The 144,179-nt window shown below is 48.3% G+C and overlaps 1 protein-coding gene across 2 annotated transcripts; it reads left to right on the forward strand.

Annotated features, from left to right (window-relative positions):
- Positions 1-40,817: 40,817 nt before the first annotated feature.
- LOC119963862 (N-acetyllactosaminide beta-1,3-N-acetylglucosaminyltransferase 4-like) lies at positions 40,818-108,884 on the forward strand. Of its 2 annotated transcripts, XR_005460187.1 has the most exons (3): positions 40,818-40,874; positions 98,696-98,728; positions 102,025-102,170. XR_005460187.1 is itself a non-coding variant. In XM_038793216.1 (2 exons), the coding sequence occupies exon 2, from the start codon at positions 105,906-105,908 to the stop codon at positions 107,055-107,057; it is 1,152 nt and encodes a 383-aa protein (XP_038649144.1). In that variant the 5' UTR covers positions 40,826-40,874; positions 105,904-105,905; the 3' UTR covers positions 107,058-108,884. The 2 variants fall into 2 exon arrangements, 1 of the variants encoding a protein (XP_038649144.1); XM_038793216.1 differs by lacking the exons at positions 98,696-98,728; positions 102,025-102,170 and adding an exon at positions 105,904-108,884 and having other exon boundaries at positions 40,826-40,874.
- Positions 108,885-144,179: the final 35,295 nt, after the last annotated feature.

Consider the following 144,179-nt stretch of genomic DNA (forward strand, 5'->3'; position numbering starts at 1 on the left):
TTAAAAATCTAAAAGGGCGACAGTACAAGGTACAGTGACTGAGGGGAGCTCAGTGAATAGGCCCAGTAATAACAAAAGGAATAAAACTGGAGATGTTAAGATTCAAAACAGAGGTAAAAAAACCAACATAAGTGTACTTTACCTGAATGCTCGTAGTATTCGGAATAAAGTAAATGAGTTGATGGCACAAATCATCGTAAATGACTATGATTTAGTGGCCATTACTGAAACATGGTTAAAGGATGGTCACGACTGGGAGTTAAATATCCAAGGGTATCAAACTATTCGGAAGGACAGAGTGGATGGTAAGGGAGGTGGTGTTGCTCTGTTATTTAAGGATGGTATCCGGGCAATAGTAAGGGATGACATTGGTGCTATGGAGGATAAGGTTGAATCTATTTGGGTGGAAATCAGGAATAGTAAGGCGAAAAAGTCATTGATAGGAGTAGTCTATCGGCCACCAAATAGTGACGTTATGGTGGGGCAGGCAATAAACAAAGAAATAACTGATGAATGTAGAAATGGTACAGCAGTTATCATTGGGGATTTTAATCTACATGTCGATTGGTTTAACCAGGTCGGTCAAGGCAACCTTGAGGAGGAGTTTGTAGAATGTATCCGCGATAGGTTCCTAGAACAGTATGTAATGGAACCTACGAGGGAACAAGCGGTCCTAGATCTTGTCCTGTGTAATGAGACAGGATTGATTCATGATCTCATAGTTAGGGATCCTCTCAGAAGGAGCGATCACAATATGGTGGAATTTAAAATACAGATGGAGGGTGAGAAAGTAAAATCAAATACTAGTGTTTTGTGTTTAAACAAAGGAGATTACAAGGGGATGAGAGAAGAACTAGCTAAGGTAGACTGGGAGCTAAGACTTTATGGTGGAACAGTTGGGGAACAGTGGAGAACCTTCCAAGCGATTTTTCACAGTGCTCAGCAAAGGTTTATACCAACAAAAAGGAAGGACGGTAGAAAGAGGGAAAATCGACAAATTTACAAATATATAAAACAAAAAAGAGTGGCTAAGGTAAATATTGGTCCTTTAGAGGATGAGAAGGGAGTTTTAATAATGGGAAATGAGGAAATGGCTGAGGAACTGAACAGGTTTTATGGGTCGGTCTTCACAGTGGAAGACACAAATAACATGCCAGCGACTGATAGAAATGAGGCTATGACAGGTGAGGACCTTGAGAGGATTGTTATCACTAAGGAGGTAGTGATGGGCAAGCTAATGGGGCTCAAGGTAGACAAGTCTCCTGGCCCTGATGGGATGCATCCCAGAGTGCTAAAAGAGATGGCTAGGGAAATTGCAGATGCACTAGCGATAATTTACCGAAATTCACTAGACTCTGGGGTGGTCCCGGTGGATTGGAAATTAGCAAACGTGACACCACTGTTTAAAAAAGGAGGTAGGCAGAAAGCAGGAAATTATAGGCCAGTGAGCTTAACTTCGGTAGTAGGGAAGATGCTGGAATCTATCATCAAGGAAGAAATAGCGAGGCATCTGGATAGAAATTGTCCCATTGGGCAGACGCAGCATGGGTTCATAAAGGGCAGGTCATGCCTAACTAATTTAGTGGAATTTTTTGAGGACATTACCAGTGCAGTAGATAACGGGGAGCCGATTGATGTGGTATATCTGGATTTCCAGAAAGCCTTTGACAAGGTGCCACACAAAAGGTTGCTGCATAAGATAAAGATGCATGGCATTAAGGGTAAAGTAGTAGCATGGATAGAGGATTGGATAATTAATAGAAAGCAAAGAGTGGGGATTAATGGGTGTTTCTCTGGTTGGCAATCAGTAGCTAGTGGTGTCCCTCAGGGATCCGTGTTGGGCCCACAATTGTTCACAATTTACATAGATGATTTGGAGTTGGGGACCAAGGGCAATGTGTCCAAGTTTGCAGATGACACTAAGATGAGTGGTAAAGCGAAAAGTGCAGAGGATACTGGAAGTCTGCAGAGGGATTTGGATAGGTTAAGTGAATGGGCTAAGGTCTGGCAGATGGAATACAACGTTGACAAATGTGAGGTTATCCATTTTGGTAGGAATAACAGCAAACGGGATTATTATTTAAACGATAAAATATTAAAGCATGCTGCTGTGCAGAGAGACTTGGGTGTACTAGTGCATGAGTCACAGAAGGTTGGTTTTCAGGTGCAACAGGTGATTAAGAAGGCAAATGGAATTTTGTCCTTCATTGCTAGAGGTATGGAGTTTAAGACTAGGGAGGTTATGTTGCAATTGTATAAGGTGTTGGTGAGGCCACACCTGGAGTATTGTGTTCAGTTTTGGTCTCCTTACTTGAGAAAGGACGTACTGGCACTGGAGGGTGTGCAGAGGAGATTCACTAGGTTAATCCCAGATCTGAAGGGGTTGGATTATGAGGAGAGGTTGAGTAGACTGGGACTGTACTCGTTGGAATTTAGAAGGATGAAAGGGGATCTTATAGAAACATTTAAAATTATGAAGGGAATAGATAGGATAGATGCGGGCAGGTTGTTTCCACTGGCGGGTGACAGCAGAACTAGGGGGCATAGCCTCAAAATAAGGGGAAGTAGATTTAGGACTGAGTTTAGGAGGAACTTCTTCACCCAAAGGGTTGTGAATCTATGGAATTCCTTGCCCAGTGAAGCAGTTGAGGCTCCTTCATTACATGTTTTTAAGGTAAAGATAGATAGTTTTTGAAGAATAAAGGGATTAAGGGTTATGGTGTTCGGGCCGGAAAGTGGAGCTGAGTCCACAAAAGATCAGCTATGATCTAATTGAATGGCGGAGCAGGCTCGAGGGGCCAGATGGCCTACTCCTGCTCCTAGTTCTTATGTTCTTATAACCCCTGATCCCCTTATTGATCAAGAAACTATTTATCTCTCTCTTAAAGACACTCAGTGATTTGGCCTCCACAGCCTTCTGCGGCAAAGAGTTCCACAGATTCACCACCCTCTGGCTGAAGAAATTCCTCCTCATCTCTGTTTTAAAGGATCGTTCCTTCAGTCTGAGATTGTATCCTCTGCTTCTAGTTTTTCCTATTACAATAATAATCGCTTATTGTCACAAGTAGGCTTCAATGAAGTTACTGTGAAAAGCCCCTAGTCGCCACATTCCGGCGCCTGTTCGGGGAGGCCGGTACGGGAATTGAACCTACATTACATGCCAGCTGCTTAATCCACTGTGCTAAACCAGCCCCTGCACTACTGCATTACTGGAAACATCCTCTCCACGTCCACTCAGTATCTTGTAAGTTTCAATAAGATCCCCCCCCTCAACCATCCAAACTCCAATGAGTACAGACGCTGACTTCTGGTGGCAACCATGGTGTGAGTGGTCGCACGCAGAGCACATCCTGCTTGAAGGCACATGAAAGGGCTCTTTTTACCCGATACTGGGTGGAATTTTGATGAAAAGGCGTAGGTGAATGTTGGAGAAGTATTTTCCTCCGGGAGTGATATGTCCGCTGGTTACCAAACCCGGCAGAAAACAGTGAGAGACCTGGCCAAAGGGTTGGAGGAACCCTGTGCTGCAGCAGCCAGTGTAAGGATGGCTGCGGGGGCAGGGCTGGTGCTCGGTGGAAGGCCCCAGATGGAGCAGTTGCTGGCTTTTATTGAGGAGGAATTTCGGCAGCACAGGAAGGAAATGTAGGAGGATCGCTCGAAGGCCATCGAAGGAGCTGTGGCACCTGTGTTGTTACTCGTGTCTTAATAAAGCTCGTAGTCTCAAATGTGGAGAAGATGCTTTATTGTGAGTTCGTTCACTCTTCAGAGCTGTTTCCTAAGGTGACCTTCAGTGTTCCTGGCTGGTGTGGGTGTCTCTGTCTTGCTCCAAGTTCTGCCCTCCTGTGAAGTGTTTGCTCAGTTGTTTTGTATCTAGTCAATCTACGATCACCACATCCCCCTTTTTCTCTTTACATATTTGCTGTACATCGTTAAAGAAAATTATAGAAAACAGTTACTTATGATATGCGTATCTATACAGGTGATGGTGCTATTGCATACTGTACAAAGCCAATGTAGTTATATGTCCAATCTCAATAAAACATTTATGAGTCCAAACTTGATGAATTTGTTCAGAGCTTTTTTTTTCTTTTTGTTGTTGATGACGTGGTGATATTGATATTGCAAGTCCGCTGTGAATGTTGTTGGTGTTCCTTGTTATTTTAAGTACCCAATGCATCATCCCGAGGTGTTTGCATGGTCACCTCACTGATGTTGACTGGCATGGCCTTTTTTCTGTGCTTGTGGTGTTGATTTATTGTCTCATCCGCCTTGGATGCTGGTGTGCTTGCTCGTTCTGGAGCAGACGTGAGTTTGTGCGATTCGTTGTCATCCCATGACATGTTTGTAGTCTTGTCATCGTTTTGCAGTGTGCTGTGGCATTGTCCTTCATGTGCCGAGTAGTACCATTGTGTACAAGTCGTTGTTTCATTGCTGTTGTTTCTGTCGTTCCTGTTTTTGTTGTTTTCGTTGCCGTACTTGTTGCTGTTTTTGTCGTTTCTGTCTTTGGTGTTGGCACTGTCGTTGTTCCTGACTTTGTTGTTTACGTTGCCGTTCGTGTTGCTTTTGTTCTTTCTGTTGTCGTTCTCGTTTCTGCTGTGCTTCTTGCTATTGTTGTTGGTCTTGTCGCGCTTCATGTTGCTTTTTTTCTTGCTGTTGTTTGTCCCGTTTCTGCTGTGCTTCTTTTGACTTTTGTTTTTCTTGTTATACTCTATTCGTGTCCCGAGTGGATAATTTGAGTCATTGAGCATTTCGTCTCGAGAGTGGTGCGAATGATCTGATGTTGCATCGGTGCAGGTGACCTCAATCATTTGTGGAGAATTGGATTCCTCATCTTTGCTTTCTTGGTGCTCCTCTTCCGGAGTCAAATTCTTCTCGATTTCATTTGACGCGGTGTCTCTGGATTCTTGGCGCTCCTCTTCTGGAGTCAAAACCTCCATGATTACAATTGACGTGATGTCTGTGGACTCCTGGCGCTCCTCTTCTGGAGTCCAAATCTGCATTTCAGTTGACGTGGTGTCTCCGGACTCTTGGTGCTCCGCGTCTGGAGTTGAAATCTTCATGATTTCCGTTGATGTTGTCTCACTGGACTCCAGGTGCTCCTCTTCTGGAGTCAGAATCTGCATGGTTTCTTTTGGCTTGGTCTCTCTGGACTCCAGGTGCTCCTCTTCTGGAGTCAAAATCTGCATGGTTTGTTCTGGCTTGGTCTCTCTGGACTCCAGGTGCTCCTCTTCTGGAGTCAGAATCTGCATGGTTTCTTTTGGCTTGGTCTCTCTGGACTCCAGGTGCTCCTCTTCTGGAGTCAAAATCTGCATGTTTTCTTTCGGCATCGTCGCTCTGGACTGTTGGGTGGCCCGACTCTGTGCTTCTGTACAGACAAGCTGAGAACTGTCAGTCTCGCTGTGATCCTGTACGTCGAGTGCGATCACCTTGTTACTGTTCTCGCTCTGTGCGTCGGTACAGACAAGCTGAGAACTGTCAGTCTCGCTGTGATCCTGTACGTCGAGTGTGATCACCTTGTCACTGTCTTCGCATGCAGTGGGTAGAGGTGCATTGTCTTCTTCTTGTTCATGTGAGCTTGGTAGACTGTCATAGTCTGCTTGCGGTTGCTCAGATACTGCGGGTTTACCTGCATGGTCTTGTTCATGCATGGTGTTCGCCAGGGAGTGTTTGCTTGCATCCCTTTTGGAGTCTTTCATTACTCGCACTGTGGAGACTGTCATCGCTCGCTCTGTGGAGTCTTCCTGTGCTCTCTGTGTGGCGTCGTCTTCGTCTAGGGTATTGCTGTCATCCAATGTATCGACGAGCTGCCATGGCATCATAGTGTTGGATTCATCTACCATGAGTAGAGTCGTGTTGAACTTTGCGACCGTGTCGCTGATGCTGTGAGAAGCATATCCGACTGACTCAGCTGTGTCTGAGTAGTATTCGTCGAAAAACAAATCATCTTTTGTTGTTTCGGAATTCTTTTTGTTCTCTTCACTTTGGGTGGTGCAGACTGCTTTTTTCAGGGTGTTGTGCAAGTTGTTTTTAACTGTTGGTGTAAGTTCAGGCGTTTTTCTGTGTTCTGAGGCAAGAAAATTTGTGTTTACCACTTTAAGTGTCTTATTTTCAATTTTCGGGCATTTCCCTTTTAAGTGGGTGTGGTCGGGATGCTCAGACGTCATGACGTCACGCGCAGGAATGCATTGCGCATGCGCAAATCGGCCTTCCTCCTTCACTGTGCGGTTTTGTTTCCATTGCGCATGCGCAGCGTGCGCATGCGCATTACGATCCGCGACCAAAACTGTTTTTGACTGCGCATGCGCGGCTTGCGCATGCGCATCACGATCGGCACCGCGATATTTTTTAAACTGCGCATGCGCGGCTTCCGGTTCCGGCGCATGCGCAGATGCAATTTGTAGTTCTTTGCTTACCGGAGACTGCAAAATGTGCTCCAACGCCATTTTTTGCCGTTTTTCGCGGATTTCAGGGATTTTTCTTTCCCACCAGGACTCGAGCTCCAAAATTCGTAAGTCCTTTTCTCTTCCCGATTTGGACAGGGTTTCAGCGTTTTGGTTTTGTGAGAAATTCTTGTCATTTCTTCTTTTTGATCTGTACTTTTCATTCGCGATTTCTTGTTCTTTTCGTGATTTTTAAGTTTTGCATCACTCAGTCTCTGTGCAGTTTGGACTCTGAGTATGTCTTGCTGTTCAAATTTCTCACAGTACTCTTCAAATTTGTTTAGTAACGTTTGTAAGCTGTTTCTGTCTTCATCTTTTGAGTATTTAAATCCATTATACACTTTCCTATTTACAGGCCCTGCGGTGAGAATTGCTATTTTAATGTTGTCTGAGGCTTCTTGTATTCCATTAGCTACGAGATGAAAATCAAACATTTGTTTAAACCTTTTCCAGACATTTCTTACATTGCCAGTCAGGTCTAGCTGTTCTGGGTATTCAAGCCACATCCTCGAATTAGCGATGTCTTCCAAAGTCAAATGTCCAGTAGGAGATTTCCATGCCATTTTGAGCTTTCTGTATCTGCCACTGAGTTGTCCTGTAGTAAGTGTCTGAAGCCACTCCTGGGTACCATGTGTTGTTACTCATGTCTTAATAAAGCTCGTAGTCTCAAATGTGGAGAAGATGCTTTATTGTGAGTTCGTTCACTCTTCAGAGCTGTTTCCTAAGGTGACCTTCAGTGTTCCTGGCTGGTGTGGGTGTCTCTGTCTTGCTCCAAGTTCTGCCCTCCTGTGAAGTGTTTGCTCAGTTGTTTTGTATCTAGTCAATCTACGATCACCACAGCACCCTTGAAGAGTTCATTGGAATGGACGGAGAATTGTTTGGAGGTGCGGGGGTCACAGATTCGGGAGATTGAGGGAGTGACCTCGGACCACAACGATTGGGTGGTGACTCTGAAGACGGAGGTGGGCCTCCTAGGGGACCTGCGTAAAATATTGAGGGCAAAGGTGGAGGAGCAGGAGAATACCTCGAGAAGGCAGAACCTGTGAATAGTGAGCTGGCCTGAAGGAGTGGAAGGTGTGAGTGCCACGAGGTAGGTCTCAAAGAGGCTGGCGGGGCTGGTGGTGGAAGGGGTGCTAGATAAGCCCCTGAAGTGGACTGAGCACACAGGTCCCTGAGGCAGAATCCTAGAGCTGGGAAGCTGCCTCAGGTGGTGATCGTGAGACTCCACAAATTTGTGGAGAAAAAGGTTTTGCGTTGGGCCAAGGACAGGCGTGCCTGTGAGTGGAAAGGGAACAAGGTCCAAATTTATCAGGACATCTGAGCCGAGTTAGCGAAGCGGCCGGGCAGGGTTCAACAAGGCCAAGGCAGTGCTGTACTGGCGGCAGATCTGGTTTGGGGTGCTCGACCCGGCGAAATTATGGGTTATGTTTAGAGGCTGGAGTATTATTTTTGAGACCCCAGAAGCGGCAGAAAACTTTATTTGGAGCATAAACTGGGGGAGAACGGAATGGATAATGCTTGGGAACTGGGGTGCTGGCATTTCGTAATGGTTGGCAACATGTTCGAAATGGGGATAGGGTCCTTATTTTGGGTTTGCTGTTTACTGTTGGGATTGTAAGGGGTGGTAGGGGTTAAAAGTTTATGTTCCCACCCCCCCCCCCCTCCTGTTTTATGGGACTGTTTGTGTTTAGCATTTGTTTGTTTGCTTTTGGGGGATGTGGCCTAGGTTTCAGGAGAATCTTTGTTTGGGTGGGGGAGGGTAAGATCAGCAGGGAGCCTTCCTCCTTGAGCAGAGGAGTGGGGGAGGGGCAGGGGAGAGAGGGGGAGGTCATTGGGAGGTGCCTTTGGGCAGGGGCTGTCAGACTAGCAGGTGATACTGGTGAACGGAAATGAGGTGATGGGAGAGAAGGCCGAGAGGGGTGGCTCGGGAGGGGAGGAAGTGGGGGGGGGGAGGTTGTTGCGATGTGGCAGGAGTGAGAGATGACATGGTCAGGGGCGGAGAAGGGGACTACAGTATTAGGTAATTTGGACATTCTGAATTCTCTCTCCGTGTACCGGAACAGGTGCCGGAATGTGTCAACTAGGGGCTTTTCACAGTAACTTCATTGCAGTGTTAATGTAAGCCTACTTGTGACAATAAAAGATTATTGTTAAAAGCGAGGTATTCCCAGTGGATGAACTGGGCCAGAGGGCTAATTCAGGGGAGATGCCATTTATGATAGTGAGGGATTGGTTTAGGTATTTGAGGATTCAGGTAGCGAGGGAATGGACAGGGCTCCATAAGTGGAACTTTACGAAGCTGGTGGAGGAGGCCAGGGAAGATCTTAAGAGGTGGGATACACTGCACTTAACGTTGGTGAGGAGGGTCCAAGTGGTGAAAATGAATATTCTGCCGAGGTTCTTGTTTATTGCTCAGTCTCTCCCGATCTTTATACCAAAGGCATTTTTTCGGAAATTGGACATGATCATTTCGGACTATTTATAGGCGGGGAAGGTGTCGAGGGTGGGGAGGACCCTGCTACAGAGGCAGGGTGGTTGGCGTTGCCGAACCTGCTTCATTATTATTGGGCGGGGAATGTGGATATGCTGCGGCGATGGTGGGAAGGAGAAGGGGTAGAGTGAGTTAGGACGGAGGAGGAATCTTGTAAGGGGTCTAGTTTGAGGGCTATGGTGATGGCAGTATTTCCAATGGCTCCGAGTCGGTACTCAGGCTGCAGTCCACAGTGAAGATATGGGGCTGGATTTTCTGATCGGCAACGACAAAATCACGTTTAACGATCGGCCGGAGAATGCGTTTTTACGCTGGAATCGCGGACGGCACCGTTTTTCCGATATTCCGCTCCCTCAGAAACGGCCCCTCGAGGAGTACGGCGCACACCGTCGCGATGGCCTCAGGTCGTCACCTGAGACTCTCCCCCGATGCTTCACCCCCGATGGGCCAAGTCCCCGATGACGTGGGACACATGTCCTCACAACTTTCGAGGACTTCACGTGGCGGCTGCAGACTATGTCCAGCACTGCCACAGTCGGGGGTGGGGTGCTATTCCGCTGGCAGAGGGCGCTTCGGCGAGGGCTGGGGGGACTGATATGAGGTGGTCCGGGGAGGAATTCCAGGGAGGCAGTTTTTGGCAGGTCAGATCCGCGCGTGGCCAATACCATGTTGTAAGGCATTGCTGCTGCAGGCCACAGGCGTGCGCATGCGCGGGCATGGACCCAGCCATTCTGCGGCCGTATACGTAGGTAAAATCGGGGGCTTTGCATGGCGCAACTGCTAACCCCCCACCAGGCGGAGGATCGTTGCGGGGGCGGTGCCGAACTTTTGGTGGTAAGACCAGACGGATCCTGCGGACATAACCACAGAAATGGAGAATCCAGCCCAAGGAATCAATTGAGGAGGCGTTTTAGGGTGGAAGGGATGTCGGTGTTAACACCGCTGTGCGACAATCATGGATTTGTGCCGGGGGGATGGATAGTGTATACAGGAGATGGAAGAAATTGGGGCTGGGCAAGTTGAGGGGTCTTTATTTGGAGGAAGGGTTCGCCAGTCTGGAGGAGGATAGGTAGAGGGTAGAGCTGTCCAGGGGAAGTGAATTCCAGTATCTGCAGGTTAGAGAGTTTGCACGAAAGGTCTGGAGGGGGTTTCCTCGGTAGCCGGGATACACCCTGTTGGAGCGACTGCTGCTTCCGGATGTGGAAGGGGAGGGAAGAATTGGGGATATATATAAGTGGCTGGGGGAGCAGGGAGGTGAGCGGGTGGTGATGATCAAGGAGAAACGGGAAGCGGAGTTGGGAGGGGAGATCAATTGGGGAGTCTGGAGTGAGGCACTGCGAAGGGTAAACAGGACCTCCTCTTGTGCAAAGAGGAGCCTGACACAGTTTAAGGTGGTGCGCAGGGTGCATATGACTCGGGCGAGAATGAGGGAGTTCTTCCAGGGGGGAGCAGATGAGCAGCGAATCATGCGCACATGTTTTGGGGTTGTGAAAAATTGGGAAGATTTTGGGCGGGAATGTTAATGGTCTTAGCCAGGCTAATGGAGGAGGAGGTGGACCCGGACCCTTCAGTGGTGATATTTGGGATTTCAGAGAAGCCGGAGCTCTTGGAGAGGAGGAGGGTCAATGTTGTGAATTCTCTGATTGCATGGAGTGAATTTTACTGGAGTGGCAGTCGGCATCGCCATCAGGGGTAACAGCATGGTTGGGTGACCTGTACGACTTCCTGCGGTCGGAGAAGATAAAATCTGAGTTATGGGGCTCTGCAGAAGGGTTTGAGAAAAGGTCAGAGATGTTTGTGACCGTATTCGGGGAGTGTTTGTCGCTGGGGGGAGGGGAAAGGGGAAGGGTGAAAAAGGGGGAAACATTTGTACAGACTGTATAGTTGATTGCGGTTAAGAATGTTTCCAGGGTGTTCATGTGTTGTAACCTGTTTTGATACATATTGGTAATGAAAAACATTTTAAAAAAAGAGTCCTCAACCGTTCCTCATACGCCAAGCTATTCATTCCAGGGATCATTCTTGTGAACCTCCTCTGGACACTTTTCGAGGCCAGCACATCCTTCCTTAGACGGGGTCAAAAACTGCTCACAGTACTCCAAATGGGGTCTGACCAGAGCCTTATACAGCCTCAACAGTACATCCATGGTCTTGTATTCTAGCCCTCTTAACATGAATGCAAACATTGCATTTGCCTTCCTAACTGCCAACTGAACCTGCACGTTAACCATAAGAGAATCTTGAACAAGGACTCCCAAGTCCCTTTGTGCTTCTGATTTCCTAAGCATTTCCCCATTTAGAACATAGCCAATGCCTCCATTCTTCTGACCAAAGTGCATAACCTCACATTTTTCCACATTGTATTCCATCTGCCACTTCTTTGCCCATTCTCCTACCCTGTCCAAGTGCTTCTGTAGCCTACCTGCTTCCTCAATACTATCTGGTCTTATGGGGGCATCGTTAACCACATGCATGGTTACTCGCGGGGGTTGGAGGGGCTTGGAGGGGGGCTCGGGAGGGGGCTTGGCAAGATCGTACATATGAGGGAGGAAGAGTATGGGGGTGGAAGGGAAAGTATATGGCGGGGGGGGGGGGGGGTGTTGATTCGTGGATCTAATACAAACTCCCTCAAGCAACCAGGTGGAGGTCACTGACCTTCTTGCGGCACTGGGTGCCGGTCCTCCTGGTGACGCTCCCCGAGCTGACGGCCGCTGCCACTTCGTCCCAGGCGGCAGTGGCCGCCCTGTGGCTGACCTTCCATGACCCCCGGGCAAACAGGGCATCCTGTCTGGCTTCCACGACATCCAACAGTCAACCCAGATCGGCATGACCAAAGGGTGGGGCTGGTCTCTGTGGAGACATGGCTGCAGCGGAGTGGGGATGGCTGTGTAGGAGCAGTTTAAGTGCTGCTGTCACTTGTTAGCGTGGGGCTCGCGGGCATGGTCCCGGGTGAATCAGTCGGCGAACTATAATTTGTGGCGTGAACCCCGTGGGTCCTCATTAAGGGGACAAATTAAAATTTTATATTAGTGACGGCCTCGCTGGACCGAGCGTCGGGGACCTCACGCATTTCCCACTCACTACCACACTTAGAAAACATTTGGTTAAACTGCGCCCATTACATTTTGTTCCCTCATCTAAATCATTGATATATATTGTGAATATCTGGGGTCCCAGCACCAATCCCTATACACTCCAGCAATTCCTTCTCTACAGAATTGACTAATTTGATTTGCCCAATCTATATGCAGATTAAAGTAATCTATGATTACAGATGTTCCTTTATCACATGCGTCTCTAATTTCCTTTTCAATGCCATTTCCAACAATTTCACTGCAGCTTGAGGTTCTATATACAATGCCCACTGGTGTTTTTGCCACTTGGTGTTTCTCAGCTCTACCCACACAGATTCCGCATTGTTGAAGCTAATATCCTCCCTCGATAATGCATTAATTCCTCTTTTTAAAACATTTTTTTCAGAGTATCCAATTATTTCTTTTAGCAATTAAGGGGCAATTTTGCATGGCCAATCCATCTATCTTGCACATCTTTGGGCTGTGGGGGCGAGATCACGCAGACAAGGGGATAATGTGCAAACTCCGCACAGACAGTGACCCGGGGCCGGGATCGAACTTGGGACCTCGGCGCTATGAGGCAGCAGGGCTAACCCACTATGCCACCGTTCTGCCCTTCATTTCCTCTTGAATCAGAAATGCAACTCCACCACCTTTTTCTGTTTTTCTGCCCTTCTAAATGCTTCCTAACCCTTAAAGTTCAGTTGCCATCGCTGGTCACCCTGCAGCCATGTCTCCATAATCCTAATTATAGCATGGTGGTTAGCATAAATGCTTCCTAGCTCCAGGGTCCCAGGTTCGGTTCCCGGCTGGGTCACTGTCTGTGCGGAGTCTGCACGTCCTCCCAGTGTGTGCGTGGGTTTCCTCCGGGTGCTCCGGTTTCCTCCCACAGTCCAAAGATGTGCGGGTTAGGTGGATTGGCCATGCTAAATTGCCCGTAGTGTCCTAAAAACGTAAGGTTGGGGGGGTTGTTGGGTTACGGGTATAGGGTGGATACGTGGGTTTGAGTAGGCTGATCATTGCTTGGCACAACATTGAGGGATGAAGGGCCTGTTCTGTGCTGTACTGTTCTATGTTCTATATCATACCTGTCTATTTGCGTGATTAGTTCATCTGCTTTATTGCGAATGCTCTGCACGTTAAGGCCCAAAGTCTTTTTAACATTTGTCCCGCTCCCAACATTTTTCACCGTAGCCTGGTTTGAATCTGGTCCTTGGGTTCTCTACCGATCACTTTCTTATTCCCTTTTTGTTTTCTGTTTGATTCCCCCTCCTCTGACTCCTTGCGTAGGTTCCCATTGTGAAGATATGCATAAAGCAATTCTGTACATAATATTATACATGACCTCTGACCACCAGGTGGCAGTGTAAACCCACCACGTGACCCTGTGTCTGGGAAGTTGGGAGCAAGTTTGTGTTGGTGGACAGATGTATTTTGCAGTAGCTCTGTAATAGTTAGTTAGGTGTTAGTAGTTTGCTATATAATTTATTCTAGTTATCTTCACCATGCAGTTGTTTCATAATAAATTATTTATAGGTTCATAGAATTTACAGTGCAGAAGGAGGCCATTCAGCCCATCGAGTCTGCACTGGCTCTTGGAAAGAGCACCATACCCAAGGTCAACACCACCACCCTATCCCCATAACCCAGTAACCCCACCCAACACTAAGGGCAATTTTGGACACTACAGGCAATTTATCATGGCCAATCCACCTAACCCGCACATCTTTGGACTGTGGGAGGAAACCGGAGTACCCGGAGGAAACACACGCAGACACGGGGAAAACGTGCAGACTCCGCATGGACAGTGACCCAAGCCGGATTCAAACCTGGGATCCTGGAGCTGTGAAGCAATTGTGCTATCCACAATGCTACCATGCTGCCCAAAACTAGATATTCTGCAGTGCACCAGCATGTCAGCCAGTCTACAGAATATGAGACCCACCCCCTTGCCATTTTAGTTTAAACCCTCCTCAGCCACTCGAGCAAATATTACGACTTAGTCCCGGTCATCCCAGTGGAAGGATACCGGTCTGAACTGGTTTTGGAACACCAGTAAAACGGGGAAATAGGAATATTGGCCCGAACTGTTTTTTCCTTCTGGGTAACGTTTCCACACGACCAGAATGCAGAGAAGATCAATCAGCATACAGTGTTGATTTTATACAGTGTTGATTTTATACAATGTTGATTTTATACTATGTTGATTTCATACTATGTTGATTTTATACAGGCTCTGCTTTCTGACCCTTTATTTTCCTTTCTTTTAATCTCACAATGGATCACTACTGAGGAGCAGGAAGGATCACGCCACCAGCAGTATTTCAAGAAATCTGTTAAAATTCAAAACCTTAGAAGATGACTATTCTTCAAATAGTTTCCTTTCATTTGAGGTAAAATGTGGTTGGTGTGGGGGAAAGAGGGCCAGGTCAAAATTCACAGAAACTCAAGTGCCAACTATATAATCATAGAACACCTACAGTGCAGAAGGAGACCATTCGGCCCATCGAGTCTGCACCGACTCTCTGAAAGAGCACCCTACCTAGGCCCATGCCCCTGCCCCATAACGCCACCTAACTTTCTGGACACTAAGGGGCAGTTTAGCATGTCCAATCCACCTAACCTACACATCTTTTGGACTAGTGGGAGGAAACTGGAGCTCCCGGAGGAAACTCATGCAGACACGGGGAGAATGTCCAAACTCCACACAGACAGTCACCCGAGGCCGGAATTGAACCCGGGTCCCTGGTGCTGTGATGCAGCAGTGCTAACCATTGATGACCAGGCAAATCTCCAGGCGGTTGGTCACGGAGGACTGCCAAAGACCTTACGCCTCTCAGCCCTGCCAGAAGCCATCTAAGTCACTGTGGCCTTGAAGGTCTTCACTTTCTGGATCCTTGAACTGAACCGCTGTGGGCTGAGTGGCTTCTGACAAACAGCATCACACACTGCACCTCACTGGCAATAGATGCCCTTGTTTACAGCACATTTCGAGCAGGATAGGGTATCCATTTCAAAGTAAATTGCACCATATGTTCTGCCTACCACATAAATGAGTATTGTGTCCAAAAGCTTAGGTGGAGTTATTGGGTTATGGGGATAGGGTGGGGCGTTGGCCTAGGTAGGGTGCTCTTTCAGTGGGTCGGTACAGACTCGATGGGCTGAATGGCCTTCTTCTGCACTGCAGTGATTCTATGATCTCCAGGGAGCTGGGTTTTCCTCCATTCTATCCTGTGTCTCCTGCTCCTTGGCATTCTACGACTCCTGCAGAGGATGCAGCCAGTCATGTCCTTGACGTACCAGCTGGTGATGATCCCATTCAATGCCCGAATGCAAACAGTCCACTCTTCCCACCACCAGCATAGTACCAAGGGCTCCGCCTTCCCAAGGGCGGAGTCCCCCCTGCACCGTCGATGCTCTTATGCGGCTGGAGTAATTGCCTGAGATGTCCATGATGGGCTCAGCCCTATGTACCTATTTCCTATTGGCTGGTCAGCCCCTGAAAGTGCAAGCCGTGCACCCCCATGAATGTTTCAACCTCCCCCTTTAACCTGTTCATAATACACTCTTGAACAACTTTCATTGGCCTTAATTGGGAGGCGGGCAGGATCGCTGCCCCTACCCTGGTGGACAGGATTAGAACTAATATCTTGAAGCTGACGCATCGACCAGTAGTGAGATTTCCAGGCCCTGTTCCTCTCCGTTCCCATGCTTGGCCGGGTTTGATCATTTCATTCAACACCTCTGCCTTTTCATTTCTCCCCCTCTAGAAATGAACTTTTGCCTTTGTCAATTTCATTCCACTTTGATTGTGTCACGGGTAATTGAAATCAATCCTGCTCTGTCGCATTTTGTAAAATTGTCCTTGAACGCTGTATCTTTAAGTGGATGCGACAATCCAACTGGAAGGGTTGCCTTCAAGCCAGCATTTAGGATCTGTGCCACTTGTTTACTCTTGAATTATTTCAGGCACATGATAAATTATGTAAATCTGATTGCACTTGTACCTGTGGCAACCAACTATCCCCTGTGATTCATTAAACTCAACCCTTGATTCCCAAGAGTTTGGATTCTTTCTTAGCAACTAATGAGCAGATATTCACCCACTTTAAAGATCCCCATCATTATTGCCAAGATGCCACTGGAAAATCCTCTGGTTGAAACAGTTGGTAAATTTATTTGATAAACTCAAGGGATGTGGACTTCATGGGCTATGCAAGCATTTATTGCCCATCCCTAATTTACCTTGAGAAGGAGCCTTCATGTCCCTATGCCACATGAATTGCAGCGGTTCAAGATTATAAGAAATAGGAGCAGGAGTAGGCGAATCGGCCCCTCGAGCCTGCTCCGCCGTTCAATAAGAGAATGGCTGATCTGATTGTGCCTTGTTTTAAATTGTACGTCTCTTTACATTCCCGATATTCTTTGATTCCCTTGCCTAACAAGAACCAATTATGAGGTGTGCCTGCAGTTTAATTCTCTGCACAGCATATTATAACTGGACTGGGAGATCCCAGCAAGGAATCCTGTCTCAAAAGACTGGAAATCTTTTTTCCATATAAGGTGGAGGAAGAGATTCACAAGACCGCTGATTATTTTTAGCAACAAGGAAAAGAACATTTATTAAGCATGAAAATTTGGATTATTATGCAATACTCTTTATTATTCCCCCCTCCCCCTCCCCCCATCTTAGCTTAACAATTACACACTGTTTTAGGATTAATTTAGGTGGTCCTCTGTACATGCTGACAGAGGTAGAAAGACGTATACGACAAACAGGAACTGATATTGGCTGCTGGCCTGAATCGACAGCGGCTGTCTGTCGGACCACACAAGTCAGCACAGAAACCGCTAAACTGAACTTTATGATCACTCGGTTGCAGTATTTATCACGTTAACACAAAAGGACAAAAAGACCATGCAATGAATATGTAACTAACTTCGAGACTCTGCCATCAACTTTACAACAGGAAAAACGATAAACAAAAACTCCACAACTGAACAATGGCTTGTCAGACAAGACGGTTTCCGAGGATAATGGAACCCGATCACCCTGTTTAAACAGGAGTATCCTGTTTATTTCGGTTAATGAGTTTTAGCCTTGATGAGACAGTAGAACTCAGGTCGGGTGTGTGTGTATCATATCTCAGTACGAGCAGAACCTGGATAAAAGAAGGGACATCGGATCATATCATCAGTGACAACCTCCACAGACACCTCCAGGTGCAGCCGTCACAGAAGAGTACTGAGCTCAGAGAAGAAGATATCCACACTGTGTGATCGTTGCCAGGCCAGCCTCCTTCATCACTGCTGTAATGCCGGGATCTCAGTAGGGATCTGAGTTGTCTCTGTACTATATTTTCAGAAGTCGCGATTCTTCTGAATAAAGTAGTTGTATGAAATTCAGGTGTCTTCATTGTGTCTATATAAGCTGCTTGGAGCAGAGTCGCGGGTCAACATTTGGCGTCCCCCGGTGGACCCGGTTGAGTGGTTGCCTCAATGCCATGTTCGGGCTTGTACTCCTTAAAAAGGGCTTGGGCAAACAGGGTATGGAACTCTGAGGTTAATAAGTGTAGCACAGTTACATCAGCACTCGTCTCACCGGGTAGTAGATGGTTTACCCACCTCCTCCCTTACTGTTTGGTCGCGATTAACCGCTCTGTAGTTGGTGGTATGTTATCCGTTATGCAAATAGTGAGTGGTAGGATTAGCAGACAAACAGTTAAAATAAGTAAAAAACAAGGGTCTGTGATCCAAAGAAGTGAAAAGGCAAGGGTCAAAGCATCTAAAGAAGTCAGAATTTAAGTTGACTAGTGTAGCCATCTAAGATGGACACTGGGCTACAAAATGGAGAACTGCTAAGACTGCAGGGAAAAACAGTCATAGTGAGAACAAGCAGCTTGCAGAAGACTGTTTTGCATTCTGCACGTACAGAAACCAGTTTCTGGCCAGGTGCAGAGTTTCAGCCAAAGGTGCAAATGGGAAACAGATCTGCATAGTAATGAGGTGATCCAAATCCAGACCCCGGACAATAGAAACATTTAAGTATCAATGGATACTTTTCCATAGACGCCCAGACAGAATGGCGCCAAAGCAACCAACACAAAGAGCCGTAGGGACCGCCCCACCCATCGAGGAACGACCCTCAGATTGGGGAGTTTGAAAGATATCGATTGGGAGAGACCCAATCGATACCTGGCAGGTGAAAGAACCCGCCCCAAGGGGCACGGACTTCTAGGACCTATAAGAGTAGGTCCCGCACATGGTTCGGTCTGTTTTGCTCCGGCCCAGATCTGCTGTTGCTTCCAGACTCCGGCCCAGACTTGTTACATCGCATCCTGACTCCAGTTTCATCACCGGCCGTTGAGCATCAGCCATCGAACTGTAAGTGCCAACACAACGATCGCTACGTGATCCAGACCTTGCTAGCCTTGTTCCTGTCTAGATAAGTATTTAGTTGTTTAGTATTAGAAGTAAGTTAGTCTCTTTAGCGTATGCATGTTTATTTATTATATTTGTTATAATAAACACCAATCGTTTGGACTTACTAATCGGTGTACGGATTTATTACTTTGAACCTGACCTTGATATACTTGTGACTGTGTCTCAATACGGCACCTGGCGACTCCGAGCATAATTACACATACAGAGCCATAGTAGTGTTAAGCACACGGCCTTTAAACGGAGGCGTGTTAATCACACTCCAGTAAAACGAGCAACACTAGTCATTAGGCTGGACTTGGAGGGACAGAGAAAGGGAATTTAGTGAGGAAGACAATTTTGTTTGATAACGAGATTTGGTTAAGTGACTTCCTACTGTGGTGTTATGCATAAAGCAATTCTGTGTATAGTATTGTACATGACCTCTGACTAGCAGGTGGCAGTGTGGCAATGTAAGTTGTGGTTCTGTGCCTGGAGGAGTTGGGAGTAAGTTGTGTTGGTGGATAGACATATTTTGCAGTAGCTTTATAATAGTTAGTTAGTGTTAGTAATTTGTTATTTATTTATTCCAGTTATCTTTATCCAGTTGGTTCTTAATAAATTATTGAAACTAGGATTTCTGTAGAGCATCGTTCATGTCGGCCAGTCTACAGAACATGACATGGTACCAAGTGTGAAGATCGACTAAGAACAAAACGATTCTGCATAGATCCAGATGATTAAAGGTGACTCAGAGGAAGAAGAAAGAAAACACCATTTTCCCACTTTGTAAGCTACTGGCAACTGGTGCTTAATGCATGGTAAAACCTCAAAGCCCAGGATGGAAGGTATCAACCACCTCAACAGCTTTGGATTACCGGTAATGTAGACGTGAATTGGTGGGTGTTTGAGCAGCAGTTCAAACTCTCTATGTTGCAGCCCTTGATATGCAGGCACAGCCCAACAAGAGGCGTATCCGTAGCTGCTCACTGTAGCAGGTCCCCAAGCCACTGAAATTTTCAACACTTTTGTCTTTGAAAGCGAGGCAGAAAGCCAGAACTTCGACGAAGTTTTCAATCAATTTGATTGGCATTGCGGTATATATTTCACATGCGCACCCAGAACTCAGGCAAGGCATTTGATAGTTTTCTCACTGACTTACGGTTGAAGGCGCAGTCGTGTAATTTTAGTACCCTCCAGTCGTCAATGATCCGCGAACAGCCCGTATTCGGGATTTCCAACAATAAGGTACATGAGAGGCTGCTAAGAGAAACAGAGCATCAACTCGAAAATGTTGTCCAAATATGTCACGCTAGCGAGCTTGCAGCAAAGCCGATCAGCACATTGAATCTCTGGCATTTTGGCGTGAAAGTAGAAGAGGCGGCCGACTCCATTAGTGTGGTGATACAGTCGAATAAAAAACGTGCTCCCAATTTGGGAGGCCATGTTGAGCGGGCGACCCGATCCTCCATTTTATGCCCACGATGTGGCAAATGACAATTGCCATGACTATGTCCAATGTTTGGAAAGGTATACTCCAACTGTAACAGCAGAAATCATTTTGCGACACAATGTTTTCCCAGGAAAAAAACAGAGCAAACAAAAGTTAATCAGCAAAAGTTATGTGCCTCAAGGACACATTTTTTGTTGACATGATTTCCAGTGAAGACAAGGGAATTCAAGCCATGCCAAACGACAATGCGTTCTTCCCAATTTGCAACAATAGTGAATTAAAAGCGAATAATCAAAAAGATAAATGAACAGTGCCATTAATGATAAATGACACAGTAATAACATTCAAACTCGACATAGGCGCGAGGGCCAACCTCATCAATTTGTCCGATGTCAAAAAACTGTGAATTAAACCGCAAGGAGTAAACAAAACAGTACTGTTAAGAGATTACATTGGACATGAAATCACAACGTTAGGAGCATGCGAGCTTGATGTCAATGTAAAAAACAGAATTTACATGTTGAAATTTTCCTTTGTGGCGGAGGAACACAAATCTATGGTAGGAGTGGAAGTGTGTGAGGAAGTGTAGCTAGTTAGGCGGCTTTACAGTGCTGAGAACCCTCAGGAGACTCCAGACTAAATGATTTTCCTGAGATTTTCCAAGCTCTGTCACTTTGCCTGACACATACAAAATCCGATTAAAGGAAAACGCAAAGCCCGTGATTCACCACCGAGACATGTACCAGCTCCATCAAGATACATAGAATTTACAGTGCAGAAGGAGGCCATTCGGCCCATCAAGTCTGCACCGGCTCTTGGAAAGAGCATCCTACCCAAGGTCAACACCTCCACCCTATCCCCATAACCCCACCCAACACTGAGGGCAATTTTGGACACTAAGGGTAATTTGGTATGGCCAATCCACCTAACCTGCACATCTTTGGACTGTGGGAGGAAACCGGAGTACCCGGAGGAAACCCACGCACACACGGGGAGGATGTGCAGACTCCGCACAGACAGTGACCAAGCCGGAATCGAACCTGGGACCCTGGAGCTGTGAAGCGATTGTGCTAGCCACAATGTTACCGTGCTGCCCTTCAATACAAATTGAAGGCTGAGCTAGAGAGGATTTGATTTGATTTGATTTGTACGTACATAGTAGACAAAAGAATAATCAACAGAGAACATTGACAAATGGTACATCAACAAACAGTGATTGCTTACAGTGCGGAACAAGGGGCCAAACAAAGCAAATACATGAGCAAGAGCAGCATAGGGCTTTGTGAATAGTGTTCTTATAGGGAACAGATCAGGGATGACAGTTTTTCGCATAATTAAGTGCATAGAAGAACCTACAGACCGGGTAAACTCTATAGTTTGTGTTAAGAAGCGTAATGGAGACCTACAAATCAGTATGGACCCTAAAGATCTGAACCTCAGCATTAAGAGAAAATATTACCCTGTACCAGAAAGGGAGGAAATAACATGTGAGATGGCAGAAGCAACTTGTTTCAGTAAATTAGACACGTCACAAGGCTTCTGGCAACTTAAATTAGATGGAGAAAGCACCAGTTTTGTACGTTCAGCGCACCCTTCAGAAGATATTGCTTCTTAAGGATGCCATCTGGCATCAATTCGGCTTCAGAGATTTTTCATCATGCCATGGTGCACATAGCTGAAAGGATTCCAGGAGTCCGGGTTTATGTGGATGACATAATCATTTAGGGATCAACACAGGAAGAACTAGACAAAAGGCTTCTCAGGGTCCTGAAAAGCGTTAAACAAAATGGCTCAAAGTTGAACAGGGCAAAATGTCAAATCGGGGGTGCACAGCATCACCTTCCTGGGAAACAAGCTCGCCGCACAAGGAGCTCAGCCTGATCAAGATAAAATAAGGGCAATATTGCAGATGCCACATCCCATGGATAAAAAAAGGCCAATCAAGAATGCTCGGGATGATAAATTTTGTGAGCAAATTAATTAACAATCTGGCAACTAAAACTGCACACCCCTCGGGAAAATACAAAGAAAGAGGCAACATTCCAGTGATCCACCAGCTATGAACAAGAATGGCAGGATTTCAAGTTTCGTTGGCCACAGCGCCAGTCCTGAAGATTTTCGACCCAGGGAAAAATACAAAAATCTCGACGGACGCAGCAAAGGATGGTTTGGGAGCAGTCCCAAAAAGATCTGGAAAGAAACCAGCTTCCAGTAGCATCGCATCCCGATCAATGCCTGATACAGAACCACAGGTATGCGCAAATTGAAAAGGAATGCCTCGGGCTGGTTCATGGGCTCACAAAGTTCCATGATTATGTATACGGTCTTCCAACATTTCTCGTGGAAATGAACAGCAGACCACTTGTTGCTATAATTAAGAAAAATCTTAACAAGATGTCCCCGAGGATTCAGCGAATGATCATGAAGTTGCAACGATATGACTCCAAGTTGATTCATACACCAGGCAAGCATCTCATTGTTGCTGGTACACTATCTTGAGTTGCAGGCATAGAAGAAACACACCTGTTGCAAGAGGACGTGCAGGTCCATTTAAAGCTGGTCACCGAGTCTCTGCCCGTATCTGACAACAAGTCAAAACTCATTAAAGAAGAAACCATCAAAGACATGGGGGCTGGATTCTCCGCAGCCCTGCACCGAATTGCTTTTGCGGTATGATTTTAAACACGTCACCTCAGGTCCTTTATATCCGCAGTCGAACGGTAAGGCTGAGAAAGGCTTTCATATCTTCTTCACGCCCCCTTTATTTTCCCGAAATTGTGAGTTTGCAATACTGAGAATTTAAATTAAATAAATTTAGAGTACCCAATTCTTTTTTTTCCAATTAAGGGGCAATTAAGCCTGACCAATTGACCTACTCTGCACATATTTTTGAGTTATGGGGGTGAGACCCACGCAGACACGGGAAGAATGTGCAAACTGTGGATCGAACCTGGGTCCTCAGCGCCGTGAGACAGCAGTGCTAACTACTGAAATGAAATGAAATGAAAATCGCTTATTGTCACGAGTAGGCTTCAAATGGAGTTACTGTGAAAAGCCCCTAGTCACAACATTCCGGCGCCTGTTCGGGGAGGCTGTTACGGGAATTGAACCGTGCTGCTGGCTTGCCTTGGTCTGCTTTCAAAGCCAGCGATTAGCCCTGTGCTAAACAGCCCCTACTGCCGCCGCATGTGAGTTTGCAACACTATCTTCAATACTGAGTTTAAAATTAAATGGGAGTTGTGAGCTGAATTAAAAATGTAATTTCAAACAAAGTAAATGTCTGAAATTCTTTAATCGGGCATGACTTCTGGCCACAATCAGAGCTAAGGATATAATTGTAAAGAAAAAAATCAAAGTGTATAAATTGGAATTTAGAAATGATTAGTTTGAACTTGGAATAATCCTGGGTACTCTTGAGATCAAATTGGGAAAAAAAAGGATCGAATTGGAATTTGAAGACAGTGTTCCTTATTTAAGGAGACTATGTGGCCCCTCCTTTGTTAAGGGGCAGTGATTTCATTATCTCCTGTTTAAATTCATGACACATCTAATTTGCTGCTTGAGAAATTTTTATATAGCGGAGATTATGAATTTTATTTTTCTTTCAAATTGACAGATACATCGAGACAAAATTTCTGCATTTGGCTCCAAGCTGAATGTAAATTTGTGCTTTTGTTTTCGACTAGATGAATCCTGCATCACAGGAAGCGTTTTGGGCGCAGAGAGTGGGGTGGTTCTTGGAGCCTACAGCGCCGAGAAAGACTCTACTATCTAACAGGACTCTGCCACTTCTTTTTGCCCCAGCGAGGAATGGCCTGTCAAGGCCGCACTTACCTCATTTCCTGCATTGGCAACTCCAGTTCCAAGCATCGTAAATCTCGCAAGAAAGGCCTCTCGTGAGAAGTAGTGGCCTTGTCGCATCTCCGAGTCAGGGTGCAGAGGAAATTCACTTGGATGTTGCCTGGGATGGAACATTGAAAGTAGGAAAGGAGGTTGGATAGTCTTGGCTTGTTTTCACTGGAGCAGAGAAGAAAAGGAAATTTGCTACGGCTCTTCAGGGGGGGGGGGGGGGTTTAAACTAATTTGTCAGGGGGCTGGGAAAACGAGCTGTAGTCCAGAAGCCAGTGTTGAGCGTAGTGAGGTACTGAGGAGGGTATCAAGGTCGCAGGAGTGTACCGACAGACAGAAAGGTGGGTTGAAGTGTGTCTACTTCAATGCAAGGAGCATCCGGAATAAGGTGGGTGAACTTGGAGCGTGGATTGGTACTTGGGACTACAATGTTGTGGCCATTATGGACACATGGTTAGAGCAGGGACAGGAATGGTTGTTGGAAGTTCCTGGGTATATATGTTTCAGCAAGAATAGGGAAGGTGGTAAAATAGGTGGAGGAGTGGCATTGTTAATCAAAGATAGTTTAAAGGCTGCAGAAAGGCAGTTCGAAGGGGATCTGCCTACTGAGGTAATATGGGCCGAAGTTAGAAATAAGAAAGGAGCGGTCACATTGTTAAGAGTTTTCTATAGGCCCCCAAATAGTAATAGAGATGTGGAGGAAGAAATTGCAAAACAGATTATTTATAGGTGTGGAGGTCTCAGGGTAGTTGTCATGGGTGACTTTAACTTTCCAAATATTGATTGGAACCTCTATAGGTCGAACAGTTCTGATGGGGCAGTTTTTGTACAGTGTGTGCAGGAGGGTTTCCTGACACAATATGTGGATAGGCTGACAAGGGGGGGGAGGGGGGGCGGGGGGCGGGGAGGGGGGGGGGGGGGGGGGGTTGGGGGGGTTGGTACTGGGTAATGAACCGGGCCAAGTTTTAGATTTGTTTGTGGGAGAGCACTTTGGAGATAGTAACTACAATTCGGTGTCTTTCACTATTGCAATGGAGAGGGATAGGGCCATACGGCAGGGCAAGGTTTATAATTGGGCGAGGGGTAATTATGATGCGATTAGGCAAGAATTAGGGAGCATAAGATGGGAACAGAAACTGTCAGGGAAAGGCACAAATGAAAAGTGGAGCTTGTTCAAGGAACAAATACTGCGTGTCCTTGATAGGTAGGTCCCTGTCAGGCAGGCAGGAAATGGCCGTGTGAGGGAACCATGGTTCACAAATGAGGTTGAATGTCTTGTCAAGAGGAAAAAGGAAGCGTATGTAAAGATGAGAAAACAAGGTTCAGTTGGGTCACTTGAGGGTTACAAGGTAGCAAGGAATAAGCTAAAAAAAAAAAAGGGGCTTAGGAGAGCAAGGAGAGGGCATGAGAAGTCCTTGGCAGGTCGGATCAAGGAAAACCCCAAGAAATAGGAGAGGCGTTGAATGAATATTTTTCTTCAGTGTTCACCAAGGAGAGGGGCCATGTTTTTGAGGATGAGAGTGTGATACAGGCGGGTAGGCTGGAGGAGGTAGATGTTCTGAGGAAGGATGTATTAGCAACTTTAAGGGCAGCACGGTGGCCTAGTGGTTAGCACAACCGCCTCACGGCGCTGAGGTCCCAGGTTCGATCCCGGCTCTGGGTCACTGTCCGTGTGGAGTTTGCACATTCTCCCCGTGTCTGCGTGGGTTTCGCCCCCACAACCCAAAAACGTGCAAGCTAGGTGGATTGGCCACGCTAAATTGCCCCTTAATTGGAAAAATGATTGGGTACACTAAATGTTTTTTTTTTTTAAAGTATTAGCAACTTTGAAAAACCTGAGGGTCGACAAGTCCCCTGGGCCAGATGTTATATATCCAAGGATTCTTTGGGAGGCAAGGGATGAGATTGCAGAGCCTTTGGCTTTGATCTTTGGGTCCTGACTGCCCACGGGGATAATGCTAGAGGACTGGAGAGTGGCGAATGTTGTTCCTCTGTTCAAGAAAGAGAATAGGAATGACCCAGTAATTATAGGCCAGTTAGTCTTACTTTGATGGTTGGAGGTTAATGGAAAAGGTCCTGAAGGATAGGATTGATGACCATTTGGAAAGATGCAGCTTAATCCGGCATAGGCAACACAGATTTGTGAAGGGTAGATGGGTCGTGCAGAACACACACTTCTCCTTGTTGTATGTAAAATTGAGGAGAGTGGCGGTGTGGAGAAAGTTAGAGAGGTTGGCGTCGTGTTCCTGCTGGTCATGGCCGTAGATGGTACGTCTTGCCCCGCCCCCACAACGTGCCATCCAGGTACGGAAACGTGGCCAGCAGACCGTACCGGTCGACCATTCGGTCCATCTCCCTTTGGAAGACCAAGACCCCGTTAGTGACGCTGAGGGGAACCCTAAGAAATTGGTAGAGCCGACCGTCCGCCTCGAAGGCAGTGTAAGGACGGTCCGATTTACGGATGGGGAGCTGGTGGTAGGCGGATTTCAGGTCATTTGTTGAGAAGACCCAGTACTGTGCAATCTGATTGACGATATCAGATATGCATGGGAGGGGGTACGCGTCGAGCTGCGTATACCGATTGATGGTCTGGCTGTAGTCCACGACCGTTCTGTGTTTCTCCCCAGTTTTAACCACTACCACTTGGGCTCTCCAGGGGCTATTGCTGGCCTCGATAATACCCTCCCGAAGCAGCCGCTGGACCTCGGACCTGATGAAGGCCTTGTCCTGGGCGCTGTATCGTCTGCTCCTGGTGGCGACGGGCTTGCAGTCCGCAGTTAGATTGGCAAAGAGGGAGGGGGGGGGTCAACCTTGAGGGTTGTGAGGCCGCAAGCGGTGAGTGGAGGTAGGGGCCCGCCGAATTTGAGGGTGAGGCTCTGGAGATTAGACTGAAAATTCAGACCCAGCAATAGTGCAGCACATAGGTTGGGAAGGACGTAGAGGCGGAAACCGCTGAATTCTACGCCCTGGAAAGTGAGATTGATCACACAGAACCCTCGGATCGAGACAGAGTGGGATCCGGAGGCCAGGGAGATCCGTTGGTTTGCGGGGTGGACCGCGAGGGAGCAGCGCCTCACAGTGCCTGGGTGAATGAAGCTTTCGGTGCTCCCGGAGTCCAGCCGGCAAGAGGTCGCGTGGCCGTTGATTTTCACTGTCGCCGAAGCGGTGGCCAGATTGTGAGGGCGGGACTGGTCCAGTGTCATCGAGGCGAGCTACGGGTGGTCGTCCGAGGATTCAGATGGGGAGCGTCGGCAACCTGGATCCAGCGTTCCAGTCCCGTGGGGGAGACAAAATGGCGGCGTCCGGAGGACCTGTTGGGAACAAGATGGCGGCGCCCATGGTGCGCATGCTGTGAGGGTGGGGCAAGATGGCGGCGTTCATGGGCCGCACGTGAACCTGGGGGGAGAAGATGGCGGCGCCCACTGGTTGCACGTGGCCCCGGGAGGAGAAGATGGCGGCGCCCATTGTGTGTTCGGCCAGGGGGAGGGGGCGATTGCGGGTGCGATAGCAGCGACTGCGCGGGCCTGGCACACAGCTGCGAAGTGGCCCTTTTTAACCGCAGGATTTGCAAGTGGCGGTGCGGGCTGGGCAGCGTTGGCGGGGTACTTCTGCTGGCCGCAGAAGTAGCAGCGGGGACCCCCATGGTGCGTGGCATGGTGGGCGGCGCAGGCGTATTGATTAGGAGGCGCCCCAGCCAGGGGGGGGTCATTTGCGGGGTCCAGGAGGGGCAGGAGGGGTGGGCCGCGCGGCGAGCGGGGTAGGCTTGGACGTTTCGAGTAGCGACCGTAATGGAGAGCGCTAAAGTTTTTGTCTCCGTTAGGTCGCGCGTGGCCCCTTCCAGCAGTCGTTGTCGGATGGGGTCCGACGCAATCCCCGTTACGAATGCGTCACGCATGAGGAAATTGGAATGTTCAGTGGCCGTGACGGCCTGACAGTCACAGTCCTGTACAAGTGGGATAAGAGCCCGCCAGAAGTCTTCGATCGACTCACCAGGTAGTTGTACGCGAGTGACGAGTATGTGCCTTGCGAAGAGTGTGTTTGTCTTCTGAACGTAGTTCTCTTTTAGGAGTGTCATTGCTTCCGTGTAACTTGGGTCGTCCTGGATCAACGGGAACATGCTGGAGCTCAACCTGGAGTATAGAACTTGAATCTTCTGAGCTTCCGACGGCGTTGGGGTCGCAGCATTGATGTAGGCCTTAAAACAAGCCAGCCAGTGATTAAAATCCTTTCTGGCGTTGGGGGAGTGCGGATCCAGCTGCAGGCGATCTGGTTTGATCCTGATGTCCATAATGTAGAAACTTCTGACTAATAAATTGATGCACGATCAATTGCACAAAAGACTCGGATTGGTACAACTGTGGCTTTATTACAGTCAGATGCGTGGCCTCCTACTGCAGCTGGCGAAATGGCTGATCAGGAGGAGGACACGCATATTTATACGGCTCCTTGTGGGCGGAGCTAGCCGGCAAGGGCTACCGGCGAACCTGTAGTGCAGGTCCTACCGTACATCCCCTAATACAGGTGCACCACAGTCATGCTATGGTGGCAGCACGGTAACACAGTGGTTAGCACAATTGCTTCACAGCTCCAGGGTCCCAGGTTCGATTCCCGGCTAGGTCACTGTCTGCACGTGCGGCGTCTGCACGTTCTCCCTGTGTCTGCGTGGGTTTCCTCTGGGTGCTCCGGTTTCCTCCCACAGTCCAAAGATGTGCGGGTTAGGTCGATTGGCCATGATAAATTGCCCTTAGTGTCCAAAAAATGTTAAGTGGGTGTTACTGGGTTATGGGGATAGGGTAGATATGTGGGCTTCAGTAGGGTGCTCTTTGTAAGGGCCGGTACAGACTCAATGGGCCGAATGGCCTCCTTCTGCATTGTAAATTCTATGATTCTATGATCATTCTTCCTTAGAAGACCCTTAATTAATGGGCGGCATGGTAGCACAGTGGTTAACACTGTTGCTTCACAGCGCCAGTACCCAGATTCAATTTCTGGCTTGGGTCACTGTCCGTGCGGTGTCTGCATGTTCTCCCCGTGTCTGCGTGGGTTTCCTCCGGCTGCTCTGCTTTCCTCCCACAAGTCTCAAAAGATATGTTGTTAGGTAATTTGGACATTCTGAATTCTCCCTCCGTGTACCCGAACAGGCGCCAGAATGTGGCGACTAGGGGATTTTCACATTAACTTCATTGCAGTGTTAATGTAAGCTTACTTGTGACACTAATAAAGATTATTATTATTATAAAAAGGTGTTTAATGGGAACAAATATATAGAGGTATAATATAAAAGCAAATTACTGCGGATGCTGGAATCTGAAACGAAAGGGAAAATGCTGGAAAAATCTCAGCAAGTCTGGCAGCATCTGTAGGGAGAGAAAATAGCTAACGTCTCGAGTGGGCAGCACGGTAGCATTGTGGATAGCACAATCGCTTCACAGCTCTAGGGTCCCAGGTTCGATTCCGGCTTGGGTCACTGTGCGGAGTCTGCACATCCTTCGTGTGGGTTTCCTCCGGGTGCTCCGGTTTCCTCCCACAGTCCAAAGATGTGCAGGTTAGGTGGATTGGCCATGATAAATTGCCCTTAGTGTCAACAATTGCCCTTAGTGTTGGGTGGGGTTACTGGGTTATGGGGATAGGGTGGAGGTGTTAACCTTGGGTAGGGTGCTCTTTCCAGGAGCCGGTGCAGACTCGATGGGCCGAATGGCCTCCTTCTGCACTGTAAATTCTATGAGTCCGATGACTCTTTGTCAAAGCTAACAGACAGAGAGATTGGGAAATATTTATACTGTGGAGTGAGAATGAAAGATGAGTCATAGCCACAGAAACCCAGGGAAACTGGGTGCTAATGACCACAGAAACCAAGGGGAAAGTGTGTTAATGGCAGTTCCCAGAGAGGACAAAAGATGTGAACGGTCAAACAGCAGGGAAACTAACATCAGAGGATGAACTGTAGGTGTGGGGGGAGGGGAAGGGGGAAGCAAAGAGGAGAAAGGTGCAGGAAAGAAAGAAATGGTAAAAGACAGTTAAAATGAAATGAAAACAAATGGGTTGAGGTGGGGCTGATCATCTGAAGTTGTTGAATTCGATGTTCAGGCCGGAAGGCTGTAGTGTGCCTAACCGGAAGATGAGATGTTGTTCCTCCAGTTTGCGTTGCGTGTCACTGGAACATTGCAGCAGGCCAAGAACAGACGTGTGGGCATGGGAGCAGGGTCTTTTGCTAAAATGGCAAGCAACAGGAAGGTCAGGATCCTGAATGCGCACAGACCGAAGATGCTCAGCAAAGCTATCACCCAGTCTGTGTTTGGTCTCTCCGATATAGAGGAGACCACATTGGGAGAAGTGAATGCAATAGACCAGATTGAAAGAGGTGCAAGTGAAACGCTGCTTAACCTGGAATGAGTGTTTTGGGCCTGGGATGTTAAGCATGGAAGAGGTAAAGGAACAGGTGTTACACCTTCTGCGATTGCATGGGAAGGTGCCATGGGTGATGGGAGAGGTACTGGGTATGGTCACACTCCTCCACCATACCCAGATCTCTACAGATGCTGCCAGACTTGCTGAGATTTTCCAGCATTTTCCCTTTCTTTAGAGGTTTAATGTTGTGCCCTGAACCCGTGCCAATTTAATGATGCCTAACTTTCTGGCCTTATGGGCCCTAACACTAAGTCTAGGTGGGTCCCCAGATGGTACATCAGGAGTGGGGGCGGCCTGCCGTGATTCCAGCCATGCGATCTGGGTCCGTTGTCAGCCATCTTCTGAGGTGACTGGGCCTGGAAGGGCCGGGCCGCTGCTCATGTGCCCCAGGGGCGTGGTGCCGCCCTGTTCTGCCCACTGCACATCTGATGTGCTAGAGACCATGGTGCCCGGTCCACCTCGGAGGGTTAGCAAAGACCTCCTCCCACACTAATTTACCAAACATGTTTGCCATGAATTCTGTGGCCTCCGTGCCTTTGATGCCCTCAGGTACCCCAACAATTCGCAGATTTTGCCGCCTGAGCTTTGGCTCTTAAAACCTTTTGGGTCTCCATCATCAACTTAACCTCAGCCTCCAAAGAGGCAATCTGGTCACTATGATCCAAAACCGCCTCTTCCATCTTACGGGTCTTCATGCCTTGTGCCTCCATCCGCTGCTCCACCCTGTCCAAGGTTAACCGAAGGGGGGGCCACCGCAAGCTCGATTGCTCTAGAAACATCTTCCGCCAACAACTGCCTTTGTTTATGGAACTCTGCCACAAGGAATTCCATCAACTTCTCCGTTGGCTCCTGGGTTGGCGTCGACGATCCCGAGAGCTCTGCCATGTTTTTCTCCCTCTCACCACGAGATGCTGCCTTTTCAGGTGAGGAGCTTTTAGATGTCTTCTGCCTTGTGTGGTAGTATGACTAGAGGCACTATGGTACCTGGGAGTGCTAAGCCACCATTGGTGGAGAAGGCTCGCTGCTCATTGGCCCAATGGTTTGTATTTCATTGGTCAGAGTGTAAGGTGGCTCCGCCCAGTGAGGCGGAGTATAAGAGCCCGTGTCTCCCAGCAGCCAGCCTTTTCTGTACTCGAACTGCTGGGGAAGCATCTTGTCGATTAAAGCCTACAATTCAGACTACATCCTCGTTTCAGTAGTTATTGACTGCGCATCACCTTTTTTTACCCCCTGCAGGCACCCCGCATCGGAGGAGAGACTTTATTTGTTTTTAAAAATTACACCCGTAAATTGACAAGGGCCGAAAGCGCATCGTTGAACGAGAGCTGCTTGTATGACACCACTCACCGCATCACCACAACCGGAAATCTCCATCATTTTGTTTCTCACCTGGAGTAGCAGCTTGAATTGGGACCTAATAGGGTTACATTAATTATCAACAGTCGAGTAGAATGGTACTGAAAAGATAAAAGGAAACTGCAAGACTATCAACCTTACAGAAATGAAGTTTTGCCTGAACAGTTGAGGAAATTGGAGAAGTTAAAATGGGTAAACAATGCATACATTCAGGTCGAACAGGAAACTAAGGAGATTAAAAATAACATCAGGTAAATAAGGAAACAGCTTGGTGGGAAGATATTTGGGATTGGGGCTCTAATGTAGAAATACACATTTAGATACGGATTGTATTGCATCATGCTGTTATTGCTACTGTTCTTGTTACTAATTATCTATACTATACTATATATCTATGCTATATCTATATCTATATTATTCATAGAATTTACAGTGCAGAAGGAGGCCATTCGGCCCATCGGGTCTGCACCGACTCTTGGAAAGAGAACCCTACCCAAGCCCACACCCCACAACCCAGTAACCCTACCCAACACTAAGGGCAATTTTGGACACTAAGGGCAATTTAGCAAGTCCAATCCACCTAACCTGCATATCTTTGGAGTCTGGGAGGAAACCGGAGCACCCGGAAGAAACCCACGCATACACGGGGAGAGCGTGCAGACTCCGCACAGCCAGTGACCCAAGCCGGGAATCGAACCTGGGACCCTGGAGCTGTGAAGCAACTGTGCTAACCACTATGCTACCGTGCTGCCCGCGATTATATCTATATCTATATATCTTTGTTACTATATCTATATCTCTACAATAGGGTTGGTTTAGCACCATGGGCTAAACAGCTGGCTTGTTCTGCAGAACAACGCCAGCAGAGCGGGTTCAATTCCTATACCGGCTCCCCGAACAGGCGCCGGAATGTGGCGACTAGGGGCTTTTCACAGTAACTTCATTGAAGCCTACTTGTGACAATAAGCGATTATTATCAAACTTTATGCCTTATGTTTGGAAGATGACAAAAGGAAATGGATTAAATGTGAAATTGGTAATGGGCCAAATTGGATCGATTACTGAACATGTGAATATATAATTGACCAAACTTCGAATGATTGGAATTGAATAACCTTTGATCCAAATATGTAATTGAATAAGCTTTGAATGCTGTAAAGAAAGTATGTATCTTGGAATCACTCAGGGAAATAAGGGGCTGGATTCTCCGATTTTGAGGCTGTGTCCAGAGGAAGTGTCTAGTTTTATGGCAGAAAAATCGGCGACGCCCCGGCATCGACCCTCCGACCGGTGAGGGGCCAGCAGCCACGCCATGTAAAATACATGGCTTTCCCGATATAAACATCTGGAGAATTGCTGGGTCCGTGGCCGCACATGTGCATGGCGATGGCCTACAGCGGTCGCGCCGTACAACATGGCGCCGGCAGCACGTGGACCCGACCTGCCCCCCTGGACTCCTCGCCACCACCAGGCCACCTACCCACCAGTCCCCCCCCCCCAGCCATCGCCGAAGCCCCCCCCCCCCCAGGTCGGCAGCACGGCTCCCACCTCCCTACTGTGGCGGAGCTGGACACCGTCTTCTGCTGCAACGCCGGGATTAGGAAAACTGAGAGCACACGTGTCCTGTGCTGTCGAGAACTCGGCCCATCGGGGGAGGGCCTTTGATGATGCTGTTTTGGAGGGGGCGGAGCATCCAAAAACAGGGATTACGAAATTGGCGTTGGGCAACGGAGAACCTCGCCAAACGTTGCCCAAATTATGGTCCCAGGCATTTACAATTTTGGGATCAAAGGTAGCAATGTGTTCCTGGGGACAGGCTGAGAGAGGGAAAACAGCATATTGGCCGAAAACAGGAACTACCAAATACAAAGAACAAAGAAAATTACAGCACAGGAACAGGCCCTTCAGCCCTCCCAGCCTGCGCCGATCCAGATCCTTTATCTAGACGTGTCTCCTATTTTCCAAGGTCTACTTCCCTCTGTTCCCACCCGTTCATATACCTGTCTAGATGCCTCTTAAATGATGCTATCGTGCCCGCCTCTACCACCTCCGCTGGTAAAGCGTTCCAGGCACCCACCACCCTCTGCGTAAAAAACTTTCCACACACATCTCCCTTAAACTTTCCCCCTCTCACCTTGAAATCGTGACCCCTTGTAACTGACACCCCACTCTTGGGAAAAGCTTGTTGCTATCCACCCTGTCCATACCTCTCATAATTTTGTAGACCTCAATCAGGTCCCCCTCAACCTCCGTCTTTCCAACGAAACAATCCTAATCTACTCAACCTTTCTTCATAGCTAGCACCCTCCATACCAGGCAACATCCTGGTGAACCTCCTCTGCACCCTCTCTAAAGCATCCACATCCTTCTGGTAATGTGGCGACCAGAACTGCACGCAGTATTCCAAATGTGGCTGAACCAAAGTCCTATACAACTGTAACATGATGTGCCAACTCTTGTACTCAATGCCCCGTCCGATGAAGGCAAGCATGCTGTATGCCTTCTTGATCACTCTATCAACCTGCGTTGCCACCTTCAGGGTACAATGGACCTGAACTCCCAGATCTCTCTGTACATCAATTTTCCCCAAGACCCTTCCATTGACCATATAGTCCGCTCTTGAATTTGATCTTCCAAAATGCATCACCTCGCATTTGCCTGGATTGAACTCCATCTGCCATTTCTCTGCCCAACTCTCCAATCTATCTATATTTTGTTGTATTCTCTGACAGTCCTCCTCGCTACCTGCAACTCCACCAATCTTAGTATCATCTGCAAACTTGCTAATCAGACCACCTAAACCTTCCTCCGGGTCATTTATGTAGATCACAAACAGCAGTGGTCCGAGCACGGATCCCTGTGGAACACCACTAGTCACCCTTCTCCATTTGAGACACTCCCTTCCACCACTACTCTCTGTCTCCTGTTGCCCAGCCAGTTCTTTATCCATCTAGCTAGTACACCCTGAACCCCATACGACTTCACTTTTTCCATCAACCTGCCATGGGAAACCTTATCAAACGTCTTACTAAAGTCCATGTATATGACATCTACAGCCCTTCCCTCATCAATTAACTTTGTCACTTCCTCAAAGAATTCTATTAGGTCTAATATGACCTTGGTTGGAATCAATATTGGCTGTCGGCCAGGCCACTCAAGTAACTCATCACTAAATGCAAATTTATGATCCCCCAATTACAGTTTATATTATTTCTTATCCCTTATTTCTAATGTTTACCAATACCAATACCGGGCAGCACGGTAGCATGGTGGTTAGCATAAATGCTTCACAGCTCCAGGGTCCCAGGTTCGATTCCCGGCTGGGTCATTGTCTGTGTGGAGTCTGCACGTCCTCCCCGTGTGTGCGTGGGTTTCCTCCGGGTGCTCCGGTTTCCTCCCACAGTCCAAAGATGTGCGGGTTAGGTGGATTGACCAGCTAAATTGCCCGTAGTGTCCTAAGAAGTAAGGTTAAGGGGGGGAGGGGGTTGTTTGGGTTACGGGTATAGGGTGGATACGTGGGTTTGAGTAGGGTGATCATTGCTCGGCACAACATTGAGGGCCGAAGGGCCTGTTCTGTGCTGTACTGTTCTATGTTCTATGTTCAAATATAAATCCCTTCAAACTACCTTTGTTTTCATAACACTGGTGTGGTGGTGTGGCCCCTTCAAGTGGTGAGCCCTCACGGTGCATGCGACTGGCTTAGGGCCTATTGTGTATAAGTGCGTGAACCCCAACCATTGATGAAAAAGCGCGGGGCTGGAAATGCAAGTTAAAATCAAGGCTAAAGGGCGACACGGTGGCACAGTGGTTAGCACTGCTACCTCATGGTGCCGAGGACACGGGTTCAATCCCGGCCCTGGGTCACTGTCCGTGTGGAGTTTACACATTCTCCCCGTGTCTGCTTGAGTTTCGCCCCCACAACGCAAAGATGTACAGGGTAGTTGGATTGGCCACACTAAATTGCCCCTTAATTGGAAAAAATTAATTGGGTATTCTAAGTTACATTTAAAAAAATTAAAGCTAACGACAAATCTGAAAGGCATTAGGATTGTGCATGCTCCAATTAGCCAAGGCCAAGAAGACCAAAGCAGATTTGAGATGTGTGCAGAACAACCTCAGTCATAGATGGAGAGAATCAAATTTATAAACTTTTTATTTGAATTCAATTACAATTTGCATCTTATTGATCGTACCCCTATATAAATATCATAGGAACAGGAGTAGGCCATTCAGGCCACCGAGCCTGCTCCACCAATTATGGCCGATCATCTACCTCAACTCTACTTTTCTACCCGACCTTCATTCTCTTGATTACAATTTAGTTATCTATCGATTTCTTGAACATGTTCAGTGACTGAGCCTCAGCTGGGGTAGAGAATTCCAAAGTTTCATCACCCTCGGAGTGAAGAAATTCCTCTTCATCTCAGTCCTAAATGACCTACCCCTTATGCTGAGATTTATGTTTCCTGCTTTTAGACCCACCAGCCTGGGCAAACATCTTATCCCCATTGTTGCTCGTTCTGGGTGAGTGTGCTTAACACTCAATTTGGCTCTGTTTCTTGTTCTAAGCTCTGGAGTCGCCAGGTGCCGTTAAGACACCGCCACAAGCTTCAAGGTGAAGTTCAAAGCAATAAAACCGTACACCAATTAGTAAGTCCAAACAACTAGAGTTTATTATAATACAATTATAATAACTACCCATGCACACGCTAAAAGGATTAAACTTACTCCTACCGCTAAACAACTAATACTTATCTCGAAGGAACTGCTGTGTCAGGGAACAAGGCCTCTTGCTCTGCTCTGGTCTGCAGACTTCAGGTTGGTATCAATTAAAAAGGGAGTCAGGAGTGCCTATCTCTGGCAGCGGTCGTTGGGAGGCACTTACTTGTTGGTGGCTGCTGTCCGAAGGCTGGATCAGGAGACAGGAGACAGGAGACAGGAGACTGAACCAGGTGTGGGACCTTTCTTTTATAGGTCCCAGGGGGTCCGCGCCCCTTTGGGCGGACTCCCTTACCTGCTTGGAATCGATTGGGTCTCTTCCCAATCGATATGTTTGAATCCCCCCAATAATGAGACTGTTCCTTAGCTACTGGGCGGGCCTTCAGGCTCTTTGTTTTCGAACCTTGCTGGTGCCTGAGTGTCTGGTATCCCTTACCTTACAATGTTGCAGTTACTTCCCCAATTGTGTCCATTGTCTCTGGAATCGTTCCATTAACATGCTAATTATCCCAGAGATTGCCTCATTAGTATGCGGAATGTTCGTTTCGGTGCTGTCTGCTTTCTTAGCAGACAGAATCCACACCTGCTGGGGGCAGCCTGCTGGGGCTGCAAACATTGTCCATTTCATCCTGTATTCTTTGCGTTCCTCCATTTTGTATTTAGGGAATGGCCAACTTCGGTGGCTACACCATCAACCCTGTCATGCTCTGTCAGAGCTTTGTGTGTTTCAAAGTGATAATCTCTCATTCTTCGAAAGTCTGGGGAATACAGACCCAGTTTCCTCTATTTCAGAGAATCATAGAATCCCTACAGTGCAGAAGGAGACCATACGGTCCAGCGGGTCGGCACAGACCCTCCAAAAGAGCACCCTACCTAGGCCCAATCCCCTGCCCTATCCCTGTTATGCCATCGAACCTTTGGATACTTTGGGGAAATTTAGCATGGCCAATCCACCTAACCAGTACATCTTTGGACTCTCTCGTCACATGTTTAAGGTTAAGTCATGGTTTAAGGGATTCTTATTGAAGATTAATGGTCTGAAGAAATATTGGCACCGTGAGGAAAAAACTTTTTTTTAAATACAGGGAATGGCAATGATCTGAATGTACTGCCTGAGGCCTGAGGCCTGAGATTCAATCGTGGCTTTTCAAAGGGATTTGGTGGGCCTACCCCAGAAAGGACATTTCCCCAAGGCAAGGAAATCCCCAGCTACCCCCACACGCCCCCATGAGAGCTGCTGGTTAATCAGAGGCCGAATGGTTTTAATAAAAAATGCAAAGTGTGAAAGACCTATCGTTTTTATTCTATAAATTGAGAACTGCATTTTTCAGAAAATTGTAATTATTTGTTGACTGAAATGCTGATTTGTGTCCAATCCCTTATTTTATTCCTTTTTCTGAATGATTGCGTTATGGACAGGAGAGGTTAATTTAAATCGCACAAGGATCTCCTCGTTCCACCTGTCCATTATCAGGAAGATTGTTTTGATTTGTTTCTCTCTTCGTAAGGGGTGTTTCAAAGATAAGGTATATTTCGCAACCTCTCAAATTTTGTGTGAGCCAATTTCTATTAATTTAAAAAAGAAAAAATTTAGAGAGCCCAATTTTTCCAATTAAGGGAAAATTTAGCGTGGCCAATCCACCTACCCTGCACATCTTTAGGTTGTGGGGGCGAAACCCACGCAAACACGGGGAGGATGTACAAACTCCACATGGACAGTGACCCAGAGCCGGGATCGAACCTCGGCGCCGTGAGGCAGCAGTGCTAACCACTGCGCCACCGTGCTGCCCTTCAATTTCTATTAATAACCTCACAGCAAAGTTGACATAGGATGAACAATGGTTTATTTGCACGCACTCAAAAATGGGATGGCGGGACTGTCATATGAAGAGAGATATGAAGAGAGATCTGTTAGGATTAAATTTATTGGAATTCAGAAGAGTGAGAGGGGATCGCATAGAAACGTATAAAATTCGAAGCAGGGTAGATTCAGAAAAATTATCCCGATGGTTGGGGAGTCCAGACTAGGGGGTCACAGTTTGAGAATAAGGGGCAGAGAATAAGGATTGAGGTGAGGGGAAATTTCTTCACCCAGAGAGTGGTGAGTCTGTTGAATTCACTATCACAGAAAGTAGTGGAGGCCAAAATGTTGAGTGGTTTTACAGCTCTTTGGCTAAAGGGATCCATGGACATTGAGGGGGGGAAGTTGGGATCAGGGTATTGAACTTGATGATCAGTCATGACCATAATGAATGGCGGAGCAGGCTCGATGGGGTGAATGACCTCCTCCTGCTCCTATTTTCTATGTATGTTTCCATGTATGTTTCATCGAGTAAAAGAGGGATAGAGAAAAGTAAGATTTGGAGAGAAAATAAATATTGTTCCATGTGGGCTTCAGAGTCCAGAATTGGAGTCAAATGAGGTCTTTCTTCATTGGTACTAAAAACTAGTGTTAGATTATTTATTTCCAGTGGTGTTGACTTTACACAATGAGATATATGTGCAGAGATGATTTAATCTTGTAGGTGATGGTACAGGCGTTCCAGTAGAAGCAGTGTAGATAGAGGCACGCGTTCCACCTGTTTGATTCCACATGTAGAAGTCAATATTTTTCCCGCTTCTGGACTGTGATAGAAAGATTCAACAATGCTCGTTAAGAAAACATAATAAGACTTATTTACGAACAGACTGCAGTTTATGGCTGAAACTTGAGGTCAGAGCGCAGTTAATGTCACTGCGGATTCCTTCCCAAGTTCGCGCTTTCACAGAAAATTATCTCAGTATTTATACATTATCAGAATCAGGATTACGTGACTACAGCTTGGTCAGGAATTCGATCAGAAGTACAAACATAAGCAATATCATAAAACAGGCATCACCTTGCTGACCTTATCTTGTCGTATTTAGACTGCTTTGGGTTATGACGAGTTAGTATCAGAATTTGCGGAGCTCAGGCATTTCAGAACAGCTTGACCTTCTCTGATCTTATGCGATCTGATCTTATTCAGGTCATGCGAAGTCAGCTTTTCTTACATTGTACCCAGTAGTTGACCAGTTTTCCCATCATGCCATTATTTACTTCGTACAACATCACACCACAAGCTAGAAGTCCATGACACATGACTCCCACCTCTCCACTCCGGCTTTGACAAGAGATATGGGGCGCGATTCTCCGCAAATGCGGAGAGTCGTAAAGGCTGCCGTGAAACTGGCCGTGTTTCACGGCAGCCTCCGCGCCCCCTCCCGGGACCCGATTCTCCCCCCCGGTCGGGGCTAGCAGCGCGGCCCCGTGAAGAACGGCATCACGGGCTTAGCGACCGTCACTAAGCCCGCGCGCCAAGCGTCACAGCGGCTGACGCGCACGATGACGTCAGCCGCGTATGCGCGGGTTGGACGGCTCCAACCCGCGCATGCGCGGAACACGTCATCACGCATATGCGTCAAACCCGCGCATGCGCGGGCCGTCATGCCCCTCAGCGCCCCGCAGACTGATCCTGGGGCGGCGGAGGAACAAAGAGTGAGCGGGTTTCGGACCCGCTGCCCGCGATCGATGCCCGTGGTGCGGCCGTGCCAATCGGTTGCATGGTTGCCCGGGACGGCACTTTGCGGCCGTTTTCACGAACGGTGAGAGCAGGTGTGTTTGCGTTCGTGATAACGGCCGCAAAGGCCTGGGAACTCGGCCCATCGGCCAGGGGAGAATCGCTGTTTGCCGTAAAAAACGGCGAGCAGCGATTCGTGTCATGGGGCGGCCGTGGGGGTGGGGGGGGGGAAATAGCGTGAGGTCGTGAAAAATGTCGGGAAGGCCCTCCCGCTACTCTCCGACCCGTCGTGGGCAGCGGAGAATCGCGCCCTAGGTCCCTCGTTGGGTCCCCGATATTATTAAATATCTCAACTATTAAGAATTGAAAGGAAGTGGGGTCCTTTGACTTGGCAGCCGAGCAGATTCCAGTGGCCAGCCTGGTTAACAAAATGCTGATTTGTATCTTTGTATAGTTATCTTCCAATTTGGTCTCTACTGCCGAGGGGGTGGGGGAGGGTTGGGGGGGGGGGGGGGGGGGGGGGTCGTTCGTGCCTCTTCAGGGGTACAAGGTGCCATTTCTCCATGTCGCTACTTTTGGTCGGGGCCATGGACAGACATAAATTCAGGTTCTGAGATAGGAACGGGCACAGCTCTATATTTCAAAAGAAAGATTACACAGGGTGAGGTGTTATTCTCTCACAATTGTCGCTAACTATTATAGAAACATGAAAACATAGAAAATAGGAGCTGGGGTAGGCCATTTGGCCCCTGGAGCATGCTCCGTCATTCAATAGGTTCATAACTGACCCTCTAAGTCAATGCCACACTCCCACGTTCTCCTGATAAACTTCACGAATTGCAGTACTTACTTTATTTGTGTCATCATCACAATTCTGCGCACGCAGTGTTGATGATTTTTCAGGAAGCCAATTATCTGAACTAATTAGCTGTCAATTAAACAGAAGAGCTGAAAAGGAAAGGGAAACAGGCAGGCACTAGGGCCTTGATGTGTGTAAAATATTCTGGGGCAGGTTTCTTACGTCACAGAAGATCAAGATAATGTAGCTAGCTATAAGGAAAGAGTTTCAGTTGGACGAAGCGGGAATCTGCAGTACCTGACAGCAGTGAAGGTGGCCATCGTAAGGTGAGTATGCTTATCATTTACTTGGTAAAGATGAGAAATTGTAGGGAAAGCTTTGCTTACAGAGAAATTCGAATTGCTGCAGGAGTCAAAATTTGCTTTTTTTGGGTTTAAAACATCTACAATGGAAAGGACAAGCTTAATACCCCGAGGCCAGTAAATTTGTATTGATGTTGAACGCATTTTCTTAATAGTTGATGCTATCTGACTGGAAACCCAAGGAAAAAGGAGAGGGGGAAGAAGTGAGAGAAAGCTGCTGTCCTCTGGGCTGAGAACGATCGCCTGTTTATTCTGTTCGGCCTCATTTCACAGTGGAAAGCTCGCTGCCCACACGCCTTCCTGTCTTGTAACTTGAGGGCATGTTCTTTAAATCAGGGCTGCATCAAATGATTGTCAATGCCGTTGTGTCTCAGTTTCTAAGAGCAATTCACCAGCCCTGGTTGTGGATTGTTGCTATGGAGACAGGCTCTTTTTATCTTTTGTGGTTTGAGAGCGTAAGAAACAGGAATGGGTGCAGGTGAGGCAAGTCATTTGAGCCACTTGACACCTTCTTCCTCATATTTCTTGATTTCCTGTGGGTGGTGGGGGTGGGTGGGGGGGGAGATAGAATTCACAACCCTTTAAGTGAAGAAATGTTTCCTAATTTCTGTCCTAATGGTCATCCTTTTTCTTGTGAAACCATGCTCCCATGGTCGAGGTCACTTAGTCAGTGGAAACACAATCAGAGGAAAACAACAACACAGGCAGAATGGTGGCACCATGGCTGGCTTTCTTCCACAGGGGAGGTCAAAGCGCAGAAGAGCAGTAATTATAGGGGACTTTATAGTCAGGGGCACAGGTAGGGGCTTCTGTGGCCGTGAAAGATTCTCCAGGAGGGTATGATTGCCTCCCTGCTGCCAGAGCCAAGGACGTCTCTGAACGGGCACAGGGCATTCTGAAGGGGTCGGGTGAACAGCCAGAGGTCGTGGTGCACATTGGAATGAACGACATAGGCAGGAAGAGTGATGAGGTCCTGCAGGGTGAGTTCAGGGAGTTAAGTAGTAAATTAAAAAACAGGACCCCTAGGGTTGTAATCTCAGGATTACTCCCTGCGCCATGTGCTAGTGAGGCTAGAAATAGGAAGCTAGTACAGCTAAACATGTAGCTAAACAGCTGCCTTAGGAGGGAGTTCTCAGATATCTAGATCATTGGGATTATTTTTTTCTTTCTCTTTTTAAATTTAGAGTACCCAATTCTTTTTTTCCAATTAAGGGGCAATTTAGTGCTGCCAATCCACCTGCCCTGCACATCTTTGGGTTGTGGGGGTGAGCCCCATGCAGACACGGGGAGAACACACAAACTCCACGTGGACAGTGACCTGGATTGAACCCGGGTCCTCGGCGCTGTGAGGCAGCAGTGCTAACCACTGCGCCACCACGCCTCCCCAATCATTGGGATCTCTTCCGGGGCAGATGGGACATGTACGAGAAGGAGGGGTTGCACCTAAACTGGAGGGGAACCAATATCCTGGCTGGGAGCTTTGCTAGCGTCACTCGACAGAGGTACAGACATGTAGACAGATCTTGGAAAAATGCATAAACAACTGGGTTGTTGTGGTGGGTGATTTTAACTTCCCCTATATTAACTGAGACTCAATTAATGCCAGGAGGCTTGGATGAGGAAGAATTTGTTAGGAGCATCCAGGAGCTCCGTGTCTGCTTGGCCCACTGTACAATGCGCTCCTGATCCAAGTACATGTGGAATCTCACCACCATTGCCCTCGGGGCGGTGGGGGGGGGGGTGTCTCCCATTTGCTGCTTCCTCGTGAGAGCTCTGTGAGCTCTGTCCACCTCCAAGGGTCAGGAGAATGTTCCCCAGCAGCTTCTCAAACACATCCGCGATGTATGCCCCAACGTCCGGTCCTTCGGACCCCTCCGGGAGGCCAACGATTCTCAAGTTCTGTCGCCAGGACTATTCTCTAGGTCCCCCACCTCTGGGAACAATATGTAAATAGTCCAATTGGGGAAGGGGGCCTGCTTAAAATGATATTGGGGAATGAGCCTGGCCCGGTGATCAAAGTTTCAGTAGGAAAGCTTTTTGGGAACATTTAGTAGGCTTTAAGGCACTGTTGGATACAATTAAGAGTAGTCCTCAGGTGAAGATGCTAAATTGGGGGAAGGCTAATTATAACAATATTAGACAGGAACTGAAGAATCTTGATTGGGGCAGCATATGGGAGTCTTTCAAACGTCAGTTAATCAGAATTCAGGACCAGGACTTCTGGTGGCGGCTATGAAGGAGTAAGTCGCACATTTGGTGGCTCCCACTCGGGTCGGACTTTTGGACCTTTCCCCCCGATTTTCTAATGGACTTAAATTGAAAAGCTGATGACAGAGGAGATTGTGTACTGAATTCCCACATCGGTGCGTGGAGAGAACGACTAGAAGTGCTCGGAAAAGCAGAAACAGAAAGACAGAGAAGGCTTGGGCTGAAGCTGCAGCGGGAGATAGCATGGCGGAGAACCGGACCTCTGGCTTGTCGACCCAGCAGTAAATGGAGCAGCTGATGCAAGTTATTCAGGAAAGCTTCGCTACATAGAAATGGGACTGCTTGGACCCGATAAAAGAATCGATCGATCGGCTGGAGCTTAGATTGGACGCCCAAGATCGGGTGATCCAGAAGGTAGAGAAGGCGCTGGCTGAGAAGAAGGAACATCAAACTGCGTTGGAGGTGGGGATGCTGAGAGACCAGCAGAAGACGCTCCTGGAGAAGGTGGAGGACCTAGAGAATAGGTCCCGCCATCAGAATTTGGGAATCGTTGGCTCCCGGAGGGGTCCAAAGGAGTGGACGCTGGGGCATACAATGCGGACATGTTTGAGAAGCTGCTTGGAGATGGACAGAGCTTACAGAGCACTCGGGAGGAAGCGGCGAATGGGAGACCCCCCGAAGGCAATGGTGGTGAGATTCCACATATATTTGGATAAGGAGCGCATTCTACAGTGGGCCAAGCAGACAGAGCTGTAAATGGGACAACATTATCCTGCGGGTCTACCAAGACCTGAGTGTGGAGTTGGCCAGGAGAAGAGCAGGCTTCAGCGAGATCAGGTCGATCCTTTTTAAGAAAAAGGTGAAGTTCGGACTGTTGTAACCGACCTGTCTCTGGGTCACATATGATGAACAGCACTTTTATTTTGAGTCGCCTGAGGACACGCTGGACTTCGTGAAAAAGAAAGACTTTAAGCTTTCTATAGGTATGTCAGGAATAAATGAATGACTAGGGAAAGAGTAGGGCCAGTCAAGGACAGTAGTGGGAAGTTGTGCGTGGAGTCCGAGGAGATAGGAGAGGTGCTAAATGAATATTTTTCATCAGTATTCACGCAGGAAAAAGACAATGTTGTCGAGGAGAATACTGAGATACAGGCTACTAGACTGGAAGGGCTTGAGGTTCATAAGGAGGAGGTGTTAGCAATTCTGGAAAGTGTGAAAATAGATAAGTCCCCTGGGCCGAATGGGATTTATCCGAGGATTCTTTGGGAAGCTGGGGAGGAGTTTGCTGAGCCTTTGGCTTTGATCTTTATGTTGTCATTGTCTACAGGAATAGTGCCACAAGACTGGAGGATAGCAAATGTTGTCCCCTTGTTCAAGAAGGGGAGTAGAGATAACCCGGTAACCATAGGCCAGCGAGCCCTACTTCTGTTGTGGGCAAAGTCTTGGAAAGGTTTATAAGAGATAGGATGTACAATCATCTCGAAAGGAATAATTTTATTAGGGATTGTGAACACAGTTTTGTGAAGGATAGATCGTGCCTCAAAAACCTTATTGAGTTCTTTGAGAAGGTGACCAAACAGGTGGATGAGGGTAAAGCAGTTGATGTGGTGTATATGGATTTCACTAAAGCGTTTGATAAGGTTCCCCACGGTAGGCTATTGCAGAAAATACGGAGGCATGGGATTCAGGGTGATTTAGCAGTTTGGATCAGAAATTGGCTAGCTGTAAGAAGACAGAGGGTGGTGGTTGATGGCAAATGTTCAGCCTGGAGTTCAGTTACCAGTGGTGTACCACAAGGATCTGTTTTGGGTCCACTGCTGTTTGTCACTTTTATAAATAACCTGGAGTAGGGTGTAGAAGGATGGGTGAGTAAATTTGCAGATGCCACTAAAGTCGGTGGAGTTGTGGACAGTGCGGAAGGATGTTACAGGTTACAGAGGGACATAGATAAGCTGCAGAGCTGGGCTGACAGGTGGCAAATGGAGTTTAATGCAGAAAAGGGTGAGGTGATTCATTTTGGAAGGAATAACAGGAATACAAAGTACTGGGCTAATGGTAAGATTCTTGGTAGTGTGGATGAGCAGAAAGATCTCGGTGTCCATGTACATAGGGCGCGATTCTCCGCTCCCCACGCCGGGTGGGAGAATCGCAGGAGGGCCGGGCGACTCACGACACGCTGCCCTGGCACCCCCCGCGATTCTCCCGCCCCCCCCCGCTCGGAAGAATCGCCGCTCGCCGTTTGTCACGCCAACCCTGGTGATTCTCCGGTCCGGATGGGCCGAGCGGCCTGACGTTCCCGACTGGTTCACGACGGCGGCAACCACACCTGGTCGTCGCCGTCGTGAACATGGGCGCCAAATGCTCGTTTGTGGCTTGAGGGGGGCAGAGAGGGGAGTAAGCACCACGGCCGTGCTCGGGAGGGTACTGGCCCGCGATCGGTGCCCACCGATCATCAGGCTGGTGTCTCAAAGGGACGTACTCTTTCCCCTCCGCAGCCCAGCAAGATCATGCCGCCACGTCTTGCGGGGCAGCGGGGGGGAAGACGGCAACCGCGCATGCGCGGGTTGGAGCCGTCAGCCGTCGTGACGTCAGCCGCGCATGCGCGGTTTGGAGCCGGCCAACCTGTGCATGAACGGCTGACGTCACTTAGGCGCCGCCGCACGTCAAGGCTCGGCGGCCGAGATTTACGGAGCGCCGCTCCTAGCCCCCCTGGGGGAGGGGGGTGAATAGGGTGCGAGGAGCGGCCTCCGAGGCCGTTGTGAAACTCGGCCGAGTTCACGACGGCCTTCCCGATTCATCGTGGGAGCAGAGAATTCCGCCCATAGTTCCCTGAAAGTTGCCACCCAGGTTGAGAGGGTTGTTAAGAAGGCGTACGGTGTGTTAGCTTTTATTGGTAGAGGAATTGAGTTTCAGAGCCATTAGGTCATGTTGCAGTCGTACAAAACTCTGGTGCGGTCGCATTTGGAGTACTGCGTGCAGTTCTGGTCGCCACATTATAGGAAGGATGTGGAAGCATTGGAAAGGGTGCAGAGGAGTTTTACCAGGATGATGCCTGGTATGGAGGGAAGATCTTACGAGGAAAGGCTGAGGGACTTGAGGCTGTTTTTGTTAGAGTGAAGAAGGTTAAGAGGTGACTTAATTGAGGCATACAAGATGATCAGAGGATTAGATAGGGTGGACAGTGAGAGACGTTTACCTCGGATGGTGATGGCTAGCACGAGGGGACAGAGCTTTAAATTGAGGGGAGATAGATATAGGACAGATGTCAGAGGTAGGTTCTTTACTCAGAGAGTAGTAAGGGCGTGGAATGCCCTGCCTGCAACAGTAGTGGACTCGCCAACACCAAGGGCATTTAAATGGTCATTGGATAAACATATGGATGATAAGGGAATAGTGTAGATGGGCTTTAGAGTGGTTTCACAGGTCAGCGCAACATTGAGGTCTGAAGGGCCTGTACTACACTGTAATGTTTGATGTTCTATCTATGTTCTATGCTGGTGGACTGAGAACTTTTGAACTTTGCTGCAACATTCATGTTTTTTAAAAAAGTTTCCCGTTTTTTGTTTTGTGGAAGCTGTCTGTAATGCCTTCTGTATTAATTTGGGACCAGTGGCAGGGCTGAGTGAGTTAAGGTTTACATTTGCACTGTTGGGGGATGGAGGTGTGCTTGTTTAGATTTTGGATCTCTTACTTGATCTTTGTTGGCGGTGATCTGGGAAGCACTGAAGGCGATGGTCAGAGGGGAGCTGATCTCGAAACGGGCCCACAGGGAGAAGGTGGAAAGGGCAGAGATGGACCAACTGGTAAAGGAGATACCACAGATCGATAGGAGGGATGCGGAGACCCCAGAGGCAGGAATTTTAATGGAACGGCGGAGGCTGCAGACGGAGTTCGGCTTGTTAACCACAGGTGGTGGAGCAGCTCAGAAAGGGGGGCGATATATGAGCATGGAGAGAAGGCCAGCAGAATGCTTGCACAGCAGCTTAGAAAGAGGGAGACAGCCAGGGAGATAGGGAAAGTAAATGACGGAGATGGGAACCTGGTTGGAGATTCAGCAGGAGTGAATAAGGCGTTTAGGGATTTTTACAGTAGGCTGTATGGGTCGGAACCCCCAACAGGGCCTGAGGGGATGAGGCGCTTCTTAGGGGCGCTGAACTTCCCAAAGGTGAACGGGGAGCTGGTAGAAGGGCTGGGGGTCCCGATCGGGTTGGAAGAGATAGTGGAGGGTCTGAAGGCCATGCAGGCGGGTAAAGCCCCGGGGCCGGACGGGTACCCAGTGGAGTTCTATAAAAAGTTCTCTGGGATATTGGGGCCGGTGTTTTTTTTTTTAAATTTAGAGTACCCAATTTGTTTTTTCCAATTAAGGGGCAATTTAACGTGACCAATCCACCTACCCAGCACATCTTTGGGTTGTGGGGGCAAAACCCACGCAAACATGGGGAAAATGTGTAAACTCCACACGGACAGTGACCCAGAGCCGGGATCGAACCTGGGACCTCGGCGCCGTGAGGCTGCAGGGCTAACCCACTGCGCCACCGTGCTACCCTCTTGGGGCCGGTGTTGATGAGGATGTTCAATGAGGCAAGGAAAAGAGGGGTGCTGCTCCCGACGATGTCACACCATGATTTCACTGATCCTGAAGCGGGAGAAGAACCCAGAGCTGTGTGGGTCCTACAGGCTGATATCCCAATTGAATGTGGACGACAAACTGCTGCTGTCCTCCAATTTTGTCCTCTAGGATTGAGGGTTGTTTTCCGGACGTTATTGGGGAGGATCAGACGGTGCTTGTTAAGGGTAGGCAGTTGGTGGCCAATGTAAGAAGAATATTAAATGTGATCATGATGCTCCCGGAAGGTAGGGAGGTGGAGGTAGTGATCACAATGGATGCAGAAAAGGCTTTTGATCAGTTAGAATGGGAATATCTGTGGGAGGTACTGGAACGGTTCGGATTTGGGTAGGGCTTTATTGACTGGGTCAGGTTGCTGTATCAGGCTCCTGTGGCAAGCATAAGGATGAATAGGACAACATCAGACTACTTTAGACTGCACCAGGAGACTGTCATAATATACACACATGTATATGATGGTGCACAGACAGACATTGATTGACACACAGGATAACCAATGAACACACAGAACACTGCAGCCAATCACCAGACGACACGGCCACTATAAAGCCAGAGGGCACTAGTTTTCCCACCCTCTTGGGATGCAGCCTCTAAGACAGCCAGAGCCCGTGAGCAACAACACGAACATCCACTATGTGGTAGTAAGATAGTCTGGTCTGGTTAGCCTCAGGTCTCCAGTCAACTCAGCATAGTGTCAACCCACAGTCTAAGTATGTTTAACAGTTAGTAGTTCAATAAAATAGAGTTGCATTTCTCGAAGTGTTGGAAGCTTGTCTCTCTCACTGCTATGGTAAACACAGTCCGCGCAGACCCAGCATACCCAACACATCAGGGACGAGACACGGTTGTCCCCTCTCCCCACTGTTGTTCGTGCTAGCTATCAAAGAGCAAAGAACAAAGAAAAGTATCGCCTGACAGGAACAGGCCCTTTGGCCCTCCAAGCCTGTGCCGACCATGTTGCCCGTCTAAACTAAAATCCTCTGCACTTCCTGGGTCTGTATCCCTCTATTCCCATCCTATTGTATTTGTCAAGGTGCCCCTTAAATGCCAGTATCGTCCCTGCTTCCACCATCTCCTCCGGCAGCGAGTTCCAGGCACCCACTACTCTCTGTGTAAAAAAACATCTCTTGTACATCTCCTCTAAGCCTTTCCCCTCGCACCTTAAACCTATGCCCCCGAGTAATTGACCCCTCTACCCTGGGAAAAAGCCTCTGAGTATCCACTCTCTCTATGCCCTCATAATTTTGTAGACCTCTATCAGGTCACCCCTCAACCTCCGTCGTTCAAGTGAGAACAAACCGAGTTTATTTAACCGCTCCTCATAGCTAATGCCCTCCATACCAGCCAAAATCCTCGTAAATCGCTTCTGCAACCTCTCTAAAGCCTCCACATCCTTCTGGTAGTGTGGCGACCAGAATTGAACACTATACTCCAAGTGTGGCCTAACTAATGTTCTATACAGCTGCAACATGACTTGCCAATTCTTATACTCAATGCCCCAGCCAATGAGGGCAAGCATGCCATATGTCTTCTTGACTACCTTCTCCACCTGTGTTGCCCCTTTCAGTGACCTCTGGACCTGTACACCTAGATGTCTCTGACTGTCAATGCTCTTGAGGGTTCTACCATTCACTGTATATTCCCTACCTGCATCAAAATGCATTACCTCACATTTGTCCGGATTAAACTCCATCTGCCATCTCTCCGCCCAAATCCCCGAATGATCTAAATCTATAGTGCCGTTGGCAATTGCTCTGAGAGTTTCAAGGGGTTTGTCCGCGTTGGGGGGGGGGGGGGGGGGGGGGGGGGGGGGGGGGGGGAAGAGTCTCGCTTTATGCAGATGACCTGCTTCTGTATTATCAAACCCATTGGAGGGGATGGAAGAAACCATGAGGATTCTCGGGGAATTTGGCCGGTTTTCGGGTTATAAGCTAAATATGGGGAAAAGTGAGATGTTTGCGGTCCAGGCGAGGGGAAAGGAGAGGCGATTGGGGGAGCTACTGTTTAGATTAGTGGGGGAAAGGCTTTATGTATCTAGGCATCCACGTGGTGTGAAATTGGACTGGCTGCATAAATTAAATCTGGCCCGACTAGTAGACCAGATGAAGGACGATTATTCGGAGATGGGACGCGCTTCCGTTGTAACGAGCTGGGAGGGTGCAGACGGTGAAGATGACGCTCCTCCCGAGATTTCTGTTTGTATTTCAGTGTCTCCCCATCTTTATTCCGCGGTCCTTTTTTTAAACGGGTCAACAAAGTGATCTCTGGCTTCGTTTGGGTGGGCAAGACCCCGCGAGTAAAGAAGGTAATGCTTGAGCAGAGTCAGGGGGAGGGCGGGCTGGCAATGCCAAATTTTAGTAACTATTTCTGGGCGGCGAATATAGCCATGATCAGGAAGTGAGTGGTGGGGGGGAGGGTCGGCATTGGAGCGTATGGAGGCGGCTTCATGCAAGGGCGCCAGTTTGGGCGCGCTGGTAACTGAGCCTCTGCCATTCCCACCAGCACGGTCCTCCACCAGCCCCGTGGTGGTGGCGGCCCTGAGAGTCTGGGGGCAATGGAGGAGACATGTGGGAGCAGAGGGAGCATCGGTCTGGCCCCCAATCTGTAATAATCACCGGTTTGCCCCGGGAAGTATGGATGGGGTGTTCCGGATATGGCAGAGAGCAGGGATTGAGAGGATGGGGGACATGTTTATCGAGGGGAGCTTTCCGAGTATGAGGGTGCTGGAGGAGAAGTTTGGGTTGGCGAGGGGAAACAAGTTTAGGTACCTGCAGGTGCGGGACTTCCTACGTAGAAAGGTGTCAACTTTTCCGCTCCTACCACCAAGGGGGATTCAGGACAGGGTAGTTTCCAGAGGGTAGGTGGGAGAGGGGAGCGGCTCCAACATTTATAAGGAACTTAATGGGGTCAGAGGAGATGCAGACCGAGGAGCTGGGAGGTGAGATAGAGGATGGTCTGTGAGCAGACGCGTTGAGCAGAGTCAACGCGTCCACAACATGTGCCTGTCTCAGCCTGATACAATTCAAGGTTGTTCATCGGACTCACATGACAGTGGCCCTGGTGAGCAGATTCTTTTTATTGGTAGAAGACAAGTATGCAAAGTGTGCGGGAGGACCAGCGAACCATGTCCGAAGCTTAGGGGATTTTTAGGGGTTTGCAGATGTCATTTCCACGGTGTTAAAAACAAGGGTGGCGCTGAGTCCAGACGTGGCGATTTTCAGGGTGTCAGAAGATCCGGGAATCCAGGAGGAGAAAGAGGCAGACATTCTGGCCTTTGCTTCCCTGGTAGCCCGGAGACGGTTACTATTAGCTTGGAGGGACTCAAAGCCCCCGAAGTCGGAGACCTGGCTATCGGACATGGCTAGCTTTCTCTGTTTGGAGAAAATCAAGTTCGCCTTGAGAGGGTCACTGTTAGGGTTCGCCCGGAGGTGGCAGCCGTTCGTCGACTTCTTTGCGGAAAATTAATCGTCAGTAGAAGGGTTGGGGAGTTAGTTTAGTTTAGCGTAGGGGGTTAATAAAGATGGGACCTGTAAGGGAGGGAGACGTCTTTTGCACTATGTTTATAGATTCATGTACATTGTTTATTGTGTTGTTGTTGTAATACCAAAAATACCTCAATAAAATGTTTATTTAAAAAAAAGAATTCAGGACCGGCATGTTCCTGTGAAGATGAAGGATAGGTGTGGCATGTTTTGGGAACCTTGGATAACGAGAGATATCGTGAGCTTGGTCAAAAAGAAAAAGGATCACCGTGTCTGCGAGGGTCTTACCCCCACAACCCAAAGATGTGCAGGGTAGGTGGATCGGCCACGCTAAATTGCCTCTTAATTGGAATAAAATTTAAACAAAGAAGAAGGAAGGCTAGAAGGCTGAGAACAGAAGAAGCCCTTGAAGAATATAAAGGAAGTAGGAAGGAACTTAAGCAAGGAGGGCTTAAAGGGGTCATCCAAAGCTATTGGCAAACAGGATTAAGGAGAATCACAAAGCATTTTCTAAACATATAAAGAACAAGAGGTTAGTGAGGGAAGTGATGGCCCACTCAAGGATAGAGAAAGGAATCTATGCATGAAGCGAAGGGAAATAGGCAAGGTACGATATGAGTATTTTGCATTAGTATTCACCAAAGAGAAGAACTTGGTGGGTGATGAGTCCAGTGAAAGGTGTGTAGATATTCTGGATTATGTCAATATCAAAATGGAGGAGGGTGCTGGGCATCTTAAAAAGCATTAAGGTACATACGTCCCCAGAGCCTGATGGGATCTACCCCAGAATACTGAGGGAGGCAAGAGAGGAAATTCCTGGGGCCTTGATAGAAGTCTTTGATTCATCATTGGCTACAGGTGAGATCCCAGAGGACTGGAGAATAGCCAACGTTCTTCCTTTATTTAAGAAGGGCTGCAGGGATAATCCAGGAAATTTTGATCCCGTAAACCTATGTCAATGGTAGGGAAATTAATGGAAAATATTCTTAAGGAAAGGATTTACTCACATTTGGAAACAAATTGACTTATTAGTGCTAAGCAGAATGGTTTTGTGAAGGGGTGGTCATGTCTCACTAAATTGATCAAGTTTATTGAGGAAGTGACAAAGATGATTGATGAAGGAAGGACAGTGGATGTTGTCTAAATGGACTTCAGCAAAGCCTTTGACAAGGTCCCTCCAGCCAGACAATAGGTTAACTTACATGAGATCAGAGGTGAGCTGGAAAGATGGATACAGAACTGGCTCGGCCATAGAAGGCAAAGGACAGCGGTGGGAGGGTGCTTTGCTGAATAGAAAGCTGTGACGAGTAGTGTTCTGCAGGGATCAGTGCTGGCACCTTAGTTGTTTGTTGTTTATATAAATGACTTGGAGGAAAATGCAGCTGGTTGATTAGTAAGTTTGCTGTGAATAGTGAAGAGGATTGTCCGAGAATACGGTAGTATATAGATTGGCTGGAGACTTGGGCAGAGAAATGGCAGATGGAGTTTAATCTGGACAAATGTGAGGTAATGCATTTTGGAAGATCTAATACAGGTGGGAATTATACAGTAAATGGCAGAGCCCTTCGGCAGTATTGACAGGCAGTGAGATATGAGCGTACAGGTCCACAGATCACTGAGAGTGGCAATGCAGGTGGATAAAGTAGTCAAGAAGGCAGACGGCATGCCTTCATCGGTTAGGGCACCGAGTATAAAAATTGGCAAGTCATGCTGCAGATGTACAGAACCTTAATTATTTATTATAATAAGAATAATTATTATATGTAGGCCACATTTGGACTATGGCATACAATTCTAGTTGCTACACTACCAGAAGCATGTGTAGGCTCTGGAGAGGCTGCAAAAGAGGATTACGAGGGTGTTGTCTGGTCTGGAGAGTATTAGCTATGGGAAAAGTTGGATAAACTAGGATTGTTTCCAATAGAACACGGATGTTGAGAGGCAATCTGATAGAGGTCTACAGAAATTGTGAGTGGCATGGACACAGTCAGTTTTTTTTGCAAAATCACTTTAAATCTGTACCCTCTCCTTCTTGATCCTTTTACAAGTGGGACAATGTCAATTACCAGGGTATAGGTTTAAGGTGCGAGGGAGAAAGTTTAGAGGAGATGAGCGAGGCAAATATTTACACAGAGGGTAAGGAGTGCCTGGAATGTCCTGCCAGGGGAGGTGGTGTAATCAGATATGATAACAATGTTTAAGAGGCATCTTAACGAATACATGAATAGGATAGGCAAAGAGGGAAAAACATGGAGAGACAATGGGCGCAATTAACTAAATGGGAAGAAAGTCCCATAGTGCGTTTAGGGCTCGTAGTGCCGAGAAACACAAGGCTATCAAACGTGACTTGCATTTAATATGCGATCTCAGCGAGGAAAGCACGGCTGAGGCTGCACAGGGCCCCGTTTTGTACACGAAGGGACTCCGCTCACTGGAACAAGGGCAGCACGGTAGCATTGTGGATAGCACAATCGCTTCACAGCTCCAGGGTCCCAGGTTCAATTCTGGCTTGGGTCACTGTCTGTGCGGAGTCTGCACATCCTCCCTGTGTCTGCGTGGGTTTCCTCCGGGTGCTCCGGTTTCCTCCCACAGTCCAAAGATGTGCAGGTTAGGTGGATTGGCCACGATAAATTGCCCTTAGTGTCCCTTAGTGTTGGGTGGGGTTACTGGGTTATGGGGATAGGGTGGAGGTGTTAACCTTGGGAAGGGTGCTCTTTCTAGGAGCCGGTGCAGACTCGATGGGCCAAATGGCCTCCTTCTGCACTGTAAATTCTATGATCTATGAACTCCTCAGTGTAGCGCGAGATAGGGATGCCATTTAAAAATGGCTTCCCAATTTCAAAAGGCCAGAAGTGACCCCCCCCCCCCCCACCCAAACCTCAACGCACTATGGGAGGGTCCATCACCCCCACCGCCCCCCCCCCCCCCCCGAACCCTACTCAACACCCACGCTGGACACCCCAGGTCCAATAGCACGTGTGCAAAAAATGTCAGCTTGGCAGTGCCAACCTGGCAGCACCAGCAGTGCCAGGGTGCCAAAGGGCATGCACCTGGGGGCCTCTGATCCCCTGGATCCAATAGGTTAGAGAGAGTGCAGGAAAGGTTTACAAGAATGATTCCAAGGATGAGATGCTTCCTTCTGAGGATAGATTGGAGAGGTTGGGACTGTTCTCCTTGGAGAGAAGCAGGCCAAGAGGAAATTTCATAGAAATGTTCAAAATCATGAGGGGGCTGGACAGAGTAGACAGGGAGAAACTGTTCTCACTCGTAAAAGGATCACGAAGGAGAGGGCACAGATTTAGTGAATTGCAAATGAAGCAAATGTGATGTGAGAACAAAGGGAGCAATTCTCCGCACTCACGACGGTGCGGAGAATAGCGGGGGTCGTAAATTTTTACGGCCACGCTAGTCCGCCGCTCTTCCGCTATTCTCCCCCCCCCCCACGCCCAACTCCCGACACGAATCGCTGCCGCCGTTTTTTTACGGCCAGCAGCGATTCTCAGCTGGCCGATGGGCCGAATTCCAAGCCCTTTACGGCTGTTTTTACGAACGGCAAACACACCTGGTCTGGCCGTTCGTAAAAAGGGCCGTAAAGTGCCGATCTTGGCAACCATGGCACCGATTGGCACGGCAGTACCACGGCCGTGCCAAGGGTGCCATGGGCCCGCAATCGGTGCCCACCGTGTTGCACGTTTTACTATGGGCGCAAAACGCGTTTATTGGGGTGTATTAACTTCCAAGTGCTTAACACCACTAGGCTCTGTTGTATGTATTTATTCAGCTTTAGGAGTCGCCAGTTGCCGTATAGACAACGTCACTAGTATTCCAAGGTCAAGTTCAAAGTAATAAAGACGATACACCGATTAGTAAGGTCCAAACGATAATATTTATTATACAGTAATAATAAATATTCATGCACACACTAAGAGACTAAGCTATGACTAAACTAAAGTAATCAGAATACTTATCTAACAGGAACAGGCAAGGTCAGGGAGCGAGGCCTTCGTCCTGGTCTTGGGCTGCAACCTTCAGCAAGCGTTCTGGTCACTGGGGGTTCTAGCGGGCTTAGTTCGCGTAGCGAGCGTCGTACTGGCACTTACGGTTCGGCGGCTGGTGCTCAACGGCTGGAGTCAGAGTGGATCTTCAAGTCGTGGTCAGAGCCGGAGCACGGAAAAACAGACCTTGATCGAAGTTAAGCCGGAGCACAAAAACAGACCGGACAACACGAGGTCCCTATCTTTTATAGGGGTTCCATTGTCCTTCCCTCTTCTCGGGCGGGCTCTACCTATTGGATCAATTTCTTATCGATACTGGATTAATTCCCCAATGCGAGGGGGTCTCCGTGATGGAGGGGGCGTTTCTTATGTCCTTTTGTTTGGAGGTTTCTGGTGCCTCGATGTCTGGGCCTTGATTAGAATGTGTCCATTCAGAACCAAATGTATCTATTGTGTGGGTGTTCAAGTCTGATGGCCTCATTAGCATGCAAAGCGTTTTGCCATTTGCACCTAGCTAAGGTCTTCTCACCTGAGCCCAAACTGGTTTCTGCTGCTGCAGAATGCAAAATGCTCTTTGCAGACTGCTGTTCTGGCTAAACTGTCTGTTTCCCAGCAGTCTTAGCGCTTGACCTAATTTTGTAGCTCAGCATCCATTTTAGGTGGCTACAACCGATCGCGGGCAGCGGGTCCGATTCCCGCGCACTCTTTGTCCTTCCGCCGCCCCGCTGTATCACTTTGCGGTGCAGCTGAAGGGCATCCCGGCCCGCGCATGCGCGGGTTTCGCGCAAATGCGCGATGACGTCATCCGCGCATGCGCGGGTTGGAGTCTTCCAATCCGCGCATGCGCGGCTGATGTCATGTGACGCGTCAGCCGGCGCCATCTCTGGCAAGCGGGCTTAACGAAATTCGTTAAGCCCGCGATGCCGGAGTTCACGGCCGCGGCATACTAGCCCTGACCGGGGACCAGAATCGGTTCCCGGTCGGGGAGGGGGAGGCTGGCGTCAAACCCGCCTGGTTTTGACGCCAGCCTTACGATTTCTCCCTGTCTGGGAGAATCGCGCCCAAAAATTTTAATGGGTCCAAGCAGTGGGTAGTTGAATACAATCATTCTGCCTGACTGCTTGTTTCACTCCCCTGACTAACTCCACGACCGGGTGCACACAGCCTCCACCAATATTCGTAAGGCCTTCGCAACTGGTGTATCATTGAATTATTATCTTCATGGGGCGGCATGGTGGTCTGCACTGCTGCCTCATGGCGGCAAGGACCTGGCTTTGATTCCAGTCCCGGGTCACCGTCTGTGTGGAGTCTGCACATTCTCCCCATGTCAGCGCGTGTCTCACCCTCACAATCCAAAGAGGTTCAGAAGGGTTAATTCACCACCCTAAATTGCCCTTCCATTGGAAATAAAGCATTGTAGAATCATAGAATTTACAGTGCAGAAGCAGCCCTCTCGGCCCATCGAGTCTGCACCGGCTCTTGGAAAGAGCACCCCTCTTAAGCCCACACCGCCACCCTATCCTTATAACACAGTAACCCCACCTAACCTAAGGGCAATTTAGGGGCTGCTTTGGCACAGTGGGCTAAATAGCTGGCTTGTAATGCAGAACAATGCCAGCAGTGCGGGTTCAATTCCCGTACCGGCCTCCCCGAACAGGCGCCGGAATGTGGCGACTAGGGCTTTTCACAGTAACTTCATTAAAGCCTACTTGTGACAATAAGTGATTAATATTTAGCATGGCCAATCCACCTGACCTGCATATCTTTGGACTGTCGGAGGAAACTGGAGCACCCGGAGGAAACCCACGCAGACACGGGGAGAACGTGCCGACTCCGCACAGACAGTGACCCAAGCCCGGAATCAAATCTGGGACCCTGGAGCTGTGAAGCAACCATACTAACCACCGTGGCACCATGCAGCCATGCCTCTCTAAATTTATGAAAAAAGTGCTTTCTTCACCATCTTCGCTTATTCTTGTCACAGTGAGGAAATAGTGCCTCTTTTTAAAGATAAATTTAGAGTACCCAATTCTTTTTTCCAATTAAGGGGCAATTTAGCATGGACAAACCACCTACCCTACACATCAATAAGAACATAAGAACATAAGAATTAGGAGCAGGAGTAGGCCATCTGGCCCCTCGAGCCTGCTCCGCCATTCAATTAGATCATGGCTGATCTTTTGTGGACTCAGCTCCACTTTCCGGCCGAACACCATAACCCTTAATCCCTTTATTCTTCAAAAAACTATCTATCTTTACCTTAAAAACATGTAATGAAGGAGCCTCAACTTCTTCACTGGGCAAGGAATTCCAAAGATTCACAACCCTTTGGGTGAAGAAGTTCCTCCTAAACTCAGTCCTAAATCTACTTCCCCTTATTTTGAGGCTATGTCCCCTAGTTCTGCTTTCACCCGCCAGTGGAAACAACCTGCCCGCATCTATCCTATCTATTCCCTTCATAATTTTAAATGTTTCTATAAGATCCCCCCTCATCCTTCTAAATTCCAACGAGTACAGTCCCAGTCTACTCAACCTCTCCTCATAATCCAACCCCTTCAGATCTGGGATTAACCTAGTGAATCTCCTGTGCACACCCTCCAGTGCCAGTATGTCCTTTCGCAAGTAAGGAGACCAAAACTGAACACAATGCTCCAGGTATGGCCTCACTAATAGTGCCTTTTTCAATTGCAACTTGTCATCAGTAATGGGTGGTTCAAAAGAGGTTGGGTTAGAAGGTTATGCTTGTCATGTGTGATTCTGCAAATAAATATAAAAGATTACAAAGATTGGCTCCAGTTCAATCCTTTAGAAGTTGGCTTTCTGGAAGAGATCAGTCTTCTGGATCAGAGATCCAGCAGAGGGCCACAGAGCAGAGCTACTGATTGGCTGTTCCGGGGAGATTTGCATACGTGCAGTGCGGTCAGCGTAATTTGAAGGTGTACCTGTGCAAGAGACCCTAGGTGTTCAAATGAAGGCAAGCATCCAGCAGAGGGCTGCAGAGCAGAGCTACTGATTGACTGTTTTGGGGAGATTTGCATATGTGCAGTGCGGTCAGTGTAATTTGAAGGTGGTTTGTGGAGGGGCTGTTGTCAAGGGCTGTAGATGTCATATACATGGACTTCAGTAAAGCATTTGATAAAGTTTCCCATGGCAGGTTGATGGAAAAAGTGAAGTCGTATGGGGTTCAGGGTGTACTAGCTACATGGATAAAGAACTGGCTGGGCAACAGGAGACAGAGAGTAGTGGTGGAAGGGAGTGTCTCAAAATGGAGAAAGGTGACTAGTGGTGTTCCACAGGGATCCGTGCTCGGACCACTGTTGTTTGTGATATACATAGATGATCTGGACGAAGGTATAAGTGGTCTGATGAGCAAGTTTGCAGATGATACTAAGATTGGTGGAGTTGCAGACAGCAAGGCGGACTGTCAGAGAATACAACAAAATATAGATAGATTGGAGAGTTGGGCAGAGAAATGGCAGATGGAGTTCAATCCAGGCAAATGAGAGGTGATGCATTTTGGAAGATCTAACTCGAGCAGACTATATGGTCAATGGAAGAGTCCTGGGGAAAATTGATGTACAGAGAGATCTGGACATTCAGGTGCATTGTACCCTGAAGGTGGCAATGCAGGTCGATAGAGTGGTCAAGAAGACATACAGCATGCTTGCTTTCATCGGACAGGGTATTGACTACAAGAGTCGGTAGGTCATGTTACAGTTGTATCGGACTTTGGTTAGGCCACATTTGGAATACTGCGTGCAGTTCTGGTCGGCACATTACCAGAAGGATATGGATGCTTTAGAGAGGGTGCAGAGGAGGTTCACCAGGATGTTGCCTGGTATGGAGGGTGCTAGCTATGAAGAAAGGTTGAGAGAAAGGGCAGCATGGTAGCATAGTGGTTTGCATCAATGCTTCACAGCTCCAGGGTCCCAGGTTCGATTCCCGGCTGGGTCACTGTCTGTGCGGAGTCTGCACGTCCTCCCCGTGTGTGCGTGGGTTTCCTCCGGGTGCTCCGGTTTCCTCCCACAGTCCAAAGATGTGCGGGGTTAGGTGGATTGGCCATGCTAAATTGCCCGTAGTGTCCTAAAAAGTAAGGTTAAGGGGGAGTTGTTGGGTTACGGGTGTAGGGTAGATACGTGAGTTTGAGTAGGGTGATCATTGCTCGGCACAACATCGAGGGCTGAAGGGCCTGTTCTGTGCTGTACTGTTCTAAATTCTAAATTCTAGATTAGGATTGTTTTCATTGGAAAGACGGAGGTTGAGGGGAGACCTGATTGAGGTCTACAAAATTATGAGAGGTATGGACAGGGTGGACAGCAACAAGCTTTTTCCAAAAGTGGGGGTGTCAATTACAAGGGGTCACGATTTCAAGGTTAGAGGGGAAAGTTTAAGGGAGATGTGCGTGGACAGTTTTATACGCAGAGGGTGGTGGATGCCTGGAATGCTTTGCCAGCGGAGGTGGTAGAGGCGGGTACGATAGCATCATTTAAGATGCATCTGGACAGATGTATGAACGAGAGGGGAATAGAGAGAAGTAGACCTTGGAAAATAGGCAACAGGTTTAGATAAAGTATCTGGATCGGCGCAGGCTGGGAGGGCCGAAGGGCCTGTTCCTGTGCTGTGATGTTCTTTGTTCTTGTTCTGTTCTCGGGAAGGTGAGGAAATGTTTGCCCCGGTTTTGCATTCATTACTTAGTCAAATAGTTTTATTATCAGCCTATAAATTTCCCCATTGTATCTGTGGCATGTGGTTAGAGTGGAAGAGTTTCATGATCAGCCAGGACCGTCTGATAGCTGCCATGCAGCAGCCTGCCCACATAAAAAAAAACTCCACAAACCGGGTTCTTGCCTAGGGATCTATTGTTCCTTGTTTTGAGGTACTAGCAGTGAGAGAGGTGTCCCTTTCAGAAGGGGCACTTCGTTTTTCGTTTTTTGGCAATCTTGCGGTTGGAATTCAAAGTTATAAACAGAAACAGACACAAGCTGTGGTGAAGAGGTGCATGTTTGCCTTGTGTATCTCTGTAAAAGTGCAAAGATTTTTTTTCCCGTATAAGTTTAGAGTACCCAATTAATTTTTTTCCAGTTTTTTTAGTGAAGCCTTGAACTTTTTTTGCCATAAGGGTTCTTCTTCCCCTGGAAGGTTTTGACTGCCTTTTATTTAATATGTTGTACCGTCATTGGGGGTTTCCTGAACCAGGGTTTTTCTTCTCCTCTATTTTGTTCACAGACCTCTATTTGTCTCACCTACCATCTCTCCTTCTCCAAAGTAAAGTCTTTTCATAGAATTTACAGTGCAGAAAGAGTCCATTCGACCCATCGAGTCTGCATCGGTTCTTGGAAAGAGTACCCTACTCACACCTCCACCCCATCCCCATAACCCAGTAACCCCACCCAACACTAAGGGGAATTTTGGACACTAAGGGCAATTTAGCATGGCCAATCCACCTAACCTGCACATCTTTGGACTGTGGGAGGAAACCGGAGCACCCGGCGGAAACCCACGCAGCCACGGGGAGAACGTGCAGACTCCGCACAGACAGTGACCCAAGCCGGGAATCAAACCTGGGACCCTGGAGTTATGAAGCAATTGTGATTACCACTATGCTACCTTGCTGCCCGAAGTCTTCTTCAGAGAGGGTGTTGTCAGTAACAGCAACTGCAATAAGGTCTCATATCAGCTCAGATTTAAGATCACCTTATTCACAACTTTCAGCCAATTGATACAGGTCATTGATAAAAGGATCGACTGGTTCACTGGTTTCCTGGACCCTTTAGTTAAACATGGCTCTTATTAATACTGTATCTTGTTACTCAGAAAATTAAAACAACTATCAACGCATTTTAAGAATTCTTCAAATTGGTCTGATGCTGTCTTTGTGCGTTGTCTTGCTGTAACATTGTCTGCAATTGTTCCAAGAGAGTACAGTAATATATTGACTTGCTCAGTCCCAGGCTTACTGTCCAATCTGGAAGCATTTCAGACACTTATAAATCTCTTCCTCCATAGTGCCCAATTCTCTGTTAGATTTCGTCGTTCCATGTCCCCAAATTACTCAGGCAATTTGAATTTGGAATTCGTAGCTGCTTTAAACCTTAAGTTTAGATAGAGAAATACAGCACAGAACAGGCCCTTCGGCCCACGATGTTGCGCCGAACATTTGTCCTAGGTTAATCATAGAATTTTGGACAATTTTCCATGGCCAATCCACCCAACCTGCACATCTTTGGACTGTGGGAGGAAACCGGAGTACCCGGAGGAAACCCACGCAGTCACGGGGAGGGTTTCAAGGGTGTTTGCCTTGATTTTTCTAACCATGCTGTGGAGATGTCGGCGTTGGGCTGGGGTGAGCACAGTAAGAAGTCTTACAACACCAGGTTAAAGTCCAACAGGTTTGTTACAGAGCGCAGCTACTTCCTCAGGTGAGTCACCTGATGAAGGATTGATTTTTAAAAAAAAAAACCTCTTGTTGGAATAATGAAGTTTTCTTGTGTGTGATCGATTAGGCTTTCAATGATACCAGATACAGAGCGCGATTCAACTAAATGAGAACAAAGTTCTGCAGCGAGCGCGTTTAGCCGCATGTTTCTTGGCTCTCGCAAGGCCGAGAAACAAATGGCTATACAACACCACGTGCGTTAAATAAAGGGCCTCAACAGGGTACGCCCAGCCGAGGCCGCACATTGCCCTGTTTTCTACACCGAGGAGCTCCGCTCGCAGGAAATCCTCAGTATAGCAAGAGATCGGGACCACATTTTTAAATGGCCCCCGATATCCGAGGCCCCCGATATAACCCCCCCCCCCACGCCCCAATGGACTATGGGAGGGTCCCCTGCCAGCGCCACCTGGGCACCTTGGCAGTGCGAGGCTGGCACCCAAGTGACACTGCCAGGGTGCCAGGTTGGCACTGCCAGGGTACCACCCAGCCCATAGGGCATGCAGCTGGAGGGCCTCCAACCCTCTGGAAGACTCTCACAAGTGCCGTTCCTGCAGTCCCCTGCTGAAATCACATTTGCCGCGGGGGTGGAGAATCCAATTTCCCGCCGAAATCGGGCCCAGCGCCGGTCCGGCGATTCTCCAGGACCCGTGAATCGGCGTGTTCGCAGAGTACTCGGCGATCCTCCGCTCCCGACTGGCTGAGTTCCCAACGGCGTGGTTCTAACCGCCTATCGGTGTTTGGGAAGCTCGCATGGCGGCTGCGGACTCAGTCCATGGTGGCCCTGGTTGGGGTGCTGGGGGGGGGGGGGGTTTGGACACCGGGGGGGTGGCCTTACAGGCAGCCGGGGGACAGATCGGGCTGGTCGGATCTTCGGGGGTGCCTACATTCTTCATCAGCCTCTGCAGTCTGAGTCCGCCATGGCGCTCGGCGCGGACGCTGGAGGCCGCCGCCCTGCTCTTGCACGGACTCAAAACCGGACGTGCGGGGGGCCCGTATCCACAGCTAAAGCTGCGTGAATCACTCCGGGTCCCTGCTAGCCCCCTGCAGGTCAGTGGACCTGCTCAGTTTTTTCCAAGGAATCTTGAGAGCAAAAAAGAATCCAGCCCCACGTCTTTCGGGACTTATGGGAGGAAACTGGAGCACCCGGAGGAAACCCACGCAGAGACGGGGGGAACGCGAAGACTCCACACAGACAGTTACTCAGGCCGGGAATCAAACCTGGGACCCTGGCGCTGTGAAGCAACAGTGCTAACCACTGTGCTGCCCATTAAAGTGAGACTAGCTTTCTCGCTCACATATGCAGATTTTCTAAAAAGAAATTTCAGTTCTGTCACCGCCACAGCCACTATGTTGGAAGATTCCTCTCTGAGACCCTATTTTATGTTAGTTGTGACTGGCAAAGGAGCAACCTCAGAGACATAAGTATGTCTGAGCTCTAATTGATTTATCAAATTAATAGAGTTATAGCCAGATATACAAGACTAGGAGTTACTCAGTGAAAGCTATGGATACTCGGACCTCGGCTGGTCGGGGACGGAGTGTCACGGGGTGGACCTCAGGCAACGGCCTAAGGCTGTGGATACAGGGATGGAGCATTGCGAAAGCGGCACCGCCCCCGGTTTTGGCACCATCAGGGATCCTCTGCCCCGGCACCGAACGCGATTTCAGCGTTGGGGATCGGGGAATCGAGCCCATGAACATTCTCACCCTTGACTGATGGTCATGTGTCTCTTTGATCATCTTGTGGGGGCACTGTTCCTCCTGGTCCACACATCAACCTATCCACCCTGGACACCCCATACTACAACCCCTTCCTCACAGTAACCCAGGTATAATTCCGGCATGCACATGCTGCACACACTGTAAACAGGCCCTTTTCACACCCACACACAGAGAGGAGCCCTGTTCTCAACCCCACAAACAGAAATCCGTCTGTCCCCAGCCATTGATGCACAATAATCAGTCAATCCTCACGTACCCACACAATAATCAGCCAATCCTCACCCCCACATACACAGTAATCAGTCAATCATCACCCCCCCCACACACGGTAATCAGCCCCTCTCCCACCCACACACACAGTAATCAGCCCCTCTCCCACCCACACACACAGTAATAAGCCCCTCTCCCACCCCCACACACAGTAATCAGCCCCTCTCCCACCCACACACACAGTAATAAGCCCCTCTCCCACCCCCACACACAGTAATACTCCCCTCTCCCACCCCCACACACAGTAATAAGCCCCTCTCCCACCTCCACACACAGTATTCAGCCCCTCTCCCACCCACACACACAGTAATAAGCCCCTCTCCCACCCCCACACACAGTAATACTCCCCTCTCCCACCCCCACACACAGTAATAAGCCCCTCTCCCACCTCCACACACAGTATTCAGCCCCTCTCCCACCCCCACACACAGTAATCAGCCCCTCTCCCACCTACACACACAGTAATAAGCCCCTATCCCACCCCCACACACAGTAATAAGCCCCTCTCCCACCCACACACACAGTAATAAGCCCCTCTCCCACCCCCACACACAGTAATACTCCCCTCTCCCACCCCCACACACAGTAATAAGCCCCTCTCCCACCTCCACACACAGTATTCAGCCCCTCTCCCACCCCCACACACAGTAATCAGCCCCTCTCCCACCTACACACACAGTAATCAGCCCCTCTCCCACCCACACACACAGTAATCAGCCAATCCTCACCCCCACACACACAGTAATCAGCCCCTCTCCCACCCACACACACAGTAATCAGCCAATCCTCACCCCCACACACACAGTAATAAGCCCCTCTCCCACCTCCACACACAGTATTCAGCCCCTCTCCCACCCCCACACACAGTAATCAGCCCCTCTCCCACCTACACACACAGTAATAAGCCCCTATCCCACCCCCACACACAGTAATAAGCCCCTCTCCCACCCACACACACAGTAATCAGCCAATCCTCACCCCCACATACACAGTAATCAGTCAATCATCACCCCCCCCACACACGGTAATCAGCCCCTCTCCCACCCACACACACAGTAATCAGCCCCTCTCCCACCCACACACACAGTAATAAGCCCCTCTCCCACCCACACACACAGTAATAAGCCCCTCTCCCACCCCCACACACAGTAATACTCCCCTCTCCCACCCCCACACACAGTAATAAGCCCCTCTCCCACCCCCACACACAGTATTCAGCCCCTCTCCCACCCCCACACACAGTAATCAGCCCCTCTCCCACCTACACACACAGTAATAAGCCCCTATCCCACCCCCACACACAGTAATAAGCCCCTCTCCCACCCACACACACAGTAATCAGCCAATCCTCACCCCCACATACACAGTAATCAGTCAATCATCACCCCCCCCCCCACACACGGTAATCAGCCCCTCTCCCACCCACACACACAGTAATCAGCCAATCCTCACGCACCCACACAGTAATCAGCCAATCCTCATCCCACCCCACCCTGTAATCAGTCCCTCTCCCACCTGTCATAATATGCACCCATGCACATCATGAGGTAAAAGCAGGTAGTGACAGACACCCAGGTGAGCCAATCAACATACAGAACAGAACACAACCAATCACCAGACAGAACACCAGAGGGGGGCCTTCCAACTATAAAACACTCGAGGAACCAGGACTCTGCCTCTTTCCACTGGTGACAACTGTAGTGACAGTCCGAGTTTACAAATCATTCAACACCTTCTACACGCGGATCAGAGCTAGCCTGGTCTAGATAGTAGAGTTAGTTTACTGAGAGTAGTAGAGAGTCAACCCACAGGCAGCAGTGTTACTGAAGAGGGTGAATAACACGACATAATACCAGGAGGAGCTGGTACTTGTCTCGGGGAATGTATCACTGGCTTGGCATCTTTTTTAAGAAGAATTTTATATTGATATGGCAGTGTGCCCATGCCATGAAAAACATCAGGGTATTATTTTAATAATTGCTGGTTGTCATCTTGTATTGTAGATGTCTCAGAAGTTTTCAGGAAGATTCTCTGAATTAGCTGTAAATCTTTACATGCCTGAGCAGCCAATGGCGAAGATCGGTGATCATCCACTATTCCAAACCTGAACTTTTTGTGAATGTCCCTGTTGCTGGCATTGAGATAACACGAGCCATGGTAAATAATTTAATTGCCAGTGTAGTCTTTTTTAAAAATATTTTATTGAGGAATTTGACAATTTTTACAAAAATAACATAGACAGTGACATCAACATGGTATAATAAACATTCCCCCCCCATCTCAATCTTCACACACCCCAACCATACCAATCTGGCCCTACCCCCCCCCCCCCCCCCCCCCCCCCCCCACTCCCTTTGGAATATTGCAGCTGCCGACATTTTAAATTTCCCCGAGAAAGTCGACGAACGGCTGCCACCTTCGGGTGAACCTGACCATTGACCCTCTTAAGGCGAACGTTATTTTCTCGAGACTGACAAACCCAGCCATGTCACTAACCCAGACCTCTACACTCAGGGGCTTTGAGTCCCTCCACATTAACAAGATCCGTCTCCGGGCTACCAGGGAGGCAAAGGCCAAGAGGTCAGCATCTTTCACCCCCTGAACTTTCAGATCTTCCGACACTCCGAAGATCGCTACCTCCGGACTCGGCACCACCCGTGTTTTTAGCATCATGGACATTGCTTTAGCAAAACCCTGCCAAAACCCTCTAAGCTTCGGGCATGCCCAAAACATGTGGACATGATTTGCTGGGCTTCCCGTTCACCTCGCACATCTATCTTCTACCCCGAAAAACCTGCTCATCCTAGCCACTGTCATGTGTGCCTGGTAGACTACATTAAACTGTATCAGGCTGAGCCTGGCACATGGTGAGGAGGTATTAACCCTGCTTAGGGCATCCGTCCATAGACCCGCCTCTATCTCTCCTCCTAGTTCATCCTCCCACTTGCCCTTAAGCTCCTCCACTGGAGTTTCCTCTGAAAGCTCCTGGTAAATATCTGAAACCTTCCCCTCTATCTACTCTACTCTACTCTATCCTGTATCCCCCATGGCAGCAGCAGTGGAAAGGCCGGCACCTGTTTTCTCAGGAAGTCGCGCACCTGCAAATACCTAAACCTGCTGGCAATTCAAATTTATCCTCCAAGGCTTTCAAGCTGGGAAAGCTCCCATCTATAAATAGATCCCCCATCCTTCTAATTCCTGCCCTTTGCCAACTCCGGAACCCACTATCTAGCCTACCCGGTACATATTATAAATCAGGGTCCAAACCGATGCTCCCTCTATTCTCTTATATCTCCTCCATTGCCCCCAGATTCTCAGATCCGCCACCACCACCGGACTTGTGGAGTATCGGGCCGGCGGGAATGGAAGAGGTGCCGTTATCAGTGTTCTCAAACTGGTGTCTTTGCATGACGCCGCCTCCATCCGCTCACATACCGACCCCTCCCCCACTACCCACTTCCTAATCATGGTTATATTAGCCGCCCAGTAGTAATTGCAGAGGTTCAGCAGCGCCAACGCACCCTCCCCCCGTCTGCGCGCCAGCAACACTTTCTTCACTCGCGGGGTTTTATTCACCCACACAAAGCCCGAAATAACCTTATTCACCCGCTTGAAAAAGGCCTTTGGGATGAAGATGGGGAGGCACTGAAAGACAAACAGAAATCTGGGGAGGACCGTCATTTTCATGGTCTGTACCCTCCCTGCCAGTGATAGTGGGAGCATGTCCCATCTCTTAAAGTCCCCTTCCATTTGTTCTACCAACCGGGATAGGTTTAACTTGTACAGTGCCTCCCATTCCCGGGTCACCTGCATTCCCAGATACCGAAAGCTCTTCCCAACCATTCTAAGTGGCAGCTCTCCCAGTCTCTTCTCCTGTCCTCTTGTCTGGATCGCGAACATCTCGCTTTTCCCCATGTTCAATTTATACCCCGACAAATTGCCAAATTCCCCCAAGATTCGCATTACTTACCCCATCCCCTCCAACGGGGCTGAAATATACAAGAGCGGGTCATCTGCGAAAAGCGAGACCCGGTGCTCCACACAACCCCCCCCCCCCCCCACCCCGAACCAGCCCTTTCCAGTTCCTAGAGCCTCTTAAGGCCAGGCCAATGGCTCTATGGACAGAACAAACAGTAAAGGGGAGAGGGGTGCCCTTGCCTCGTCCCTCGGTGTAGGTTAAAGTACCCCGACCTCAGCCGGTTCGTACGAACACTCGCTACTGGTGCCTGACAGAGCAACCGCTCCCAGTTAATAAAGCCCTCGCCAAACCCAAACCTTCCCAGTGCCTCCCACAGGTAATTCCACGCCACCCTATCAAAAGCCTTCTCCGCATCCATCGCTACCACCAACTCTACCTCCTCTCCTTCCGAGGGCATCATAATAACATTTAAAAGCCTTTGAACATTGGCCTTGAGTTGCCTGCCCTTTACAAATCCTGTCTGGTCTTCACCTATCACCCCCGGGACACAGTCCTCTATCCTTGTGGCCAGTATCTTAGCCAGCAGTTTGGCGTCCACATTCAGTAGAGAAATTGGCCTGTATGACCCGCATTGTTGCGGATCCTTCTCCCGTTTCAGGATCAATGAAATCGAGGCCTGCAACATTGTAGGGGAGGATTCCCTTCTCTCTTGCTTCATTAAATGTCCTCACCAGCAGTGGGCTCAATAGCTCTGAAAACATCTTATAGAATTCCACCGGGTAGCCGTCAGGCCCTGGGGCCTTGCCCGGCTGTATGCCCTCCAGCCCCTCGATTATTTCCTCAATCTCAATTGGGGCTCCCAACCGTTCCACCAGATCCTCATCTACCCTCGGGAACCTCAACTGATCAAAAAACTGCCTCATCCCCTCCATCCCAGCCGGGGCTTCCGACTCATATAATTAACTATAGAAGTCCTTAAACATCTCGTTCACCCCCGCTGGGTCCAGGACAGCATTCCCGCCTCTTTACCTATCTCCCTGGCCGCCTCCCTTTTCCTGAGCTGGTGCGCCAACATTCTGCTTGTCTTTTCCCCGTACTCATAAATTGCCCCCCTTGCCTTCCTCAACTTTCCCTGTGGTCAACAGCCCAAACTCCGCATATAACCTCCGCCACTCCCTCAGTAGCCCTGCTTCTGGGGCCTCCGAGTATCTCCTGTCCACCTGGAGTATCTCCTCCACTAACCATCCCTCTCAGCCCATTCCACCTTTTCTCTGTGGGCCCGTACCGAGATTAATTCCCCTCTGACCACTGCCTTCAGAGCTTCCCAAGCATTCGCTGTGGAGACCTCTTCCATATCATTTGCTTCCAGGTAGTTCTGGATGGGCTTGTTAACCCGCCCACAGATCGCTTCGTCCGCTGGCAACCCCACATCCAGTCTCCACAGCGGACATTGCCCTCTCTCCATACTAACCTGTAGAAATACCCGTAGATGAATGAGTGAAATGAAAACGAGTAGGCTTCAAATGAAGTTACTGTGAAAAGCCCCTAGTCGCCACATTCCTGTTCGGAGAAGCTGTTACAGGAATCGAACCGTGCTGCTGGCCTGCTTGGTCTGCTTTCAAAGCCAGCGATTTAGCCCTGTACTAAACAGCCCCACCAAACAGATCCACCCAATGCGGGGCATGATCCGACTCTGCAATTGCCGAGTACTCAGTATCCACCACCTCTGGTATTAGCGCCTTGCTCAGAACAAAAACGTTGATGAGAGTGTATACCTTGTGGCAATGTGAGAAAAAGGAAAAGTCCTTCGCCCTTGCCCGTGCAAACCTCCATGGGTCTACTCCCCCCATCTGTTGCATAAACCCCTTCAATTCCTTTGCTGCAGCCGGCCTCCTCCCTCTCCTGGATTTTGACCACATAATTCCGGATCAATAACTGTGTTAAAGTCTCCTCCCATGATCAGATTATATGACTCTGGGTTTGGGATCTTACCTAAAACCCGCCTCATAAATTCCACATCGTCCCAATTCGGAGCATGTATATTCACGAGTACCACCCGAACCACTCCAGCTTCCCACTCACCATTATGTACCTACCCCCCTTGTCTGACACGATTCTCCCTGCCTCGAATGCCACTCGTTTGCTAATCAAGATCGCTGCCCCCTGGTCTTTGAGTCCAGCTCTGAGTGGAATACTTGGCTGACTCACCCCTTTCTCAATCTCGTCACGTCTCTTGTAGCATTGGCACGTTCACCTTCAGCCCCTTCAAATGCGCAAACATGCGAGCCCTCTTGACCAGCCCATTCAGCCCTCTGACGTTCCATGTAATCAACCTGGTCGGGGGGGGTTTCCAGCCACCCCACACCCCCGCCCCAACTAGCCATCACCCTTTTTTTGGCCAGCCTCTAGCACGCGCCCTCCGCCTCCTCGAGCCCTCCCTCGGGCTGTCGCCGTTCCTGACCTCCCATTTGTCCCCAGTAACAGTTCCTCCCCTGTCAGCAAAGCAGCTCCCCCTTCTCCCTCCGCCCCTGGCAACACTAGAAACCCAACACCCCAAGTCAAACTCCAGCTTAACACCTGCTCATCCCCCACTGCGCTTCAGAGAGTCAGCTGACCCATGCTGACTTGATAGCGCCAAACCCTGGCACCAAGCAGTCTGTCTCCCCATGGTTCTCTACCCTCTCCCCCCACATGGACAAACATTTTAAAAGCATCACATTCCCCAGCAAACAAACATCAGAAAAAACAGTGAAGAAACAGCCACTTTAGAAAAATAATCACCCAAAAAGCAGAGCCAACCCCAAAGCCCATCTGACCTCTAACCAGCTCCCTGTATGACAAAGTTACCTTTAGCCATCCAAACTGCCCCTTATTACACATAGCACTACTTATATTCATATAACCCAGCACAAAACAGGAAATTATGAAAGCATACCACCATGGCCCTCGGCGGCTCGTTCGTTCGGGGCTTCTTCGCAAGGGCTCTGTGCGCTCTATCCACTTCCAGGGGCCAAGGGATCACCTCAGCCCCCATCAACTTCTCCAGCATGTCCGTCACATAAGTCCTTGCATCCGATCCCTCACTGCCTTCAGGGAGGCCGACAATTCTAAGATTCTGCCTCCTGGACCTGTTCTCCAGGTCGTCCAGCTTCTCCTGCATTCTTTTCTGGTGGTCGTTCATCATCTCCACCTTGGTCTCCTGCACGGTTATGTACTCCTCGTGCTCGGCCACTTTTTCACCACCTGCTGGATCACTCTCCCATGAGTCTCTTGATTCTGCATAACTTGATCAATCGAAGCCTTAATCGGGTCCTGCATGTCCTTCTCCAGCTTGGTGAAGCAATCTTCGAAAAACTTTACCAGGTGCTCCGTCGACCACTGTGCCATCTCCCCGCGGCCCTGCTTTTCCACAATGCTTTCCCACATTACCAGCTCTGCTCGCATCTTCCTTATAGGACTTTGTCTTCTCACACGGCCACTTCTGGTCCAATTCTCCATACACCAGAGGGGGATTTCTCCTTACTGTTTCACTCTTTATCGATTTATCCCATAAAATCCAGAAAAAAATGGGGGAGAAAGGTCCAAAAGTCCCTCACAGGCGGGAGCTATCAAATGTGTGACCTACTCCTCCATGGCCGCCACCTGAAGTCCCGCCATTGTAATCTTTCAATGAGCATTCCGCAGGAACAATGTCGTAGTCACCTGTGATAGTAGACAAGTCTTTGGAATTAAGAAGATTTGCTGAAGTGCCTGTGTCTAATTTGAAAGTTGCAGCACAAGTGTTGATACATACTGTCTTCATCCTCTCATTGCTTGAAGAGTTTTCTTAGTTGCGTGAAGAGCTTTCTTCTTTGCTTGAAGATCTCTCTTTGCTGATGCTTCAATCACTCCTCCAAAGAAGATATTTTCCAAAGAGAAAATGTCATCATCCTGGGAAAAATCTTGTGGGGAATTAACTTTTTCATCTGTTTCAACTGCTCACACGTTGTAATTCTTCTCGTGTGTAGGAGGGAGAAACTTCACTGAAGACTGGAATTGAGAAGCATAATGATGCATCTTCGAACATTTCAAACAGCTTTTCCCAAACGGACTGTTTCCCTTTAAATGGGCGATGCCACATCTGTGACACGTCATCACGCTGTCGCCATGTCGCATCATTGACGTTGGCGCATGTGCAGACCTCTTTGCAGCATCTCGCATTTTTGTGCGAAGTGCGCATGTCCCGAGTTGGAAAATGCGTGTGTAAGATAGCTGTTGTCTTTGCTGCCTGCGACACCATTTTTATTTTCTCAGCCTCGTGGTAGGTTTTTGCGTGTTTTTCTTTCAGATGGAACTCTAAGGGCGGAATTCTCCGCAACCGGAAAAAAACGGCAAAACGGCCTCAGAGGCCGCTCCTCGCCCCCTATTCTCCCCTACCGGCGGGGATAGGAGGGCCATGCCGGGAAACTCGGCCGCCGGGCCTTGTCCCTGGCATCAAGGCCCGGTGCGCTAAGAATGATGCCACGGCGGCGCCTAATGACGTCAGCCGCGCATTCGTGGGTTGGGCAGCTCAAACCCACGCATGCGCGGTTGCCGTCTTTCCCCTCAGCCGCCCCGCAAGACGTGGCGGCTTGATCTTGCGGGGCGACGGAGGGGAAAGAGTGCGTCTCTTATAGACGCCGGCCCGACGATCGGTGGGCACCGATCGCGGGCCTGTCCCCTCCCGAGCACGGTCGTGGTGCTCGATCCCCGATCCGCCCCCCACAGGCCCCACACTTACCTGGCGCGCCATGTTCACGACGGCAGCGACCAGGTGAGGTCGGGAACGGCAGACCACTCGGCCCATCTGGGCCGGTGAATAGCGGGGGTGCTGGAGAGTCGCCATTCTGCCTCCGTCGGGTGACTCTCCGTGGATTTCCGCGAGTATTCCGAATACGGACATTTGACCGGTGGGGAGAAAAACGGGAGCGCGTCGGACCGGCGTCGTGGGAAAAAACGGCATGGCCCGCTATTCTCCCACCCATCGTATTGACTTTTACTTTTTCACTGGAGATGCATTTTTCAATAGCAATTTTGATTGTAAGATCATTTTGACGTAATAAGGCTTCTCTTAAAGATTCATCTGCTATGCCATAAATGATCTGTTTCTCACTAGAGAGTCATACAGATCAGCATAATTACAGGTCTGAGTTAGGAGTTTTAGATCAATTATGGTTGTTAATGGATTCTCCAACTTTTTGCACTCGCTTATGAAATTGGCATCGCTCTAAAATTTAATTAGTTTGCATTCTGCAGTGATCATCGAATATGGAGATTTATATGTTTAAATTTGGTTTTATCTTCGCTTGCAGCAAAAATAAATGAGTTATAGATTTCAATTGTCCCCTGTCCTGCTAGGGGCAGAAGCAACGCTTCTTGTAGGGCTCCGCCATGGCCGGTGCGGAGAATACACCCCCTTGCGCAGCGCCAATCCCTCCTGCGCCTGCCTAACCCCCGGAACTGCGTAGAATTTCGCAGGTTGGCCCGACGCCGAAGTGGTTGGTGCAGTTCTTGGCTCCGGCGTTGGGCCAATTCACCGATTGTGGTGAATCGTGCCCCAGATGTCTGAGAGACTGCACTTGATCCATCGAAAATCGATCCGTGTTCCAAGATTCAGTTTCTGTGATGACTTCACCAGTCGAATAGTCGGTATTGGAACTTTATCTTTGTTTGAATTTACTTACTAATCTTTCTTAAAGTTTTTTAAACATGGTAACATGTTTTCTTTTATAAAATAATTTTTATTGGAATTTTTTGAAAAATATATATCAACAAAACAATAATAACAATAATAGTAATAAACACCCCCCGGCGCCCATAACAACGCATATAACAAACCCCCCCACCCACCCCCGACCCCAATAAACAGCAAAATAAATTAACAATAAGCAAATTAACTTAAACACTATCCTCCTAAACCCCCCCTTTCCCCCCCTTCCCCCCCCCTCCCCCCCCCCTTTCCCACCCTTCCCCCCCTTCCCCCCCTTCCCCCCCCTTTCCCCCCCCCCTTTCCCCCCCTCCCTCCCGGGTTGCAGCTGCTGCTGACCTAGTACCTTATCGTTGAGCCAGAAAGTCGAGGAAAGGCTGCCACCTCCTAAAGAACCCTTGTACCGACCCCCTCAGGGCGAATTTGACCCTCTCCAGCTGAATGAATGCCGCCATGTCATTAATCCAGGTCTCCACGCTCGGAGGTCTCGCATCTTTCCACTGCAGCAAGATCCTCCGCCGGGCTACTAGGGACGCAAAGGCCAAGACATCGGCCTCTTTCGCCTCCTGCACTCCCGGCTCCATCCCAACCCCAAATATCGCGAGTCCCCAGCCTGGCTTGACCCTGGATCCCACCACCCTCGACACCGTCCTCGCCACCCCCTTCCAGAACTCCTCCAGTGCCGGGCATGCCCAGAACATATGGGCATGGTTCGCTGGACTCCCCGAACTCCTGACACACCTGTCTTCGCCCCCAAAGAACCTACTCATCCTAGATCTGGACATGTGGGCCCGGTGCAGCACCTTGAACTGGATGAGACTAAGCCTCGCACATGAAGAGGAGGAGTTCACCCTCCCCAGGGCGTCTGCCCATGTCCCCTCTTCAATCTGCTCCCCCAGCTCCACCTCCCACTTAGCCTTCAGCTCCTCTACCGACGCCTCCTCCACCTCCTGCATTACCTGGTAGATGTCAGACACCTTCCCATCCCCGACCCACACCCCCGAAAGCACTCTATCCCTTACCCCCCGCGGGGGCAGCAAAGGGATCCCCTCCACCTGTCGCCTAGCAAACGCCTTGACCTGAAGGTACCTGAACATATTCCCCGGGGGGAGCTCAAACTTCTCCTCCAGTTCACCAAGGCCTGCGAACCTCCCGTCGATAAACAGGTCTCCCAACTTCCTAATGCCCGCCCTGTGCCACCCCAGGAACCCGCCATCCATGTTCCCTGGGACAAAGCGGTGATGGTAACATGTTATATTACGATATTGTAATATATGTATTACTCTTTATGTCTCGCCGAGTTGTTGAAATATAGCCGTAGTCTTCCAGTGATATAAAGTAATTTAATGAGTAATATAAAATAATCTTGTGCGTTATTTTTATTTAATACTAAATTAGTAAACAAACAAATAACTGTTGATCAAACTATTAAATAAGATAAAGATAATTACTGATATCTATTAACTTCTTAATCCAAAAATGTGCAGGTTAGGTGGATTGGCCATGCTAAATTGCCCTCAGGTTAGATGGGGTTACTGGGTTACGGCGATAGGGTGGAGGTGAGGGTTTAAGTGGAGTGCTCTTTCCAAGAGCAGGTGCAGACCCAATGGGCCAAATGGCCTCCTACTGCACTGTAAATTCTATGATTCTATGACTCTATGATTCTTCTCTCTAGCTCTGTAAGCTCTGTACTCCAGACACACACTCCTTTAACAAAGAATGGAAAAACATTTATATAGGTCCTGGTAGTGTGACCATCTAGTGTCCAGTTGCTTGTTCTAGCTTAACATTGTCTGATCATGTATTACTACACACAGAGATCACAACATCTCCCACCCACACACACACAGTAATCAGCCCCTCTCCCACCCATACACGCAGTAATCACCCCCTCTCCCTCCCCCCTCCCCCCCCCCCATACACACACACACACATACACACACAGTAGTCAGCCCCTCTCCCACCCACCCACACACACAGTAGTCAGCCCCTCTCCCACCCACCCACACACACAGTAATCAGTTCCTCTCCCACCCACACACACTGTAATTCCCCCGTACCCATCAATTTTTGAATTTTCCAAGCACTGCTTGATTCAGCGCCGTGTCTGTTGTTGATAGCTGAAGGGACATGGTTTTCTGATGTTTGGTATGATCCACCAGTTACTGAGATTAAACAATCCCAAGGTTAAACACTGGTCTAAATGGCTGATTTTTATACTGCAGACTGTGAACAATTTTGGCCCCCTTTTGGCAGCACAGTGGCGTAGTGGGTTAGCACTGCGGCCTCACGGCGTCGAGGTCCTAGGTTCGATCCTGGCTTTGGGTCTCGTTCATGATTGGAGTATAGTGGAGTTAATGCAAATTAATGTTGGATTCAACTGTATCATGTTCATTATTTCCCACTGGATCCTTTACTATGACATTACTAATTAATGCTGACTCATTGCACATTAGATCTAAAATAACTTTATCCCTAATTGGTTCCACAACATATAGCTCTGAGAAACTGTCACAAAAGCATTCTACAAATTCATCTTCCAGCCCACCTTTGCCAATTTAATTGCTCCCATCTATATCAAGATCAAAGTCACCCACAAGTATTACATTGCCTTTGTCACAACTTCCAATAATTTCTCATTTACTGCTCTGTTCAATGATATAACTACTGTTAGGGGGCCTATAAACTACTGCCATCAGCATTTTCCAGCCCTTGCTATTCCAAATCTCCAGCAATATTGATTCTACTTCTGATTAACAGCCAATTTGTCACTAATGTCATTATGTCATCCCTTACTACCCCTACTCCTTTGACATTCTGCCAGTCTTTTCAAAATGCTACGTACGGTGGAATATTTATTTCCTAACATTGGTCACTTATGTCTCTGTAACGGCAATTAGATTGAAAGCATTTATCTCCATCTATTTTCATACAAATGATTCATGCATTCAGGTAAAGTGACTTCAATTTTATTTATTTTTATGATTATTCCCTGCTTGGATCTTACTCTCTGATGCATTAGTACCATTAAATTCTCTGTTCCTTCCTATCCCACTCAGTTGTCTTTATTCGCATTCATATTCTTTACTATTTGGATTTCTAAATCTTCTTTCACCGGAATCCTCCACCCCCTCTGGTATCTTAAACCCCACTCTGACCATGTTTGTCACTGCCCTCTTACATATTTATGCTTTGTCTCAACATACAAATTTGGAGCAGGAGTAGGCCATTCGGCCCGTTGCCAGCTCTGCCATTCAAGGAGATCATGGCTGATCTAATTGTAGCCTCCAATGCCACACTCCTTCCTGTGCCCTGTGTCTTTTGACTCCCTTGTCAGTCAAGAATCTATGAATTCAACCTTAACCATAGTCAATGACCCTGCCTCCACCACTCTCTGATTTAGATTTTTAGATTTAGATTTATTGTCACGTGCACCGAGGTACGGTGAAAAGTATTGTTCTGCATGCAGTCCAGACAGATTGTTCCATACTATTGAAAAACATCGGACTTATGATGAATACACAATGTAAATACAGGCATTGGGTGAAGCATATGGATTGTAGTACTACTCAGTAGAGAAGATGGGCGGGATTCTCAGACCCCCCCGCCGGGTGAGAGGATTGCCGAGAGGTGGGGTGGCGTGAATCCCGTCCCTCCGCTCCGACGCCGGCTGCCAAATTCTCCACTGCCAGTTTTCGGGCTGGGCGGGGGTGGGCGGCAGCGGCACCCCCAGCAATTCTCCGGGCCACGGTCAAATGGACATGGTCCATCACGGCAGACCCTGGCTGGTAGGCCGTCTACTGGAGTCATCGGGGGGGTGCGGAGGGATCCGGCCCATGAGGGCGGCACCCATTGTGGCCTGGCTCGCGATCGGGGCCCATCGATCTGTGGGCGGGCCTGTGCCATGGGGGCACTCTTCCCCTCCGCGCCTCTGTAGGTCTCCACCATGGCCGGCGCAGAGATGAAACCCCCTGCGCATGCGCCAGAACACGCTGGCGGCCCTTTGGTGCCGGTTGGCGTGGTGCCAATCCCTCCGGGGCCGGTCTAGCCCCAGAAGTGCGGAGGATTCCGCAACTTCTAGGTGGCTCAACGCCGGAGTGGTTCACGTCGCTCTTGGCGCCTGCGTTGGGCCATCCGGCAAGTTGCGGGAGAATCCCGCACGGTGTGTAGAGATCCACTTCCTCTAACCTAAGGGGTTGAGGGAGGATCAGGTAAGCTCTTCCTTTCTTTTTCTTGTTTTTATCTAGAGGGGATGGCAGGGAAGGCAGTACAATGCTCCTCCTGCAGAATGTTTGAGGTGAGGGACGCCATCAGTGTCTCTGCTAATTTCATCTGTGGGAAGTGCACCCAACTTCAGCTCCTCAGAAACCGCGTTAGGGAACTGGAGCTGGAGCTGGATGAACTTCGTTCGGATCATTCGGGAGGCAGAGGTGGTTATAGATAGAAGCTTCAGGGAGGTAGTTACGCCAAAGAATAAAGATAGATGGGTGACGGTGAGAGGGGCTGGGGGGAAGCAGTCAGTACAGGGATCCCCTGTGGTCGTTCCCCTTAATAACAGGTATACCGCTTTGGATACTGTTGGGGGGGGGGACTTACCAGGGGTCAGCCATGGGGTACAGGTCTCTGGCACAGAGTCTGTCCCTGTTGCTCAGAAGGGAAGGGGGGAGAGGAGAAGAACATTAGTCATTGGAGACTCCATTGTTAGGGGGATAAATAGGAGATTCTGTGGGAACGAGAGAGACTCGCGGTTGGTGTGTTGCCTCCCAGGTGCCAGGGTCCGTGATGTCTCGGATCGTGTTTTCAGGATCCTTAAGGGGGAGGGGGAGCCCCAAGTCGTGGTCCACATAGGCACCAACGACATATGTAGGAAAAGGGATAGGGTGGAAACCAAGATCCAGGACAAACAGAGTTATTATCTCTGGGTTGTTACCCGTGCCACGTGCCAGCGAGTCGAGGAATAGGGAGAGAGAGCAGTTGAACACGTGGCTGCAGGGATGGTGCAGGAGGGAGGGTTTCAGATTCCTGGACAATTGGGGCTCATTCTGGGATAGGTGGGACCTCTACAAATGGGAAGGCCTACACCTGGACCAGAGGGGTACTAATATCCTGGGGGGGAAGTTTGCTAATGCTCTTTGGGAGGGTTTAAACTAGTTCAGCAGGGGATTGGGAACCTGAATTGTAGCTCCAGTACACAAGAGGTTGAGTAGTGAGGTCATGAGTAAGGTTTCAAAGTTGGAGGAGTGTACCGGCAGGCAGGAAGGTGGTTTAAAGTGTATCTACTTCAATGCCAGGAGCATCCGGAATAAGGTGGGTGAGCTTGCGGCATGGGTTGGTACCTGGGAATTCGATGTTGTGGCCATTTCGGAGACATGGATAGAGCAGGGAGAGGAATGGTTGTTGCAGGTGCCGGGGTTTAGATATTTCAGTAAGCTCAGGGAAGGTGGTAAGAGAGGGGGAGGGGTGGCATTGTTAGTCAAGGACAGTATTACGGTGGCTGAAAGGACGTTTGATGAGGACTCGACTACTGAGGTAGTATGGGCTGAGTTTAGAAACAGGAAAGGAGAGGCCACCCTGTTAGGAGTTTTCTATAGGCCTCCGGAAAGTTCCAGAGATGTGGAGGAAAGGATTGCAAAGATGATTCTGGATAGGAGCGAAAGTAACAGGGTAGTTGTTATGGGGGACTTTAACTTTCCAAATATTGACTGGAAACACGATAGTTCGAGTACTTTAGATGGGTCCATTTTTGTCCAATGTGTGCAGGAGGGTTTCCTGATGCAGTATGTAGATAGGCCAACGAGAGGCGAGGCCGTATTGGATTTGGTACTGGGTAATGAACCAGGACAGGTGCTAGATTTGGAGGTAGGTGAGCACTTTGGTGATAGTGACCACAATTCGATTACGTTTACTTTAGTGATGGAAAGGGATAGGTATATACCGCAGGTCAAGAGTCATGTCTGGGGGAAAGGCAATTATGATGCGATGAGGCAAGACATAGGATGCATCGGCTGGAGAGGAAAACTGCAGGGGATGGGCACAATGGAAATGTGGAGCTTGTTCAAGGAACAGCTACTGCGTGTCCTTGATAAGTATGTACCTGTCAGGCAGGGAGGAAGTGGTCGAGCGAGGGAACCATGGTTTACTAAAGCAGTTGAAACACTTGTCAAGAGGAAGAAGGAGGCTTATGTAATGATGAGATGTGATGGTTCAGTTAGGGCGCTTGAGGGTTACAAGTTAGCGAAGGAGGATCTAAAGAGAGAGCTAAGAAGAGCCAGGAGGGGACATGAGAAGTCTCTGGCAGGTAGGATCAAGGATAACCCTAAAGCTTTCTATAGATATGTCAGGAATAAAAGGATGACTTTGGTAAGAGTAGGGTCAGTCAAGGACAGCAGTGAGAAGTTGTGCGTGGAGTCTGAGGAGATAGGAGAGGTGCTAAATGAATATTTTTTGTCCGTATTCACACAGGAAAAAGACAATGTTGTTGAGGAGAATACTGACATACAGGCTACTAGACTAGAAGGGCTTGAGGTACATAAGGAGGAGGTGTTAGTGATTCTGGAAAGTGTTAAAATAGATAAGTCCCCAGGGCCGGATGGGATTTATCCTAGCATTCTCTGGGAAGCTAGGGAGGAGATTGCTGAGCTTTTGGCTTTGATCTTTAAGTCATCTTTGTCTTCAGGAATAGTGCCAGAAGACTGGAGGATAGCAAATGTTGTCCCCTTGTTCAAGAAGGGGAGTAGAGACAAACCCGGTAACTATAGACCAGTGAGCCTTACTTCTGTTGTGGACAGTCTTGGAATGGTTTATAAGAGATAGGATGTATAATCATCTGGAAAGGAATAATTTGATTAGAGATAGTAAACATGGTTTTGTGAAGGGTAGGTCGTGCCTCACAAACCTTACTGAGTTATTTGAGAAGGTGACCAGACAGGTGGATGAGGGTAAAGCAGTTGATGTGGTATATATGGATTTCAGTAAAGCGTTTGATAAGGTTCCCCACGGTAGGCTATTGCAGAAAATATGGAGGCATGGGATTCAGTGTGATTTAGCAGTTTGGATCAGAAATTGGCTAGCTGGGAGAAGACAAAGGGTGGTGGTTGATGGGAAATGTTCAGTCTGGTGTCCAGTTACTAGTGGTGTACCACAAGGATCTGTTTTGGGGCCGCTGCTGTTTGTCATTTTTATAAATGATCTGGAGGAGGGCGTAGAAGAATGGGTAAGTAAATTTGCAGATGACTCTAAAGTCGGTGGAGTTGTGGACAGTGCAGAAGGATGTTACAGAGGGACATAGATAAGCTGCAGAGCTGGGCTGACAGGTGGCAAATGGAGTTTAATGTAGAAAAGTTTGAGGTGATTCATTTTGGAAGGAATAACAGGAAGACAGAGTACTGGGCTAATGGTAAGATTCTTGGTAGTGTGGATGAGCAGAGAGATCTCGGTGTCCATGTCCATAGGTCCCTGAAAGTTGCCACCCAGGTTGAGAGGGTTGTTAAGAAGGCGTACGGTGTGTTAGCTTTCATTGGTAGAGGAACTGAGTTTCGGAGCCATGAGATCATGTTGCAGTCGTACAAAACTCTGGTGCTGCCGCATTTGGAGTATTGCGTGCAGTTTTCGTCGCCACATTATAGGAAGGTTGTGGAAGCATTGGAAAGAGTGCAGAGGAGATTTACCAGGATGTTGACTGGTATGGAGGGAAGATCTTACGAGGAAAGGCTGAGGGACTTGAGGCTGTTTTCGTTAGAGAGAAGAAGGTTAAGAGGTGACTTTATTGAGGCATACAAGATGATCAGATGATTAGATAGGGTGGACATTGAGAGCCTTTTTCCTCGGCTGGTGATGTCCAGCACGAGGGGACATAGCTTTAAATTGAGGAGAGATAGATATAGGACAGATGTCAGAGGTAGATTCTTTACTCAGAGAGTAGTGAGGGCATGGAATGCCCTGCCTACAACAGTAGTGGACTCGCCAACACTAAACACATTCAAATGGTCATTGGATAGGCATATGGACAATAAGGGAATAGTGTAGATGATTTTTAGAAGGGTTTCACAGGTCGGCGCAACATCGAGGGCCGAAGGGCATGTACTGCGCTGTAATGATCTATGTTCTATCAGTTTACTCTTTCAGGAGTCTGGTAACCGCGGGGTGGAAGCTGTTTTTGAATCTACTAGTACGTATTTTCAGTCTTTCTATCTTCTGCCCGATGGAAGAGAGAATACGCCAGGTGGGAGGGGTGTTTGTTTATGCTTCCCGCTTTCCCAAGACAGCGGGAGGTAGAGACAGAGTCATTGGTTGGGAGGCAGGTTCGTGTGATGGACTGGGCTTTATGATTCTGAAGTTTCTTACGTTCTTGAGCCGAGTAGTTGCCATACCAGGCTGTGATGCAGCCAGATAGGATGCTTTCATGGTGCATCTGTAAAAATTGCTAAGAGTCTATGTGGACATGCCAAATTTCCTTAGTTTCCTGGGGATGTATAGGCGTTGTTGTGATTTCTTGGTTAGTGTCGATGTGGGTGGACCAGGACATATTGTTGTGCACATCTGGGAATTTTAAGCTGTCAACCATTTCCACCTCGGCACTTTTGATGCAGACAAGGGTGTGTATGACACTTGATTTCCTGAAGTCGATGATCAGCTCTTTAGTTTTGCTGACATTGAGGGATAGATTGTTGTCGTTGCTCCACGCCACTAGGTTCTCTATCTCCCTCCTGTATTCTAACTCATCATTGTTAGTGATCCGACCCACTCCAGGGATGAGTGCAGGGCCAGAGAGATAGTGTCTGCTGTGGACCGGTTGGGCGATATGCAAATGCAGTTGATCAAGGCATTCTGGGAGCATGGAGTTGATATGTCTCATGACCAACCCCTCGAAGAACTTCATTATGATCGATGTCAAGGCCACTGGACGGCAGTTGTTGAGGAACGTTGCCTGGTTCTTCTTTGGCATTGGTACGATGGTGGTCTTCTTGAAGCAGGTGGGAACCTCAGAACAGAATAGGGAGAGGTTGAAGCTGTCCGCGAACACATCTGCCAGCTGGTCCGCGCAGGATCTGAGTGCACAACCGGGGACTCCGTCAGGATTCGCTGCTTTCAAGAAGGCCGATCTGACATCAGAGGTTGTGATGATAGGAATGGGTGTGCCTGAGGCAGTTGGGGCAGTTAACAATGGTTCGTTGGTTTCCTGCTCAAAATGAGCATAGAATACTCTGTGCTCTGCCACATGCTATTGCCCACCAACGTGTCAGTGTCTGCGCTGTTGCTTGGTGCTGAGAGAGAAAGTGCTGTGGATGCATCTGCCATCGGCGCCTGCTCCAGTGTCAATGGAGGGTAGTCAGTTTCTTGGCTGGCTTTGGTAGATGGCCCACATGAAAACAATCAGTCAGTACTGTTAGTCATACACACAGAGCCAATGTCCGTGATATGCAGCTGGGAGAGTGGTATCAATGACATTACTTTGGGTTCATGATTGATGCATCACTGAAGTCCTTATGAGGGATGGGATGCCCATTCTTTTCATTTTACACCTCTCTTCCTTCAGCCCACTGGGCTACTACCTTCCTCAAAAGCACCAACCTCTCAATCACCTGAGGACCTTCCTTCTCGCTTGCACTCAAGTTCCAATTCATGGTTGGTGAGGAGTTCCAGGTTAACCACTCCACACTTGAAATGCCCTCCCGCTTGGAGGGTCATCCGGGTGCCGCTGCTGCCCGGCTCCAGACCACCCTCTGCCTCCTCTGTTGTGGTCTCTGGCAGCCACCTGTAAATTTCACTCCAAGCCGACATGGGATCCAGCAGCCAACACACTCGTGACCCCTCCGGCCTCTCTGAACCTCTCCAAACACGGTACTTGCTGATGGCACTTAAGTGGTCAGCTGACATAATATCACATGCCCAGGAAAGGCAGTCACCTCCAGTCCCGCCCGCATGCGTGCACATAGCATGTAAAATCCTCGCCATTGCTTCTGCACCTTTGAGGCTGATCTTGGCCTGCCGCCTTATTTCTAAGCAACAATGTACCTTTGCAGTTCTCTTGTCCTCTGGCATCAAAGGAAGATGGCATGGGTATGGCCAGTTCATTGGCAATTTCCACTTTTAGTTCTCAGTTTTTTCAGGTTGATGAAGTGCAGTGTGCGTTTCCAGTGCCTCCTCTTTAATAATTTTTAACTCATCCATTGTCTCAACTACCTCCTTTTTCATTATGACTTTGGCAATATCTTCTTCCTTGGTAAAGACAGATGTAAAGTATTCCTTTAGTTCCTCAACCATGCCCTCTATCTCCATTCATAGGTCTCTTTTGAGCCCCTGGGGGGAGGCAGTGGCACAGTGGCATTGTCACTGGACTAGTTAACCAGAGACCCAGACAATGATCTGGAACCCAGGTTCAAATCCCGCCACTGCAGATGGTGAAATTTCAATTCAATAAAAATCTGGAATTTAAAAGTCGAATGGTGACCATGTCGATTGGACAGCACGGTAGCACAGTGGTTATCACTGTCGCTTCACTTCGCCAGGGACCCAGCTTGGGTCACTGTCTGCACGTTCTCCCCGTGTCTGCGTGGGTTTCCTCCGGGTGCTCCTGTTTCCATCCAAAAAACCCAAAAGATATGCTTGTTAGGTGAATTGGAGATTCTGAATGCTCCCTCAGTGTACCCGCACAGGTTCCGGAATGTGGCGACTAGGGGGATTTTAACAGTAACTTCGTTGCAGTTTTAATGTAATCCTACTTGTGACCATAAGGCGTAGGAATAGAATTAGGTTCCTCAGCCCATCGAGTCTGCTCCGGGAATAATAAAGATTATTATTATTGTTGTAAAAACCATCTGGTTCACTAATGTCCTTGAGGGAAGGAAATCAGCTTCCCTTAAGAAATGTAGTTGGCCTACATGTGGTTGGCCTACATGTGACTCCAGGTCTTCAGCAATGTGGTTGATTCTTAACAGCCGATTCAAGGGCACAGCCTGCGACATCCACGTCCCATGAACAAATAAAAAAAAAACAATTGCTTCCTTCCTCTGATTACACTTTCACTATCTCTCTAGCTGCAAAAAACTTTTGTATTCTCCTTTTTATTAGGTAGAGATGAGGAGTTTTTTCTATTTCTCAGAGGATCGTTAGTCTAAGACCATAAGATGTTGGAGCAGAAGCAGGCCAATTGGCCGTTCAAGTCTGTTCCGCCATTCAATAAGATCGCGACTGATCTGACGTGATAATCCTCAACTCCACTCTCTCACAGTATCCCCACAACCCTAAATTGCCTGACTGATTAAAAGTCTATCTCAGCCTTGAACATACTGAACGACCCAGCCTCCACATCTCTCTGAGGTGAAGAATTCCACTGATTCACTACACCCAAGAGAAGAAATTTCTCTTCATCTCTGTCTTAAATGGGTGATCCCTTATTCTGAAATTATTCGCTATGGCCCTGGACTCTCCCACAAGGGAAAACAGCCTCACATCAGCAACACAATCAAACCCCCTGAGAATTCTATATGTCTCAATAAGGACAGTTCCTCACAAGAAAATCCCTCCATACCGGGGAACAGACTAAGTGATTCTTCTCTGGACTGCTTCCAATGCCGGTATATTTTTCCTTAGAAAAGGGGACCAAAATATTTTTTTAATAAACTTAGAGTACCCAATTTATTTTTTTTCCAATTAAGGGGCAATTTGGCATGGCCAATCAACCTAGCCTGCACATTTTTGGGTTGTGGGGGTGAAACCCATGCAAACACGGGGAGAATGTGCAAACTCCACACGGACAGTGACCCAGAGCTGGGATCAAACCTGAGACCTCGGTGCTGTGAGGTAGCAGGGCTAACCCACTGCGCCACCGTGCTGCCCTCGAACAAGAATCTTAAATTTCAAGCCATTACATAGGTGTGAGAGGACAGCTGGCTATGATCAATTGGTAAAATAAACTCAAAGGCATAGTGGGAAATAAACAGTGGAAAATGTTTCAAGAATCAATTCAACATTTACATCCTTCACAACCTATGCACAGTAGCAGCAGTGTGCACCATCTACAAGATACAACAAATGAATCGACAGGGTCCTTGGACAGCACCTTCCGAACCCACTACCATCTAGAAGGACAAGGACAGCAGACACTTAGGAACATCACCACCTTCAAGTTCCTCTCCAATCCCCTCACCATCAAAGACCCCTCCCAACCCGGCTTACTCACTCTTCCAACTTCTTCCATCGGACAGGAAATAGAAAAGTCGGAGTACACGCATTAACAGATTCAAAAACAGCTTCTTCCTCGCTGTTATCAGACTCCTAAATGACCCTCTAATGGACTGCTCTCTTCACACATCTTCTCTACTGAATAGTACTGCACTCCTGGATGCTTCACCCGATGCCTGTGTCTATATATTTACATTGTGTACGGAATGATCTGTCTGAGCTGCACGCAGAGCAATACTTTTCACTGTACGTTGGTACATGTGACAATAAACAAATCCATCCAAATATATCACCATCACTGGGTTAAAGTCCTGGAACTCCCTACCTAACAGTACTGTGGGTGCCTACACCACATGGACTGCACAAGGGCAGCTCACCACCGTCTCAAGGGCAAATAGGGATGGGCAATAAATTCTGGCCCAGCCAGTGATGCCCACATCCTGTAAATTAATTAAAAAATATTCCCCGAAAATACATTTCATTGAAAAATAACGGTTAGAAAGATCCATTTGTGGCTTACTAAGGATTTTAAGAATAGTATCAGATCATAAAAAGAGGTTTATATTGTTGCAGAGAATAGTAGCACGTCTGAGGATTGGGAATGTTTTAGAAGCAGCAAAGGGCCAATGAAAATCGATTAAAAAAGGAATAAAATAGAATATTGTGTTATGATCCCAGCGAATGTTATTACTGGACAGGTCAGATCCCAGGTGGAACCCAGCTTAATAACTTTTACTTTTTGTTCAGAAACTTGGAGGATGCCTACTGAACCGAGTCATAGAGGCTGCTGACTAACTTTTAACAAAGCAAGAAAAGATGAATTTCAATACAGTACTCCTTCACTCCTCCAAAATAATAGTAATAATCTTTATTGTCACAAGTAGGCTTACATTAACACTGCAATGAAGTTACTGTGAAAAGCCCCTAGTTGCCACACTCTGGCACCTGTTCGGGTACACAGAGGGAAAATTCAGAATGTTCAAATGACCTAACAGCGGGTTTTTTCGGGACTTGTGGGAGGAAACCGGAGCACCCGGAGGAAACCACATAGACATGGGAAGAACGTGCAGACTCCTCACAGACAGGGACCTAAGTCGGGAATCGAGCTTGGGGAACCTGGTGCTGTGAAGCAACAGTGCTAACCACTACCTTCACATATATGTACAGATTCGTAATGATAACACAAGTTACAAAATCTACTTGTAGTCTAATCTTCACAGTAAGTGCATTGTCCATGTAAACCAATAGGCAGCCTACACTTTGAAGCCAAGTGGCAGAAACCACCCAAACAACATCTACAGATTTCTCATCAAATCCCTGCCAGATGCTGTGAACCATCTAGTTTCACTGGAATGCTGTCTTTCACACAAAATTTCTGACCTGTGCTCTCGAAGAACGCACTTAGGAATCTTCTCCCTAACAATGCTTTCTCTCGGATGCCTTCACCCCCAGGGTTTCAGCCTCTCCTTCTGGTATTCCTCTACTCTGGAGCTAAGTGCATTCAAGCTTCGCCTTCCATCCAATTTATCAGATACCCGGCCATGCAAAGCAAACACCACTGCTCTACAGGCCCGTAGTAAAGAACCACCAACGTTTTGGTCTCCATGGATCCTTGGCTTCTCACAAGCCCATGTTGTCACTGATATGCACCTTGCAACCATGTCTTGTAACAGTCAAGATTATTAAGGGGCTTGACAAGATAGATATTGAGAGGTTGTTTTCTTTAGCTGGTGAATCTTGTACAAGGGTCACAGTTTCAGATTAGGGGGTTGCTCATTTTGGACTGAAATAGGGAGAAATATTTTCATTCAAAGTGTTGAGATGTTTGGAATTCTCTACCTCCTGAAGGTAGTAAAGGTGTCATCATTGAATATATTTAATGCTGAAATATTAGATTTGTTGTCTCCCATGTGATGTTACTTGTGGAGTCCCTCAAAGTGGCTAAAAGTCATAGTGCTGACAAAGATTATCAAGCTATGTATTTCAGAGTTGGTTAATTTACGCTACTTTAAATGATTCACACATCTTACTGAGTAATAGCTAAGAAAAGAACCATATTGAATCCATGCTACAGTAATCTATAATATCTCTCTCTAATACAACTAACACCCTATCTCAACCCTTCACAAACGCCTTCTCCCAGAGCCCTCGGGGGCACAGTATATTTATATGACTACTCTATGGTGCCATCTAGTGTTGGGATTCATGAATATCATCTTTTTAACCTTTTACACTCCTTACACTATACATGTCATTACATCACAGGGAATCAGGAGATATGGGGAGGGGGTTGGGGAAGAAGTGAAGTTGAAATCTAAGACCATCCACGATTATACTGAATAACAGAGCAGACTTGATGGGTTTTATGCTCTTCTCCTATTTCTTATGTGCTTATGTCATCCTGATTCAGGATCTTTTATTGAATGCTGAGGTGGAATTCGAACCAGGGGGTGAAGGCATCCGAGAGAAAGCATTGTTAGGGAGAAGATTCCTAAGTGCGGTCTTGCTGAATCGTGGCTGATTCTGTGCCCACTGCCTGTGCGTAGTTTGCACATTCGTCCGTGTCTGTGTGGGTCTCACCACTACAACCAAAAGATGTGCAGGTTAGTTGGATTGGCCACACTAAATCGCCCCTTAATTGGAAAAAAAATTAATTGGGTATTTTCAATTTTTTTTTTAATAGGCGGCTTTGTCCTGGAATATGTTGAGCTTCTTGAGTGTTGTTGAAGCTGCACACGCTCAGGCAAGTGGAGAGTATTCCATTACACTCCTGACTTCTGGAGATGGCTTTGGGGAGTCAGGAGGTGAGTCAGTTGCCACATGATTCCTAGCCTCTGACCTGGTCTTGTTTCCACAATATTTATATGGTTAGTCCAGTTGAGTTTCTTGTCAATTGCAACCTCCAGGATATTGATAGTGGGGGATTCAGCGATGGCAATGTCATTGAAAGTCAAGGGGTGGATATTAGATTCTCTCTTGTTGTAGGTGATCATTGCTTGGAAGTGTTACTTGTCACTTGTCAGCCCAAATAATAGTAATGATAAGACCATAAGACCATAAGACATAGGAGTGGAAGTAAGGCCATTCGGCCCATCGAGTCCACTCCGCCATTCAATCATGGCTGATGGGCATTTCAACTCCACCTCCCAGCATTCTCCCCATAGCCCTTAATTCCTCGCGACATCAAGAATTTATCTATCTCTGCCTTGAAGCCATTTAGCGTCCCGGCCTCCACTGCACTCTGCGGCAATGAATTCCACAGGCCCACCACTCTCTGGCTGAAGAAATGTCTCCGCATTTCTGTTTTGAATTTACCCCCTCTAATTCTAAGGCTGTGCCCACGGGTCCTCGACTCCTCGCCTAACGGAAACAGTTTCTTTGCGTCCATCCTTTCTAAGCCATGTATTATCTTGTAAGTTTCTATTAGATCTCCCCTTAACCTTCTGAACTCCAATGAATACAATCCCAGGAACGCCAGCCGTTCCTCATATGCTAGACCCGCCATTCCAGGGATCATCCGTGTGAATCTCCGCTGGACACGCTCCAGTGCCAGTATGTCCTTCCTGAGATGTGGGGCCCAAAACTGGACACAGTACTCCAAATGGGGCCTAACCAGAGCCTTATAAAGGCTCAGTAGCACATCGCTGCTTTTATATTCCAACCCTCTTGAGATAAATGACAACATAGCATTCGCTTTCTTAATCACGGATTCAACCTGCATGTTGTCCCAGAAGATCATAGGTTGCTCTTCCCTTTTGAGGGCTGACTGGTGATGATATAACCTGAGGTAAACGAACAGGTTGAGAAGGCAACGGCTTGATGGTAAACTAAGCTGGTACATGAATTGAACCCTTGCTGTTAGCCTCACTCGGCATCGTAAACGAGCTGTCTGAAGGCCCCGCCTTCTCAATCTTGTCCCTTGCCTGAAGTGTGGTGACCCTCAGGTTAAATCAGCACCAGTCAAATCTCAAAGTGGAGAGCAGGCTCTGGGCCTCTGAGACTATGGCAACATTCTCCAGATTACTACTCCAGTGATAATGCCACTACACCACCGCCTCTCCATAAAGCTGAACTGCAGTGCTTTAAGAATGCAGCTCACCACCACCTTCACAAGGGCAGTTAGCGATGGGCAATAAATGCTGACCAAGCTAGTGACACACACATCCCATGAAGGAATAAAAAAAAGAACAGGTCATCGCAGCCTGAAATATTAACTGCGTTTCTCTGCTGACCGACCTGCTGGGTTTTTCCAGCACATTTTATTTTTATAACGTTAACCGAGAGGTTCGTTTACCTACTCTGCCGTCATATTTTGTTCGAAATGTTCAAAGTTTGAAAGAGTGGACAAGTGGTAGGACGAGAGATACTGGGGTTATTTTCCTTGGCAAAGGATGTTCAGTGGAGAGTGGTATTGAGATTCTTGATGAGTACAGAAGGATAAATTGTTTGCAATGACAGAAGTGTCAGCAACCATAGGGACCAGATTTATGTCAAAACAACCAGAGGCAACATGTGGTAACATGTTTATAAGGAGAAGGTTGTTATGATTATACACTGCCTGATGATAGTGGTAAAGGTAGATTCAGTCACCACTTTTAAAAGGGAATCGTTTACTTGACAAATATCTAAAGGAAAGATTGGGAAGCCCATGGGAAAGGAGGAGAGGAGTGGAACTCATTGGATAACTCTTTCCAAGAGCTGGCACAAACACTATGGCTGCCTCGTCCCTTCTCTACAGCATTGTTCTGTGATACGACCATACAAAGAGATGAACTAGAAGCAGGAGTAGTGTTATGGACCTGGGTTTAGAGAACCCCAAAGTGTATCATGGAGTTCACCTGACCCACAACCTTTAATAGATTGTGGTTATGGAGAAGACACGGGCCTACCTTACAGGTGTGATGCACCAGAGATCCACAGTACTTTTAAATTAAAACAATGTTTCTTTAAACCAGTTAACACTTTATAAACCCACAGTAAACATCTTAACAACAGTCAACACCAATCCTCCCACAGATAGAATATTCTATAAGTAACCCTTAATCTTTCCTTGCAACATCCATAAGACAAAAGGAACCCTTTTTACAGAAAGACATCAGGTTTAACTTCACTACTGAGAAGAGTTACCACGTTGAAACCACCAAATGAACATTCATAAGCTGGCAGAGATTCATACACATCTTGCTGTGATTCCAGCTTCCCCAAATCTAAAATGAAACTGAACCCACCCTGTAGCAAACAGCCTAAAACAAAAGTACAGCAGACAGCTCCACCCACACTCTGACATCACTGATAAACACCCATTTCTTAAAGGCACATCCACTACAGCTATTTTTATAAACACCCATTTCTTAAACACCCATTTCTTAAAGGTAATCTCGCATGACAGTAGGCCACTCGGCCCCTCAAGTCTGCTCCACCATTCAATACTATTATGGCTGATCTCAACCACACATTCCTGCCTACCCCTGATACATTTTCACCCATCTATCTAGCTCTACCATAAAAATATACAAAGACTTGTTTCCACTGCCTTTTGATGAAGAGAGTTCCAGAAACTCACCGCCCTCTGAGAGAAAAGATTTCTCCTCATCGCCGTCTAGGTTCTCCCACAAGAAGAAACAGCCTCTCTACATCCACCCTGTCACTCACCCTCAGGATCTTAAAGGTGTCAGATGTAGGTTTGTTGTCACAAAACTCAGATATTTGTGCAGTTTATTATTCAAACGTTTTACCCAGGTTACCTTATTTGCGACATGAACAAAAGACAACACGGGTTCACGATTTAACTCAAGTTTATTTTCAAGCACATAAGACAGTTTAAGCTCCAAATTATCCCAACTATAATATGCCCAAGATTCTTAAGACTACCCATGCCGATGAACTGGATCGAACTGCGGGTCCAGTACTCCGAGTTTCGGTTATCTTAGGGTCTTTGCGAAGGTGGGCCTTGCACACTGCTTCCTTCCATCCTCTCGTCTGCCATTGAGTCTTCTCTATTGCCTCTGCATCGAGTCTTTCATAGAAGTTTCATAGAGTGCAGTCGGGGGCCATTCGGCCCATCGAGTCTGCACCAGCTCTTGGAAAGAGCACCCTGCCCAAACCCGCAACTCCACCCTACCCCCATAACCCCGCCCAACACTAAGGCCAATTTTGGACACTAAGGGCAATTTAGCATGGCCACTCCACCTAACCTGCACATCTTTGGACTGTGGGAGGAAACCGGAGCACCCGAAGGAAACCCCCACACACACGGGGAGAACGTGCAGACTCCGCACAGACAGTGACCCAAGTCGGGAATCGAACCTGGGACCCTGGAGCTGTGAAGCAATTGTGCTAACCACTATGCTACCATGCTGCCCTTTTGTCTTGTGAAAAGAATCTTTGCTGGGGAGGGTCTCTGGTTGCCTCTTTCTAATGCCTCTTTGCACCCTTCCAGAAGCTTGTCTGGCCCTCAGGGGCGGGGGTCGCAACACCCAGTGGAGTTGCCGATTGCAATTCTGCAAGACACCAGGAACTACCCCCCAGAGGTCCATCCTCAGGTGCACTGTCTGCATGTAACCTTACCCATTTAAGGTGATCTAGGTGTTAGAAAGACTGGCGTCATCTGGGCAATCCATAACAATTGATCTATTTGAATGGGGCTGGTAAGCGCAGACTTTCCCCAACTGTCTGTCCCTGTCCAGTGTATTCGAGCGTGACTTCCCATCAGGCTTGTCTGTGGTTCTGTCTGTGGCTTCAATTTAAGGTGTCCAGGTCTTAATTTAAAGTGCCCAATTCGTTTCGGGCCTGTTATAACCTGCCTGCTTACCACTGCCTGGGGAGCAATCTCACAATCCTTAGGTAATATGAACTTCCCCAATGAGGGAGGCAGAGAAATCATCAGCAGAGTCCCTGCATAAATAGAGCTGGCCAGTATGGAACCAGCTAGAAAGGAGTGAGCAGCAAGGGAATACTGCTGCTGTTGTGTATATATACTATATATATGTATATATATGTAATTGGAAATAAAGTTATTTCTTTCTATTGTGCTGGATTCTTCGTGGACCCTCTCAAAACAGTGTAAGACTCAGGCCATTAACCATTTTACCACAGGTTGTTTGGTGTCCTCTCACCTCAGATTCAGACGGATCTGGGTGCAATTCACCCTTCAGAGTCTTAATGTGGAGATGCCGGCGTTGGACTGGGGTGGGCACAGTAAGAAGTCTTACAACACCAGGTTTGTTTCAAACACGAGCTTTCGTGTTTGTCTCATTGAAGCGGCCATGTGACTGAAAGGTTTGGACACCATTCCTTTAAGTAGCGTGGCCACGCACGGCAACACCTTTAAATTACCACACACAAAGGAATTACGGATTCCCACCACACTTAAACAAGTGGCCCACACACTGCGGAAGAAACGACAATGGGCGCGATCCTTCAGCCACGCTGCGCCGAAAAAGGATCTCGCCGCAGCGCAGCGTGACTGGTGAAAGCTGAGTCTTAAGCATGAATTTTAGACTCACAATCCATTGCAGCACTGAACGAATGTTGCACTGATGAATATGCTGGATCTTTTGGAGCAGATGTAAAGCCAAGGCCCCAACCCCCCCCTAGCCTCTACGGAATAATATGGACGTATTTTCAAGAACAGCAGGGTAGTCTCATACAATTTCATATTAAACCAGCATAAAACGAAAAAATATTTTGTTTTCTTGTCACACATCTCCCTGTGGATACATGCGATGGAGAAAATGACTATGCCTTAAAAGTACTTCAGTATCAGTAGAGCACTTTGGGATTTTCTGAGGTCAGAAAAGGCCTCACATAATATTCTCCGACCCGGCGGGGGCTCAGAGAATCCCGCCCATTCCGGCACTCGCAGTGCCGAGAAACACATGGCTATTCAACACGACTCGCTTTGAATAAGAGGCCCGAATGGGGAACATGCGGTCGAGACCGCACGTAGCCCCATTTTTTTTACAATGGGGAACTCCACTCGCCGGAACTCCACATTGTAGCGAGAGATCGGGATGGCATTTTTAAATGACGTCCCGATCTCCGAGGCCAACAACAAAATGCTAGACCTCCCCTCACCACCGAACACAGTATGGGAGCGTCCCCCAGCTCAATTGCGCACACACAAATAGTGCCACCTTGGCAGTGCCAGGTTGGCACCCAGGTGGCAGCACCAGGGTACTCAGGTGGCACAAGTAGTGCGAGGACACCACTCTACACAAAGTCTCCAAGCCCCTTGGAGACTCCCTACATGTGCCATTCCATCTGGTCCCTGTTTGTGGGGACCAGTACCAAACAGCGCTCATCCGAGGTCCCTGAGGCAAAGGAATTGGGCGAGATTCTCCGCAAATGTGGAGAATCGTAAAGGCTGCCGTGGGACAGGCCGTGACCCACGGCAGCCTTCACACCCACTTCCGGGGTCGATTCTCCCCCCCGGGTGGGGCTAGGAGCGCGGCCCCGTGCGTCGCGCCGGCTGACACGGCCGATGACGTCGTCCGCGCATGCGCAGGTTGAACAACAACAACCCGCGCATGCGCAGTTGGCGTCTTTTCCCTCAGCCGCCCCGCAGGACGTGGCGGCTTGATCTCGCGGGGCGGCGGAGGGAAAAGAGTGCGTCCGTAACACCGATCGCGGGCCTATGCCCCCCTTGGCACGGCTGTGGTACGACGGCAGCGAGCAGGTGTGTTTGCTGCCATGTTGAAATGGGCGTGAAGGCCCGGCCGCTCAGCCCATCAGCCTCGGAGAATCGGCGCTCGCCGTAAAAAACGGCGAGCGGCGATTCGTGGCGTGGGTCGAGCGTGGGGGGGGGAAATAGCGGGAGGGCGTGAAAAATGTCGGGAGGCCCTCCCGCTATTCTCCCACCCGGCGTGGGGGGGCGGAGAATCGCGCCCATTGAATCCCAAAGCCTCAGGTACCTCGTGAATCTTCACATTAGAGTAATATACTCTAATATGCAGATTTGTCAAAGTGATCCCGGCCATTTTGGGTGGGATTCCCCTTACAACGTCTTGCGACATTGCGTTGAACCTCACGTGGCGTTGCAAGTCCTCCCCGTGACTGCATGGGTTTCCTCCGGGTGCTCCGGTTTCCTCCCACAGTCCAAAGATGTGCAGGTTGGGTGAATTGGCCATGAAAAATTGTCCAAAATTCTATGATTAACATAGGACAAAAGTTCGGAGCAACATCGTGGGCCGAAGGGCCTGTTCTGTGCTGTATTTCTCTTAAATAAAAAGCCGGGTAGATCCAGGAGCGGGGTCTCCCAGCTTTCACCAGTCACGCTGCGCTGCGGCGAGATGCTTTTTTGGCGCAGCGTGGCTGGAGGATCGCGCCCATTGTCGTTTTTTCCGCAGTGTGTGGGCCACTTGTTTAAGTGTGGTGGGAATCCGTAATTCTTTTGTGTGTGGAAACTTAAAGGTGTTTCCGTCCGTGGCCACGCTACTTAAAGGAGTGGCGTCCAAACCTTTCAGTCACACGGCACGCTTCAATGAGACAAACAATTCCACAGCAAGCCACACTTAGCTGAATCGATTGTTCATAAACGTCCCATTTATTTACATTTACTATGATTACAGTCAGCAGCTGCACAAACTGAAGGGCGGGAGTGGGCGGATAAGAGGGGTCTGGAAGGAGAGCAACCACCAGGCCTGACCTGGGAGCACATCCTTGGACACCCTGTGGGTCTGCCGAGCAGGGTACATCAAATAAAATCAACAGCATAACCCAGACTCGACCCCGACTTCCAAATTATTAAATCGATTGATCCATGGGCCTATAAGTGACACAACTCAGGGAGTCAAACTCCCACAGGGAATAGTTTGTCTTTACCAGGGAGCCTCTGTACTGGTGAGTGCTGGCCAGCATCTCCTGCCCGGGCGTTGCCAAAAGATCTGAAGGTGACTCGAAAGACAAAATGTAAAATAAGTAACAATTCAAGTCCTTCACTGCCAAAGAAACTTCACCTGGGTTTCAGGCCAACGTGGTTATTCTCACTTTCCAAGTGTGCGGATCTAATGATCATTACTGAGCCTTTTGCAGAAGGAACCTGGCCATTTTCCCTCGCTTCTCCGGAGGCGAACCTCTAAATTTAGGTCAAACATATTTTCGCCCCCCCCCAACCCCCAACCGGCAGCGACCACCACGAGGCAACAAGGACAAAGGGAATGGGCAAAAGCCTCTCTCTCTCTCTCTCTCTCCTGGGTGAGTGAGGAGAAAGGGGGGGGGGGGGGCGGGGAGAGAAAAAAAAGAGAACTTTTATTTTAAAATACCCAAAAGAAAACTGTTAAAGAGAGAGGGGGGAGGGGTATATATATTATTTTCTCTCTTTTTACACCCACTCCCATCAAAAGTAAGCCCACCTGAGAGGAGTTGCATAAAAGCGGGGGGTGGGGGATGATTAATAAATAAATAAATAAAATAAAGTGGTAAAGGAAAGAAGGGAGGAGACGGAAAAAAAAAGGAAGAGACAAAAAAAAAGTATTAAAAAAATAATAATAAATAAATAAAATAAAAATAGGGTGCGGAAAAGGGGGGAAAAGAAAACCAAGGGGAGAAGAAAAGATGAAAGGGAAGGGGGAGAAAAAAACGCCAGAAGGGAGCCAAGGGAGAGGGGGCACCAGAAGCAGACGGGACAAAGGGCAAGCCAGCTCAGGCGAGCGAATTAGCACACGAAGCGGCGGGACGGATGTATCGCCGCATCAAAAAGAGCTGGACAGACAGGTGCCCTCTCCCCTGGGGCTAGAGGGGGGCTGGAATTGGAAGGAAGCCTTTACCGAGGTGGTGAGGGAATCAAGGCAGAGGGGAAAGCAGACGAAGAGGCCGCAGTACAGGCAGCAGTGACCAGGGCCATGTCAGGGGTGCAGCAGGCTCTGACTTGATTGGAGGAGAAAGTGGAGCCCAAGGGAAGAAACTGGAAGCCCAAGGGGAGAAACTGGAAGCCCATGAGGCAACCATTAAAGAGCTGGAGAAAGCAGCGACCGACATGAGCGACCGGGTCACGGACCTGGAGAGGGAAGTGGCGAGACTGGGCGCAAACCTGAAGGGCAGGGTAGATGACCAGGAAAACAGCTTGAGAAGGCAAAATGTAAGGATAGTGGGCCTGCCAGAGGGGACCGAGGGTAGAAACCCCACAGCATATGTGGCTGCGATGCAGGGCAACTTAGTGGGGAGGACAACTTTCCCCAACATACCGGAAATGGACAGAGCACATCGGTCGCTGCGCCCGAAGCCCAGGGCAGGGGAACAACCGAGAGCAGTCATAGCCAAACTGCACCGGTACCGGGATAAGGAGACAATCCTGCGCTGGGCCAAGGAAAATAGAGCCTGCAAATGGGAAGGGCACGCCATCCGAATCTATGAGGATCTTGGAGCAGACATAACTAAGAGACGGGCTGAGTTCAACAGAGCGAAAGCAGCTCTCTACAGGAGCAGAGTGCGTTTTGGTATGCTGTACCCAGCGAAACTCTGGGTCACATACCAAAACAAGGAATATTTCTTTACAGCCCTTGCTGAGGCGAATAGGTTCGTTGAGGAGCACGGGCTGGAAAAACACCAGGGGAGGTAGGGACGAGGGGCCCCTGGCAAGGAGCAACGGCACGCCGACAGGGGTGGGGGGGGGGAGAGGCGAGGCAAAGCCAACCCCCCCCCGGGCAGGAACACCCAGAACAAAAAACAACCCACTGCCCAAGGGACCGCTCCAGGTGGGAGGCCAGGCCCCAGCACGAGGGAACGAGAGTATTGGAGAAGGGAGAGCAGGCGAGAGGGGTGCAGGGTAGGATGGGGGAAGAGCGGGCAGAAAACCGTAGAGGCCAGGTGGAGGAGAAGCGAGACAACAACCTCCGAGAGGGGAGCCACCGTACTAGCAGGAAAGCTAGCGCCGGGGGCACGCAACAAAGCAGGGCCGCAGCGCACCCCCAACAGGGGGGAAGGCGCCAGGCAGGGGAGGGAGAGGATCACCCATCAAAGTCGGGAGAGCAAACGGGGACAGGAATAGGGGATAGAGGGGCAAAGGAGTGGTATACAGGGGAGGAGGGAAAAGGGGAGACCGGGGGGGGGGGGGGGGGGGGGGGGCACACAGGGAGCGAGAGACCAGGGAGGGGAAATGCAGGGACAAAGGGACAAAAGAGGCCAGAAAAGGAACAGGGCTACAAAGTGTCACAACCAAGGGCTCGAAATAAGGAACCGCTGCAAGCACCCACCCAGTACGGTCTGTGGGCAAAGGGGGCCCCCGGAGTGCAGGGGTCTACCCACGTGGCGGACACACAGTGGACGGCCATGGCGGGTGCCCCCGGGACAAGGGGAAACCCCGGAGCGCAGAGACCCGCCCGCATGGGGAGAGCAGTGGTAGCGGCCACCCTGGACGGCCCCCTAACAAAGGGAAACCCCAGAGGGCAGGGGCGCGTCCACCAGATAAATATGGTTAATCCCACAGGAACGAAGGTGCAGAAGCCCCCCACCAGGATAATCACCTGGAACGTAAGGGGACTTAACGGCCCAGTGAAGAGATCTAGAGTCCTCACCCACCTCAGAAACATGAGGGCCGACATAGTCTTCCTCCAAGAGACGCACCTGAGGGAGCAGGACCAACTGCGGGTAAGAAAGGGCTGGGTGGGACAAACCTATCATTCCTGTTATGGGACAAGGGCCAGGGGGGTGGCAATCCTGATCGGCAAGAGGACAAGGTTTAGGGCGACAAAGACGGTTACAGACCCAGGGGGGCGGTATGTCATGGTCAGCGGGGCCCTGGATGGGGCGCCGGTAGTCCTAGTCAACGTGTACGCACCCAACTGGGACGACACGAGTTTCATCAAAAAGACCATGGCAGAAATCATAGCGACGCATCAACTAATCATGGGGGGGGGGAACGTCAACTGTGTACAGGATCCAAAGACGGACAGATCAAACCCCAAAATGGGGAAAACCTCAAGCATGGCAAGGGAACTCAGTCACTTTATGGAGCAGATGGGAGCAGTGGACCCCTGGAGGTTCGCCCACCCGGGGGAGAAAGAATTCTCCTTCTCCCCAGTACACAACGTGTTCACCAGAATTGACTTCTTTGTGGTGGGGAAAACGGTGCTTCCAGGGATAGACAAAGTGGAATACTCCGCAATTGTGATATCAGACCACGCTCCACACTACATGGACGTGCGGCTAGAGACGGGAAGGGCCCAGCGCCCCACATGGAGGTTGGACGGTGCCTTACTAGCTCACCTTTTACCTCAGTAGCATGACCTCGCCTACCCAGAATGACCTCCGAAAGTAAGAGCCCATGGGATCCAAGCAAATTTGGCAAATTGGATCCAGAATTGGCTGAGTGGCAGGAAGCAGAGGGTGATGGCCGAGGGGCGTTTTTCTGACTGGAAGCCTGTGCCCAGTGGGGTCCCGCAGGGATCAGTGTTGGGGCCCTTGCTGTTTGTGGTTTATATAAATGATTTATATATGAATGTAGAAGGGTTAGGGCAGCACGGTGGCGCAGTGGTTACACTGCAGCCTCACGGCGCCGAGGTCCCAGCTTCAATCCCGGCTCTGGGTCACTGTCTGTGTGGAGATTGCACATTCTCCCCATGTTTGCATGGGTTTCGCCCCCACAACCCAAAGATATGCAGGGTAGGTGGATTGGCCACGCTAAATTGCCCCTTAATTGGAAAAAATTAATGGGGTACTCTAAATTTATTAAAAAAAAGAAAAAAAATGAATGTAGTAGGGTTGATCAGTAAGTTTGCAGATGATATGAAAATTGGGACATGATTGAGATGTATAAAATTATGACGGGCGTAGTTGAGTAGACAGGAAGAAACATTTCCCCTTGGTGGAAGGATCAATGATAGTTGACATTGATTAAGGTCAGGTGCAGAAGCTTTAGAGGGGATGAACATAGACATAGAACATACAGTGCAGAAGGAGGCCATTCGACCCATCGAGCCTGCACTGACCCACTAAGCCTACTTCCACCCTATCCCTCGAACCCAATAACCCCTCCTAACCATTTTGGACACTAAGGGCAATTTCGCAGGGCCAAGTCACCTAACCTGCACATCTTTGGACTGTATGAGGAAACCGGAGCATCCTGAGGAAACCCATGCGCACACGGGGAGAACATGCAGATTCTGCGCAGGCAGTGACCCAGCGGGGTATCGAACCTGGGACCCCTGGCGCTGTGAAACCACAGTGCTATCCACTGTGCTACCATGCTGCCTATGTGAGGAAAAATCTTTTTACCCAGAGGGTGGTGGGAGTCTGGAACTCACTTCCTGAAAGGGTGGTGGAGGCAGAGACCCTCATAACATTTAAGAAGTATTTAAATGCAGGGCGGCATGTGGCGCAGTGGTCAGCACTGGGACTGCGGCGCTGAGGACCCGGGTTCGAATCCCGGCCCTGGGTTACTGCCCGTGTGGAGTTTGCACATTCTCCCCATGTCTGTGTAGGTTTCACCCCCACAACCCAAAGATGTATAGGTTAGGTGGATTGGCCACGCTAAAATGCCCCTTAATTGGAAAAACATAATAATTGGGTCCTCTAAATTTATTTTTTTTAAAGTATTTAGATGTGCACCTGCAATCCCAAAGCATACAAGACTGTGGGCCAACGGCTGGAAAATGAGATTAGAATAGTTAGGTGGTTGTTTTTAACCAGCACAGACTCGATGGGCCGAAGGGTGTTTTCTGCACTGTCTGATTCTGTGACTCTACCTGCGCTCCTCTAATTCTGGCCCCATGAACATCGCTTATTTTAATCGTTCTACTATTGTGGGCCATGTGTTCAGTTGTCCAGGCCTTAAAACTCTGGAATTTCCTCCATGCACCTCTCCACCTCTTTACATTGTGTAACTCCTTTAAGACTTTCCTTAAGGTCTATCTCTTTGACCAGACTTTTGATTATCTGTCCTGATATTGCCATATATGGCTCGGTGGCATATTTTATTTTATGATGTGCCCCTGAAGTGCCTTGGGATGTTCTGGTATATTAAAAATGCAATATTAATATGTTGTTATTGAACTAGGAATGTAGCGGTATTACCTTGCCAACGTGTGAAAGATAATTGTTAAACCGTCTTCTAGTCTTGACCCTTGCTTCAGCATGTCTGCTTACCAAAACGTTCATCCAAACCACTGTCAACTCCGCTCTTAAATTATCCCAATGTTATCCTGACCAACTCATCCAAAACCAAACTTCGAAATACTGCTGCCTGGGTCCTGTTCCTCACCAAGTACCACTTATCCATCGTTCCTTCCCCCAATAAAAATTATTAACTCTAGCATCTAAGGGCAGCATGGTAGCATGGTGGTTAGCATAAATGCTTCACAGCTCCAGGGTCCCAGGTTCGATTCCCGGCTGGGTCACTGTCTGTGCGGAGTCTGCACGTCCTCCCCGTGTGTGCGTGGGTTTCCTCCGGGTGCTCCGGTTTCCTCCCACAGTCCAAAGATGTGCGGGTTAGGTGGATTGGCCATGCTAAATTGCCCGTAGTGTCCTATAAAGTAAGGTTAAGGGGGCGGTTGTTGGGTTACGGGTATAGGGTGGATACGTGGGTTTGAGTAGGGTGATCATGGCTCGGCACAACATCGAGGGCCGAAGGGCCTGTTCTGTGCTGTACTGTTCTAAAAAAAATCTCCAAGTTAAAATTTTGGTCCTTTTGCTTCATGCATTTGTTCCTCCCTATCGCTGCCAACATCTTGTACAACCATTTGAGAATTCAACATTCCTCTTGTGCATCCCCAACCTCCTTCACTTCACTCTAAGATCCTTGAAGGAAATACTGGGAGTCAAGGATCTTAGGCCATTTGGCTTTATTTGAATGACAAAGTACATTTCTCCCTGTTTGTCGGGTTAAAAGGATTGAAGTTATAGAACAGTACAGCACAGAACAGGCCCTTCAGCCCTCGATGTTGTGCCGAGCAATGATCACCCTACTTAAACCCACGTAACCCGTATACCCGTAACCCAACAATCCCCCCATTAACCTTACACTACGGGCAATTTAGCATGGCCAATCCACCTAACCCGCACATCTTTGGACTGTGGGAGGAAACCGGAGCACCCGGAGGAAACCCACGCACACACGGGGAGGACGTGCAGACTCCACACAGACAGTGACCCAGCCAGGAATCGAACCTGGGACCCTGGAGCTGTGAAGCATTGATGCTAACCACCATGCTACCGTGAGGCTACCGTGAAGAGGAAATCAACCTGGGCGGCACACTCACACAATGGTTAGCACTGTTGCTTCACAACTCCAGGGTCCCAGATTTGATTCCCAGCTTGGGTCACTGTCTGTGTGGAGTCTGCACAATCTCCCCGTGTCTGTGTGGGTTTCCTCCGGGTGCTCCGTTTTCCTCCCGCAAGTTCCGAAAGACATTCTGTTAGGTGAATTGGACATTCTGAATTCTCCCTCTGTGTACCTGAACAGGCGCCGGAACATGGCGACTAGGGGCTTTTCACAGTAACTTCATTGCAGTGTTAATGTAAGCCTACTTGTGACAATAAAGATTACTATTATTACTACTGCTGGTACCCTAAGCTTTGAATCTTTATTGATTCGTCTTATCTCTCTTTTATAGATAAATCAGTCCGCTTGAATGAATGGAAGCAAAGTTTTTATTTCTTAAAAACACATTTTGGTACATTCACACGGAATTAACTGGAAAATGCTTTCTTCTTGTCTCTCGAAGTGTCCTTGAACAAGTAGAAGCAAAAACTTCAAAATAAAAGTGACCTCAGATTTTAAAAGTCAATTCAACAGAGGTCTTTGTTGAAATGTTTATTCTCTGCCTACTACTATAATAATAAATTTTTATCAGTTGGGCGGATCACATTATTATGGGAATCCTTATCTGGATTCGGCCCCTTACTCAGTTTCATTGGTTCTAGTTCTCAGCTGAGACCCCCTTGATTCGTTCAGGAAAGTGTCAGTCACTTCACAGGTGATTGGTTAGTTAGACGTTAATCAAGTATCCCGTTTCATTTTTATGGTAATCATTTTTTAATGGCGTTTTGATCGTATGAGCCTCTGACGGGAGCCCCGAACCCTCCCAAACCCCAGCTCACTATAAGGGGGTTCCTGCACCCCACCCCCCCCCCCCCCCGTATTCCCCCACACCCACATAGGGCAACGCGGCCCAACCACCGCCGCACAAAAGATGGCATCTGGGCACCTCGACACTGCCAGCATGGCACTCTGGCGCTGCCACCTGGATGCCAGCCTAGCACTGCCAATGTGCGCAGATGGCACTTCCACTTGGCAGGCGCACTGCCTGGCTGCCAGGCTGGCATTTCCACCGTGCTTCGAATTGGGCCCGGTGGTGCCATGTGCAGGTGCAGGAAGGTGCGGGGGGTGTTTGAGGTGAGTTGAGGCTTTGGGGGTAGCTTCAGGGGGCGGGGTTGCGAGTTCCGTACTCCATTTTTAAATGACGTCCTGACCTCCTTCTGCACTGAGAAGCTCCACTTGCCGGATGAAAACAGGAACTGCAGAGAATGGGACTATGGCCAGCCTCATTGGGGCATTCCCCTCTGAGGTCGCCTATCTATCCGCCTGGTGTTTGAGGTGCGCTGAGTGGCGGGAAACACCCGGCTAAACACGCTCGTTACGGGACTTTGTTCCCATTCAGGTAGATCAAGTCCAAAGCTCTTGAGGCTGAAGGGATCAAAGGATATGAAGGGAATGTGGGAATAAGTTACTGAGTTGGATGATCAGCCATGAGCATAATCAATGGCGGAGCAGGCTCGAAGGGCCAAATGGCCTACTCCTGCTCCTACTTTCTACGTTTCCATCCGTGGCTATGAGAGCAGGTCAGAGGCTAGGAATCCTGTGGTGAACAACTGACCTCCTGCCTCCCCAAAGTGTGTCCACCATCTGCAAGGCACAAGTTAGAAGTGTAATGGAATACTCTCCACTTGCACTACAGCTCCTCCGACAACACTCAAGAAGCTCAACACTACCCAGGACAAAGTAGGCTTGATTGGCACCCCTTCCACAAACATTCATTCCATTCACCTCCGATGCATAGTAACAGTAGTTTGCATTATCCACAAGATGCACTGTGGGTCACCAAAGCTCCTTCAGCAGGACCTTCCAAACCCGTGACACCTATCATCTAGAAGAGCAATGTCAGCAGACACATAGTAACATCGCCAAATCACTCACCAGCCTGGCTTGGAAATATATTCCTTCATTGTTGCTGGGTCAAGATCTTGGATCTCCCTCCCTGACAGCACTGTGGGTGTACCTACACTACATGGACTGTAGAGGTTCAAGAAGGCAGCTCACCACCACTTTCCCGAGAGCAATTAGGGATGGGCAGCAACTATTGATCTAGCCAGTGACATCCACAATCCATAAATTAATATTCTTAACTTCTACTATTCAAGGTAGAAATTTAAACAGGTTTAAACAAGGGAAATGGTAAAAGCATCCTGCTTCTTGTGCCTGACTTGATAAAGGATCACAAACTTGGAATTAATGCTTGATGCAAAAAATGGAAGATTGTTTTTTTCCCCATAGGTGTTTTGAAACAAATGTATATGTTCCATCGTGGGCTACGGAGCTCAGTCAATCATGACAATTGAGACAATTAGAAAATACTTGAAGAAATTGATTAGCGAAATGAGCTCATCTTCAAAAATAGAATTGAAGGTTATAGAGAGATTCCTTCCTCCTGGCCTCCAGATAGTCGAGGTCAAGAAAGGAAATGTGTTGTTCAAGGTGGGGTTGGGAGGGCTACCATGAATAATTTATTAGATTTGACTGCAGAGCTGTCTGTGGGAGGCTGAATGGCCTTTACTCACTGAGAATTTTTTTTAAAATTTAGTGCACCAATTCATTTTTCCAATTAAGGGGCAATTTAGTGTGGCCAATCCACCTATCCTGCACATCTTTGGGTTGTGGGGGCGCAACCCACGCAAACACAGGGAGAATGTACAAATTCCACAAGGACAATGACCCAGAGACGGGATCGAACCTGGGGCGCCGTGAGGCATCACCGTGCTGCCTTTCTCACTGAGAATTTGATTGCAATAAATCTCGTTTTGAGGGGAGATCGCTCCAATAATGAAGTTGGCAGCAAGTTGCATAGGGGCTGCAATTTCCAACATCTGGAAACAGGAATGCGCCATTTAGCCCCTCAAACTGGCTCAGCCATTTTGTCGCCTAACTTAAGCTACTAACTCTGATTCCATATTCATTCCATTTAACTTTTTATGTTGGAGAGGTAAGGTTTATATCCACCAGAGTTTGTCAGAGTAAGAGACAATTTGATCTCAACCTTTAAAAGCTGAGGGGCATTGACACAGCGAATGTGGAGAGGATGGGCTGGTTCTGCGCCTATGTGCCGACACCGGCGAGGGAACTTACAACGGCAAAATCGGTGCAGAACCCTCGCCGATTCCGGGACCGGTGAGGGGCGAGCGGTGGCACTGGGAAGAACTCCCGGCTCCTGCGCCAGAAATGGCCGGGCCCATGGCCATGCATGCGTACGGCGATGACCTGCAGCGATCGCGCCGTACAATATGCCGCCGGAAGCTCGCGGACCCGAACATCCAGATAGTGCACCCCTGGACCCCCTCCTGGCCACCCTCGGACCACCCTCCACTAGTTCCTCCAACCCTCGCCGAAGCCCCACCCCCCGGGCAGCGACACGGCTCTCCCCCCCCCCCCCCCCCCCCCCCCCCCCAACTGTGGCGGTGCCGGACACAGTCCGCAACTGCCATGCGAGGTTCCTGAAAACTGAGAGCACACGTGTCCCATGCTGTCGGGAACTCGGGCCCATCGGGCGAGGGCCTTCAGGTAACATCCTGAAGCCGTCCCAATGGCGTGCGGCGTACTCCCCGATCACGCCGATTTGGAGGGGGCGGAGCATCTGAATACAGGCGCCGTCCCGATTCGGTCGTAAAAAGGGATTCTTCGCCCGATCGCTGATTACGATATCGGCATCGGGCAACGGAGAATCCCGCCCGATGTTTCCTCATGTGGGAAAATCTAGAACTAGGGATCACTCTTTAAAAATAAGGGGTTGCTCATTTAAGACAGAGATGAGGAGAAATCTTTTCTCAGAGGGTAGTGAGTCTCTGGAACTCTCTTCATCAAAAGGCAGTGGAAGCACAGTCTGTGAATATTTTTAAGGCAGAGCTCGATAGATTCTTGATTAATAAAGGGGTGAAAGGTTATTGGGGGTTGGCAGGAACATGGGGTTGAAGTTACAATCAGATCAGCCAAAGAGTGGGAGAGCAGGCTCGAGGGGCTGAGTGGCATACATCTGCTCCTATTTCATATGTGTGTTTTAAATTTTCAAGGAGCACCCAGCCTCCGCAGCTTTTTGTAGAATATTGTGCATCCAGGACTTAGAGATGAATGCCGATTGCTTTTTTGCTTTCCACAATTAAATATAATCTTCTCCTGTAAATAAATTTTCAAGATCTCATTTTCTTCCTTTCTCATTCTGCAGATATGAAAATCACTGCTTTGACCTGTGGAATGAAATGCATCATGGTATTTTCAATTCTGCTAATACTTGGTTTCAGCTTCTACGACCCAATTACTATGGAAAAGAAGAAAGTGCTGTTTTTATCGTACCTCAAGTTTATCTGGAGTTCCAAAGCTCCTCCAGCTCAAATGAATTCCATCAATTTTACTGCTGTTATGGTCAGTGCTCAGCCCAGTGAGGAGCTTGATCTAGGGCCCTGCCTTCCCAACATGAGTTTTGACAGCCTGACTGCTAACCTGAAGCCAATCTATAAGGAATTCATGATGTACCGACATTGCAGAAATTTCCCGATTCTGCGCAAGGCTCACAGCTGCGACGAGAAAGAAACCTTCTTGTTGTTGGCCATTAAGTCTCTGGCAGAGCACGCCGACCGGCGTGCCTCGATCCGCAACACGTGGGGGAAGGAACGGACGATCGGCGGGGCTCTGGTGCGTCGCGTCTTCCTGCTGGGGATGACGGAGAGCCGGATCCGCTCGCAGGCTGTGCAGGCCATGGTGGATCACGAGGGCAGGGAGTATGGCGACATTGTCCAATGGGGCTTCCGTGAGTCCTTCTTCAATGTCACGCTGAAAGAGACTCTTTTCTGGAAATGGTTCTCTCAGGACTGCCGCAATGTGAAGTTTGTCCTCAAGGGCGACGACGACGTGTTTGTTAACGTGAAGAACGTTCTGGAATACTTGAATGACGTCGATCCCTCCCACGACCTGTATGTTGGAGATGTCTTTAAAAATTGGTTCCCATCCAGGGTGGTGCAAAGCAAATACTACATCCCTCTCTTTATGTATGGGAACAAACCTTACCCTCCGTATGCTGGTGGGGGAGGTTACCTATTGTCTGCAACATCAATCTTGAAACTGCACAATGTCTCTGCATTTCTGGAGCTCTTTCCCATTGATGATGCCTTTGTGGGACTGTGTGCCCAAAGAGCCAATATTGAGGTGGTTGCTCACGCAGGCTTCCGCACGTATGGCAATATTCCATATGATCCATGCATTTACGAAGGATTATTGCTTGTTCACCGAGTGACACCAAATGAATTATGGCTGATTTGGAGTTTGCTTATGGATAACTCAAAGACATGCAGCCATTCGACAAGAATCTCACCTAAACCTTGAAGAAACAGTTCTGTTATGGCATTGTTAGGTGGGGTTACGGGGATAGGGCGGAGGTTGTAGACTGCTGTTTCCAGGAGCCGGTGCAGACTCGATGGGCAGAATGGCTTCCTTCTGCACTGTAAATTCTGTGATTGTGCTTGATTGGCAAGTGGAAAGCACCACTCAAGTGCCAGGCAATAACCATCTCCAACAAGAGAGAATCCAACCATCGCCCTTTGACATTCAATGGAATTGCCATTGCTGAATCACCCACGATTGAGGTCCTGGGGGGTCACCATTGAGCAGAAACCAAACTGGATTAGCCGCATTAGTACTAGCTGGGATTCTCCGTTTGGGAGATTTGGACGGGTTCCTCCGTCCCACCGTGTGGCACGCCATCGGGATTCTCCGTTTCGCCAACGAGGTTCCCCATTGTGGGGCAGCCCCACGCCGCCAGGAAATCTCTAGGCTAGTGGCAAAACGGAGAATCCCGATGGCGGAGAACTCAGCCCACGTTCTCCCACCGGAGGTGAATTACAATTGAGAGAGAACACAGATCACGAAGCAATTCATTAACTTTCAGCAAGCAAATTTATGCAACTTGAGATAGATAGTTTTTTAATTAATAAGGGAATCAAGCGTTATGGGGATAAGGCGGGAAAGTGAAATTGAGATTGTCATATCTGGTCAGTCAAGATCACATTGAATAGTGGCACAGACTCGATGGGCCAAATGGCCCACTTCTGCTCCGATGTCTTATGGGCTTAGGGTCCAACCTAAGCAGAGCATCCCGTCTTAGCAGCGCTGTCACTTTGCATTTTCCAACCTGTCAAAATGGATTCCCTGTCATCGCAGAGCACGGGTTGTGAACATGCATTTACATAACACGTTTCCCTACTTAGAGACGCACTAACTAACGCACTTTACAGTCAGTGGAATACTATTAAAGTGTAGCTACTGTTGTGGAAAATGTGACAACCAAAATCGCACACAGCAAACTCACACAAGCAGCAATCTGATAGCGATTGGTGACGCCTAAATATTGGCTAGGACATCGGGGTGAAGTTTATCTGCTGTATAAAATAATACCTTGGGATCTCTGACACCTACCTGTGAGGGGAGGGGATAGTTGATGGAGAGTATGGCTGCCAAATCTCCCTGCTGGGGCGAAAGTAGAACTCGATCTGCTCACCACTTGTAGACCTTTGGCAGAGCATAACAAATATTGCAACACGTTTCAGTGTGGCTTCTGCGAATGTTCTTTTAACATGACACTCAAAGTGAGGCTTTCCTGTAAGTGGTTCTCGGTGCTGCATCTTTTCAAAAGGCATTTGATGAAGGACCACACAACAGACCTCTTCGGAAATTAGAAGCACATGGGGTGAAAAGGGTGATGGTAATTTGGATATGTAATTGGTTAATAGGCAGACGGCAGAGGGTAATGGTGATCGGGTGATATTTAAGTCTATAGAGGTGTATTCAATGGGGTTCCCTCAGGGATTGGTATTAGAATTATTTGTATAAATTAATTAGATTTGGGTACAGGGAGTACAGTTTCAAAGATTGTGGCTGATGCCAAAATTGACAAAGTTTACAGGGTAAATTAGGCATACGATGATGCAGTTAAGTATAAAGCTATGCAATTTGGGAGAAACATGAAGGAGAGGCCGTTCCTTCACTGTCGCCAGGTCAAAACCCTGAAACTCCATTCCCAAGGGCAATGTGGGTGTCCCGATACCACAGGGACTGCAGCAGTTCAAGAAAGTGTCTCACCGTCACCTTCTCAAGGGCAATTAGGGATGGACAATAAATGTTGGCCTGGCCAGCGACACCCACATCCCACATGGATGGCACAGTGGTTACCACTGCTGCCTCACAGCACCAAGGATCTGGGTTCTATCCCGACCTCGGGTAACTGTCCATGTGGGGTTTGCTCTCCGTGTCGGCGTGGGTTTTCTCCGGGTGCACTGGTTTCCTCCCACAGTCCAAAGATGTGCAGGTTTGGTGAATTGGCCATGCTAAATTGCCCCTTAGTATCCAAAAGGTTAGGTGGGCTTAAGTAGGGTGCTCTTTCCAAGGGCCAGTGCAGACCCGATGGGCTGAATGGCCTCCTTGTGCACTGTAAATTCTATGAAATTCTACATTTGAGATGTTTTCAGATACGGGTGGAGTAGCTGACTAGGGCTGTAAGCAGTGAACACCAGAATCCGTCTCTTTCTATGTGAATCTTAAACTCATGCCAGTGGCTGCCCGGGAACATCAATCCAAAATCCGTACAAAGTATCCACACTTTTCCATTAAAAACACTTCTGTGGGAATATGCACCCATAATCTCTCTCATCTCATAATTTGCCTCGTCTGTCCTCTGCAATTCCTCAATATTGCACTTAATTTTAACCCACTGGAAACACATTGTGCAGAGTTAAAATCAGACCAGAATTGACAAACTGGATTAAATGTGCAAGACCCTGGAGAGGGATTAAACTGCTCTTCTGACAAAAGAGTTCCCAAACTGAATTACGTTCGACCTTGTGAAACATTTTTTAACACGGCAGTGTCCACTGAAGCTCGGTGTTCCTTTGGAATAGAACATATCTCCTTTGATCTTTGTAGGTGGTGAATAATTCAGCAAAACACTATTTCACTTGACTGGTTCCTTTTAAAATGGGCCCATTGAGAAAATGAAGTTTATTTCCATTTATGTTTAATTTTGGCACAGGGGTGCTGGACATTATTGCCTCTATGTGCTTTTTGCAGTGCCTTGATCAAAATAAGAAAGGGTTGTAATTATATGATTAAAGATTTTATTTTAATTTAACTCGAGTATTTTGGAATTCTTTATTTTTTTAAAAAATGAGATGGGTTTGATTTGCTCTGAATTTTGATTGTTCGTTTCTGTTATGAATTTGTTTTCCTGGTTAAGGGATTATATCTGCGACTGGAATATTTTGGAAATTCCCTGAGCGAAGGGTTCCTGAAATGAGCCACGTATTTGATTCCAGGTTACGACCCAGTGTATGGTTCCAGATATAAAGGCACAGTGTATGGTTCCAGGGTATGGGCCCAGTGTATGATTCCAGTGTCTCAAGCCAGTGTATGTTTCCAATGTATGGGTCTAGTGTATGGTTTCATGGTATGGACCCAGCGTATGGTTCCAATGTGTAAGTCCAATGTATGGCTCAAGTGTCTAGGCCCAGAGTCTGTTTCCAGTGTATAGGCTCAGGGTTTGGTTCCAGTGTACAGATCCAGTGTATGGTTACAGTGTATAGGCTCAGTGTGTAGGCTCAGTGCATGCTTACAGTGTATGGCTGCAGTGTGTAAGCTAGTATATGGTTCCAATGTATAACTCCAGTGAATGGTTCTAGGATATGGCTCCAGTATATGGCTTCATGGTATGGTCCCACTCTATGGTTCCAGGGTATGGGTCCAGTTTATAGTTCCAGTGTACAGTTCCAGGGTATGGTCCCAGTGTATGGTTCTATGGAATGGGATCAGTGTATGGTTCCAGTGTATCAGCCCAACCTATGGCTCACGTGTCAAGACCCAGTATACGGTTCCGGTTTTTAGTTCCAGTGTACGGTTCCGCTGTATAGCCATAGTAAGTGGTTCCAAGGCATGGGCCCAGTGTATGGCTCCATTGTATAGGATCAGTGTATAGATCTGTTGTACAGGTCCAGTGTATAGTTATAGTCTATAGGCTTGGAGTATGGTTCCAGTGTGCAGTGCAAGTGTATAGGCCCAGTGTATGGTTCCAATGTGTAGGACCAGTGTATAGTTCCAGTTTATAGGCCCATTGTATGGTTCTACTGTATAGCCCTGGTAAATGGTTCCAGGGCATGGTCCCAGTTTATGGTTGCAGGGTATGGGTCCAGTGTATGGTTCCATGGAATGGACCCAGTGTATGGTTCCAGTGCATAAGCCTAATGTATGGCTCAAGTGTCTAGTCCCAGTGTATTATTCCAGTGTGTAAGCTGAGTGAGTGGTTCCAGTGTCTAGGCCCCATGTCTGGTTCCAGTGTATAGGCCTAGTGTTTAGGCCCAGTATCCGGTTTCAGTGTATAGGTCCAGTGTATAGGCCCAGTGTATGGTTCCAGTGTATAGGCCCAGTGTATTGCCCCAGTGCATGGCTCCAGTGTATGATTACAGGGTATGGACCCAGTGTGTGGCTCCAGTGTATAGGCCCAGTGTATGGTTCCAGTGTATAGACCCAGTGTATGGTTCCAGTGTATAGGCCCAGTGTATGGTTCCAGTGTATAGGCCCAGTGTATAGGCCCAGTGTATGGTTCCAGTGTATAGGCCCAGTGTATAGACCCAGTGTATGGCTCCAGTGTATAGACCCAGTGTATAGACCCAGTGTATGGCTCCAGTGTATAGACCCAGTGTATAGACCCAGTGTATAGACCCAGTGTATGGCTCCAGTGTATAGACCCAGTGTATAGACCCAGTGTATAGACCCAGTGTATGGCTCCAGTGTATAGACCCAGTGTATAGACCCAGTGTATAGGCCCAGTGTATGGCTCCAGTGTATAGGCCCAGTGTATGGCTCCAGTGTATAGACCCAGTGTATAGACCCAGTGTATAGACCCAGTGTATGGCTCCAGTGTATGGCTCCAGTGTATAGGCCCAGTGTATAGGCCCAGTGTATAGACCCAGTGTATAGACCCAGTGTATGGCTCCAGTGTATAGACCCAGTGTATGGCTCCAGTGTATAGACCCAGTGTATAGGCCCAGTGTATAGACCCAGTGTATGGCTCCAGTGTATAGACCCAGTGTATGGTTCCAGTGTATAGACCCAGTGTATAGACCCAGTGTATAGACCCAGTGTATAGACCCAGTGTATGGTTCCAGTGTATAGGCCCAGTGTATAGGCCCAGTGTATAGACCCAGTGTATGGTTCCAGTGTATAGGCCCAGTGTATGGCTCCAGTGTATAGACCCAGTGTATGGTTCCAGTGTATAGGCCCAGTGTATAGACCCAGTGTATGGCTCCAGTGTATAGGCCCAGTGTATAGACCCAGTGTATAGACCCAGTGTATAGGCCCAGTGTATGGCTCCAGTGTATAGGCCCAGTGTATGGTTCCAGTGTATAGGCCCAGTGTATGGCTCCAGTGTATAGGCCCAGTGTATGGTTCCAGTGTATAGGCCCAGTGTATGGCTCCAGTGTATAGACCCAGTGTATGGTTCCAGTGTATAGACCCAGTGTATGGTTCCAGTGTATAGACCCAGTGTATGGCTCCAGTGTATAGACCCAGTGTATGGTTCCAGTGTATAGGCCCAGTGTATGGTTCCAGTGTATAGACCCAGTGTATGGTTCCAGTGTATAGGCCCAGTGTATGGCTCCAGTGTATAGACCCAGTGTATAGACCCAGTGTATAGACCCAGTGTATGGTTCCAGTGTATAGACCCAGTGTATAGACCCAGTGTATAGGCCCAGTGTATGGTTCCAGGGTATGAACCCAGCGTGTAGTTCCAGGATATGGGCCCAGTGTATGATTTAGGGTAACAATCCAACTTTCCAGAATCACGTTCTCCTTCCAAATGTAAGGCCCGCAAGTGGATAATTAGAATGCCTGTTTCACGGGTGTTTATAGTGCATTGAACCTGCCGAGCTTCACTTCATCAACGACCTTGAGGTTTGTGCACACTTCCTTCATCAACCTCTAAAAGAGGGGCTTCGATATTTTGGTGCTCTCTGATCCTGCACCAAAGCTGGTGCCCATCAGGCAAGACCATGGCATGAATGGGTGGGTATGCATGGGTTGGCTGTTCCTGGAAAGTCAGCTTAACCTCAAGGTGGAGAGGGGTCAGGTCCACCAAGGACATAGAGACATCAACATTAAACGGTTTGGTGGGGGCGGGGGAAGGACAAGAATCTCAAGAACAATGGCGATGGGTTCAAGGAATACAAGGAGGCTGCATAGTGTTAGGAGGCAGGGCAACTTGGATGTGCTGAGGATAGAGGAGGATAAGAGGAACTTGGTGGGTGATAGGGGAAGGTTGGAAGCTGGTCATCCATAAGTGCAGCAATACCAACTTGGAATGAAAGAGTTAATAATGACTCTAAAAAAATATTATTCAGAGAGGGGTCTGAGGGTGTGTGGGAGGAGTCGATGAGTACAGTGTTGGGTCGATTTAAGGAGCACCTTAATAACTACCAGCTAAAGACAACTACCAGCTGGAGCCTTGGACAAACAGCATAATATAGAACCTTTATAGAATTTGTGGGGCAGCGCGGTAGCATTGTGGATAGCACAAATGCTTCACAGCTCCAGGGTCCCAGATTCGAATCCCTGCTTGGGTCACTGTCTGTGTGGAGTCTGCACGTTCTCCCCGTGTGTGCGTGGGTTTCCTCCCACAATCCAAAGATGTGCAGGTTAGGCGGATTGGCCATGCTAAATTGCCCTTAGGGTCCAAATTGCCCTTAATGTTGGGTGGGGTTACTGGGTTATTGGGTAGGGTGGAGGTATGGGCTTGGTTAGGGTGTTCTTTCCAAGAGCCGGTGCAGACTCGATGGGCTGAATGGCCTCCTTCTGCACTGTAAATTCTATGTAATTCTATGTAATTTCCTTTCTGGAGACCCGATTTCTAAACACTTTGATCTATGAAGAGTCGTAGTTCAGGCTGCCCTGTTCAAATTTCTAAGTTGTTAGATGGGGTCCTGTGCACCCACTGATGTGCCAATGGTTTGGAATGACCCTCAGCAGGATGTAAACAGAAAAGCTAACCTTGACCAGGGTGATGAACAGGGGAGGTGGTGACTGCCCTGAAGTTCGGAGGACCTGTCCTGTATCTATTGGTCAGAATAGATAGCTAGATGATTCACACTCAGTAAGCTCCCAGCCCCCAGAAAAAAAGCCATGATGTGGAGATGCTGGTGTTGACTGGGGTGGGCACAGTAAGAAGTTGCCAACAACAGGTTTGTTTCGAATCACTAGCTTTCAGAACGCAGCTCCTTCCTCAGGTGAATGATTCACCTGAGGAAGGAGCTGCGCTCCGAAAGCTAGTGATTCGAAACAAACCTGTTGGACTTTAACCTGGTGCTGTCAGACTTCTTACTGTGCCCAGACAAAATGGTATATGTATTGGTGTTATACTGCTGGTAGGAGGCTGAGTTTAGGGAGTTGGCAGTGCTCATTTAGACAGCAAATGGACCAGAGGAGGGGGAGGATGATTAGGGGAAAATAATTTCTGAAAACTTCGACTGTGATCAACACACTGTGCCAACTCTTCTCAACGAGTGCTCCAGGTTGTATACTCCTTCTGTCTAATGAGTTACTGCATCATATCTAAACAGCTGTTTCTTAATAAGCCATCTCAAAATTATTCATGACTAGTCGACTGCCCACATAGGTATCGGTGGCCCCCAAACTTCAGGAAATCCTACAGAGATCAAGGGTTAGCTTTTTTGCCAGCTAAAGGAGTTTAACACCTTAACTCATGGAGCATTCATAAAAGAATCCATTACGGCTTGGGTCAACATTTGAGTTGGTCTGATTGGCCACCGTCCATGACAGAGGCTTATGAAAAAGGAAAGAGGATCAAACAGTTTCAGAGCCACAGCTACTGAACGGAAGCAACATGCTCATTACAATCCAGCCCATTGTGGGCGGGATCATCTTTTGACAAATCTGAATATGAGTGCGAGACAGCTCGCTCTTAATGTGCAGAGTTCCGCAGTATCTGAGGCTTTGGGATTTGTCCTTTTCATCTCAGAGACCTTGGGTGAGCGCCGTGCAGCACTGTGTTTTTTTTAAAAACTCACCACTATTCTTAGAATTCCCCCTATACCAAAAAAAAGGTCGATATTCTAAATGGTGAACAGGGATTCTCACTCCCTGACTCCGATGCAGGCTTCGGTGGGTGCTATTTAGGTCAAACTATATTTTCAAGTTATCCCTCAGTATAACCCATACCTTCACCGAAGAATTTTACCTACTTACCCCTTAGTAGCATCGATGTCCTGGGTCCTGCGTTGTTAAGGAAGTAAAGTAGGCTAATAACCACTTTTTCAGGTTAAGTTAAGTTATTTTATTATTATATTTTTTCTTTTAAAAGCTGCAAACACTTTCTTTACAGAAAGGAAAAAAGATCTTGCTTCTGGCTGCTGCTGGTTGGTCGTAGAGGCCTTCAGGCCCACCTTGACAATCAATCTTCTTAAAATCTGGTCTTCTTGAGTTGTATTCGCTGGTGAACTCGGTTGCTGTGTCCTGTCCTTCCCATGCACCGAGCTGTGAGAGCTGGCTCTGCTCGCTGTCCCCTTTCTTCAGGTTTATATTCTCTTTCGAAGAGTCACCAAGTTTTAACGACATTATTGTAAATGAGCTTGTTTCATTTTGATTGTCAAAAAGTATCCTTGATGCAAACATCCAAATTCAACCAACTATTCATTTTGCGCATAACGTCACCTCTCAGATGTGATTAAAAAACGCCCCGGTTTCAATAGGTGTTACCTCCACTTCCTGCTTTTGAATCGCTTAATTTTCCAATTGTCCCCAGCTCATAACTTTTCCTTTGATTTTGACTTCAAATTGTGTCTCCCGTAGACAGGTCGTCTCCAATTTTCTTTTAATTGACTTGATGTCCATAGAATTTTACACTTTAGAATTTACACCAAACTCGACTGAGCATCTTCCATCCTTTCCAGCTGTTTACTGAGAGTTTATTTCAATTAAGGTGTGAGACTTTGTTTTTAGCTGTATGCTAAAATTTAACTGAAAGACCTGCCTGTTTTAAACATTCGTCAATTGAAACTCTCATCCATGCCTTTCCAGATACTTCCTGAGATAGTAGTTACATTCCATGAAGGTGTGAGCCATTGTTTTAGCTTACCACATGAAACCTGTGTGTTTGATAATCTGCATTTTACAATCCTGCTCTTTGCAGCTGTATTAACCTTTTGTAGGATCTTTCCCTGTATCCTCTCAGACCAGATATTGCCAGACTTCCATGTTTCAAATGACACATTTTTCTGTATTTTCAAGAACAACTGGTCCCCACAAACGGACACTAGATGGAATGGGACTTGTGGGGGTCTCTCAGAGTTTGGAGGCCCCCAGCCGCATGCCCTTTGGGCAGGGTGGTGCCTTAGCATTGCTGGTGTCAGCTGGTAACCCTGGCAGTGCCATCTGGGGCCAAGCCTAGCATTTCCAATGTGTCCAGATGGCACTGCCAGGTGTCATGGGCACTGCCAAAGTTGGCGGTGCCAAGTGGGCATTTTTTGCGCAAGTGCGATCGGGCTGGGGGTGTACTGCATGGGTGTGTGGGGGGGGGGGGGGCATGGTTGACCCTGCTATAGTGTGTTCGGGCTGAGGGGATTGCTTTTGAGGTCGCTCGCTACATTCGGAATTTCCGGTGAGTGGAGCTCTCCGCTACATAAAGCGGAGCTAGAACATAGAACATAGAACATTACAGCGCAGTACGGGCCCTTCGGCCCTCGATGTTGCGCCGACCTGTGAAACCATCTGAAGCCTATCTGACCTACACTATTCCATTTTCATCCATGTGTCTATCCAGTGACCACTTAAATGCCCTTAAAGTTGGCGAGTCTACTACTGTTGCAGGCAGGGCGTTCCATACCCCTACTACTCTCTGAGTAAAGAAACTGCCTCTGACATCTGTCCTATATCTACCACCCCTCAATTTAAAGCTATGTCCCCTCGTGTTGGTCATCTCCATCCGAGGAAAAACCTCGGCTGCGCATTCCCCGTTCAGGCCCCTTTGCAACGCCAGTTGCGTTGAATAGCGGCTAAACACACTCGCTTTGTTCCCTTTAGGGAAAATAGCGCCCTTCGACCAGTTTACCAGTTTATTAGTGAAATGTTGTACTCAGGTGCCCTTATTTGCGAGATGAACAAAGGATAGACACAAGTTTCAATTCACCTCAAGTAAAACAGTAGGGCAGCACGGTGTCACAGTGGGTTAGCCCTGCTGCCTCATGGTGCCGAGGTCCCAGGTTCGTTCCCGCCTCTGGGTCACTCTCCGTGTGGAGTTTGCACATTCTCCCTGTGTTTGCGTGGGTTTCACCCCCACAACCCAAAGATGTGCAGGACAGGTGAATTGGCCAAGCTAAATTGGCTCTTAATTGGAAAACAATGAACTGGGCACTGTAAATTTATTTTTAAAAAGCAAAACAGTTTATCCCCAAAGTTATTCCAACTATAATATGCCTGAGATTCTTAATACTACCCATGCCGATGAATTGGATTGAGCTGCGGGTTCAATCCTCTGAGTCTCGTACACTGCTTTCTTCTGTCCTCTGGTCTGCCATTGATTGAGTTTTCTCTGATGTCTCTGCGCGTGTCTTCGCTGGTGGAATGTCTCTGGGTGTCCGGGTCTTAACCAGAAATTCCCAGTGCTGCTTGTCTGCACTGTGAGTGCTGCTTTGGCTGAGCGAGAGTGCATTTTGGAGTGGGGTGGAAACTGGGAGTTACGTGGAACTGGGAGAAGGAGAAACTGGCAGCTGAGGCTACAAGGGAAAGAAGTGACCGGTAAGTCTCCAGGGAGCAGAGTCGGAGAGAGGAGTTCCAGACACCGCAGCGGAGAGGAGAGCAGCTGACCGGTAATTATACAGATAGCAGCTCGGAAGGTAAGGGAGTACTGTCTCTCTCACTGAAACTGGGGAAAAAACAAAGGACATCACAGGAAGGCTGTGATTTGATTGGCAAATACGGAAACTGTTAAATTTGAAAAACCACTTTATTACTGTTTATAAATTACTTTCAGACGGTAATAAGGAGAGCTTTTTTAAAAACAGTTTATAAAATAAATAATAAGGGTTTAAAAACTAAATTAAGACCTAATTAAGTAAAATAGAGATGGAGTGTCAGGTGCTGTGTTGTCCCTGCATGCTGTGGGAGCTGGTGGACCCCATTGTGGTTCCCAGTGAGCGCGTCTGTAGTAAGTGTTGGTTGCTTAAGGAGCTCCGGCTCAGGGTTGATGAGCTGAAGTCTGAGCTTTGGACATTGCGACACATAGGGAGGGGGAGAGGTACCTGGACACTGTTTTGCAGTAGGCAGTCGCACCCCTTAGACTAACTAACTTAAATTCAGCCAGTGATCAGGGACAGGAGGGTGTGACTGCAAGTGAGGCAGCTAGAAGGATCCAGGAGGTAGGGTTGCAGGAGCCTCAGCCTTTGAAATGAAAATCGCTTATTGTCACGAGTAGGCTTCAATGAAGTTACTGTGAAAAGCCCCTAGTCGCCACATTCCGGCGCCTGTCCGGGGAGGCTGGTACGGGAATCGAACCGTGCTGCTGGCCTGCTTAGTCTGCTTTGTAAGCCAGCGATTTAGCCTTGTGAGCTAAACCAGCCCCTTTCTCCCTGTCCAACAGGATTGAGATTTTTGTGATTCATGGTCCAGAACTCTGTGATCCCTCTGAACTGCAGCCTCTCTCCATTTAGATAATAATCTGCCTTTCGATTCCTCTGACATCACACCTCCCCACATTAAACTCCGTTTGCCAGGTTTTCGCCCAGTCATCCAATCCATCTTTATACCTTTGCAGAATTCGGGTTGTATTTAAATTTGGCTGTTTGGCTTCCCATCAAGGGCTGTCTGTGGTTCTGACTGTGGTTTTAATTTAACATATCCAACCCTGTATCGGGCCTGAGGTTCAGCTGATGCCCATTTTACCATACTATGATATGAGTGACAGGTGTCCGCCACTATATGGCACAGCTCGGGGAAGAGCAAGATAGTGTCACCACATAGTGACCCGAAACCTACTCTAGATCTACTGCCCAGCATGGCGTGTGTGTCTGTGTGCTGGAGGAGGGCGCAAGCGAATGCAATAATGGGTCATTTAGAAATAGATCCTTATCTGAGATGGTTGAATAAACTCGGTTTGTTCTCACTGGAACGATGGACGTTGAGGGGCGATCTGATAGAGGTTTATAAAATTATGAGGGGCATAGACAGAGTGGATTGTTGGAAACTTTTCCCCAGGGTAGAGGGGTCAATTACTAGGGGGCATAGGTTTAAGGTGCGAGGGGCAAGGCTTAGAGTAGATGTACGAGGCAAGTTTTTTACACAGAGGGCAGTGGATGCCTGGAACTCGCTGCCGGAGGAGGTGGTGGAGGTGGGACGCTATTGACGTTTAAGGTGCATCTTAACAAATACATGAATAGGATGGGAATAGAGGGTTAGGCACCCCTGAAGTGGAGAAGATTTTGGTTTAAACGGGCAGCATGGTCAGCGCAGGCTTGGGGGGTCGAAGGGCCTGTTCCTGCGCTGTACTTTTCTTTGTTCTTTTTTCTTTGTTCTTAGTATGGGCTGGGGGCTGGGCCTGAGGTGCTGGCTGGAGGACATTTTGGCATTATCTTGCTGTTTGGGAGGGAGTTCCACGATGTTACACTAGCGACAGTGAAGGAACAGTAATATATTTCCAAGTCAGAGTGAGTGATTTGGAGGGGAACCTCCAGGTGGTTGGTTCCAAGGTATCTGCTGCTCTTCTCCTTCTAGTGGTCGTGGGTTTGGAATGTGCCGTCTAAGGAACCTTGGCAAGTTACTGCAGTGCATCTTGTAAATGCTTCATATGGCTGCCACTGTTCATCGGTGGTGGAGGGTTTGAATGTTTGTGGAAGGGGGACCAATCAAGTAAGTTGCTTTGTCCTGGATGGTGTTGAGCTTCTTGACTGTTGTTGGAGCTGCATTCATCCAGGCAAGTGGAGAATATTCCATTACACTCCTGCCTTGTAGATGATGGACAGGCTTTGAGAGGTCAGGAAGTGAGTTACTCGCCATAGGATTCCTAGCCTTTGTCCAACCCTGATAGCCACAGTATATCCATCTGATCAATGGTAACCCCAAGATGTTGATTGTGGGGGATTCAGCAATGAGAATGTCATTGAATGTCAAGGACCAGTGGTTAGATCCTCTCTTGTAGGAGATGGTAATTGCCTGACAATTATGTGGCGCAAATGTAACTTGCCACTAGTCAGCTAAAATCCGAATATTGTCCAGGTCTTGCTGCATTTGGACATGGACTGCTTTATTATGTGAGAAGTTGCGAATGGTGCTGAACCTTGTGCAGTCACCTGCAAACATCCTTACTTGATGGAAGGGAGGTCATTGATGAAGCAGCTGAACACGGTTGGGCCTGGAACACTTTCCTGAGGCACTCCTGCAAAGATGTTCTGGAGCTGAGATGATTGACCTCCAGCCACCACAACCATCTTCCTTTGTGCCAGGTATGACTCCAACCAGTGGAGAGTTTTCCCCCTGATTCTCATTGACTCCAGTTTTGCTAGGGATCCTTGATGCCATACTTGGCCAAATGCTGTCTTGATGTCAACGGCAGTCACTCACACCTCGCTACTGGCATTCAGCTCTTTTGTCCATGTTTGAATCAAGGCTGTAATGAGGTCAGGAGCTGACTGGGCCTAGAGGAACCCAAACTGAGCGTCCATTGAAATGAAAAATGAAAATCGCTTATTGTCACAAGTAGGCTTCAAATGAAGTTACTGTGAAAAGATGCTAGTCGCCACATTCCGGCGCCTGTTTGCCGCCCATTGCCGAATAGGTGCTGCATGATAGCACCAGAGATGACTCCTTCCATCACTTTGCTGATGATGGAGAGTAGACTGATAGGGTGGTAATTAGCTGGACTAGGTTTGTCCTGTTTCTTGTGTACAGGATACACATGGGCATTTTTCCCGTTGTCAAAATCTGGCCGATGAATACAAAATGCTTGATGGGGAGGCTAATTTTGCCTTCTGCGCAGGAGCGGTCTCTGTCCTCACCAGTCAATTCTGCCGCCTCCTCTTTGAGAGGGTAGAGGGCACACGTAACTGCTGGGTCCTCACCTCCAATCAGGGATCTCTTCCTCTTTTTGTGGGCTATCTTGTCCTGCATAGATGGATTGCTTGTGAGCACTGTGGGTGAAAGAGGAGTTCAGAAGCGTGCTTTCCTGCTGTGCTTGTGCTTAGCCCTCCCAGTAAGGTAATGTATTTGCGGAATCTTACAGGAGATAGTGGCTGGCAGACATTCAATGCTGATATCCCATTTGCTCGTCGTGTATGACATTACTGTGGACTCTTACCCTTAGAATTGCCTGATGCCCTAATGAGAGTGTGAATTTGGACTTTTCTTGGTGGAGCAGTTGAGATCATTCATCCTTCTGCATTACAGGGTAGGAAAGGTTGTGCCCTTTTTTATTTCCACAGGCGCTGACTTTCTGGCAATCTCCTCCCAGGCAGCTGAGGTCAGGTGGGTGGACCTTCTGCTCCCATCCCTTGGGAAGTGAACCTCCCAACTTTCCTGGATGGCCTGGAAGACAATCTCTAGGGAGGCCTCGTTGAATATTGGAGCTGAGGGTTTCGTCCTATTGGGTGCCATTTCTGTTCTCATCACACCAAAACCTGGGCTGCAGAGAGTGAATTTGTGTTCAGGTGCCATTTAGATATGGTGCTATGACCTTTGACCTCATGAGGTAACAGAGAGGAGGTGAATCACTGCCCGTGGCGCCATGCGATTCGACGAGCTCCTCTCTGATGCTTAAGTAATGAGCTGAAAAGCAGGCGATTGGGTATGAAAACCTGGCCGACTGCCCAGCGGGAATCGCACTGATGTTCCCTCCCACATTGAACTCAGTTTCCAGAATGGAAAATCCCTCTCATCGTGTCACATTCAAAAGGCCATTCTCTTTCCAGTTGACGATTCTTCCACTCTGAATCTTCACTCTGGTCTGTCTGATCACTAATCTTGTGTATGCACTTGGGCTTAAAAGGTATCTGGCACACTCCCAGTTGTTGCTGCACATTTTTTTTATTTGGCTGTACATGATTGTAACCTTTGGTGGCACATCTGGAACCAGGTTTTCTGCATGGGTAACCTTAATGTCCCCTTACCTCACATAACTTGCAAAGATCTTGGAAAGCAGAATAGCACTGGAGTGGGTGTAGCAGAGTACACTTCCCCACACGGCTTGCTTGCTCCCTGCATCCTGGCTATTGTGCCAATCCTGCTAACACCTAATGATTGAAGGTTTTGCTACTCGGCAACAAGGGCTTCATATTGTCTGTCATCTTTTGGCAGTGTGTCTCAAACATGACCTTCCTTTTTCTCCAAAAGGCTTATTGGAAGGCTTTGATCACTGACTGACCTATTCAGACAGCTAACCTTCCAAAGAGAATCGCAGTCCATACCCTTATCACCAAATCTGCCGATGAACTTGTGAATGTGTCTCTAATTCACTTGTCTCTCAGTCCGGAAGAAACGGTCTCGAACACGTTCGTACTTTAGAATATTCTTTATTGCGATCGGGGCAGCCCTCTAGGTATTCCAAAGAAACACCTCTGAGTGTGCCAAAGTTTTGCTCAAAACATCCTGTCTTTATATGTTTTTTTAAGGGGCTGTCTCTTACATTCACTTGAGCTTGCCCCCATTACAAAGCATAGCTTTGCCATAGTTTCGATACATGATTTTACAGACTTTAAAGTTATCTATTGGCACATGAGTATATAGCAGTTTTAGCAAAAACAGCAGGTGTTTAGCCACAGTATCAATGGCTCCCACATTTCATATTCTGTCATCCAGCCATCTTCCTTGTTTCTCGCGGCTATTTGGCTTACAGTCATGAGTCGGCTCACGAATTCAATAATAACTCCCTTATTTGTAACTTTCCACTAATGTGTCCCATTGATTCTGGCTTGTTCTAGCTATTAACCCTTGCTTCACATTCTCATTCCCCCCTTTGATCATTCCATGATCACACAGCCCTCAGGGACTTATCCTTGAGAGTCTGAGGAATTCCTCCGGGAAATCATCCTTTGATCCAATGTCCTCATACACATTTCCGGCATCTACTAAGTCCTGCTTGTCTAACTGGGAAAGCCGCTGCAGCATCTGCGGCATCACAGAGACGCCTAAATGATTACAAAAGCATTTAACACAGGTTACAATTGTACATAGCAAAAGGCAAATAACGATAAAGATAATAAATCCATGAAACAGATAGGTGGTCCAGGAACTAGACCACAGCCCTCCCCACCAGTCGTTTGAGGAGGACTGGCGGAGTCTCTTTACCCCATCCCTAATACGGTCCACTAGGTGAGTAATGTTCTCCGAGCTATCAGGGATATAAGTACAGCACTCAGAACCCACTATAGCACACGTACCTCCCTCACTGGTGAGGAGGTAGTCTAGAGCCATGCGGTTCTGTAGGGCAACCGTCCGAACAGCTACTAACTCTGTGTTGAGCTCACTGAGTCCTTCCGCGGTATCATTATCCACCTGCTCCAATATATCCCGGAGCTTGGTGACTTTTTGGAGAGATCTAATACTGCCGAACTGCGGCCAAAGGACAGTAGCTATCACCTCCCAAGGCACAAGGGACCTAGTGGGTCGGGCATGGGGATGTTTGGATAGATCTGTATAATGGGTGATGCCAGGGACTACAAAGCCCATATAGCAAGAACCCGACCAATTTTCCGGCAACCAGGGATATGGTTTATGTCCGCATATAAAATAGGTATCATTGTACGAGGTCAAATTCCCCTTGGCATTCATCATCATGATTCTAGTCGGCTCCCCCCTCCAGGGGCCGCCACTAGTATGGTTTTCTATTGCTGACCAATTAAAGGTGAACAAGCCTTTTTGTGTAAAATTAGTTATGGGTGGTTGCCAAATCAAGGTCTGGTTACATTGGCTGGTACCTACCGGGTGGGTCCCATTGGCATGATCCTTTTTAAAACATATACTGCCTTTTGGAAATTTAGCATACTTGGGGAGGATCAGGTAGGGCGGCTGATGGGTTACAGTAAATTTTGGCCACCACCATCCTTTAAATCTGCTCATATTGAACCCGGCCGATCGCCAATCTATCATATCTTGTGTATCATTATCAGGATCGGTGCGATTATGTCGCAGAGCCCATTCTGCGACCTCCTCGATCAAATAGGAATGAGGGACCAAAGGAATACCCCCATGGGCATGGCTAGGAGCATGTGTTCATACCCAACAAGAGGAGACATTCAATTTCATTGCATAAGTATAAGACATAAACAGGAATGAATTCACAGTCACATGGTGCGTTGCCCGCTTCCTCCTGGTAGGCGGGTGAGTATGAATAGGCTTACATTCAGGAACTCGTGGCCTGCCTTTCCTCGTACACCGGTAGTCCCACCGGCAAGCGTAGCGATCGCAGGTCAGGGATCCGCGGGTAGTCAGGAACCGAGGCTTCTGCTCGTCTTGATGAATGATGGTGGTGCAGGTATCTACCGGGGTCGCCGTCCACAAGGTCTCATCTGTGGTGCTGTTGGCACAGCTAAAGGTGTCCTCACGACAAAGGTGCAGAATTCGTCCGCCAGGTCTACGTCGCTGGTCGCTAGTAAATGTAAACTGGATGGCACTGGCGAGGATCATTAGTAAAAAGAGCAGCTTCATCGTGGGGTCCTGCTCCTAGTCCGAGTAAGGTCGTATGTACCTAAAACTTAAAACGAGAGTTAATAATCACGAAAACTTCACTAGCTTACAGTGGTGGGTGCGAATCCACGCAGTGCGTCCTTCAACTTTGACTGCCGTGGGGGTGGTTAGGAGAACTTGGAACGGTCCCTCCCAACGTGGTTCCAACCCCTTCCGTGTCCAATTGCGGATCATCACATGATCTCCTGGTTGTACAATATCGGAGCTAGCTAAGGGTGGCACTTCCTCTTGCGTGGCATGTACTCGTAAGTGGAGACTCTTTAATACTTTAGTCAAGGATAATTAGCCATATCTGTAGTCATGTGGTGGAACTGGGCCTCTTGGGATGTATGACAGTCCCAGGGGGTGCGAAGGGGTCTTCCGTACAAGATTTCAGCGGGGCTCAATTGAGTCTTTCCTGCTGGGGTGGCTCTTATTTGAAAGAGTGCAGTAGGTAATAGTTTGAGCCAAGTGGCTCCAGTCTCTGCTTGCAATTTAAAAAGCTTAGTCTTTAAAGTCTGGTTAGCTCTTTCCACTATCCCAGCTGCCTGGGGTCTGTAGGCGCAGTGTAACTGCTGTTTAATTCCCAGTTGAGTGCAGAATTCTTTATTAATCTGTCCCACAAAGTGAGGTCCATTATCAGAGCTTAAACGATAGGGAATTCCAAATCTTGGTACAATTTCACGCATAAGAACTTTTACTACAGTTGAAGCCTTATTATCTACAGTAGGATAGGCCTCTATCCATTTACTAAACACATCAACAATCACTAATACATGCTTATAACACTGGCATCTTTCCAACTCAATGTAGGCCAGTTGCAGGGTCTCAAAGGGACCCTCGGGCAATGGTGTTTTCCCCTGCTCACAGGGCACTGCCTTACCAGGGTTATACTGCTGGCATATCAAGCAGCGATTGCTAATTCGTTGGGCTATCTCCTGCAGTCTGGGATGCCACCAGGTTTTTAACAATATATCACCTGTAGCTCGAGCACCACAGTGAGTTGCAAAGTGTACACATTCGGTCACCCAGGCTGCCAAAGCATCGGGCATACATGTCTGCCCTGCTGGGTGACCCACAGCTTACTTTCTTTATCATCTGTACATCCCAATTCTTCCCATAACTTTTTATCGCTAGCAGGAGCGTCCTCCTGTAGCTGGATTACGTCAGTAATGGTCGGCATAGGTTTTTCAGAGGGAGACTTGTCTTTTGAGCTTTTAGTCTGGCTCATCATTTTGGGCACTACCATTTCCTTTGAATGGGAGGATTCTTTTGCTTGGTGGTCTGCCTGCCTATTTCCTTCATCTACTGGAGTTTTTCCTTTCGTATGGGCAGTACACTTTATCACTGCTACCTTTTCTGGGAGCATAAGAGCTTGGAGTAACTGGGTTACTAGCTGCTGATGGGAAATTGGGATGCCAGCGGATGTTAAAAATCCTCTGTTCTTCCATAATTGTCCAAAATCATGTACGACTCCAAAGGCATATCTGGAGTCTGTATAAATATTTACTTTTTTGCCTGCTCCTAGTGCACATGCGCGTATTAGTGCGAACAATTCTGCTTGCTGGGCCGAGAATGGAGTTTCAAATGCTACTGATTCTACTGTCTCCCCACCCTGGTTGATTATAGCATATCCTGATAACCGCTCCCCCCTTTCACCGATGGAAGCACTTCCATCTGTGAACATGGTCAGGTCTGGGTCGTTAAGAGGGTGAAAATTTAAAACTTAAGATTTGTAAGTTCCAATTAAAATGCGTCTTCAGCTGTGTGGACTGTTCATTACTTTATCAGAATTTAAAAGGCCAGAGCTCACAGGCAAACCAGCATGGGAATGTCAAGACATCTTCTGGATTACACACAAAAGCTTGTTGAAAGGGTTAATTGTCTTGCAGAGACAAAAAGGGGCTTATAGTGGGTGGATAAATTGGAATGATGCCATTTGCATCTCTAAACGTGTTTTTATATTTTTCACTCAAATGGACTGGGAGTAAAAGTTGGAGTGCTGCCAAATTCCCATTATCAAGTCTTTCAGCAAACGCAATATGTTATTGAAACTCTGAGTGAACCAATTTTGCTCTGATCATGGACATATTTCATTTACCCATCTGTTGTTTATAAGTAATTCTGCAATCTCATAATTAAAACATCTGCGTTGTGAGACAGGTTAGTTTCACCCTACTGAAGATTATTTGTGTCAGGGAAGTTTTAACCCTGAACTAATGAAACAACGGCTTGATCATATTTGTCATATGTATTTCAACTATCCTAACCTCCACTGAACACCATAAAACTAATATTTTCTTATTCTTACATACGTGATTTTGCACCCTGATTAAAATTACCTGGAAATGCCAATGATAGCCTTTGAAAAGAAAAAATTGTTAACTGTACTCAAACTATAATCTTTAAAGACAATGCGTAGACAATTTGAAGCTTTCAAATAATCACAGCTCGTAACAAAACGTTTAAAAGTCAAGGTCTGAAGTCAAAGTCTGAATACAAAGACAGTGAATAGTTCAGAACAAAGTTTAGATGCCTAAAACTCTCTCTCTCTCTCTCTCTGTCTCTCTCTCTACGTAACTCTGTCTGTCTCTGGAACTCTTGTCGCTCTTTCTCTTTATCTAACTACCCCTCCCCGTCTCTGTCTCTCCCTGACTCGCTCTCTTTCGCCCTCTCAACTGTCGCTGTCTCTATCAGTCCCTCTCTCTGCCTCTGGCTCTCTCTCTCTCTAACCCTCTCACTCTTTCTCTAAAATGGAGCTCAATTAAAATACTGAACAAAATTTTTAATTCTCCTTCGAAAACTTTATCTGTGTCATTCCATTTAAGTCAATTTCCACTGATTAATTTTAGAGGCATTAGCTATTCTTAGAGATGTATATTTCTTTGTGCAGATGACCTGCTTGCTGAAATGGTTACATATTTGTACAGAATCAAAAGTGGTGGAGAACTTGTCATGATGCTATCTCCGTCCGCTATGTGACCTTAGACATTATCCATCCTTTCTTTCAATTTTCAATGTTCGTTATTTAACCGGTTTTTGGAAAGAGACATTACTGGACGTTTATTTTTCTTTTATTTCAAATGAGTTGAATTACTGCTGAATTTATCTGGACGGCTTGAAACGATCTGAAGTTATTCTCGACATGTATCCATTGTTAAATTTCTAACCGTAATTTTGTATTGATTTTCCTCCCCATATTTTTGTTTTGGGAGGGGGGGGGGGGGTTAGTCATCCTCAGGTATTCCTGAACAAAGGTGTTTTAGCACCTTTCTGATCTTTTGGACTTCACTTAATTTGATTTTTTTTCCTCCTTGAGACATTCCGGGACAGTCGTTAGCCGTGATTGTTGGCAGTTTTGTGATGTCTTTTGCTAGTTTGCCGTTATCTGTACTGCCGTATCTTTACTCGCTTTATTGACATGCTTAAAGGAGTTAGAGCTCAATTCCTTCAAACCAACCTGTCTTCCAAATGGTGTGAAGGTTTAATTTATGTCATTTGTGCTTCTAACTTTATTTGTCTTATCTTTACTTCTGTGTATCTCACCATTTTTCTCTGTTCCACAGAAATCACACCCATCTTTGATCATTGTTTTTTTTAACCAGAGTATTTTGCTCTTCAAAAACCCCCCAAAAATGTTTTAAACTGACTTTTTTACTCATTTGGCCTTGATACCAGACTTATTGGATGTTACCTCACTGTCTGTCCGCCTTGCCAAGTGATTCTAATTTTAGGCAGTCAAAGGTTTGACTACTCGCCTTGTCCACCGGCTCGAGCGGCGTCCAGCTCAGCAAATCCTTCCAGACTTACACTAAATGTTAGGGGTGAAAATATTCACACGAAGGCCTGAGTATCAGTAACAAAGCAGTTTATTATGTCAGAATTCTGGGAGATAAGATTTGGGAACTCCGCAGTCCCTGACAGCACCTTATCCCACTTAAGCTTAAACTCACATGGATTAATATACAGATTCAAGGCGGATAGCCTAATGACTTGGTTCTTTTCCCATATGCGCATTCCTTTTTTTTTTTAAATACCTTGGCTGTTTTAACTATTCCTTTCTCTGTTAATTTTATACCCAATTTGAATGCATTAGTTTTCCCCCCAGTGGCCATTTTTCTTCTCCTAAATTTTTATGCAATTCTCCTGACAATTGTCTCAGTTGCTTGGAATATTCCGGATATTGTTCACACAAGGTTTGAAGCGCGCTTCCACTATCAGAGGTTGTATTACCCATCTCTAACACTACTGGCAGTTAATGGTCCTTGCAATTATTGTTTATTTGGCGAAATGGTCCTGGACCACTTTATTCAATCATGAATTTAAACGGAGTTATCCTGCTCCGTTGCCCAATTCAGGCAGGCTCATCCGTGCCTGCAAGCCTATCTAACTACAGGGTTATAACGTCCTTGTTATATTTTACCTTAGGGTTGATCACGCACCCTTCTAAAGCCTCTTATCGCGGGGGCACTTTTAGACAAAAGCAAGGATCATGATGATGCCGAAACCTCTTCTGTAGCTATTACTGTAGGGGCTACACACCCTCCCTTAAAGTACTAGTCCTTGACTGTGCCTGTTACTATTACTGTAGGGGTCACACTCCCTCCCTTTAAAGCACTAGTCCCTGACTGTGCCTGTGACTATTACTGTAGGGGTCACACTCCCTGCCTTAAAGCACTAGTCCCTGACTATGCCTAGTGACTATTACTGTAGGGGCCACACTCCCTGCCTTAAAGCACTAGTCCCTGACTATGCCCAGTGACTATTACTGTAGGGGTCACACTCCCTGCCTTAAAGCACTAGTCCCTGACTGTGCCTGTGACTATTACTGTAGGGGTCACACTCCCTGCCTTAAAGCACTAGTCCCTGACTATGCCTAGTGACTATTACTGTAGGGGTCACACTCCCTGCCTTAAACGGGTTCGTCGGACTGACCTGGATTTCGTAGGAGCGACCCTGAGCGCTGACAGCGGGGCCGAATCGTGGACGGTACAGCGGAGGGGAATACCAAAGTGGCAAAAGCTTTACTCACAATGATGGCCCAATTTCTCCTTCGCTCCCGAACTCTATCAGTCGCTTATGCCGCCAGTCTCAGTGGAGACTCTTTGAAATCCCACCGCTGCCACTAAAATGTGAATGTGTCTCTAATTCACTTGTCTCTCAGTCCGGAAGAAACGGTCTCGAACACGTTCATACTTTAGAATATTCTTTATTGCGATCGGGGCAGCCCTCTAGGTATTCCAAAGAAACACCTCTGAGTGTGCCAAAGTTTTGCTCAAAACATCCTGTCTTTATATGTTTTTTTAAGGGGCTGTCCCTTACATTCACTTGAGCTTGCCCCCATTACAAAGCATAGCTTTGCCATAGTTTCGATACATGATTTTACAGACTTTAAAGTTATCTATTGGCACATGAGTATATAGCAGTTTTAGCAAAAACAGCAGGTGTTTAGCCACAGTATCAATGGCTCCCACATTTCATATTCCATCATCCAGCCATCTTCCTTGTTTCTCAAGGCTATTTGGCTTACAGTCATGAGTCGGCTCACGAATTCAATAATAACTCCTTTATTTGTAACTTTCCACTTATGTGTCCCATTAATTCTGGCTTGTTCTAGCTATTACCCCTTGCTTCACATTCTCAAACTGATCAATTAATTTTTATGAGCTGTTGGCTGGAAGCCATCAGCTCCAAATGGTAAATCCTTAAGTTTACTTTTCCACAAAGCTGATTCATGTTCCAGAGTTTAACCGGGAACTATTCACCTCAGGTGGCCAAAAAACATTGACTCATTCCCACTGGCTCTCTTTATTTTTGTCGCTTGTCTATCTGGTTCTGTGATTGATAAATCTAAGAGGAGCTTTACCAGAATGTTGCCTGGTATGAAGGGAAGATCTTGTGAGGAAAGGCTGAGAGAAGAAGGTTAAGAGGTGACTTAATTGAGGGACACGAGATGATCGGAGGATCAGATAGGTGGACAGAGAGAGCCTTTTACGTCGGATGATGGCTAACACGAGGGGGCATAGCTTTAAATTGAGGGGAGATAGATATAGGACAGATGTCAGAGGTAGGTTCTTTACTCAGAGTAGTATGGTTGTGGAATGCCCTGCCTGCAACAGTAGTGGACTCACCAACATTAAGGGCATTTAAATGGTCATTGGGGAAACATATGGACGATAAGGGAATAGTGTAGATGGGCTTTGGAGTGGTTTCGCAGGTCGACGCAACATCGAGGGCCGAAGGGCCTGTACTGCACTGTAATGTTCTATTTTCTATGTTCTATAAAAGGCATATTTCCACCTTTTGCCTGAAAAGCTAAGATTCATCCCTGGCCGTCTAACTAGTGCTAGGAATTTGGCGTCCTTCTTCCTGATAAACCCTGTTTTTTATGGACACTCCCATTGGGTAGGGAATTTGTAACCTCGCTGCCGCATGGAGAGATTCACCATTGTTTTTTTTTGTTGTCTCTTCTCTCCTTCATTTCAGGCTCCCCCCCCCCCCCCCCCCCCCCCCACCCTGTTTTGGGCGCTTTGCAGTGATCCTGATCCAGGTTGAAGACAAAGGCTCAAGTTCTGGATTTGATTAGGAGCCCCAGGCTGGGGAGCAGGATCTCGATGCGAGTATGCATAGAAGGGAGGCCTTCAATCAGAGCACATCCAGCCACTCATCCAAATAAAGGGATCAAGGGAGCCTGTTTGGTCCTCACGATCTCACTCCATCCAATCAAGTTCACAGGAGGAGAGGGCATCGCGTATATCAGATGCAGACGCCAGAAAGCTCCTTTGTGCCATCTTCATCTTTGTTAGTACGGAAAATCCAACCACGCATATGTAGATCGTCGCTGAGGGCAACAAAATACTTGTTTTACTCAGCACCGAAGTCTCCTGGGAGATGCTACTCCAGAATGCTGACTGCCTTTTGGTGTGTTTTTTAGTGTGCTGTCACAGGTCAAGTACAACAGCGTAGTCTTTTAATTTGGACAGTAAGAAGTCTTACAACACCAGGTTAAAGTCCAACAGGTTTGTTTGAAACACGAGCTTTCGGAGCGCAGCTCCTTCTTCAGCTGTAAATTTATAACCGACTCTGGGGTCTCAACCTCTAAAGACATTTTACACCCACCACTTCTCTTTCAAAAATGTCTCTCATTTGCCAGTACTCCCCTGCATACAACACATGTGGGTGTTGCCTGCTTATTTGCATTTACATAATTGGCCAAACCACACCTCAAGAAATCATCTTTATACTGCTTTGTTCCTGAGTTAAGTTTCTTTGTAAGCTGCAAACCAGAGGCCCTGGAGCTCTGTGCAGAGCTAATACTAATGCTGCTCTGTCCATAGAATCCCTACAGTGCAGAAGAAGGTAATTTGGCCCATCGAATCTGCAGCGACCCTTGAAAGGACACCCCACTCAACTCCCCCACCCTATCCCTATAACATTGTAATCCCAACTAACTTGCACATCCCTAGACTCTATGGGGCAATTTTATCATGGTCAATCCACCTAGCCTCGACATCTTTCCACTGTGGGAGGAAACCAGAGCACCTGACACCTGCCTGCGACCCACCCAGGGGTCACGACCTGCACTTTGAAAAACCATGCTCGAGTCAGCACCAGCATAGTTGGGAGGTATCAAGATTGGACGTCCTTTTCTGGTTTTGCCTCTCTTTGCAGGCAAGCCGCATTGAAACGGTTAGACGACAAAGGATCATGGTCCAGAGCGTAGAATTATAAAATGGTACACCACAGGCGGAGGACATTCTAGCCCTGAGTCTACGCCTGTTCTTTTGAAAATCAATTCAGTTAGTTCCTGATTTCTTCCTCCATATCACAGCATTTTGACATCGCCCCTTGACATTCAATGGCATTACCATCGCTGAATCTCCCACTATCAATCTCCTGGGTGGGGGGTCACCATTGACCAGAAGTTGAACTGAACTAACCATATAAATGCTGTGGCTGGCAGAGCAGGTCAAAGGCTAAGAATCCTGTGGCAAGTAACTCACTTTGTGACTCTCCAAAACCTGTCCACCATCTACAAGCCCCAAGTCAGAAGTGAGATGCGATACTATGAGAAAATAGCTCTGAGGAGTGGTTGATATATACACATTGTTTTCACTGGAATAAAGGAGGCTGATGGGCGACCTAATAGAGGTTTACAAAATTATGAGTGGGCATGGAAAGGATGGATAGTCAGGCGCTTTTTCCCAAGGTGGAAAATCAATTATTAGCGGACATAGGTTTCAGGTGCGAGGTGTAAAGTAAAAATGGGAAAATATGTCATTTGAAACATGGAAGTCAGGCAAAACCTGACCTGAGGATACATGAGAAAATGTAGGGAAAAATCCCAGGAAGGGTTAACAGCAACTGCAAAAGAAGGTTTTGAAATGCAGATAGTCTTTATCAAACAGGCGTTAAGAAAACAGCTTGTGACTATTTAAGCTGTAAAAGTGATGCCTGTCTTTCAAGTCAAAGCAGTTTGAACTTTTAGTTACATGAAAAAAACAATATTTTGCACCTTCTTTGAAGTTAATTATTAGAGTAAACAGCTAAAAAAGAATTGCCAGGATCTTCAGTTGAATTGGGTGACAAATGTTTAGGTGTGAAATCATGCTGACACCAGTTGAATATGGGAAGCTGGAGACAATGTGTCCACGAGAACACAGGTTAACCCCAAATTGGAGTGAGAGTTCTGACAAGCTAAGGGCACTATTTGGTAATAAAGTAGCTTTAGAAATGACAGAAACCAGATGTAACACCTCTATAGGATCAAAGAACTTTTGAGCATCACAAGGGAAAAAATGGAATCAGAGTTCGATGAACTAAAGTCATGCTCAACATGAATACATAGACGTGTTAGAAGTAATTCAGATTAAAGGTACCTTGAACAATCAAGAGTAAAATAGTTACTTTATGATAATGTCATATAAACTTAATAACTGCTAGAAAGAGAATATAAACCCCAAATCGGGGACCGCCAGCAGAGTCAGCTCTCATAGCTGCCCTTATTCATGAGAACGATATAACATAGAAAGCAGGTAGAACAGCGAATCCATCAGGAGAAAACCAAAAGATAAAGACGAGAGATTGTCAAGGTCGACCTGAAGGTCTTTTCAACCAACTAAGAGAATCCAGAACCAAAATCGTTTTGCTATTCTGTAAAGCCAGTGATTGCATCTTTTAAAAGAAAAAATATAATAATAAAATAACTTAAAGTTTTAACCTGAAACAGTGGTTATTACAAAGTCTACTTTACTTACTTAACAATGCGGGACCCAGGATCAATACTACTACGTGGCAAGTAGATAAAATCTTCTATGAAGATATGGGTTATACCGGGGCATAACTTGAAAATATAGAGTGACACGAATAGCACCCACCTAAGTCTGCATAGGAGTCAGGAAGTGATAATCCCTGTTCACCATTCAGAATGTCTTATTGACCCTTTTTGGTATAGGGGGGAATTCTCAGAATAGCGGTGAGTTTTTTTTACTTCAAAAGGGGAAATATTAAAGGAGATGTGCGAGGCAACATTTTTGCACAGAGGGTAGTGAGTGCCTAGAATGCGCTACGTGAGGAGGTGGTGGAAGCAGATATGATAGCGACGTTTGACAGGCATTTTGACAAATACCTGAACAGGATGGGAATAGAGGGATGCGGACCCCAGAAGTGCAGAAGGTTTTAGTTTAGACAGGCATCATGATCAGCACAGGCTTGGAGGGCAGAAGGGCCTGTTCCTATGCTGTACTTTTCTTTTAATACTCTCCACTTCTCTGGATGAGTGCCATTCCAACAACACTTGGAAGCTCGACACCATCCAGGACAAAGTAGCCCGATTGATTGGTATCCCTTCCACAGTCATTCAATCCCTCCACCACTGATGAACAATGGCTGCCATGTGTACCATCTACAAGATGCACTACAGGAACTCATCAAGATTCCTTAGACAGCACCTTCCAAGCCCATGACCACTACCATCAAGGACAGGAGCAGCAGATACCTGGGAACCCCACCACCTGGAGGTTCCCCTCCAAATCACTCACCACCCTGACTTGAAAATATATCGCCATTCCTTCACTGTCACTGGGCCAAAATCCTGCAACTCCCTCCCTAACAGCACTGGGGTGTGACTACATCTCAAGGACTGCAACGATTCAAGAAGGCAACTCACCACCACATTCTCAAGAGCTACTTGGGATGCTCACATTGAAAAAAAAATTGAAAATCGCTTATTGTCACGAGTAGGCTTTAATGAATTTATTGTGAAAAGCCCCTAGTCGCCACATTCCGGCACCTGTCCGGGGAGGCTGGTACAGGAATCGAACCGCGCTGCTGGCCTGCTTGGTCTGCTTTAAAAGCCAGCAATGTAGCTCAGTGAGCTAAACCAGCCCCATAAAAATGAATTAAAAAAAACTCCCAAAGCCTGTTCACAATCTACAAGGCACAAATCAGGGGTTTGATGGAGGACTTTTCACTTGTCTGGATGAGCGCAGCTCCAACAACACTCAAGGAGTTCAACATCATTCAGGGCAAAGCAGCCCACTTGGCAAGTGTTATCTTCTTTGTTGTAGCCACAAAGAGAAAGAATCAGAGGTGGCACACGTTGATATCACATAGTGCAAGTTGTTTATTTACAAGATGCTGCTCAAAATCCTACTCAGGCTACAGGAGGGAGATAGAGGACCTGTTTGTTGGCTTCTTTATTTCTATGTGAACTACAAGCTGTTTCTTATATTGACTGAATGATCACACAACCAGTGTATTAGTCCAAAAGACACTTGTTTTATATGCACTAAACCTAAGATGAACTTTACTTAACTTCGGGGTGACCGACTCTGTGCAAGAGATAAGGCCTTATTCTGTGTCCACGTGGGTCAGTTGGAGGTCTTCAGGTTTGTCTTGGCTGGGCTCATCCTTCAGGTAGCGATCGCGGGTCCTTGAACTTAGCTAGTTGATATGCTGCAATTGGTTGCACACAGGCTGCTCCAAAAGAGGCCAATCCCTAGTGCACAGGGCTTCTTATCCTTCTTCTCTTTCGCACACTTTTGGGTGGTCCTATCTCCAGCTCCAATGGATCGATAGGGTTTCAATCACCCTCATTGATCTTGGCCAATTAGGGGGCGGATACCTCGGTGACTGGGCGGGTTCTAGCTATCATTGTCCTAGGCACATAGGCCTTTCCAAATAAGGGGAAGTGGCGCCGGTTAGTCTGCTACTGCTGTAACTCCTTGATTCAAACTCTATTGTACTGTGGGAAATGTGATTGACTTTTAATGGTTGCAAGTTTGGTCAGGCCTGGCTTCTTTGCACAATACACAGAGGCTGTGTACTTGTCTGTGTCGAAGTTGACCACAATTCACATGGTCCTTTGCAGGTGGCCATTTTAGATGGCTACATAGTGGAGTGGTGTAACAACAACAATCTCTCCCTCAATGTCTGCGAAACTAAAGAGCTCATCATTCACTTTAGAAAGCAAAGTATTGTACACATCCCTGTCTGCATCAATGGTGCCAAAATGGAGATGGTTGACAGCTTCAAATTCCTATGTATACACATCACCAACAATCAGTCCTGATCCACCCACGTCAACACGACGACCATGAAAGCACAACCGTGCCAACATTTCCTCAGGAAACTAAGGAAATTCTGCATTTCAATATCCACATTGACTCTTACCACCTTTTATGGATTCACCATAGAAAGCATCCTATCTGGCTGCATCAAAGCCTAGTATGGCAATTGCTCGGCCCAAGACCGCAAGAAACTACAGAGAGTCTTGAACACAGCCCAATCCATCACGCAAACCCACTTCCCATTCATTGACTCCATCTACACCTCCCGCTGCCTTGGAAACATAGGCAGCATAATCAAAGACCCCCCCCCCCACCCGGGTTATTCTCTCTTCCAACTTCTGTAGTTGTTAGGTGTAGTGTAACATGTAGTGTTTTATGCTGCATGTTGAAATAATCCTTGTGTGTAAATAAACTATCTTTGAACTTGAACTGACTGACTGGTAGTGTGGTCCTTTGATCGATATCCGGTAAAGCCTTGTGGTGGTATCATTTGATACTTGGCGACTCTGAAAAGCAATATTATCACTAATAACTGCCATATCTAGTTAATTTGGCAACATGATTCAAAAACAGCTTCTTCCCCGCTGTCACCAGACTCCTAAATGACCCTCATATGGACTGAAATGATCACTCTACGCATCTTCTCTACTGAGTAGCACTACACTCCATATGCTTCACCCGATACCTGTGTCTATGTATTTACATTATGTATTTATGCATGTCCTATGTTTTTCATGTATGGAACGATCTGCCTGGACTGTACGCAGAACAATTACTTTCCACTGTACCTTGGCACACGTGACAATAAAATCTAACCTCATCTAAACAGTGCTGTCCAAAGCTATTTGTACTATCAGCTCAAGATACCTGGCAAGGTAGGCTTTGAGGTCTGGATTCTTTCCGTGCTCTTGTATTGGAGAGCCTTTGTGAATCGTGTCCAACACTGTCCCCATCACCGGATCTGTTTGAGTAAATCTTTGCACCTGAGAAGATGTCACCCGAACATTTTCCACACGAGACAGATAGAATGTGCCGTTGAAGTGTTCGTCGGATTCGTGCTCCTCTTTTTGGTCCTGTTGACCTTGCAGTGGCAGTCTGGACAAAACGTTTGCGTTTACGTGCTGTTCCGGCCTAAAATATTCACTGACATAGTCGTGTGCTGACGAGATTATGGCCCAACAATATAATAGACGACCAGCGAGCGAAGGGATCCCCTTATCCCCTAAATATAGTTGTTAATGGACGATGGTCAGTCCATCAATTAAATTGACAGCCAAACAACGAATTGTGGAACCTTCGAATACCAAAATAATGCTGAGAGCTTCTTTCTCAAGTTGAATATAGTTGGACTCAGCGCCAGTCAATGTCCTGGAAGCAGATGCTATTGGTCGTTCTTCACCTGAACATCGAACATACAGTGCAGAAGGAGGCCATTCGACCCATCGAGTCTGCGCCGACCCACTTAAGCCCTCACTTCCACCCCATCCCCGTAACCCAATAACCCCTCCAAATCTTTTTGCTCACTAAGGGCAATTTATCATGGCCAATCCACCTAACCTGCACGTCTTTGGACTGTGGGAGGAAACAGGAGCACCCGGAGGAAACACACACAGACACGGGGAGACCGTGCAGACTCTGCACAGACAGTGACCTAGCGGGGAATCGAACCTGGGACCCTGGCGCTGTGAAGCCACAGTGCTATCCACTTGTGCTACCGTGCTGAAGGCATTGTATACGAGACAACTGCTCCAACCCCATTATGCGATGCGTCACAAGCAAGCTGCAGCTTCACGTTTGGGTTATCATGCCCAATAACTCTGACATCTGTCATTTATTTTTTTAAATAGAAATTTAGAGTAGCCAATTATTTTTCTTCCAGTTAAGGGGCAATTTAGTGTGGCCAATCCACCTAACCTGCCCATTTTTGGGTTGTGGGGGTGGAATCCATGCAGACACAGGGAGAATCTGCAAACTCCACACAGACAGTGACCCAGGGCTGAGATTCGAACCCGGGTCCTTAACGCCGTGAGGCAGCCCTGTTAACCACTGCGCAACTTATGTCATTTGTTTTGACAATTTGGTAAGCATCCTCGCAATCCTTCGTCCATAGCCAGATTATTACAAAACACAGTGTGTAAAGGTTCAGCCTTGTTGCTAAGTGCGGTACAAACTTTCCATAGTTCTTTAATAATCCTAGAAACGACATTAACTGAGTCATGTTCAGGGTTGAAGAGCATCCCAGATCCCCAACATCTTCTTAGCTTCTATGTGAAGACCGTCTTGGTCGACGATGTGTCCAAGATGGTGAATAGAAGGTTTTAAAAATTCACACTTCTCTTTCTTGAGCCTGAGATGATGTAGTTGCAGCTTTGCAAGAGTAGCTTCAAGGTTCTGTGGTAAACCACTGTAGTATATAATATGTGTGTTGTGGTAAACGGCTACTGTATTACATGCAATGTGGTAAACCACTGCCCGATGGCTCTGCCTCCCTTCGGGCTCGGTATAAAGGTGGCTGACCTCCGCCTCTGACCCAGTTCGGGATCTGAGGCCAGGAGGCTTTCTGTTTAGTTTATTAAAGCCTCAGTTACGTTCACTACTCGTTTTGTGTTCATTGATGGCATATCAATTTAATAAACTAAACTTCTCAGATGAATTCATCGCTCAAGCCTGATCACCTGGAACTGGACCCACAGGCAGCCGACGCCACTGCAACATTCGAGCACTGGCTAAGCTGCTTCAAAGCATACCTCGGATCCTCCACCGAAGACTTCACCAACCTCCAAAAGAAGCAGATCCTCAATGCACGGGTGAGCCCGCAAGTTTTCCTTCTCATCAGAGACACCCCCTCGTATACGGAGGCAATAATGCTGCTGAAGGGACAATATGTAAAGTCTGTAAACGAGGTGTATGCTAGGCACCTTCTTGCCACGAGACAACAACGCCCTAGGGAATCACGAGCAGAATTCCTACATGCCTTGCGGGTACTCGGCCGGAATTGTGCTTGCCAGGTGGTATCGGCTACCCAACATACAGAGCTGTTGATCAGGGACGCCTATGTCGCAGGCATGAAATCGAACTACATCCACCAACGCTTGCTAGAAGGGGGTACACTCAGCCTCCCAGAGACAGTGCAGCTCTCAAACTCGCTGGAGGTGGCCTTCCAGAGGCCTACACCTCCGACCACGCGGCACCCTCGTAGACCTTGTGGGCACCGCCACCATCCGACTCGAGTGTGGCGCAAGCCTGTGCCGCACAGCAGCCCGCCAACGCAGGAAGCCCAAAGTGCTACTTTTGCGACCAGGATAACCACCCCAGACAACGCTGCCCTGCACGGAACGCGTCTTGCAACGGGTGTGGGAGGAAGGGCCACATTGTGAAAGCCTGCCGGGCCCAATCTCTCCCTAAACCTCCTAGGCCCAGCAGCGCTGCTTGCTGCCTGTCGGGGCCGCCATCAGCTGCCTTCGACGCCATCTTGTACTTCCCCTGCCACGCATGACCCATGGGGGCCGCCATATTTGACGCCATCTCCGATGCCACCTGCCACACGCGACCCATGGGGGCCGCCATCTTGGGACCACTCTGCCGCCTCCTGGGAACCCTGCTCACCCGGTCATACGCTGGCCGCTGCTACCTCCGACCGGCCTACCCATCACCTTCCAAAGCTCACCTCCATCACACTCGACCAGTCCCTACCTCATCACCTCACAAAATCTACGATGATCATCCGAATCAACGGGCACAAGGCGGCCTGCCTTTTTGACTCCGGGAGCACAGACAGTTTCATACACCCAGATACGGTAAGGTGCTGCTCCCTCCCAATTTTACCCGTGACCCAGAAAATCTCCCTGGCTTCCGGATCACATTCAGTAGAAATCCGGGTTACTCTGTTGCGACCCTTACTGTACAAGGCGTAGAGTACACTAACTTCAAACTCTATGTCCTTCCCCATCTCTGCGCTGCCCTGTTACTGGGGCTCGACTTCCAGTGCCACCTCCAAAGCCTTATTTTAAAGTTTGGTGGACCTCTGCCCCCCCTCACCGTCTGTAGCCTCGCGACCCTTAAGGTTGCCCCACCCTCGCTCTTTATTAACTTCACCCCGGACTGTAAGCCCATCACTACTAGGAGCAGGCGATACAGTGCCCGGGATAAATCCTTTATCAGGTCGGAGATCCAGCAACTCCCACGAGAGGGGATCATTGAGGCTAGCAACAGCCCCTGGAGAGCCCAAGTGGTGGTCGTCAAGACTGGGGGGAAGCACTGAATGCTCATCAACTACAGTCAGACCATCAACCGTACACGCAGCTCGATGCGTACCCTCCTCCCCCACATATCTGACATGGTCAATCAGATTGCGCAGTATCGAGTCTTCTCCACAGTTGACTTAAAGCCACGTACCACCAGCTCCCTATCCGCCCGGAGGACTACCAATACACTGCCTTCGAGGCAGACGGCCGCCTCTATAACTTTCTCAGGGTTCCCTTTGGCATCACCAATGGGGTCTCGGTCTTCCAACGAGAAATGGACCGAATGGTTGATCAGTACGGGCTGCGGGCCACGTTCCTGGACTTAGATAATGTCACCAGCTGCGGCCATGACCAGCAGCACCATGACGAAAACCTCCGGCACTTCCTCCACACCGCTAAACTCCTGAATCTCAGTTACAATAAGGAAAAATGCATTTTCCGCACAACCCGCCTAGCCATCCTTGGCTACGTTGCGGAAAACAGAGTCCTAGGGCCCGACCCTGACCACATGCACCTCCTCCTAGAACTCCCCCTCCCCCACTGCCCCAAGGCCCTGAAGAGATGCCTGTGGTTCTTCCCTTACTATGCCCAGTGGGTCCCCAATTATGCGGCCAAGGCCCGTCCACTTATTAAATCCACCATTTTTCCCCTGACGGCTGAGGCCCGCCTGGCCAAAGCCGTGATGCATGCTGTGGAGGGGTCCATTCCGTTACAGGTGGAGAGTGATGCGCGGACTTTGTTCAGGCCGCTACCCTCAACCAGGTGGGCAGGCCCATGGCTTTTTTCTCCCGTACCCTCCATGCCTCCGAAATTCGACACTCCTCCGTCGAAATGGATGCCTAAGCCATTGTGGAAGCTGTGCGACATTGGAGGCATTACCTGGCTGGCAGGCGATTTACTCTCCTCACTGATCAACGGTCAATAGCCTTCATGTTCAATAACACACAGCGGGGCAAGATCAAGAATGACAAGGTTCTGAGGTGGAGAATCGAGCTCGCCACCTACAACTACGATATCTTGTATCGACCTGGGAAACTCAATGAGCCCCCAGATGCCCTATCCCGCGGTACATGTCCCAGCGCGCAAGTAGACCGACTTCGGGCCCTCCACAATGACCTCTATCACCCGGGGGTCACTGGTTTTTTTCACTTTATCAAGGCTCGCAACCTGCCTTACTCCATCGAGGAGGTCAGGGCTGTGACCAGGGACTGCCAGGTCTGCGTGGAGTGCAAACCGCACTTATATCGGCCGGACAGGGAGCACCTGGTAAAGGCCTCTCGCCCCTTTGAGCGCCTCAGCATCAACTTCAAAGGGCCCCTCCCGCAGCACCGGCCCTAGAGTTGCTGGCGCCAAGCTGAACTTCGGCGCCCTTCGGGGGGGGGGGTCGGGTCGGGTCGGGTGGGTGGGGGGGGTCGGGTCGGGTGGGTGGGGGGGGTCGGGTCGGGTGGGTGGGGGGGGTCGGGTCGGGTGGGTGGGGGGGGGGTCGGGTCGGGTGGGTGGGGTGGGGGTCGGGTCGGGTGGGTGGGGGGGGTCGGTTTGGGGTGGGTGGGGGAGGGGTCGGGTCGGGTCGGGTGGGTGGGGCGGGGCGGGTCGTGTGGGTGGGGCGGGGGGCGGGTCGGGTGGGGTGGGTCGGGGCGGTCGGGTGGGTGGGGCGGGGCGGGTCGGGGGGTCGGGTGGGCGGGGGGGCGGGTCGGGTCAGGGGGGTCGGGTCGGGGGCGGGGGGGGGTCGGGTCGAGGGCGGGGGGGGGGGTCGGGTCGGGGGGGGGGGGGGGGGCCGGAGTGACCTGGTATATGATCGGGACTCACCGATCGGCGGGCCAGTCTCTCTGTCGGCAGGTCTCTGACGCCGGTCACGCACTCGTTGATGGCGCCCCCTAGCACATGGCGCCCCGGGCGACTGCCCGAGTTGCCGGTACCTTGAGCCGGCCCTGCCCTCCCGTCCACTGACCATAACATGTACTTCCTCAACATTGTTGACGAGTACTCAAGATTCCTCTTTGCTATCCCGTGCCCTGACATGACCTCTGCCACTGTTATCAAGGCCCTGCACAGTCTTTTCACCTTGTTCGGGTTCCCCACCTATATCCATAGCGATCGGGGTTCTTCCTACATGAGTGACGAGTTGCGTCAGTTCCTGTTCAGCAAGGGCATCGCCTCCAGCAGGACGAGCAGCTACAACCCCCCGGGGCAACAGACAGGTGGAGAGGGAGAACGCGACGGTCTGGAAGGCCAACCTCCTGGCCCTACGGTGTAGAAGTCTCCCAGTCTCCCGCTGGCAGGAGATCCTCTCCGATGGGCTCCACTCCATCCGGTCGCTCCTGTGCACTGCCACCAATGAGACCCCTCACGAAGGTATGTTTGCCTTCCACCTCTGGGGTCTTGCTCCCGTCCTGGCTGACAGTCTCAGGGCCCGTCCTCCTCCGGAAGCATGTGAGGAGTCATAAATCGGATCCCCTCTTCGAGAAGGTCCTGCTCCTCTATGCACAATATGCCTACGTGACACATCATGACGGGCGACAGGACACAGTCTCCCTCCGGGATTTGGCACCCGCAGGCCCACCGGTGACCATCGCCATCATCCCCGCCCATACCCCCCCCCCCCCCCCCCCCCCTCCACCGACTCAACTACTGGGTGAAGAAGGGGACAACACACTCCCGGGCGCGCAGATCTTGACACTGGTGCCCACACCACAGCCGGGACTGAGGCGATTACGGCAGAAGGTCAAGGCCCCCAACAGACTTGATCTTTAAGCCCACTTCACCCCCGCTGGACTCTTTTTTTTAACAGGGGGTGAAAGTATATAATGTGTGTATTGTGGTAAATAGCTACTCTATTACATGTAATGTGGTAAACCACTGCCCGATGGCTCCGCCTCCCCTCGGGCTCGGTATAAAGGTGGCTGACCTCCGCCTCTGACCCAGTTCAGGATCAGAGGCCAGGAAGCTTTCTGTTTAGTTTATTAAAGCCTCAGTTATGTTCACTACTCGTTTTGTGTTCATTGATGGCACATCAGATTCTTTACATGCTCTTCATCATTCGAACCTGCAATCCAAATGTCATCCAGGTAGCATTGCACACCCGATATCCCACTCAATATCTGGGGCGAAATTCTCCCCTACCCAGCGGGGGGTCTCGGCGTAGCGGAATGGCGCCAACCATTCCGGCGTTGGGCCTCCCCAAAGGTGCGGAATTCTCCGCCTCTTTAGGGGCTAGGCCCGTGCCGGAGTGACGCCACGCCGGCCGGGGTTGGCCGAAAGGCCTTCGCCGATCGGCGTGAGTCCGCGCATGCGCCGGAGCATCAGCAGCCGCTGACGTCACCACCGGTGCATGCGTGGTAGGGGGTTCTCCCGCATCCGCCATGGTGGAGGCCGTGGTGGCGGCAGAAGAAAAAGAGTGCCCCCACAGCACTGGCCCGCCCGCCGATCGGTGGGCCCTGATCGCTGGCCAGGCCACCGTGGGGGCACCCCCCGGGGTCCGATTGGCCTGCGCCCCCCCCAGGACCCCGGGGGCCCGCTCGCGCCGCCAATCCCGCCGGCACAGAGGTGGTTTAAACTACGTCGGCGGGATTGGCCTATCAGTGGCGGGACTTCGGCCCATCACGGGCCGGAGAATCGCTGCGGGGGGCCCGCCAATCGGCGGGGGGGGCACGCCGACTGGCGGGGCATGATTCCCGCTCCCTCTGATTCCCGGGTGGCGGAGAATTCCAGCCACAGCGGGGGCAGGATTTACACCGGCCCCGGGCGATTCCCCGACCTTGCGGGGGGTCGGAGAATTCCGCCCCTGATCTGTAGATTGTTGGAAGCGAGCCGGTACTGACGTTATCCTGAGCGGAAGCCTCCAATACAGAAACGGACCCTTGTGTGTTATTCTGGTCAGTAAGGGCTGAAACTCAGTAGCTATATTCATTTGGCTTGGAATAAGTTTGGGTGCG

The sequence above is a fragment of the Scyliorhinus canicula genome, chromosome 3 (assembly GCF_902713615.1).
Source record: "Scyliorhinus canicula chromosome 3, sScyCan1.1, whole genome shotgun sequence".
In the NCBI taxonomy this organism is placed as follows: domain Eukaryota; kingdom Metazoa; phylum Chordata; class Chondrichthyes; order Carcharhiniformes; family Scyliorhinidae; genus Scyliorhinus; species Scyliorhinus canicula.

Excerpts from the sequence above, each read along its gene's own strand:
- LOC119963862 (XM_038793216.1), top strand. The coding sequence starts at position 105,906 with ATGAAAATCACTGCTTTGACCTGTGGAATGAAATGCATCATGGTATTT.